Source organism: Pyrus communis, chromosome 16 (genome assembly GCF_041283825.1).
Source record: "Pyrus communis isolate YQ-2024b chromosome 16, ASM4128382v1, whole genome shotgun sequence".
Classification (NCBI taxonomy): Eukaryota; Viridiplantae; Streptophyta; class Magnoliopsida; order Rosales; family Rosaceae; genus Pyrus; species Pyrus communis.
Window position 1 is genome coordinate 5,922,728 of NC_142580.1, and position 115,977 is coordinate 6,038,704.

The 115,977-nt window shown below is 37.3% G+C and overlaps 10 protein-coding genes, 1 long non-coding RNA gene and 3 pseudogenes across 18 annotated transcripts; 6 read left to right on the forward strand and 8 right to left on the reverse strand.

Annotated features, from left to right (window-relative positions):
- Positions 1 to 3,953: 3,953 nt before the first annotated feature.
- On the reverse strand, positions 3,954 to 4,942 carry LOC137732366 (cyclin-dependent protein kinase inhibitor SMR6). The gene has a single exon (XM_068471677.2). It carries the CDS (start codon positions 4,467 to 4,469, stop codon positions 4,140 to 4,142), a length of 330 nt encoding a protein of 109 aa, XP_068327778.2. The 5' UTR covers positions 4,470 to 4,942; the 3' UTR covers positions 3,954 to 4,139.
- Positions 4,943 to 33,320: 28,378 nt separating this feature from the next.
- Positions 33,321 to 38,539, reverse strand: LOC137731299 (glutamate--glyoxylate aminotransferase 2). 2 transcript variants are annotated; one of them, XM_068470395.2, is made up of 14 exons: positions 38,204 to 38,539; positions 37,567 to 37,764; positions 37,295 to 37,360; positions 37,046 to 37,163; positions 36,375 to 36,456; positions 36,166 to 36,253; positions 35,879 to 36,037; positions 35,372 to 35,545; positions 35,142 to 35,273; positions 34,681 to 34,746; positions 34,516 to 34,580; positions 34,123 to 34,214; positions 33,882 to 34,038; positions 33,321 to 33,725 (listed from the first exon to the last, which is right to left on the reverse strand). In XM_068470395.2, exons 2-14 carry the CDS (start codon positions 37,681 to 37,683, stop codon positions 33,596 to 33,598), a joined length of 1,446 nt encoding a protein of 481 aa, XP_068326496.2. In that variant the 5' UTR covers positions 37,684 to 37,764; positions 38,204 to 38,539; the 3' UTR covers positions 33,321 to 33,595. The 2 variants fall into 2 exon arrangements, with proteins under 2 accessions (XP_068326496.2, XP_088543663.1); XM_088687537.1 differs by having other exon boundaries at positions 37,567 to 38,079; positions 38,204 to 38,442.
- Positions 38,540 to 39,190: 651 nt separating this feature from the next.
- On the forward strand, positions 39,191 to 43,884 carry LOC137731060 (coilin). The gene is given in 15 exon segments (XM_068470131.2): positions 39,191 to 39,492; positions 39,593 to 39,657; positions 39,757 to 39,845; positions 39,848 to 40,037; positions 40,361 to 40,597; positions 40,822 to 40,891; positions 41,002 to 41,055; positions 41,057 to 41,080; positions 41,412 to 41,679; positions 41,812 to 41,852; positions 42,107 to 42,301; positions 42,604 to 42,675; positions 42,763 to 42,909; positions 43,202 to 43,343; positions 43,422 to 43,884. Coding segments are annotated over 15 exon segments (1,989 nt in total). The 5' UTR covers positions 39,191 to 39,285; the 3' UTR covers positions 43,610 to 43,884.
- Positions 43,752 to 47,363, reverse strand: LOC137731059 (protein-tyrosine-phosphatase MKP1). 2 transcript variants are annotated; one of them, XR_015957711.1, is made up of 4 exons: positions 47,163 to 47,302; positions 44,751 to 47,057; positions 44,313 to 44,667; positions 43,752 to 44,179 (listed from the first exon to the last, which is right to left on the reverse strand). XR_015957711.1 is itself a non-coding variant. In XM_068470129.2 (3 exons), the coding sequence occupies exons 2-3, from the start codon at positions 46,785 to 46,787 to the stop codon at positions 44,117 to 44,119; spliced, it is 2,538 nt and encodes an 845-aa protein (XP_068326230.2). In that variant the 5' UTR covers positions 46,788 to 47,057; positions 47,163 to 47,363; the 3' UTR covers positions 43,752 to 44,116. The 2 variants fall into 2 exon arrangements, 1 of the variants encoding a protein (XP_068326230.2); XM_068470129.2 differs by having other exon boundaries at positions 44,313 to 47,057; positions 47,163 to 47,363.
- Positions 47,364 to 51,186: 3,823 nt separating this feature from the next.
- LOC137732131 (uncharacterized) lies at positions 51,187 to 56,727 on the forward strand. Of its 2 annotated transcripts, XM_088687471.1 has the most exons (5): positions 51,206 to 53,034; positions 53,240 to 53,329; positions 53,813 to 53,918; positions 54,516 to 54,628; positions 54,773 to 56,727. In XM_088687471.1, the coding sequence occupies exon 1, from the start codon at positions 51,475 to 51,477 to the stop codon at positions 53,020 to 53,022; it is 1,548 nt and encodes a 515-aa protein (XP_088543597.1). In that variant the 5' UTR covers positions 51,206 to 51,474; the 3' UTR covers positions 53,023 to 53,034; positions 53,240 to 53,329; positions 53,813 to 53,918; positions 54,516 to 54,628; positions 54,773 to 56,727. The 2 variants fall into 2 exon arrangements, with proteins under 2 accessions (XP_088543596.1, XP_088543597.1); XM_088687470.1 differs by having other exon boundaries at positions 51,187 to 53,034; positions 53,240 to 53,918; positions 54,773 to 55,195.
- On the forward strand, positions 55,376 to 56,727 carry LOC137732132 (uncharacterized). The gene has a single exon (XM_068471432.2). It carries the CDS (start codon positions 55,376 to 55,378, stop codon positions 56,576 to 56,578), a length of 1,203 nt encoding a protein of 400 aa, XP_068327533.2. The 3' UTR covers positions 56,579 to 56,727.
- A 1,303-nt stretch (positions 56,728 to 58,030) lies between these two features.
- Positions 58,031 to 62,002, reverse strand: LOC137730937 (serine/threonine-protein kinase AFC2). 2 transcript variants are annotated; one of them, XM_068469949.2, is made up of 12 exons: positions 61,770 to 62,002; positions 61,023 to 61,209; positions 60,562 to 60,588; positions 60,317 to 60,470; positions 60,173 to 60,221; positions 59,964 to 60,078; positions 59,619 to 59,710; positions 59,294 to 59,450; positions 59,120 to 59,184; positions 58,920 to 59,017; positions 58,712 to 58,814; positions 58,031 to 58,582 (listed from the first exon to the last, which is right to left on the reverse strand). In XM_068469949.2, exons 1-12 carry the CDS (start codon positions 61,869 to 61,871, stop codon positions 58,433 to 58,435), a joined length of 1,299 nt encoding a protein of 432 aa, XP_068326050.2. In that variant the 5' UTR covers positions 61,872 to 62,002; the 3' UTR covers positions 58,031 to 58,432. The 2 variants fall into 2 exon arrangements, with proteins under 2 accessions (XP_068326050.2, XP_068326051.2); XM_068469950.2 differs by having other exon boundaries at positions 58,031 to 58,575; positions 61,770 to 61,989.
- Positions 62,003 to 69,228: 7,226 nt separating this feature from the next.
- Positions 69,229 to 71,146, forward strand: LOC137730936 (cytochrome P450 71B34-like). The gene is made up of 2 exons (XM_068469948.2): positions 69,229 to 70,175; positions 70,410 to 71,146. The coding sequence occupies exons 1-2, from the start codon at positions 69,249 to 69,251 to the stop codon at positions 71,028 to 71,030; spliced, it is 1,548 nt and encodes a 515-aa protein (XP_068326049.2). The 5' UTR covers positions 69,229 to 69,248; the 3' UTR covers positions 71,031 to 71,146.
- Positions 71,147 to 79,840: 8,694 nt separating this feature from the next.
- Positions 79,841 to 80,791, reverse strand: LOC148689871 (uncharacterized). Its single transcript, XR_015957688.1, has 2 exons — positions 80,651 to 80,791; positions 79,841 to 80,058 (listed from the first exon to the last, which is right to left on the reverse strand). It is a non-coding gene; the product is annotated as an uncharacterized LOC148689871 (long non-coding RNA).
- An 8,293-nt stretch (positions 80,792 to 89,084) lies between these two features.
- LOC137731423 (cytochrome P450 71B26 pseudogene) lies at positions 89,085 to 90,828 on the forward strand (annotated as a pseudogene).
- A 135-nt stretch (positions 90,829 to 90,963) lies between these two features.
- LOC137731481 (uncharacterized protein At3g49055) lies at positions 90,964 to 95,025 on the reverse strand. Its single transcript, XM_068470597.2, has 5 exons — positions 93,036 to 95,025; positions 92,855 to 92,931; positions 92,578 to 92,689; positions 92,362 to 92,478; positions 90,964 to 91,681 (listed from the first exon to the last, which is right to left on the reverse strand). The coding sequence occupies exons 1-5, from the start codon at positions 94,434 to 94,436 to the stop codon at positions 91,325 to 91,327; spliced, it is 2,064 nt and encodes a 687-aa protein (XP_068326698.2). The 5' UTR covers positions 94,437 to 95,025; the 3' UTR covers positions 90,964 to 91,324.
- A 2,025-nt stretch (positions 95,026 to 97,050) lies between these two features.
- LOC137731483 (Copine (Calcium-dependent phospholipid-binding protein) family) lies at positions 97,051 to 105,396 on the forward strand. 4 transcript variants are annotated; one of them, XM_088687560.1, is made up of 12 exons: positions 97,051 to 97,146; positions 97,635 to 97,884; positions 98,029 to 98,113; positions 98,213 to 98,353; positions 98,442 to 98,555; positions 98,641 to 98,738; positions 98,862 to 98,941; positions 104,027 to 104,132; positions 104,239 to 104,366; positions 104,456 to 104,681; positions 104,921 to 104,977; positions 105,100 to 105,396. In XM_088687560.1, the coding sequence occupies exons 2-12, from the start codon at positions 97,651 to 97,653 to the stop codon at positions 105,178 to 105,180; spliced, it is 1,350 nt and encodes a 449-aa protein (XP_088543686.1). In that variant the 5' UTR covers positions 97,051 to 97,146; positions 97,635 to 97,650; the 3' UTR covers positions 105,181 to 105,396. The 4 variants fall into 4 exon arrangements, with proteins under 4 accessions (XP_088543686.1, XP_088543687.1, XP_088543685.1 ...); XM_088687561.1 differs by having other exon boundaries at positions 97,072 to 97,122; XM_088687559.1 differs by lacking the exon at positions 97,051 to 97,146 and adding an exon at positions 97,280 to 97,423.
- Positions 105,397 to 107,032: 1,636 nt separating this feature from the next.
- LOC148689872 (secreted RxLR effector protein 161 pseudogene) lies at positions 107,033 to 107,662 on the reverse strand (annotated as a pseudogene).
- Positions 107,663 to 110,573: 2,911 nt separating this feature from the next.
- Positions 110,574 to 111,791, reverse strand: LOC148689873 (uncharacterized; annotated as a pseudogene).
- Between the last annotated feature and the right edge of the window lie 4,186 nt (positions 111,792 to 115,977).

Consider the following 115,977-nt stretch of genomic DNA (forward strand, 5'->3'; position numbering starts at 1 on the left):
TAATCACGGTTTAGTCTCTCCAATAATTTGTAAGTTCAACAACATGCTTAGTGTTCGTTCAGAATGACCAATGCAAGATATTCTCGTTTGAATAAGTCACTTTTTCTTTACAATGATATTAGGGCAAAATTTAGGCTACACTACAAAAATGGTTGTCATAATTAGATATTGAACTCACTATTCATGATAATTAAATTTAAAACCTCGCATTTGAATATAAAGAAAAATATTACTAAACTGTAACGCCGTGTCTAAAAATCTACAATTAGACACTTTCTAATTTGATTTCCTTTGGTGGAAGGATGGGGTATTGTTACTACTTAATGGTGGTTCAAACTTGGTAGAGCTCCTACAACATAGTAACAAGTATTGACTCATAATATTCAAAGTCGGACCAAAGACTTGTATTGACATGGGGAGACAGTCAAACTTGGCGGTGGAAGCACTGCCACGAGCATTCCATATTTTGTATGGTGGTGCATGGTGGTGGCTCCCAAAACCCCACTACCAAGGTGGTTGCATAGATTTTTGAAGCATGAACCCTCCCACTGTCAGCAAAATGGCCCCCCACATGCCGCCCAATCGCCGATCAGTTTCTTTCTAATTTTCTATATATGTAAATGTTAAAATGTGGCATGTTAATCACACTTCAGTTCATCACAAAACTAGTTGTAAAGTTCGAGGAAAAGGATTGCTTGCAGTACACATGGTAACATGTTGCCCCCACAAGAAAATAAAACAAGATTTCGAGCTTTCCAGTTCAATGTTTATAGAGGGGAGGACACCTGGATATATATATCCTTTATGTAAAGAGATTCTCATTTTTTTTTAAAATTAGGGATTAAATGGAGGGCTCATTTTACATCGAACTTCAACGATCCAAGTATTTATGTTGTAAGTTTTGATTCATAGATCATCATTGCAAAAATTCAATTCAATCCGAAATCATTTGCCTATTTAATGATCAAGATAAAATTTCATTGTTTCTTATATAACAAAGTATGTGTTAATTTTTTTGAACCCCATTAGATATCTTAAATATTTTCGATTTGGCTACAAATTGTTGTAAAATAGATAATATATGTGTAGCATCATATACAATAAATAAGACATAATATTTATAAGATTTAACAAGTATATTTACGTTGTCAGGATTGTGGCAATAATTTATTTCATTATTTGAAATAATAAGAGAATAAAATAACACCATTTTATTGTATACAATCTCACTAAAGTAGCTCACTATTTTATGTCCTCGACTGGCCCTCTTAGTCTTACATATAGATGCATGAGAATTGGTGTCTGTCTTCCTTACAAACCAATCCTTTTATATAAGAATATTACAAGATATAGCATTCAATGGTGTGGAGCAAAAGTCTTCAATGGATGAAAATGCAACTTGTTTTTTCTTCTCCTTTCAATATGTGGGCATCCACATGTATATTACAACACAAACGTATCTTTAATATGGTGGTGCTTTAGTTAGGAGACATATTTTTATAATCAACAATTTATCACGTCTCTATCGTTTATTAGATGAATAAATGTATTTTTTGAACACGTGTCAAATTTTTATTAAATGATGACCCTCTTAAAACTGAATCTTGATTATACAAGGGAATCTCTCTTTAGTTACAATACTTACGCATTCACTAAAAGAGAAAATTTCATTGAAAATCATGACTAGACTGGAGTGACTAGACTAAAATTTTGTAATATGTGAAATCGTGATTAGTTGAGTGTATTACCAATTATTAATCACTATGTGGGATAAGCTAAGCATAATGTAGTAATCCAAACCCGTATTTGGTGGTGGTATGACAGATTCTAGCATAACTACGGATTAAAAACTCTTTGTTCCCTTGTCGTTTTTCAATCATAGAACTAAACACAAATTTAACCAAAGGTTTATTTGCAAATTTGCAATTTCTTATGCTTTTTTTTTATTTTTATTTTTATTTTTATTTTATTTTTAAGTTACTTGGATTTGTATACGTAGTCTTGATCGCCTCCACGTGAACTCCAATAATGTGGTTTAGCAAAATAATATGGAATCTAATTATCCAATAAGATTAAGAAATGAGCCTTAGCAAAGTAGCAATAGCATGCCTAGATACCTGCAAATTCCGGGCCAGACGTTGCAACCTTATTGTACGAGAGACTGCTCGATCGCAATAACCTTTGTTTAATACACCACAAGAAATCTAGGTCAGGTGAACCGAACTGAACCGAACCAACATATTCACTTATTCTTTTATAGGATATTCTCGATATATCATGCATTGATTTTTTATGGTACTCCAAAGTATAAGATATAGTCAAAATGTAAAAGTTTAAAAGGCCGACCTATACTTTGAAGTATTATAGAATTTTTGGATATACATATATTAGATTCTCTACACAAGACGTATTGAAGATGTGAATGATTTATATGAAATGAATTCACAATTACTATAATGTTTTGATCCAATAATGCAATGTTGAGTGAAGAAAAAAGTTAAACCTGACATTGTATTATTAGATCAAGAAGTTATAGTCACAGTGAAGTCGTTTCATGTAAGTCTTTTCTTTAAAAACTAGATGTGTTGAGAAAAACTTATTGCGCCCAATTTTTGTTAACATTGATTGAGTTGATAATGGTCCTTTAGAGCTTCGCTCTTAAGTACTTGTGTAAAACCCAAAATTGAGGAAATTAACAAGTATGAGACGACAACCTAAAAATAAAAAAAAATTGAACTCAAAGTGAGTTTTTTTTCAACATGTCATATTTTTAAGATCGAATTAAACCGAGTCAGATTGTATATAATATATAAACTCTGCCATGAGCGAAAACTAATGAAAATGACTTAAAAACTTTGAGTTTTAACGATAAGAATAAAATAAAGGGTAAAGTGAATAGTACAATGATTGACTTTTTAGTATAAAAATGTGATTTTTCGTTAAAATGAACAATATCGAGAACTTTTCATTAAAGTTCTCTGTAAATAATTGGGGCTTCGCGTTTTCCATGAACATTCCATATTCTATTGCAAAACGGAAACTTTAATCATATTAAACTACAAACTGAATAGATAAGTGGGATCCTCAATTATTGGTACTCCAAAACTTAAGTTTGAAAGAAAGTGCAAAATGAGGGCCATTCAAACTCACATAGGATTCCAAATCCTCCACTCCCACCCCACATGGGATTTGTCCTTTTTCATCTGGGCATGACTTGAGCTATGAGTCCGAGGTGGGTGGGGGGTCACCACTCATGGCGTGTGGGACACTATGACCAGACTCTCTAGTCCTTAACATATATGATGATGGCATCATGGCAGAGATGAAAGACTTTCTCAGCCGCCTGGGGCCATGGCTCAAGGGGTTCTGTAGGGCTTCCTTCTGTCGGTCAGTCTAGTCGAACAGGAAAAGGGCTTGCTAAGATGATGATGTTACAAATCAATTATATAACTTTATGTAAAATAGCGACGCAAAGCGTGAGAGAGGTCGAGATTATGGTATCTCAAATTAAGTGATGAAATGTGAACAAGTAAAGACACATAGCGAACTTGTGGTAGGTTTAAAATACCGTCATTTTAATTAGTACATTTCATGCAAGTCTTAGTAAAAACAGTCCCACTTCGTGTAATCCATTGAAAGGGATTTCTTGCCCAGTAGATTCGGCGTTTGGCGACTTTTTTGGATGCTTACCAAGATTCGACTTGGAATTTGTCACTCTCCAGTCCCACGCATGATCATGAACACAGAATTATTAAAGAAAAAGAGATCACAATAGGACAAGGACTAGGAAAAACGTAATCGTGATATGAGATAGGTCAGCTAATCAATCATTGCGTCTTTCTTTTTGCACCAAAGTTTGATCTGAGTAAAAAGCCCAAAAATAGAAGAGGAGCAAAGGCAAGAAATTTCAGCAATCTCACAGGGCAGAAACAGAGCAAAAATTCATGAAGCAATTAAGCTAAGATCTGAAGTTTTATTTATTTATAATAATCACCCTATACATAATGATCTCCTAGCTACCTTCCGAATACAAAGATCCTAAGGACCATCACTTCAGACTAAAAAAAAAGCAACAAAAACTCAAAAAAGGCTAAGAAATTGGAGCCAAAAGTGCATCTTAAATTCGAAACTTTCAAAAGTCAGTTGGCCCTTTCAACATGGCGTCGTATAAACACGGTTTCTAAATCTGGAGGAGTGAAGAACTCCCGAGCACCATTAAATTTGCATTTCGAAGCAGCTGCAGCTTTACGTTTTCTGGGTGGAGGCGGACACGTCAGCCTCGCCGGAATCCTGGCTTCTTCCGCCGTGGGAGTCGTCGAGCACTCTTCCCCGTCAACTTGCTCTACCGGGTTTGTATACAACGGCCTTAACGGCGCACGAAGTGAGATTCCGGCGACGACCCATGATTTTTTAGGGTCGGAATCGAAACCCATGTGATCCACCGGCTGAGATTTCCCGGAAAATCCCATTTCTCTCAGGGAAAATTGCAGCGGAATCGGTGAGATAAATATAGCGGGGAATAAAGGGTGGAATAAAAAAAAGATGGGTTCTTTTTTCTTCCCTTTTGAGTGATGAAAACGGAGGAGGAGGAGACAGGGAATAAAATGGAAACCAGCGGGAAAGTGAGAGGGGAAAGATGAAAGGAGAGAGAGAGAGAGAGAGAGATGGAAAAGAGGTTTGGATTTGGGTTTTCTTTCTGGATTCTCAGTGAAAGGGAAAGGTGAAGAGGAAAGATTGCGCTTTAAATGTGGGAAGAGTTAATGTCCTGTTTACACCGATCAGTCAGAGACTTCAGAGACGGGAGTCACAGATATAGTGAGAGTGAAAGAGAGAGAGAGAGAGAGAGAGGAGAGGGAGAGATAAAGAACCCGAGGAAACCCTTGTGACGTTAGCAAAGAGGGAGATAATTAAAGAAATACACAAATAGCAGAGAGGGGAGGTGATGCCCGGGGAAGTAGCTGACCGCTTTCGTAGACGGACAAATGTTTAGTGCTCGTTTGTTACATCATCGTGTTACTTCAAAAATTTAATGTGCATTCAAAACTAGATGGTAATAGGAAAACTAACTGAATTATTATTTTTTAAATCTTACAAATTAGATGGTAGGGTCAAAGCTGTTTTTCAACAGAGACTCTCTATTATCTCATATTTTTCACATAATATTTCATAATTTTGCAACGAAATTTAACATTAAATTATAAGGTGACAAAAAATTAATGGAAAGTTCCACTTTGAGATAGCCTTCTTAGCATTTCTCTTTTCCATATCTTAAAGTTTTTCTTGCAGTTGGCTGAAAATTTAGAAGTGTTTATTGATCCTAAAAACAATAGAATAAAAATTAGAAAAACTTTAAACGAGACTATAAAAAAGAGGTATAAATACTTAGAATTAACGAAAAATTTAACATAAGTACAATCCATATCAATTTCTGTATTATGGTAGGTGTGTGGATGTGAGGGGTGGTCGTTGCATTGAGAAATTGTTTCCGAAGGTGATGAACCGCTACTAACATGGGTGGGGTCCACGGTGGGATTGCAGCCGAGAGCAGGGGATAACGACAACGTGCTCCAGAAGGGAGGGAGGGAAGAGGGAGAATGACTTGGATTTTGGCGCCAAGATTTGGGGCCTTGGATCGGCAACAGTACTCAAATATTCCCTTCTTTTTATAGATGCTCGCCCTTTTCCCCCATTTCTATTCTTATCTCTGGTTGCGTGGGTGAACCCTTTGCTTCTCTTTTTCTTTTTTAATTCTTGAGAATCGCTAATGCCAGATTTTTGAAGGAAACTCTTTATAGATTTTTTGTTACTTTAAATTTAACGATAATTTTTATATCATAACATAAACCGTACTTGTTTCTATGCAATGAGAAGTGCAAGAATGAAGAATAATATGAAATTAGACACAACATTGATGCCCTATATAAAGGGAAATAAATCATATTAATTTTTATATCAAAACATAAACCGTACTTGTTTCTATGCATGATAAGTGCAAGAATGAAGAATAATATGAAATTAGACGCAACATTGATGCCCTATATAAAGGGAAATAAATCATACTTTTGATCCATGATTTGATTCGAATTCCTTCCATTCCACTTACACATGCAGAGCATGTTTGTGATAATCAAAAGAAGTTTGAGCATCTAAGTGATTGTTAATGGCAAAAAGAAGAAAAGCAAAAAGAGGAGAAGAAACAAGTGCTTTGACATCCAAAATCAACCTTTTCCATGTTCCGAATTCGATGCTCTTCAGACTTGTCCATTAGGGTCGTAGGGACAGATCAAGTTCTACGTAACCAGATCATGCAAATGTCAGAGCCCCCTATTCCTCCATGCCTTTAACAGTCTGGATACCTTCCCGATTTCTTTCACACAAATACAAAACACCAGTGCTCCTCCCGCACAAGAAAAGTGACAAGTCATATTTCTCAAAGTAATGCAACTTGGCAAGTAAATCTAGCCACTATGCTTTACCTCAAAATAGGGCGAGTCTTACATGTGATCCGACGTATATCTCATCACTTGGCAATATGATGTTTACATGATGAGTGAGATAGATTTGTGCTCAATGTATTGAGTGAGATAAAGTAATACGCTAATTAAACTCAACTTTCACAAAAAAATTCAATAAAAAACAACGTGCATTGTGTCAAAGTCCTATTAAGTAAGGAGAGAAACCATACGAAGGGTCATTTGAATTACTTGTGAAGAGAATTTATCTATCTCAATGCCCAGAAATACTACCCCAAACTGAAAAAATACTTCACCTTCACTTTCAATTCTGACTTCAGTATTCCTGGATTCTTATAATTCAATCCAATCTAATCCAATCTTAGGCAAACAAGCCATTTTTAGAAGAGCAACTTGCATGAAACTATTTCACCCAATACGACATTACATTGCATGCAATAATAAAATGTCATGTGAAAATATACACATAATATTTTGTTATTGAATTGATATGTCACGCAGTAAAGCAAGGCTTTAATGAAGTCTCCCATCACTGTTGGTCCCCATCTAACTTAAAGTTGGAATTTATTTCTGCAATTTAAAGTTGAGGTTGGAAAGCAGAATTATAAATATATGCAATATTTATATGTAAGAGGTGAAAGTAATTTTTGACAGAAGAAGGAAGTTTATCGATTATACAGCCCAATGTGAAAAGTAGACACTTTACAGTGGACAGGTTTGCATAAGTGGAGATTATAAGACACCTTTTGATTTGCTGGATCTTTACATCCTCGAATAACCTCTCTGATCTTAGTATTGATCCGTGAACTGGTCATTCAACTTTTTGAAGTTATTCATGATCAGGGTCGGCCTTGAAATTTTAGAAATTTTGTGCAAAACTCAGACAGAGATCTTTAGAAAATCTAAAATTTTAATTGCTACATTTTCTTTTATATTTTATATTTTTATTATTGTGTATAAATTGATATAATGTAAAAGAAAAAAAAAAAAAAAAAAAACGATGCATGATGTGGTGACTATCTATCCGCGTTAAGATAAACAACCACTTAACTCAGAGTAAATTTGCAATTAACTAAGATCCAAGGAACACTTTTATTCATTAAAATTTCACATTTGTTAAGAAGCAACAATATTATTGAAATTGAAAATTGAAAGGGTAGCTAGGAATATATTGGATCAGAATCCAATATGTTTTTCTTGTGTTTAATCAGTGCCCCCGATGCAGCACTGTAGGCAGAAGGGTGGAACTTTGCTACCGTCGCAATCGCAGCAAACCTCGTTTTGGTTACACTGCCCGTGGCAAACTGCAGATTCACGTACAATCGCAACCAATGTCAGTCCATGCATCCAATCAAAATAAAGAAAGTAAAATGTAATTACCAACAGTTGAAAAAAAAAAGTTATTCGAAACCCTAAACCCTAAAGTGTGAGTAAATTATAAGAAACACGTACGATCGATATGAATATCAGAAGCAGGAGCTACAGAAGCATGTTTGGTGCTGACCATTAATGGCATCCGACTGCTGTTGGCTTCTGCTAATTTGGTTCCGCCCATTTGATGGTCGACAATGCAGAGGAAACAAAACAACAAAAAGGTGATTGCTGCCACTGCCTTCATTTTTCTTGATGATTATGCTAATTTTTGGTTGAGTCCCTTTTGGTTTCATTCATCCTCAAATGAACAAATATATAGAAAATGCAAATGAATGGATTAAATACAAATACACACCATTTACTCTTCATACAATGAATATAATGTAGAAGGGCCAATGAACCTTTGTATAAGATTTAATGAGCCAAATTGTTCAATAAACCTAATTAACACTCCCCATCCAGTTACTTTAACAATTTTTTGTGAAACATGGCTCAAGCCATATTTATAGGAAAATCTTCAACCCACACCAACAGATTATTCCCTTAGTCTTATTATATGTTAGTTTAAGAGAATATTAATTACCACACGCTTAACAATAATTTGGTTTGCATTTGTTTCTCTATTTATAGCCTCAATTCTTTTGCGTGCTACCATACTGCATTGAGTAAGTTGATATAAGTTCAATTTTGTGAGTGATTATCGGGTTTAGTCCACTTTTTGGGTTGAATATCCATATCAGTTTTTTTATTATCTTTTCATTATAAATGTCATTCCTTATATATAGGTTTATCTTTTACTTAAATTTAGGCTTAAATATAAGAATTAAATGTTGTTTCTAATAACTGATATAACAGAAATGCCACATTGCATTATTCTAGTGGTTAAGTTTGTTAATATAGTTAAAATAGTATTATTGTAATTGAGATATATGGCCATATAAGGGATTGTATAGCTACCATTTCCTAAAATTCAGATATATACATTTTCTCCAATCAATCAATACAATCTCTCTTGTTTCTCTCTATCATCTTCCTCTTCCTCTTCCTCTGTACCAATTCTTCATCTTTTGCAATGTAGTTAACATGGTATCAGAGCCACCAGGCTCACGCTATGGATTCTGGTGGTTTCTCTTCGTAGTAGTTTACATTTTTTTTCCTAGTTTAGTTTCTCTTCAAATTTCCATTAGATTTTTGGCGCTTCCGCGATTGTTCTTGGGTTGATTTTTTCTGCGATTGTTGGGATCGCGATTGTTCTTGTTAGGTTGATCGTTCTTGGGGCAGTCGTGTTGCAGCCTTGTTGACGACAACCTTGGCGTCAAGTCACTACTACAATATATGCTATCACCGGCGGAGCAAAAACCGATGAGAAATCAAATTTCTGTCAGAAATTTGGCACAAATCCGACATAAAACAATGTAATGTCGCATTGGAATATCGACACTATTGCTAGTGTCACGAAAGGGCTTCAGTGTCGGTTTATGGGCTTAATCCGCCACTACACAACGTCGGGTTAAAGAGACACTAAATTTAACGTTGGTTTAAAGCGACGTGCATCAGCAATTTAATTGTAAAATATACAACCTACTATCGCTTTTAATCGACATTGTAATAAAATTAAATAAATAAAATATCCCTTAAACCGACGTTAGATAACAATTAAATAAATAAAATATGAAATCTAGTAACGTCTTAACCGACACTATCTTTATTAATAATAATAAAAATAGATGGACAACTGCATGCAATTTCAATTAATTCCAACTAAAATAAATTATATAATCAAAATAATAAATTTCAAGATCTAAATAAACATTAATGAAAATAAATAACAAGAACAGTAGTGCCAAAACATAGAAGTAATGTACATCTAACATTCCACATAAAATACAAAAAGTCATCCGTTGTAACAAACACTAAATCCGACATTACAAACATAACATAAAAAAACAAAAAGATAGAACGATTAAAGTGCCGACAAGAAAATGAACCAAATAAACTACCCAACCGAATCTGTGCCTGGACGTCGTCCAAATCCTTCTGCTTGAGAACCTTCTCCTTGAGATCCTCCTCCTTGAGATCCTCCATCTGATCCAAAAATCCTCGACAAGTCCACATCAAATCCAACACCCGCAAGCATTCTAGAAAACCCCCCAGCTGGAACTTCAGGACAAAATCCACTAGGAGCAGCCATCTCGGGTCGATATACTGGTACTTGATAAGGCAGCTGTTGCATGTATGGCATGGGCGGCTGCTGCATGTATGTCATGGGCTGCGTTGGCATCAGATACATATGATATGGAGGTTGTTGATTATGGCCAGCATACGAATATGCAGGGGGATGCTGACTTTGGCCCGACTGTTGAGGAGGCTGACTCTGGCCTGACTGTTGGGTTCCCGGGCTATACGATGGTTGTGGCTGAAATCTTTGGAAAAACCATGCAAACAACTGATTTTGCTTGTTCTCTAGGTCCGAAATCTGTTTATTATTATTTTCGTCCCTCATTTTCAACTCATTATTTTGAGTCATCAGCAATGCCATTGAACTCTTAGATGATCTCCTGGAGGAAATTGATGTAGAAGATGAAGAAGATGTATATGACACCATATCAGGAGTCACATCATGACCGTATCATATGACTCTATTATGCCTCTCAGGACCCATTGTATCAACATAAATTGGGGTCCTAAGATCTTCATTATCATCCTGGCCCGACTCAATCAACGTTTGCAGATTGCTCTCCATTGTTGCCTTGCATTACAATTTTTAAAAACAAAAATTCAATCGTAAAACAGAAAAATAAGCTATAGATAATAAAAATTAATAAAATGAAATACTAACACGAAAAAATCAATTACCCCTGTACGCTCTGATGTTTCATCAACCCATGTTTTATCTTTTCGTGTATGACATTCACGAAAAAAGGTTACAGATCTGCTTCTTTCCCATGCTTTTTCCGCTTTATCAAAAATAAAATTTCATACAAACAATTTTAAGCAAACCTCATACTGAAAATAAAATTTATAACTATAGATTATTTAAAATTAATCATTTCTTCAAAATGTACAATCCATACATATTCTTCCCGCACTCTTGCAAAGGATTTTGTACCAGTAGTATGGTTCATTGATTTCAATCCCCGATTAATCTTATTTTTTTCAGCAACCTCCTGAAAAAAAAAAAAAAAGGATTATATTAGGCAAATTTAAAGTTATAACGAAATAAATCATGTAAGGTTTACCCTTGTTTTGTCTCTATTCCAATATGCCAACAAATCATCCCATTGGGCAGGAATCACATCAGGAGGAGGCTGGCTGCGCACCTCTTCTGCTCTTTTAGTATAATACTTTTTTTTAAACTTATTTCTAAATTCTTTGTGCGCATGCTCTGCAATCTTAAGCGTCACATGACGGATCAAAGGCATTTTTACTATATCTGCATCTTCAAAAAAAATATTTCCCTACATCCATAAAAACAAAAAACAAAAAACAATCAAGCTAGTCAATTATTATTATAATCATTGACTTATTCTTCTATTTTCAACTAAAAATAAAAATACCTATACCTTTATTCTATTCTAGAAAGCTTCCTTATCTTCTTCCGTAACCTTACGCCAATTTTTCTCCAACGGAAGATTTCTATAGTCTCTAACCTCCGCTGCTATATGTTTTGAAAAAGCACTAGCATTATCACTAATGCATTTTCCGGACGAATCAAACGAACAAAGCTGTTTCATCCATTTAGGAATTGAGGGTCCACACCTTCGTTGAGATGTACCTTGTTAATACAAAAACACAATTAAAAACCAGGAAACAAATGTATATTTTCAATTTAGGCATAATAATAGTTTAAACACACATAAAAAAATAAAAAAAAAAACTAAGATTAATAATCATTCAAAAAAGAACCAGCATCACCCTCGTCCTCTTCCAAATGAAGTTCCTCAGAACGTTGATCTTCACGAGAATTATCTATAGCAAAATTTAATGGAAGGAGAAGGAATATGGCTGAAATGGGGGAAATAGTAAGCCTGAAATGGGAGAAAGAGAGGAAAAAAAAACGAGAGAGAGAGAAGTGGAATCACGGAAGTGATGGGAAATAAAGGAGATTAAATATGGATAAAAACTTAGTGTCGAAATATGAACACTTTGCGTAGGTTAAAACCGACACAAGGTCTGACTCGACCTAGAGACACGTAACCTGACATACTTTTGACTGAAAGCCTGACATACTTTTCACTGAAAGATCATTGCGTCGGTTAAAACCGACGTTAGTTTGCATAGCGTCGAAATAAGAACAAGTATGCGTCATTTAAAACCGACACTATATCTGACTCGACCTAGACACACCTAGCCTGACATACTTTTGACTGAAAGCCTGACATACTTTTCAGTGAAAGGTCAGTAGCGTCAAAATAAGGTTATATTGCGTCGGTTAAAACCGACGTTAGCCTGACAGATTTTTATAGCGTCGAAATAAGAACGAGTTTGTGTCGAAATAAGAACAAATTTGCGTCGAAATAAGAACAAATATGTGTAGTGTCTCTGATAGAAAAACCACCGTAGCAGGTAGTCTCGAAATTGGATAAGTTTGCGTCGGTTAAAACCAAAGTAAACCTGACATGACAGTGACTGACAAAGGTCTTCCAATCCATTTCCCCGTGCAAAAAAAGGGGGAAAATTCCCGCCCAACATAAAAAAAAAAAGTTTTAACTTAAAAAAAAAAAAGGGAACAAGGATAAAAACAAAAAAAAAAAAAAAAAAAAAAGTTTAACCCAAAATTAAAAAATGATCAGTTATGTTATCTCATATAATATTTTAATAAATAAATTTATTAAGTTGAATTAATTTTTTTTGCACTGTAATTGTTATTTTGATAATTTTTTGTTGTTATTTACTAGAATGGATTAGATGAACATAATTTGAGTTGTTATGAGAAAATGGAATGAATAATATTTATAAGGATTTATGTTAAATTAACAATATTAAATATAACATAAACTTATAATATTTAGTAATATAAGAATATATTATGTTAAATTAATTTTTTTTGCACTCTAATTGTTATTTTAATTTGTTGTTATTTTGATAACTTTTGGTTGTTATTTACTAGTATGGATTGGATGAGCATAATCTGAATTGTTATGAGAAAACGGAATGAATAATATTTATAAGCATTTATGATAAATTAACAATATTAAATATAACCTAAACTTATAATATTTAGGAATATAAGAATATATTATGTTAAATTAATTTTTTTTGCACTCTAATTGTTATTTTAATTTGTTGTTATTTTGATAACTTTGATAACTTTTGGTTGTTATTTACTAGAATGGATTAGATGAGCATTTCTCAAAAGTTTAAACCTTGCCAATGTAACTCAAAGCTTGCATTTTATTCCTTTTACAAAATCTTCAATTTTCATTGATCATCATGACATAAAATCTAGTGTAAATATTTTAAATTGAAGATCGAATTCATTCATTGTATTCATATAGGTTCAAGGAGTGTAGCTGAAAAAAATCATCAAAATCGGACTTAAAATAACCATTAAATCGTCATTTTTCGTTGATAACCGTCGAAATTTTTTGTCCCGTTACTTGATCTCAGAATGTTTGTTTTTTGCAATTTTTTGCATATACGATCTCGATTTATATACAAACATGTTTGACGGTTGGATCATTGAAATTAGTTTCGTAGAATGCATATCCCATCAAAACGATAACGATAGATTCACTAACACTTAAGAGTTTATTCATACTTTCATTGAGTATAACATAAGATTTTGTGGTATCTACTAGTGTAAATATTTTAAATTGAAGATTGAATTCATTCATTGTATTCATATAGGGTCAAGGAGTGTAGCTATAAAAAATCATCAAAATCGGACTTAAAATAACCGTTAAATCGTCATTTTTTGTTGATAACCGTCGAAATTTTTTGTCCCGTTACTTAATCTCAGAATGTTTTTTTTTTTCAATTTTTGGCGTATACGATCTTGAATTATATACAAACATGTTTGACGGTTGGATCGTTGAAATTAGTTTCGTGGAATGCGTATCCCATCAAAACGATAGATTCACTAACACTTAAGAGTTTATTCATACTTTCATTAAGTATAACATAAGATTTTGTGGTATCCACTAGTATAAATATTTTAACTTGAAGATCGAATTCATTCATTGTATTCATATAGGGTCAAGGAGTGTAGCTATAAAAAATCATCAAAATCGGACTTAAAATAACCGTTAAATCGTCATTTTTCGTTGATAACCGTCGAAATTTTTCGTCAAGTTACTTCCTCCCAGAATGTTTGTTTTTTGCAATTTTTGGCGTATACGATCTCAAATTATATACAAACATGTTTGACGGTTGGATCGTTGAAATTAGTTTCGTAGAATGCGTATCCCATCAAAACGATAGATTCACTAACACTTAAGAGTTTATTCATACTTTCATTAAGTATAACATAAGATTTTGTGGTATCCACTAGTATAAATATTTTAAATTGAAGATCGAATTTATTCATTGTATTCATATAGGGTCAAGGAATGTAGCTATAAAAAATCATCAAAATCGGACTAAAAATAACCGTTAAATCGTCATTTTTCGTTGATAACCGTTGAAATTTTTCGTCAGGTTACTTCATTCCAGAATGTTTTTTTTTTTTGCAATTTTTGGCGTATACAATCTCAAATTATATACAAACATGTTTGACGGTTGGATCGTTGAAATTAGTTTCGTAGAATGCGTATCCCATCAAAACGATAGATTCACTAACACTTAAGAGTTTATTCATACTTTCATTAAGTATAACATAAGATTTTGTGGTATCCACTAGTATAAATATTTTAAATTGAAGATCGAATTCATTCATTGTATTCATATAGGGTCAAGGATTGTAGCTATAAAAAATCATCAAAATCAGACTTAAAATAACCGTTAAATCGTCATTTTTCGTTGATCACCGTCGAAATTTTTTGGCCCGTTACTTGATCTCAGAATGTTTGTTTTTTGCGATTTTTTGCGTATACGATCTCGAATTATATACAAACATGTTTGACGGTTGGATCGTTGAAATTAGTTTCGTATAATTCGTATAATAATTATATGTATAATTATTATAGTTTTTAGGGGTATAAAACTGTTAAATTAATATATAATTATTATTATTATTAGGGGTATAAAACTGCAAATAATAAAAAATAATCGTCCTTGTTTCACATTAATACATATGATTCACAACAGGTTTTTACCTTGCGTCGAAATAGGCTAACATTGCGTCGCATAAAACCGACGTAAGGTTAACATTGCGTCGAAATAGGCTAAGGTTGTGTCGGTTAAAACCGACGCCAAGTCTAACACAGATGACATATGCCGTCGATTAAAAGCGACAGGAAACAAGCAAAAAAAAAAAAAAAAACAGAAATTTAATTTTATGATACGATATCATAACATACAAAATGAAACAGAGTCTAATTAATACAAAAAATAATTAATATATTTACTCCACGTCCAATACCATCTTCATTTTGGCCTCTACAGGTACGACGAGACTCAACGTCTCTAAGATACATGGAACAGAAGGACAAACACTCATCCACCAAATATGCTTCAGCAATAGAACCTTCAGGACGACCCTTATTACGAACATAGCGCTTCAGTGTTTGCAAATACCTACAATTATAAAACGAAATACAAATTATTATAATTATTAATTAAAGTTATGACTACAATTGTAAAAAATTTATAAAAATTAATTCATTACCGTTCAATTGGATACATCCATCTATATTGAACAGGCCCTGCAAGAGCTGCTTCATCTGCCAAGTGAACTGGGAGGTGCACCATTATATCAAAAAATGCAGGAGGGAATATTTTTTCAAGTTGACATAATGTCAAGGCAATTCTTGAATTCAGTTGCTTAAATCCTTCCTCAGACTCCTTCTTACTACACAACTGTCTGAAAATTGCACTCAACTCTAATAAAACCATAGTAACAGCTTTAGGCAAAACCGGGCATATTGCAAGCGGGAGTAACTGCTGCATTAAAACATGGCAATCGTGACTTTTCAACCCATGTATTTTTCGTTCATTCACGTGCACACATCGCGACAGATTTGATGAATATCCATCCGGGACCCGAATAGTAAACAACACTTTACAAAACGCAGTTTTTTCTTCTCTTTTCAATGTGAACAATGCTGGAGGTCGAAATGTTCTATTTCCTTCTCTACGTGGGTGTTGACTATGTCTTATGTTCAAGAATTCAAGATCTGCACGTGCAACCAATCCATCTTTAGACTTTTCTATATCTAGCAATGTTCCCACCACACTGTCACATATATTCTTCTCGATATGCATAACATCAAGATTGTGTCTAATCAACAGATGCCTCCAATAAGGTAGTTCATAAAAAATAGATTTCTTCTTCCACTGACTGTTACTACTTGTACTGCTCGAAGTTTTTCTTCTGCGTTGCCGAACTGAAGCATCCTTGTTTGGTTTTCCAAAAGTAAATCTCAATGTAGAAAGTTCTTCGAGACATTGTAAACCAGTCCACTGCCTTAGTGCACTACGATGCGCTCGGCGACCATTAAAAGTTATGGTTTGCCTTCGAAACCTATGATTATCTTGAAGAAAACGTCGATGCCCCATATAACAAATCTTACGACTCGCTGGCAAGTAAATAGATTCTTTATCATGCATGCAATGTGGACAAGCTTTATAGCTATGTGTACTCCATCCTGACAACATTCCATAAGCTGAAAAATCACTTATAGTCCATAACACGGCAGCCTTCATCGTAAAACTTTGGTTGTAATACGCATCATAAGTGGGAGTGCCCACCTCCCACAACTTATTCAGCTCGTCAATCAATGGACGCATGTATACATCAATCTCTTTACCAGGACTGTGCGGTCCTAATATTAACATAGACAACAACAAATTTGGTTGCTTCATGCACATCCAAGGTGGCAAATTATAAACAGAAAGCACCACAAGCCATGTGCTATGATCATTCCTCATTTTCCCAAAAGGATTAAATCCATCACTGGCTAACCCTAATCGGACATTTCGAATTTCTGACGCAAAATCCGAATATAAATTATCCAAATGCTTCCATGATGGAGAATCTAAAGGATGTCTCATAAACTTATCCTTAGGACATTCAGTTGCATGCCACCTCATATGTTCAACCATATGTTTCGACATAAAAAATCGTTGCAATCGTGGTTTTAAAGGAAAATACCACATAACCTTAGCTGCGACCTTTTTCCTCGAGCTATCCTCTGCATTGGTAATTTTATATCTTGATTTACCACAAACCGAGCACACGGTCAAATCCGAAGTATCTTTCCAATAGATCATGCAATCATTGGGACATACATCAATTTTCACATACGACAGACCCAAGTCATTTATAAGTTTTTTTGCCTTATAACAGGATTCAGGCAAACAATCCCTTTCAGGCAACATTCTTTTAATTAACTCCAGTAAAGTGGTGAAGATCTCGTCAGGCATTCCCGCTAAACACTTGATCTAATACAGTCTTACAACTGCTTCCAATTTCTTAAACTCCTTACAACCTGACCACAAATCTTGATCTGCCTCTTTAAGCAACTTAAAAAAAGTCTGCACATCTTCTAGACGCCCTTCCCCAATAGGGGGTTCAGTAGACGGCCCAACACCTTTTTCTGTTAATGGTTGGACAAATACATCATTAAGAAAATCATGCATGCTAATCACCTCATCTTCTGTTTCTTCTTCTCCAATTGCCACATTTTGCTCTCCAATGTTTTGCTCGCCATGATGTCGCCAGCAATCATTTTTATAATCTTTATCCATATTATACAATATGAGATGTTCAACAATAGTGTTCCTAACAAAAGTATATCGATTACAACATCTTTTGCAAGGACATCTAAACTTATCAGGACCAATACCATTTGCAACTGCTTGATCCAAAAACAAATTAATTCCAGTTGTATACGCTTCAAAATTTCGGGGTATTGTCAACCAACTCTTGTCCATGTTTTACCACTTTACGAAGGCAAAATATTACGTTGACACTAAGATGCTTACAATCTTTCAATCCCTATCATGTAGGCATAACTATTAGAATTTTCAATTTCTATCTTTCACCCCTCGAACTCTATCACGATTGCAATCTTTTAATTTTCAACACCTATTATAGTAAACACAAATTAAAATAACAGCAAAAAGTTATCAAAATTATGCTCATCTAATCCATTCTAATAAATAACAACCAAAAGTTATCAAAGTTATCAAAATAACAACAAATTAAAATAACAATTAGAGTGCAAAAAAAATTAATTTAACATAATATATTCTTATATTCCTAAATATTATAAGTTTAGGTTATATTTAATATTGTTAATTTAACATAAATGCTTATAAATATTATTCATTCCATTTTCTCATAACAATTCAAATTATGCTCATCTAATCCATACTAGTAAATAACAACCAAAAGTTATCAAAGTTATCAAAATAACAACAAATTAAAATAACAATTAGAGTGCAAAAAAAAATTAATTTAACATAATATATTCTTATATTCCTAAATATTATAAGTTTAGGTTATATTTAATATTGTTAATTTAACATAAATGCTTATAAATATTATTCATTCCATTTTCTCATAACAATTCAAATTATGCTCATCTAATCCATACTAGTAAATAACAACCAAAAGTTATCGAAATAACAACAAATTAAAATAACAATTAGAGTGCAAAAAAAATTAATTTAACATAATATATTCTTATATTACTAAATATTATAAGTTTATGTTATATTTAATATTGTTAATTTAACATAAGTGCTTATAAATATTATTCATTCTATTTTCTCATAACAATTCAAATTATGTTCATCTAATCCATTCTAGTAAATAACAACAAAAAATTATCAAAATAACAACAAATTAAAATAACAATTAGAGTGCCAAAAAAAAAAATAACATAATATATTCTTATATTACTCAATATTATAAGTTTATGTTATATTTAATATTGTTAATTTAACATAAATACTTATAAATATTATTCATTCCATTTTCTCATAACAATTCAAGTGACAAAATTAATTAATTCGACTAAATTTTTATTAATTTAACAAAAATAGTAGAAATTTATCTAAGTACTTAAATTAAAATTTTTAAATAAATAAACTTGTGTATTATACAATTTAAAAATTAAAGAAGTTAGTGATACAAACCTGATTTGTTGAAGAATTCCGACGTCAACAATTCTTTATGTACTCAACCAGCTCAAATAAATTCCTTACAAAAATAAATTGTAACTAAAAATTAAACATAAGAGGAGAAAATAAAAATATTAAAAGCAAGAAAAACTTACTGTTGTGAAGAAGGAACAAATGAAGTTGGAAGACCAAATAAGAAAGGTGAAAGAGAGAGAACACAGGGAGGCTTTGTAAATTGGAAGAACGAATAAGAAAAGTGCAAGAGAAGAAGAAGAAAACACAGGGGAGAGTATATAAAGACCATCAATCTGTCGCTTACAACCGACACCGGGTTTCAAAATATTTAAAAAAAACTAAAATATATGTCACTCAGAATCGACGCAGGCTTTAAAATATTTAAAAACAATAATTAGTGTCGCCTAGAAGAGACACCCATAATTTATCCTAGAAGAGACACCCATAATTTATGTCGCTTAAAAGCGACACTATTTTATTTAAAGCGACGCTAGTACTTAAAAATATTAAAATATGTGTCGGTTATAAGCGACATTAAATTTTTACGTCAGTTAAAAAGCGACATAGACATTTTATGACGCTTATAAGAGATAGTAAATCCGACGTCATCTTCAGTGGGTGTCGCAAGTCTCTTTTTTGCCACTATATTATATTAAACCGACGCAACAACTGACACTATAAGCCCCTTTTGTAGTAGTGAGTCACTCGATTTTGGCAGTGCAGATAAAGAAATGAGATCCATTGGTTCTGGAACCAGCGTTGGCCATGGACAAGATTTAGGGTCCGGCGTGCTTGTTGATGAAGGTCTAATCGCCAAATTTTCAATAGACATTCTGTCAAGTTCTTTGTTGCTTCTGCAATCATCCTATAATTTTTTGGTTGGCTATGAACATAGAGTGTCAGTCAAAATCTAGGTCGTCAAAAGATGATGGTGCCAAGATCCATCTTCTTTATGCTGTGCAAATCCCGATTCGGTGGTGATTCTTTTTGCTGTTCGTATGAGAATTTCTCTTCTGCGTTGCAGATTGGAAAGTGGGAGCTTAATTTGATTATTCGACTTTTAAATATATATAGATATATATATACATTATATAGGTAAAATAAAATATTGTAAATCAAGGGCCCTCCCGAACTAGGGACCCTGTGCAGTGGCACCAGTTGCATACCGTTAAAGTGGACTTTGATGATGGCATGCATGTCTTCCTTAGCAGTAAGTTAAATGAAACAAACAGAAAGTGTTATTGTATATTAATTTGCAGCTAGCGTAAACAGAATTTACAGCGTCCATCGACTATGGTTGTGCAACTTATTACAGTAGACTCGGTGATGCGCATCATAAGATTTACGTCACACGCTAAAACTGAATATTGCTAACACTTGTTTCTGTTCGAACCCTGTTTGAAGAACCTAATTAGATTGAGTCGCACCAACCACTTATGCAAATTGTGATTCTTTCACTTATAAGTTTCAAACATATTTGTGAACAAACCACTTAACTTGAAGAGTAAATTTGCAATTAACTAAGATCCAAGGAACACATTTATTCATTAAAATTTCACATTCGTTAAGAAGAAACAATATTATTGAAATTCAAACTTGAAAGGGTAGCTAGGAATATATTGGATCAAAATCCAATATGTTTTTCATGTGTTTAATCAGTGCCCCCGATGCAGCACTGTAGGCAGAATGGTGGAACTTTGCTACCGTCACAATCGCAGCAAACCTCGTTTTGGTTACACTGACTGTGGCAAACTGCAGATTCACGTACAATCGTAACCAATGTCAGTCCATGCATCCAATCAAAATAAAGAAAGTAAAATGTAATTACCAACAGTTGAAAAAAAAAAGTTATTCGAAACCCTAAACCCTAAAGTGTGAGTAAATTATAAGAAACACGTACGATCGATATGAATATCAGAAGCAGGAGCTGCAGAAGCATGTTTGGTGCTGACCATTAATGGCATCCGACTGCTGTTGGCTTCTGCTAATTTGATTCCGCCCATTTGATGGTCGACCATGTAGAGGAAACAAAACAACAAAAAGGTGATTACTGCCACTGACTTCATTTTTCTTAATGATTATGCTAATTTTGGGTTTAGTCCTTTCTGGTTTCATTCATCCTCAAATGAACAAATATATAGAAAATGCAAATGAATGGATTAAATACAAATACACACCATTTACTCTTCATACAATGAATATAATGTAGAAGGGCCAATGAACCTTTGTATAAGATTTAATGGGCCAAATTGTTCAATGAACCTAATTAACACTCCCCATCCAGTAACTTTAACAATTTTTTGTGAAACATGGCTCAAGCCATATTTATAGGAAAATCTTCAACCCACACCAACAAATTATTCCCTTAGTCTTATTATATGTTAGTTTAAGAGAATATTAATTACCACACGCTTAACTATAATTTGGTTTGCATTTGTTTCTCTATTTATAGCCTCAATTCTTTTGCGTGCTACCATATTGCATTGAGTAAGTTGATATAATTCAATTTTGTGAGTGATTATCGGGTTTAGTCCACTTTTTGGGTTGGGTCGTGAATATCCATATCAATTTTTTTATTATCTTTTCATTATAAATGTCATTCCTTATTTATAGGTTTATCTTTTACATAAATTTAGGCTTAAATATAAGAATTAAGTGTTGTTTCTAATAACTGATATAACAGAAATGCCACATGGTATTATTCTAGTGGTTAAGTTTGTTAATATAGTTAAAATGGTATTTTTGTAATTGGGATATATGGCTATATAAGGGATTGTATAACTACCATTTCCTAAAATTCAGATATATACATTTTCTCCAATCAATCAATACAATCTCTCTTGTTTCTCTCTATCATCTTCCTCTTCCTCTGTACCAATTCTTCATCATTTGCAATGTAGTTAACATGGTATCAGAGCCACCAGGCTCACGCCATGAATTCTGGTGGTTTCTCTTAGTAGTAGTTTACATTTTTTTTTCTAGTCTAGTTTCTCTTCAAAAATTTCCAATAGATTTTTGGCGCTTCCGCGATTGTTCTTGGGTTGATTTTTTCTGCGATTGTTGGGATCGTGATTGTTGCGATTGTTCTTATTGGGTTGATCGTTCTTGGGGCAGTCGTGTTGCGGCCTTGTTGACGACAACCTTGCCATCGAGTCACTCGATTTTTGCAATGCAGATAAAGAAATGAGATCCATTGGTTCTGGAACCAGCGTTGGCCATGGACAAGATTTAGGGTCCGGTGTGCTTGTTGATGAAGGTTTTGTCGCCAAATTTTAAATAGACATTCTGTCAAGTTCTTTGTTGCTTCCGCAATCATCTTATAATTTTTTGGTTGGCTATGAACATAGAGTGTCAGTCAAAATCTAGGTCGTCAAAAGATTATGGTGCCGAGATCCATCTTCTTTATGCTGTGCAAATCTCGATTCGGTCGTGATTCTTTATGCTGTTTGTATGAGAATTTCTCTTCTGCGTTGCTGATTGGAAGGTGGGAGCTTAATTTGATTATTCGACCTTTAAATATATATAGATATATATACATTATATAGGTAAAATAACATATTGTAAATCAAGGGCGCTCCTGAACTAGGGACCCTGTGCGGTGGCACCAGTTGCACACCCTCAAAGTGGGCTTTGATGATGGCATGCATGTCTTCCTTAGCAGTAAGTTAAATGAAACAAACAGAAACTGTTGTTGTATATTAATTTGCCGCTAGTGTAAACAGAATTTACGGCGTCCATCGAATATGGTTGTGCAACTTATTACAGTAGACTCGGTGATGCGCATCATAAGATTTGTGTCACACGCTAAAACTGAATATTGCTAATCCTTGTTTCTGTTCGAACCCTGTTTGAAGAACCTAATTAGATTGAGTCGCACCCACCACTTATGCAACTTCTGATTCTTTCACTTATAAGTTTCAAACATATTTGCGAACAAACCACTGAACTCGAAGAGTAAATTTGCAATTAACTAAGATCCAAGGAACACTTTTATTCATTAAAATTTCACATTCGTTAAGAAGAAACAATATTATTGAAATTGAAAATTGAAAGGGTAGCTAGGAATATATTGGATCATAATCCAATATGTTTTTCATGTGTTTAATCAGTGCCCCCGATGCAGCACTTTAGGCAGAAGGGTGGAACTTTGCTACCGTCGCAATCGCAGCAAACCTCGTTTTGGTTACACTGCCCATGGCAAACTGCAGATTCACGTACAATCACAACCAATGTCAATCCATGCATCCAATCAAAATAAAGAAAGTAAAATGTAATTACCAACAGTTGAAAAAAAAAGTTATTCGAAACCCTAAACCCTAAAGTGTGAGTAAATTATAAGAAACACGTACGATCGATATGAATATCAGAAGCAGGAGCTGCAGAAGCATGTTTGGTGCTGACCATTAATGGCATCCGACTGCTGTTGGCTTCTGCTAATTTGATTCCGCCCATTTGATGGTCGACAATGCAGAGGAAACAAAACAACAAAAAGGTGATTGCTGCCACTGCCTTCATCTTTCTTGATGATTATGCTAATTTTTGGTTGAGTCCCTTTTGGTTTCATTCATCCTCAAATGAACAAATATATAGAAAATGCAAATGAATGGATTAAATACAAATACACACCATTTACTCTTCATACAATGAATCTAATGTAGAAGGGCCAATGAACCTTTGTATAAGATTTAATGAGCCAAATTGTTCAATGAACCTAATTAACACTCCCCATCCAGTTACTTTAACAATTTTTTGTGAAACATGGCTCAAGCCATATTTATAGGAAAATCTTCAACGCACACCAACATATTATTCCCTTAGTCTTATTATATGTTAGTTTAAGAGAATATTAATTACCACACGCTTAACTATAATTTGGTTTGCATTTGTTTCTCTATTTATAGCCTCAATTCTTTTGCGTGCTACCATACTGCATTGAGTAAGTTGATATAAGTTCAATTTTGTGAGTGATTATCGGGTTTAGTCCACTTTTTGGGTTGGGTCGTGAATATCCATATCAGTTTTTTTATTATCTTTTCATTATAAATGTCATTCCTTATTTATAGGTTTATCTTTTACCTAAAGTTAGGCTTAAATATAAGAATTAAATGTTGTTTCTAATAACTGATATAACAGAAATGCCACATGGCATTATTCTAGTGGTTAAGTTTGTGAATATAGTTAAAATGGTATTATTGTAATTGGGATATATGGCTATATAAGGGATTGTATACCTACCATTTCCTAAAATTCAGATATATACATTTTCTCCAATCAATCAATACAATCTCTCTTGTTTCTCTCTATCATCTTCCTCTTCCTCTGTACCAATTCTTCATCATTTGCAATGTAGTTAACATGGTATCAGAGCCACCAGGCTCACGCCATGGATTCTGATGGTTTCTCTTCGTAGTAGTTTACATTTTTTTTTTCTATTTTAGTTTCTCTTAGAATTTCCATTAGATTTTTGGCGCTTCCGCGATTGTTCTCGGGTTGATTTTTTCTGCGATTGTTGGGATCGTGATTGTTGCGATTGTTCTTGTTGGGTTGATCGTTCTTTGGGCAGTCGTGTTGCGGCCTTGTTGACGACAACCTTGCCATCGAGTCACTTGATTTTGGCAGTGCAGATAAAGAACTGAGATCCATTGGTTCTGGAACCAGCGTTGGCCATGGACAAGATTTCGGGTCCGGTGTGCTTGTTGATGAAGGTCTTGTCGCCAAATTTTCAATAGACATTCTGTCAAGTTCTTTGTTACTTCCGCAATCATCTTATAATTTTTTGGTTGGCTATGAACATAGAGTGTCAGTCAAAATCTAGGTCGTCAAAAGATTATGGTGTCGAGATCCATCTTTTTTATGCTGTGCAAATCTTGATTCGGTGGTGATTCTTTCTGCTGTTTGTATGGGAATTTCTCTTCTGCGTTGCTGATTGGAAGGTGGGAGCTTAATTTGATTATTCGACCTTTAAATATATATAGATATATATACATTATATAGGTAAAATAACATATTGTAAATCAAGGGCGCTCCTGAACTAGGGACCCTGTGCGGTGGCACCAGTTGCACACCCTCAAAGTGGGCTTTGATGATGGCATGCATGTCTTCCTTAGCAGTAAGTTAAATGAAACAAACAGAAACTGTTGTTGTATATTAATTTGCAGCTAGTGTAAACAGAATTTACGGCGTCCATCGAATATGGTTGTGCAACTTATTACAGTAGACTCGGTGATGCGCATCATAAGATTTGTGTCACACGCTAAAACTGAATATTGCTAACCCTTGTTTCTGTTCGAACCCTGTTTGAAGAACCTAATTAGATTGAGTCACACCCACCACTTATGCAACTTCTGATTCTTTCACTTATAAGTTTCAAACATATTTGCGAACAAACCACTTAACTCGAAGAGTAAATTTGCAATTAACTAAGATCCAAGGAACACTTTCACTTTTATTCATTAAAATTTCACATTCGTTAAGGAGAAACAATATTATTGAAATTGAAAATTGAAAGGGTAGCTAGGAATATATTGGATCATAATCCAATATGTGTTTTTCATGTGTTTAATCAGTGCCCCCGATGCAGCACTTTAGGCAGAAGGGTGGAACTTTGCTACCGTCGCAATCGCAGCAAACCTCGTTTTGGTTACACTGCCCGTGGCAAACTGCAGATTCACGTACAATCGCAACCAATGTCAGTCCATGCATCCAATCAAAATAAAGAAAGTAAAATGTAATTACCAACAGTTGAAAAAAAAAAGTTATTCGAAACCCTAAACCCTAAAGTGTGAGTAAATTATAAGAAACACGTACGATCGATATGAATATCAGAAGCAGGAGCTGCAGAAGCATGTTTGGTGCTGACCATTAATGGCATCCGACTGCTGTTGGCTTCTGCTAATTTGATTCCGCCCATTTGATGGTCGACCATGCAGAGGAAACAAAACAACAAAAAGGTGATTGCTGCCACTGCCTTCATTTTTCTTGATGATTATGCTAATTTTTGGTTGAGTCCCTTTTGGTTTCATTCATCCTCAAATGAACAAATATATAGAAAATGCAAATGAATGGATTAAATACAAATACACACCATTTACTCTTCATACAATGAATCTAATGTAGAAGGGCCAATGAACCTTTGTATAAGATTTAATGAGCCAAATTGTTCAATGAACCTAATTAACACTCCCCATCCAGTTACTTTAACAATTTTTTGTGAAACATGGCTCAAGCCATATTTATAGGAAAATCTTCAACGCACACCAACAGATTATTCCCTTAGTCTTATTATATGTTAGTTTAAGAGAATATTAATTACCACACGCTTAACTATAATTTGGTTTGCATTTGTTTCTCTATTTATAGCCTCAATTCTTTTGCGTGCTACCATACTGCATGGAGTAAGTTGATATAAGTTCAATTTTGTGAGTGATTATCGGGTTTAGTCCACTTTTTGGGTTGGGTCGTGAATATCCATATCAGTTTTTCTATTATCTTTTCATTATAAATGTCATTCCTTATTTATAGGTTTATCTTTTACATAAATTTAGGCTTAAATATAAGAATTAAATGTTGTTTCTAATAACTGATATAACAGAAATGCCACATGGCATTATTCTAGTGGTTAAGTTTGTGAATATAGTTAAAATGGTATTATTGTAATTGGGATATATGGCTATATAAGGGATTGTATACCTACCATTTCCTAAAATTCAGATATATACATTTTCTCCAATCAATCAATACAATCTCTCTTGTTTCTCTGTATCATCTTCCTATTCCTCTATACCAATTCTTCATCTTTTGCAATGTAGTTAACATGGTATCAGAGCCACCAGGCTCACGCCATGGATTCTGATGGTTTCTCTTCGTAGTAGTTTACATTTTTTTTTTTCTATTTTAGTTTCTCTTAGAATTTCCATTAGATTTTTGGCACTTCCGCGATTGTTCTTGGGTTGATTTTTTCTGCGATTGTTGGGATCGTGATTGTTGCGATTGTTCTTGTTGGGTTGATCGTTCTTTGGGCAGTCGTGTTGCGGCCTTGTTGACGACAACCTTGCCATCGAGTCACTTGATTTTGGCAGTGCAGATAAAGAACTGAGATCCATTGGTTCCGGAACCAGCGTTGGCCATAGACAAGATTTCGGGTCCGGTGTGCTTGTTGATGAAGGTCTTGTCGTAAAATTTTCAATAGACATTTTGTCAAGTTCTTTGTTGCTTCCGCAATCATCTTATAATTTTTTGGTTGGCTATGAACATAGAGTGTCAGTCAAAATCTAGGTCGTCAAAAGATTATGGTGCCGAGATCCATCTTCTTTATGTTGTGCAAATCTTGATTCGGTGGTGATTCTTTCTGCTGTTTGTATGGGAATTTCTCTTCTGCGTTGCTGATTGGAAGGTGGGAGCTTAATTTGATTATTCGACCTTTAAATATATATAGATATATATACATTATATAGGTAAAATAACATATTGTAAATCAAGGGCGCTCCTGAACTAGGGACCCTGTGCGGTGGCACCAGTTGCACACCGTCAAAGTGGGCTTTGATGATGGCATGCATGTCTTCCTTAGCTGTAAGTTAAATAAAACAAACAGAAACTGTTGTTGTATATTAATTTGCAGCTAGTGTAAACAGAATTTACGGCGTCCATCGAATATGGTTGTGCAACTTATTACAGTAGACTCGGTGATGCGCATCATAAGATTTGTGTCACACGCTAAAACTGAATATTGCTAACCCTTATTTCTGTTCGAACCCTGTTTGAAGAACCTAATTAGATTGAGTCGCACCCACCACTTATGCAACTTCTGATTCTTTCACTTATAAGTTTCAAACATATTTGCGAACAAACCACTTAACTCGAAGAGTAAATTTGCAATTAACTAAGATCCAAGGAATACTTTCACTTTTATTCATTAAAATTTCACATTCGTTAAGGAGAAACTATATTATTGAAATTGAAAATTGAAAGGGTAACTAGGAATATATTGGATCATAATCCAATATGTTTTTCATGTGTTTAATCAGTGCCCCCGATGCAGCACTTTAGGCAGAATGGTGGAACTTTGCTACCGTCGCAATCGCAGCAAACCTCGTTTTGGTTACACTGCCCTTGGCAAACTGCAGATTCACGTACAATCGCAACCAATGTCAGTCCATGCATCCAATCAAAATAAAGAAAGTAAAATGTAATTACCAATAGTTGAAAAAAAAAGTTATTCGAAACCCTAAACCCTAAAGTGTGAGTAAATTATAAGAAACATGTACGATCGATATGAATATCAGAAGCAGGAGCTGCAGAAGCATGTTTGGTGCTGACCATTAATGGCATCCGACTGCTGTTGGCTTCTGCTAATTTGATTCCGCCCATTTGATGGTCGACCATGCAGAGGAAACAAAACAACAAAAAGGTGATTGCTGCCACTGCCTTCATTTTTCTTGATGATTATGCTAATTTTTGGTTGAGTCCCTTTTGGTTTCATTCATCCTCAAATGAACAAATATATAGAAAATGCAAATGAATGGATTAAATACAAATACACACCATTTACTCTTCATACAATGAATCTAATGTAGAAGGGCCAATGAACCTTTGTATAAGATTTAATGAGCCAAATTGTTCAATGAACCTAATTAACACTCCCCATCCAGTTACTTTAACAATTTTTTGTGAAACATGGCTCAAGCCATATTTATAGGAAAATCTTCAACGCACACCAACAGATTATTCCCTTAGTCTTATTATATGTTAGTTTAAGAGAATATTAATTACCACACTCTTAACTATAATTTGGTTTGCATTTGTTTCTCTATTTATAGCCTCAATTCTTTTGCGTGCTACCATACTGCATTGAGTAAGTTGATATAAGTTCAATTTTGTGAGTGATTATCGGGTTTAGTCTACTTTTTGGGTTGGGTTGTGAATATCTATATCAGTTTTTTTATTATCTTTCCATTATAAATGTCATTCCTTATTTATAGGTTTATCTTTTACTTAAATTTTGGCTTAAATATAAGAATTAAATGCTGTTTCTAATAACTGATATAACAGAAATGCCACATGGCATTATTCTAGTGGTTAAGTTTGTTAATATAGTTAAAAGGGTATTATTGTAATTGGGATATATGGCTATATAAGGGATTGTGTAGCTACCATTTCCTAAAGTTCTAATATATACATTTTCTCCAATCAATCAATACAATCTCTCTTGTTTCTCTCTATCATCTTCCTTTTCCTCTGTACCAATTCTTCATCTTTTGCAATGTAGTTAACATGGTATCAGAGCCACCAGGCTCACGCCATGGATTCTGTTGGTTTCTCTTCGTAGTAGTTTACATTTTTTTTCCTAGTTTAGTTTCTCTTCAAATTTCCATTAGATTTTTGGTGCTTCCACGATTGTTCTTGGGTTGATTTTTTCTGCGATTATTGCGATTTTTCTTGTTAGGTTGATCGTTCTTGGGGCAGTCGTGTTGCGGCTTTGTTGACGAGAACCTTGCGGTCGAGTCACTCGATTTTGGCAGTGCAAATAAAGAACTGAGATCTATTGGTTCCGGAACCAGCGTTGGCCATGGACAAGATTCCGGGTCTGGTGTGCTTCTTGATGAAGGTCTTGTCACTAGATTTTTTATAGACATTCTGTCAAGTTCTTTGTTGCTTTCGCAATCATCCTATAATTTTTTTGGTTGATTTTTCATCTGGGCTATGAACATAGAGTGTCAGTCAAAATCTAGGTCGTCAAAAGATTATGGTGCCGATATCCATCTTCTTTATGTTTTGCAAATCTTGATTCGGTGGTGATTCTTTCTGCTGTTCGTATAGGAATTTCTCTTCTGCGTTGCTGATTGGAAAGTGGGATCTTGGACTCTGTCAGGTTGTTTCTTGTATCTGTCATCTTTTTTATGCATATATGCATAAGATAAAGTTTGAGATTTTATACATGATTAATTGTGAAGGCCATTGACATTAGTTGAAGAATGATGAAATATAGTTTCTTGATTGTTGGCCAAGATAATTTTTTGTTGATGGTTATTCAAATTATGGTCTCTTCTTGGTGTTGTTTGCATATCAGCTCTCTATGCTCTATATTTGCCATTTTGATCCATGTTCTGTTTTCTGTGGTGGAGAAAATTTCTCAACTTTGTGCAGTCCACATGTTTGAAGAAATGCACAGCTCAAGTTGTTTTGTGAAGTTGGTAAAGTCACATGATCCGTGTTCTATTCTCTGTTGTGGAGTGATCTTGCCGATATGGGTTTATGTTGAAAATCGGGTTTTTGTTTTTTGTTTTGGATGAATTGTCTAAGATAAACTACTGTTTCATTCGGTGATTTGGTTGGATTACGAGATTTCAAGAAAGTGTCATTCTATCTTGATGGTTAAGAAAGTATCATTCTTTCTTTGATTCCATAGAATTTACCACGATTATCATTATCTTGTTGCCTTAGAATTTGTCAAGAGTATCATTCTCTTGTTGCCTTAGAATTTGTCAAGAGTGTCATTCTCTTGTTGCCTTAGCATTTGTGTCAAGAATGTCATTCTCTTGCTACCTAGAAGAAGTCATTTGTTTTGATATTTGGATTGTACTTGTGTCTTTCATCATGACTTCACCAACAACTAAAGTTGTAGTCTTGTGTGATGATAATGGAGTGAGCAGAGGTTTTGTTTTGTGTCTCAACACTTCAAGAAGCTGCAAAAGCTCTCAATAATATGTTGGTCAACAACTACAAAGGTGTCATGGAGTGCAGTAGTTTGATTCAAGGTTTTGGGAAAGCTAGAATATTTGGTGATAGGTTTTGTGGGTGTTTTCTTGTTTGCAGCATCACCATCAAAAGTGGAACTTGTATTAAAGATGCGGGAATGAACATCCAATTGTGGGTCACTTTATATTTTCGAGATAGCAGGGTTGTCCAAAAGTCAGCAAGAGTGTACCGATGATGATTTGGCATAACACTCAAACTTTAGGCTTGGTTTCATCTTCGTCATCTTCTATCTTGGAAGCCAAGTAGAACCTAATGTAGCCCATCTCTGCAATCTTGTACTCAACCACAAATGGAAGTTCAGAAGACAAGTTGATTGTGACGGTGTTTGACAATGTGGTAGCCTTTGTGAACGAGTTCATGTACCTCAGAGCAAATGTCAACAACTCCAGATTATCATACACTGCTCCAAACTGCAAGGGACAGGGGTTTGGGGTTTCCTGCAGTGTTTAGCTTCATAACAGTAATTGCATATGTATTTACAAAAGGATTGCACAGTCCAATGTTTTTGAAGCATTGCAAACATCTTGGTCTCGTAGTTCCAGATCAGTCTCAAATACCTAGCTAGTTCAAACTTCACTTGGATACTCCAAGTTTAGTTTGAGGGGGGAGTAATAACTGATATAACAAAAATGCCACATGGCATTATTCTAGTGGTTAAGTTTGTTAATACAGTTAGAAGGGTATTATTGTAATTAGGATATATGGCTATATAAGGGATTGTATATCTATCATTTCCTTAAGTTCAGATATATACATTTTCTCCAATCAATCAATACAATCTCTCTTGTTTCTCTCTATCATCTTCAATACAATTTCACATTATTTAACAAGAAACAATATTATTGAAATTGAAAATTGAAAGGGTAGCTAGAAATATATTGGATCAGAATCCAATATGTTTTTCATGTGTGTTTAATCAGTGCCCCCAATGGCAACATTGGAGGCAGAAGGGTGGAACTTTGCTACCGTCGCAATCGCAGCAAACCTCGTTTTCAGGACTCTACCAGTGGCAAACTGCAGTTTCACTTACAATCGTAACCAATATCAGTCCATGCATGCAATCAAAATAAACAAAGTAAAGTGTAATTACAAACATTTGATTTTGGGGTCTTGTTGTTGACTTCAATTTTATCTCCTTGTTTAGTTAATTGCCTTGATTGATTAGTTATTCGCTTGATTTTTTTTTCCATTAATTTTTTTTTCGTTCACCTTCTAACCTAAGATCATGATTGTTTCTTTTTTTTTTTTCGTTCACGCCCCCTGTCTCGATCTTTCTGCAAATTAATACCTAAGATGATGATTGTATCTTTATACTATGTACAAATATGGTATAGAAAATATAATAAGTGTAACATTACTCAAATTTATGTGTTAAGTGGCTTATTACTTGCCAAAGAAAACAGGAATCCATTTTTACTCAACCCTTTAACTTAAGTGTAATATTGTGGTACTGTCTCTAGAATTTTGTCACATTTTTTTAGTAAACTAATATTTTAAGCATTTGAATCGAAACTAAAATAATCTTGTGGTTAACATGTAAAAAGTAAATTACATGTTATAGTTTGAGTATTTCTGAATATTTTCTTGATTGATAATTTCTAAAATTACAATATACAAATATAGTTGTAGGAAAGAATCCAATAGTTTGTTTGTTTGTTCATTTTTTTTTTACTTTTTATAATCCAAAAGAATCCTATAGTTGACTCCTATGATTGATATAATTGATACAAAGCACGAAAGTAATATTTAGCTAATTGATACAATCAACACTAAGTAAGAAGGTAATCATTCCAACATATATTTTGCTCAAATCAACGTTGATTGGATGCTAATTTAGGCAAACATCTTATATGATTGTTTGACTTTTTCAACAAAGCGTAGGCTGGAAAATCAGGAGAATAAGAAGACAAGGCTAGAGGGGATAACGCTACACCAAAGTCAAAAGTGTGAACCAAAAAGGATAGTGTGGGAAGAGATTCTCCCAGGTCAATAACTCATCAGTGGCAATTGTCCAGTGAGCGGATAGTGAATCTTTTGAACACGTAGCAAGTGTTTATTGAACCATAATACTGCTAATACTAAATTTTAGTTGCACGAGAGAATCTCTACCACTAACAAAGCAAGTAGTTTTGTTTTAGGTTTGCATTGGGGGGCTAGAAATAGAGGGGCTGGAGGTCGTCAATGGTGTGTGGGCGAGGCTGGTGAGAATAATTGCTAAAGACCTTGCAAGGCTGCTGAGCATATATCGCTATCCACACCTTTTTTTACCTTTCACTCCTAATTTTTCATGGTTCAATTAAATTTAAGAGTGTCAAATGACATAAATTAACACGTATATATACTTATAATCGAAGCATTCATTGTTTCAGGATTACTGTAGTGGTCAAGCTCGACGATCCAATCTGATCCGAATATCAAACGAGCCCTTACTTCCCAAGCTAAAAGAAAAAGAAGGACAAAGCTAATAGACCCGAATGAGCAGTAAAGCAAGCTTTATTGAAGTATCCCATCACTGTTGGTCCCCATTTAACTTAAAGCTGGAATTTAGTGCTGTGCAATTTACAGTGGAGGCTGGAAAGCAGAATTACAAATACATACAATATTTAATATGTAAGAGGTGAAAGTAATTGTGGACAGAAGAAGGAAGTTTATATCGTTATACAGCCTAATGTGAAAAGTAGACACTTTAGAGTGGACCGGCACTTTGCATAAGCTGGAGATCATAAGAAACCTTTTGTTTTGCTGGATCTTTACATCCTCGAATATCCCCTCTGATCTTCGTATTGATCCATGAACTCGTTGTTGAACTTCTTGAAGCTATCCATGATGGCTGGCATGTCTTCCTCAGCCGGTAAGATGGTTGTCCTCAAGTGGAACACCCTATACGGCAAAAAGGAAGAAAGTAAAAACAAATTAGAAACGGGTTTTTTGTATTGCAGTTTCATACATATGCGTAACTTATTACAGTAGGCGAGGTCACAGTTTGGTACATAGTATATACCCTAGAACTGAAGATTGCTAAAAGTGATTAATTACCCTTCTTTCTGTCCGAACCCTGATCCAGGGACGGTGGAAATGCCAGTGGCTTCCAAGAGCTTGAGACAGTAGAAAACATCGGCAACTTTTCCAGCCTGTTGAGCAGCCTCTATCGCTCTTGGTGGCAAGCGTATTTGTGGGAATGAATACATTGCACCTAAAACCAATTTTTTTAACCGTTAACAAAAACAGCCATAAAATTTTTGAGGTAAACTTCAACGAGTTGTAAGCAACTTTTTACCTTCCGTGAAATTACAAACAACATTTCTGCAGCTGTTAAATCCATCAGTCATTATCCTGGCTCTTCTCCTCAGAGATTCAAGGATCCCTTTGCTGCAGTTAGTAATTCAGAAACCACCATTATTTACAGCTTCGAGAGGACATCTCTTGATACCACTCATCACTAGTGTTCCAAATCCCACATCATATTATTGTTAATTTCACATAAACAAGAAATACCGATAGTTAACCATTTCACATCCTTGACATGAAAATGATGTTTAAAAGCTGCTTTAAAGCTTAGACCTATCTCAGTAGACTATGACTGACCATGGAAAAGCAGAACAGCTTTTACCGTTCAGTTTCCGTTTAGTTATATACCAAAAGCCTTCAAGTATACTTTTAGAGGGCATACCTTTCCCTAATAAACTGCTCATATGAAATATCTCCAGGTTTGGGAGGGTTGACCATCAGCCCCATCTGTATATAGACCAAGTAATTCCCTAATTTAGATACACAGTTTCGGACAGAGATGACTTCTAAATAGAATAGCACATTGAAATATTGTAGTTTCACTCACAAATATTTGTGCAGGAACATTTGGACTGAGTGCTATTGATGCAATCTTATATATCTCGTCAACTGTCTGCAACATGACATCAAGAAAATAAACACTCAATGAGCGTTGGAGCTTATATATACCGAATTGAAGAATGCCATTCTACAAGAATATTTCCGGATTAATTCAACACGCCATAAAAACACTAAATCAAAGTATGAAACAAAAAAAAAAAAAAAAAAAAAAAAAACTTAAATTGCTCTAGTACATGTAACCTGAAAGTTAGGAGGCTTCTAGTTGATCAAATCTTAAACTTGTTATAGTCCCTACCTTTCATAAATTTTATAGCATTCTTGTATTTCCATTAAGTCTAATCCTACATGCTTCTGGAGGCATACTCTGCGTATCCTCTTTTTGCAATCAAAATGTTGTTGGAAACTCAAGTGTGTGATGCAAATAGGCAACATAGAGGAGGCACAAACCTTTGGAGGGATGTTTGTCATCTCAAAGTATCCACCCCGCTGTCCACATTCACCCCAGTATCCTTTGGAGACGGTGTGGAAAGAAACAAGCTGGACTTCCTTGCTTATAGGTAGCCCCATACCCATCAATACCTACAAATATAATCAGAATTAAAGAATTACTTATCGATTCGAGCTGAAACTACAAGGAAGGGCACATGCAGCTAACTCTGGTAGCTAAGAGTATTTACCTTTCTAGAACTAATAAAGGGGCGCTCATCCTGGTATATATTTTGCTGATAAACTTCATCCCCAAGCAAGACTAGGCTTTCATGGTAACAGAAGTTCAATATTTCTCTTAAATTAGCTTCACTAAGACACTGACCAGTAGGATTTCCAGGGTTTATAATCACCATTGCTCTTACCTGATTGTATTGCAAATATTTAGTCGGTAGTAAAAACCATGACATAAAGCCCAACTCCGTCATTGAATTGCAAACATAAGAAGAAATTGACATTTACTACTATATTCAAAAGGGAGTAGATATTAGCATCCAGGAGGTAAACAGGAAAACGTTGGAGAGGATATTGCTCCTAAGGCATGCGAAAAAAAATCTGTACTGTATGAAATCCGTATTGAAAAATTAATCAGCCTGCATATTGCAGGTTGATCCTATTCACCCATTCATGTAGTTTACTCTTAGTTTGAAAACACATTTCCTGCATTCTTCAATAAACCAGAGAAAAAGTATACTAACAGTGATTCCATTTGCACGAGCCTGTGCAACTGACTGGCGAAGATTATTAACATCAAGACCCCAATTTGCTGTTTCCTCTAGGTAATAAGGAACAAGAGAACCGCCAAACAGAGATATCGCAGCCGAATAGAGTGGGTATTGTGGGACTGGAACCAGAATCTGCCAGCATCCCAAATAAGAATATGTATGGAGATAGTATTGAGGTGCCAAGAAGAAAAACTGAACAAAAAGACAGCATTTATATTTACGTAATCTGTTATCTGTCATCATTTAGGAAGATACATTACCCCATCCCCTTCACCACGGATGATAGCATTCAAGATCTGCATCACACCCTTGCTGGCACCATCGGTGAGATATATGAGCTCCGGGTCACTGTAATTGGGGCCCCAAAAATTAACAAGCACATTAAGTGACAACTTCAGAACCAAATTAACAACTTTATTGCCTCTGGGAAAAAAAGAAGGTAAAAGGATTGATATCTAGCAACCAACACCTTGGATATCCATCACGTTTCTCGATGAACTCTGCCACTTCCTTCCTAACCCCTGGAATACCTCGGGAATCACTATAAGCACCTACACATGCAACGTGAAAAAAATTGTTCATTTACAGACTTACAGTTGATAAAAGGAGCTCTTAAACTTTGGCAACCCCAGAAACAACTTCTCAGCTATGCTTATTGCAGATAATGGGGATCAAGCAATTTCATGTTTATAATAACCGGCAATAGCAAGTTACCAGGTAGGACGAAATTGATGGAGATATAACATAATAATTGCACCAACTATTGACAAGATAAGATGTTTATCTAGCTTTTAAATACAAAATAAAAGTTCCAGTTAACATGGTTCGGTCAGATACTGAAAAAATTTGATCATCGCCACATGAACATGAAATGGATTGGTGATCAGTAGGGCAGATCATTGTGGAGAAACAAAAGGAAATAGATCTTATAAGATATGCTAAATTTTGAAATAAACTGAATATGTCCTTCAAAAAGTTAAGATGGCAGCACCAGTTAAATTATTTAGCAGGTGTGCGAGTGTGTGTAATCAGCTTTTGGGAGTTTAATACACAAAAAATCATTCTTCAGTGCATTGGATATAGTCAAGTTCTTTTCCCATGATACCATCACATGAAAGGCAGGTAAGGTAAAGTGGATACCTAGACCACCCGAAGTAATTGAAAGATAATGTTTAGCTCTTGAAATTGCATCAGCAGGAAAGAGCAACCCTACATTAGGGTCATCTAACAGGAATGGAGCTTGGCATAAAGCAACCACCTGCAATAAAAGATTACTTGGTCAGAACAAGTTTTACGGACAATTTAAGTGAGCAACTCAAACAATTCAAACTAAAAAAAAGTGAGTGTCAGCTTAGCAACGAACAAAAACTATATGAGAATATGAAGAACCTGGCGAGGGAAAGTCAGTGGCTTCTGTCCTAGAGCATGAGGATTCCCAACATTTGTGAAAACAATCTGCAGACAAGAAACTGAAATAATCAGACAGCGCAAAAATTTGATAGAATTGTCATTGGGACTATTAATCCACTTAAACTCTGTTCTGTTGCGACAATATGTTAAGTTGATTGCAGTTAAGAAGACATGCAAGGCAATTTTACAAGGGTAAAATCCAAGAAAAACCGCATTGCCAAACAAAACCAAATAAGAAGTGGTATCTGTACCTTCTTTCCTTCCTTCTGAAGCTCAGAAGCTCGAAGATACAGCTCGCCTCTAACAGCGTACTGAACCTTCTTCACGTTCTCATTCAGTGACTCATAGTCCAATGCCTTAAGGGGCATGATGATAGTTTTATGTTCTAAAAAGTTTTACTCAATGCAATGAGAAGGCACAGCAACCAATTTATGCACTCACTCCCTAACCTGCAGATTTCGGAGTAGGTTAACAAAAACTAATTCACTGAATGGGCTAATCATCCTGATTAACAAACTAAAATCAAACACCAGCATTAATATGAGCAACCGCAATCACAAGTATCGAACCGAAAGCCTAAACAATTACATCTCAACAGATGAATCCTATAAAACCTGGAAAAGATGTAATATTTAGTTCAGAATCGCCAAAAAACACGACACCCCAAATGCAGAAAACCAAAAAAGAAACGACGGGAGTCGGCTAATAGTAAAATACAGAGAACCAGTGAGGCACCTATCACAGATCTTCACCAAAAACCGAAACTTTAAGTAAAACACCAACCAAAAAGCAAACCCAGTTAGCAGATTAACACAGATAATAACCCAATTCACCGAAAAGCTCAAAACAGAAAGGGGGAGGAAAATCAGAAAGGTACAGCCGCCGTACCTGTGAGCTTTTGGTCTGTGGCAATTGCAGAGAGAAGCAAGGTGGGCAGTATAAAAAATGAAGGGTTTATTATTATTTTATTGGGGTGTGGATCAGAGAGAGAAAAAACGTTACATTATTTTGTGGCAGTACATGAAGTGACTGCAATGGCAGCTGCAGAGCCACTGAAAATTTATAAACGGATTATTGGTATAATTTTGCCGAGGGAGAGGATAAATCTCGTGTCAGAAATGTGGTGCAGCTTTAACACTCTCACTCCTTCGGCAGATAACGAGGGCCTTTTGGCATTGCTCTTCCTTTTTCTGGCATTGTCATTGGGGTGCTGCTGTCGCTATCGGACTAATTGATATACAAAAATATTTTTATGTTTTTTTTAAAGCGTTTTTAGTTATTTTAAAATTACTTCTAAACGAGTTATTAATCGCCTAGAACTCTTGGTCTAAACAAACTCGTGGTCCCCTAGAACTCTTAGTCGCACGGGTATAGGAAGTCTCACTAATTTTATGTACGACGTACTTGACTAATAAAATTATAACATACTTAAAACTTTAAAAAATGAAGGCGTGAGAAAAACATCTCCTACACATTTTCTTTCATCCCTAATTAGGTTTCAAGAACAAGTTCTTTGACTATTAGGTTTCAAATATAGCAGTTAAGCTTAATTGTTGCTGGCCCTACACGTGGCAATCAAAAACAAAAATAAGTGGCCCCGATCATGCCACATCAGCCCGCTTAACAAATTTTTTGACGGAATTGAAAAAATGTGAAAAAGTAAAACCAAAATTGGCAAAGTGGCATAACTTGAGTTTTAGAAATCAAAGTAGATTAAAGTGGAGCGTGAAGCAGCATAGCAAAAAATAAGGCGGAAAATCTACGATGACAGTTCTATTCAAGCCCAAGGGGCCCATAAATTAATAGTAGTCGATGATCCAGCGGCCTAAGCCCAGGCCCATACCCAGTTAACACTAGCAGAAAAACTGTTAACTTAATTACTGTTCAACGGAGAGCTCTGAGAAACCCCTGTGAGGGTTTATGAAGCCGAGCGATTCCTTCCGCGCCCTCGCTCTCTCTCTCATCTTCCGATGATGACGACGACGACGACGGAGGGCGTGAGGCTGCGGGTGGCATTCAAGGAGCGCCACATTCTGAGCAAGTCACAGAGAACACAAGGACTCAGGCGGAGCTGGATTCTACTCAAACCTCACCACCGCACCATCTCCGACCTCGCCGCTTATCTCCTCCACGCTTTCAACCTCCACGGTTCTTGCCCCGATGGCCTCCTCATCTCGGTAAGCATCCGCTTCCCATAACCTGATTCCCCAAAAAAAAAAAAAACAAACAAAAAAAAAAAAATGAAATTTCAAACGCAATTTTAATTTTTTTTCGCAGATGGATGTGTTTGTGCTTCCGCCTTTCGAATCTACCTCCATTTTCAAGGATAAAGATATTATCAGGTCAATTTTTGCTTGTATTATCGGAAAATGTGGGGGCTTTTCAATTTTTTTTAAAATTTTTTATATTTGGGTTTGTGTATTGATTTTTTATTTGAACAGTGTGAAAAGGAAAGAGGGCACATTGTCTGAAATTGCACTGCTTGATGATGGAACAGACGCTATTGACGTGGAGGAAATTGTGGAGAGGCAGCGATGAATACTTGTATGAAGCTTTTGGCTAATGAGGTATTCGAAAAGGAGACTGGAGGATATGATAGTGATTCGGAAGAGGATGGACCTGACCATTTGGAGGATTTATTTCCCGTTGAGAATCCACCTGACAACAGTTCAAACAGACGGTCCAAGAAAAGGAAGCTTTCAGATAAACCTCAGAGTTCAAAGTATGTATTTTTACTCCATTTCTGAAGAGTTATTTGCAATGGCATGTGGGGAATGCACCTTTTGTTTATCTGATAGAAAAATTGTGTACTATGAGATGGTGTACACGTTTGTATTGGAGATATCATCATTAGAACTTCGTTTTGATTGTGACTTGTGCTTTAAACGGAATCAAACTGAAATGGTTATTTCTTTCATTGCAATATATATCAGTGATATTTTGGACAATTTAACTGGATCCTATATGTTATTATGTATTTGGTTAAGGCTTGTATGATATTATATGCAATTACTGAGGCACGTGACTTGCCTTTATATATCTCAGGAGGAAGAGAATTAAATCTTCTGCTACCGAAGAATGTTCAGGTTTACCTGAAGGCCTTCAGAATGATGTCTGTGCAGAGAAGAAAAAAAGTTCTCATCAGTCTCGTGTTCTCGCCAGAAAGAGACATTCCAAGATGGACAAGTCATTTATTGTTGAGGATGGACTGGATAATTCAAGCACCCGTAAAACTGATGAAAGAATTGATGGAATAAGTAAATCAGTGCCCAATGGAAAGAGGTAGCTTTCTGGCCTTTTTGTATATATGATGAAAGACAAAAAATTCTATTCCAGTTTCATATGTCCCGCACTTGAGTCTAGGTTGGGTGAGCTAAAATGTGCTAGCTAAACCCTATAGAGCCAGGTTTTTAGAAATTTATGTTACCAAATTTCTGTAAGACCGTGAACATCTAGTACTCACCATTTTTTCTCATTTTTTTCTTTTCCCTAATTTGGTTTGATAGATCCTGTCAGCTTCAAGAGAATGATAAAAAGGGTGTGGTTTCATCTGAAACGCCTGGTGAAAGTAAAAAGGTAATAGTTATCACTATAATCTTAGATGTACGTGCTGTTTGTCATACATTTTTTTTATATCAGCTACAAGTTTAAATCTTTGAGCTCCTTTTTATCTTTTTTTGTGCCAGCTTCCTAGTAGAAGTGCTCGACGTAAAAAGGCCAAAAGGCAATGGTTGAGGGAAAAAAATGAAAGCTGAGAAGGAAGAGGTAATGTGGTGTTCCTGGTGTATAAGATGATAAATAGATAAAGATTCCTCTTTCACACATATGCACCACAAATACACTTGTGTACACACCACAAAATAGTGAGGATGTTTCGCAAAATATTTAGCTTACCGTCATGAATGTTGTGTATGTGTGTAAATTTGAGGGCTGGCATCATAAATTGGTATTTTGAAGTACCTATATGTCCTTACGAGAGGGAGTATTTGGTCCTTCCGCTTAAGTTGGTTTTTTGAAGTACCTATATCTGCTTTTTGCAAGAGGGACTACTTTTTTCTCCCGAAATAAAATTGACCTATAGTGTTCCAATTTGCAGTTACATAAGACGCAATTGCTCAAAACAAATAATCAGCAATCTACGGGTAAAGATAATCAGAAATGTCCTGAAGAACACCAACAACCAAACACAAACAATGAAGAAGAGGAGGAACAATCGGACACAGATAGTGGCGGAGAGGATGAGCAAATGAAAATAGATAACAATGAAGTAGTTGAGCAACCATACACAGATAATGATAAAGAGGATGATATTGTTCCTGTAGTAATTAGACCAGGACATATTCGATTTGAACCCCTAGGAAAAGGTATGTATGGGTCGGATTTTTGAATAGACAATTACTTGTGGCATTTGAGTTTATCAATTGATTTTATGGGTACATACTTCATATTATGGATAACTTGTTACTACAATTATCTGAGGTGTGTACTTGTTTCAGTGGACGAAGATCAGCCTATTCAGCAGAAAAGAACTCCAGTGGTATGTTTCTCTTCTTTAGATCATTATAGACTGTTCTTCTTCTGAAGGGGCTACTCTGAAACGACTCAAAAAATTTCTTTCTTGAAAAGTAAGATATAGGGTCTTGGAGGCTTGAAAGAGTTTGTTAATTGGCTTATGATGGGACTCACCAACTGATTCTTAATTTCTTCCTGACTATTTTTTTTATTTTACATTATGACTTATTCTATTGAGATATGTGATTTCTTTATATTTGTATGTCCTGCCTGCTTCAGGAAATTTTTCGGTGGAATGGAATAACCAGCAAGAGGGGTCAAAAATGGGGTATGGAGAAAACATCACATTCAAGAGCAAGCGACTACAACGATCTGAATCAAGAGTCACCTGCAGTACCGGATATTGAAAAAGAGATTCCGGTGAATGATCACATAGACTTCAATAGGCTTGAGCTTTGTACTACTCTACCTAAGGTTTGGTGCTTTCCTTCTTTTCATGTTGCTTCCATGAACATTAGTTTCCCTCATCATAGGAAAAAAATATAATAAAAATAAGAGTTATTTGCGGCTGGCTTTGTACTATAAAAACCTTTCAGTTGCTATCCTTTCTTATATCTGGTAGTACATCTTTTGCACATGTAGTTAATCTTCTCGAGTTGAGAATGTTCTCGACCATGTGAAAGTGCTTTTCACATCAAGTCAATTTAATCCTTTATATTGCAGTTATTTTAGCATTGAGGAATTAAAGGGATAATTTGCATTCAAATGTGCTGCAGGAAGGTGATCAAATTGCATATCGTTTGATTGAATTAACATCGTGCTGGACTCCTGAAGTTTCCTCATACCGAGTATGACTCTGTAGTCTTTATCTTAAATTTCTGCCTAACTTTTGTGAACATAAATTTTTTCCATCACAGGTTTCCTTGTACCTGTAGGTTGGAGAAGTGTCACAGTATGACCCTCAATCAAATAAGATTATGCTAGTACAGGTTCCAGAGTATCCCATTGTTTTTGCGGGGACGGATGAGGCATCTGATGTAGTGCCAGATACATCCCTTTACGGGCAAGATCGCTCTCTAGAGGTACTTGAACTACCACCTGTCATAGTGTGTTGATACATCCCTTTACGGGCAAGATCGCTTTCTAGAGGTACTTGAACTACCACCTGTCATAGTGTGTTGCAAAGTGTGATACATCCATTTACTGTTTTTATGACCAATATTTGTATGATCGAGTTATATTGATGCCAGTACCGTGATCCTACGACCTTTTTGTAGTTATATACACCCATCTTTTATCAGTCTAGCAGTGGCTGTGATCTATTGCTTCATAGTCTTTGATTGCTAGCATCTGACAAGTTTTGAACCCGTGCAGGTAGATTATTCTTCACTTTTTGATGTCCGCATTGTTAAGCATGGCAACCTCAACACAGCAAAACCAGTCACTGGAGATCAAGATGTTGCATCAGGATCCAGGCAGCTCGACAAAGACATGGAAACTCATGCTGCTACGAGAGGTGCAAATTAGATTTCCACGTTCCGTGTCTTATATGAAGAATTTGAATATGATTCGATATTCTTGTTCACACATGTAGAAAATGGAAAGGCAAGTGCATGGGATGAAATCAACCAGGCATTTAATGCTAAGAAGGTAGAGCTGTCGCAGGAGGAGAATGGTTGGAGTAAAAACGATGGTTCGTTGAGGAGCTCATGGTCGTATAGGGGGTTGAGAGGTAGCGCGTTAGGTCCAGTAGTGGCTCGTTTGAGAGCGCAAGGGCAATAAGGACCTAACAGCGGGTAAATGTCTCCTAGATCAACTGTAGTCCATAGTTTTGTGAACTTAGAAGAAATAGAATCCGACTTTCGCCTTCAAAATAGTATTTCCGGTGTGTGTAATGTGAGGTTGTTGGTGCAATTCAAGGCCGTTTATTGTATAGTGTATCTACTTTCATCGGAGTGTCTTGAATGGCAACACCTTTGGTGCTTTACAGGGGGGAAAATGTATATACTTGATTCGCTTATTTCAATTGATACAATTTATCTGCCTTGAAAACAAAACTTTACTAATAACTTCTATCAGCGTAACGCCGACTTGTTCTCTGTACATGTTTCCGTTACCACTCCATACATCGCTCAAGCAGGTAAAGAGGCACTTACACTGCCCAGGATGCCAACTCCCCTCATGATCCGCAACTGATTCATCCCGAAATCCCATTAGCTTTGAAGACCACGAATCCACAACCTTCGTAAAACCTGATTCTTCCAATTCTTCTAGTCACGATCACGTTTCCTATATTGATATACGGCTGAGATGGATCAGGAACTGCTCTGGCTCCTCACCTTCTCTTACTATCTGCAGACACCATAGGCATTCACAGGCAAAGATTATATATGTTAATGTGCATTAATCATAATACGATTAGAAATTACAGTAGCAATCATGTAAAACAGAGGAACAAGGAAAACAAAAACTGTATGGTAATTACCTGTACAGGGGCATTCATCGGCAAACCCATGCGATCAAGGAAGTTGTGTCCTGTGGCCTCCCAGTGAAGATGTCTATCCTCACATGTCGGACTTTGCCCTTCCTCATGCAAAACTTCGCGTCCCAACCAGACAAATAAGATACCAGGATTACTTGTGCCTGCACTCGCATCTGGAGCTGGCAAAAGATACACTGATCCAGAATGAAGTTTGTGAGACCGATGCATCTCCACTTTATTCAAAGAAGGCCACTGGTACAAAACTGGGTTGATCGCTTCTGCAGCTTGCGTGATCCTTACAGATTTCAAATCATTTCCATGGTGACTATTTTCCACGTCTAACATAAGCTCTTCTCCGCTGTTCACATTTTCAGATTGGTTGCAATCAGTGTCCATTGCATCATCACCTAAGTCAGGTAAGGAGAAGGACCATGAGCGTACCAGATTACTCGGAACTTTCGGCGATTCATCAACCGGAGGTACCAACATTCGAGGTGGAGGATTACTGCCTCTACGCTCCGCAATAGAGGGGGAAATCCCCTTACATGGCAAGCCTGTATTGGTCACTTCCAAAGTACAATTAGGCGAAAAGGCATCTGTAGGCGAAGAGGGAGATTTTTTGAAAAGTAAGCTTGAGTTATCTGCCAAAGAAATATTCTTAACATGAAATGGATCTGTGGAATCGAAGCCAGAAGGTGAAGGCTGTCGAGAAGACAAACATGACAAATCCGACCAATTAGAAGATGAGGGTGAAAAGGTAAATGAACTGGAGTAATCAGAGGTTGAAGGAGAGAGTGTCGGGGATTTGGAGCTAAACTTAGGACTTCTGTCAGGAAAACAAGAAAAAGAATCTGGTGAACCACAAGGAGTTGTAGGTAACAGTAACTTATCGGTCAGAGGAACGAAGCGTTCTACCTCTCTAAAAGTATCTGTTACCCTACGTGGGCTTTTATTTGGATAACCTTCAAAGGAATCTGGTGAACCACAAAAATGACGTGATGCTGATAATGGCGATGAAGGCTCAATCGGAGAAACAGAGGTTTCTGCTCCTTTATGAATTTCCACAACCATATCAGATACATCAGATGGGGTAGGGTTACGGTTCACCTCAGATGTGATCAATTCTTTCATAATTCCGCTGGCAAACTTTTGCCGCAATCTACCCCATCCATTTTCTCTGGCTGGAAGGCAAGTTTCTGATTCGGTATTTGATACTGAAAAGGGCGGAACAACCCCACCTGCAAGTGCCTTATGGAAAATTTCGAAATCCAAATCATATTCAGCAACCTTCCTTTCACCCACCGGAACACAGCTCGCTGCAGAAACCTTATCACCTGCGGAAGAAAAAGTTTCTACCTTTTTGGCATCTATCTTGCTGGAATCTTCTGCTAATATTCCACTGGAAAGAGCATCCCAAAACTCCAACGGTTCTTCACCTTCATTGATGTCCACAATTGGACCCCTTGCCCTCTCATACCGGATGACCTGAAAGGCAGCTGCCCTGGCATTATCTGACATCCTTGTGTTGCAATCCTTTCCAATCCAGACGTATATAGCAGATGGAACATGCACAATGAACGCCCCACGAGAGTCGAGTCCTTGTGAACCTGGATGTCCCAACGTCTTTGGCACCAGATGAAGAGGATCATATGATGAATGTGGGGCCATCCGATACATCCTTAACATGGAATTTGGGCTTGCAGGCACAGCATGTACCCTCTTCTGGCACTGAAGGAGTTGACAAGCAAAACCCACATTCGGGTTCGTCACCCCTCGTGCTGCCTTCACATACTGGAATGCATCTTCAAAGCTGTGGCCCTCCCTCCACATGAGGTATGCAATGACCAGAGAGTTGGACCGAGACACTCCCTTACAACAATGCACAAAAACTCGCCCGCCTTGCTTTCGAACATCTTCAAAATAATCAAACACATCATATAGTATACTCGTAATGTCCTCCGATGCGCTATCTCGCAACCAAAGTGTCTTGTACACAAGATCATTTCTGAAATACTCGGGAGAAACAAACCCAACACAGTTCAGCACATGAGTGATCCTATTCTGCCTCAAAACCTCGCGGTTCTTAGCCACCGCATCACTTCCCAAGTATATATGATCAGCAATTCTCGAGCACTCTTTATCGAAAAAAGCAAGCTTATCCTTCTTAAACTCAAATTCTCTCCCAGGTTCTTCTGGATTCAAGTTCGGAAGCGGTTTAGCTGACCCTCTCGGGGTTTGCGGTTGAGGCCAGACCCCGAGATCATCAGAACCTGCCCGCGGCCACTCCTTAACGGTATTTCTGGCTATTGAAAGGGGCTGAAGTGGAGGTAGGCAAGACCTCACCTTACTATTCAGTTGTGGCCTCGGATATGGATTGTTGGGCTTAGAGGGTGACCGGTCAGACCACGAAACCGACCGCAAATAGGTTTTCCGGGTAGTATTTCCGGCGAGCCGGTCTTTCTCTTCTTCCCCTAACATCTCAAAGTTTCTGACAAAAATTCTAAAAACTAATTGATACCCATTGAAGGATACTTCCAGGAAATAACATGGAACCCATCAAGTTGAAATTTTTGGCGTAAACAGTTGGTATTGAAATTTCAACCCCTCTCTCTCTCTGCTCTTTTTCTCACCTAAAACCCTTGACCGCCTCTCTCTCTCCTCACCTTCTCTCTCTAAAGATTAGAGCTTTTCAACGTAGAAAGTTGATTCAGAAGAAAAATTCAAACACGAAAACGACCGAGTAAAACCCTAAACCAGTAGAGACAAGCAGAAAGTTGGAAGGAAGAAAGAAGTTAATTAGGATTTTTATTTTATCTACTAAATTAAAGTCGGAATTTTTGAAGAGAGACTTACTTGGAATTTGGAAAAATGGAAAATATCTTTTCCAGCTGAAGAATCGGTTGGTGTGTGGGACAAACTTTGAAATCCAGTGGAGAAGAAGGGGAAAGGATGGAGGAGACTGAGTTTTGGGAGAACGAGTTGGACTGAGTCATTGGTTATAGACTAGAAGGGAATGGGTCAAACTGCCACGTCGTCCATGATCTAATAACAAGCAATGCATGCGAGTTTTGTGATGTCATTTGTATAAGGATAGTTCGGACCACCGAGAAAATCTTGTGCAGGAATATGACACTCAAATTACGTGACTTGTAAGACAGTTCCTACAAAAGTGGGAGGTTTTACGTAATTTCCATACCAGTGTGTGTAGATGTATGAATTTTAGAATGCTACTGGCGTAAGTCTTCCGTTAGCTTCAGTTACTTCATATTTTTTGGTAAAGTTTATTTTCAAGTCTTTTTAAGCCTTCTTCTACCTTTTTGTACTGATTTTTTGTCTCATAATCGCATATTCTAATTAAAATATTTGTAGGTCTTTCGTTCACGTATCCAAACCATTTTAACAAATTTTCTCTTATCTTATTTTTAATTGCGACCATATACTTTTTTTCCCCACTATACAAGATAATTAACTTGGTTATCAATTTCAAAGCAAGTCTATTCATGGATGGCTATGGCGTTGGAAATGAGAGACACCAAAATTCAAGCGCTTAGCCAAATATTATATAAAACACTAATTCGTGGTCATGGATTCTAGGAGCAAGTCAATTTAAACACTTGCTGGTCTTTTGAAGAGGTGCTTTCTTTTTTTCTTGGTCGCGCCATTTCTGGAAGGCCTCAAACTGTTCAAGGATTCCGAAACCCTAATACTTAACGAGCAAGATAAACCGTCACACAACAGCGATAGAGAAAGAGAGGTCAGGGACGGCAGAGTCGGAAATTCCTACTTCCCGGTCAGAATCGAGCAGCCAACAAGCATAATCCCCACCAAACTCCATTAATCCAAGTTGCTGGGAGGTGCCAAGTGGTAATTCTCCGTTGGCAATTGGTACTTTGCAAATATCATAGTTCCAATTAAACAAAAATATGTGGCCAGAAATCGACAAAATTGCCTTGCTGGTCAACCACGATTTGTTCAAATTTCCAAACTAATGGGTTCGATCAGCGGTTGAAAATTTGACCCAAAGTTTGATTAAGTCGAGATTAACCAATACTTCAGTGCATAATGCATGCTTTGATTTTATGCGCTACTCAATTAAGACAGGATTAAAGATGAAGTTTCAAAACTTCGCCTGCTAAAGTAAGTCAGGGGTGGATTCCTCCAATATACTGTCTAATAATGGAATTTTATTTTAAATGTGATATGAACTTATACATCTTTTTTAATTTGTTATATGGACTTAAATTTTAAGCGATTTGTCATAACAACTTTTTAAAATCATTAATTTGTCATTTCACATTTGCTCCGTTAAGTTTTCCATCCAAAATAAATTACGTATTGTTTACATTTCAACATAAAGAATATTATCCAACTTTACCATAGATCCATAGTTTGGAGGGTCCGTAATGATTCTACATTTGTAGTCATATTTACTTTGAAACAGAGAGAAGTGAGTGCAAGTCGTTCCCTTTTTCCAAAGGGAAAACCCTCAAATTCTCGTATACCAGATCAACCCCTTTTTTGTATTTTTTGATAAACCTCTGAATTACTTTTGTCGAAAGCAATTTGGAGAGTGAGATATTGAAATATCTAAAATAAAACACAAGTGTCTTGCAAATGACATTATTTTGGACTGAAAACTTAACGGAGTTAAAACAAGATGACAAATTAATAATTTCGTAAAATTGGTATGATAAATCTCTTACCATTTTAATCATGTGACAAATTTTTAAAAAATATATAAGTTCATATGACATTTTAAATTTTTTACTCCAACAGCATGTTTGTTGGATTTTATACACAAATGGTGACGTTATATTTTTGTTTTGGTGAGAAATGGACGTGCATTATTGTATATGAACAGTCTAAGACCCTTTCAGCTGTAGTCAACGTCGGTTGCACCAATAGAAAAAAAAGAAAGAAATAATTTTGGCAGAAATAGAAAATATTGGGTCAAGAAAGGTGGCCAAGGAAAGAAAAAATCAAATTGGTTTTCTTCTCCGGTCCCCTACCCAACACAAAGTTGTATTTTATACACGAAGGTTATGAGGGACAAATGAAACTATCATCGGTGCTCTTAGAAAATGCAGAGTCAATTTAATAAGATAAATGTTTGCTGATGTAATTTAGAAAATTATAACATCTTTTTGTTAAAAATTTTGAGAGAAAAGAAAATATCGAGAAATAATAGCGTACATAAAGAAAGTAGAAAAAATGTACATGAATACACAAAATGATAATTAACCACAAACTATTGATTCACTTTCTTTTTAGGTTTTGTTTCATACATTTCATTTCTCCATCGTCCCTTCCTCAACCTCTCATTCACTCCTTGTACATTATCTTTGTTTGCTTAAAAAAAAAGTTTGAAAACATAATAGTTATTTTATGAGCCAAAAATAAATCAAAAGGAAATTGTAGTAATGGTTCCTTAATTTTAACCCAATTGCAGTAATGGTCTCCCAACTAAAAATATGTAACCACTTATCTATTAACTCGTAAAAATGTACAACTATGGTCATTTTCGTCAACTTCGTCAAGAATTCCATCAAAATAAGTCACGTGTCATGCACATGAGGCATAATCAAGGGGCAAATATAAAAAGCCAAATGGAAAAAATTGTCCAATGGTTCCTCAACTTTAACTCGATTGAATAAATGGTCCCTTAATTTTAATACATTGGAGCAACGATCTCTTAAATTTAACCCACCATTTCTATAATTTTCTCAAAAATTAATTACAATACCGTAATTACAAATGATTGAACTCAGACAGATGATCCAAACTCCTCTAAATTAGTCACTTAAAAACAAATTTTATGTTTATCTCTCAATAATTTCACCACTTTGTCATTAAGCGAAAGAATTAATATTTGAAAAATGTTCTATGGATAAGGTGAAAGCTCGGTTTTCCACTTGTGTGTGAGTTGGAATACAACTTATACATTGTAATCATGCACGACCTCTTATGCTTGTAAGCTAACTTAATGAGACTTTCTAAGATACTTGAAATTGTTTGTGTCGTATTGCCGATATATTTTTCCGATCTAGAGGATGGAAAGCAAGAGTCGAACTTTAATTATAAAAAGAGATACGACTAAAGTTTGTAGATGCAAATGGTTTACACTCGTACAATTATTCAAACTTTTTTTTTTTTTTTTTTTAAGAATATTATTACGAGACAATGATATGACTGACATGCACCATTAGTCGAATAGTTGTCTCACATCACATTCCAAAAACAGGATCATGCTTCTGAAATTTATTGACGTGTTTACTTATTTAGAATTTCAACAGTGGATTCGCATTCTCTTTCGTTATTTCAACACATGTATGTTAAAAATTAGAATTAGTCGAATTTATGGCTTCTTATGTATTTACTAATACACACGAACTCAACAAACAAGTGGCACTCATATTACAACTTGTAATTCAATACTTGAGAAAATTATTAGAGGAGGAACTCCTCTCATTCCGATTCCTTCTTTCTTTATTCATGATTACACCATGGGTAGTGCTATCCATACACCCACTTATACTTCTCACATACCATCTTAATTTTCGATCGTTAGATCGAACAAATAGCAGAAAATCAATGTAAAAAAAATTAACAACAGCGTATGAAAAATAAAAATAAGTCTATGAATAGCAAATTCGCTTCACCAAATGATGTTCATACCAAGCATGTAATCATGTCATACTTGTTTATTATTAACAAGTCCGCATGCAAATAAGATTGGGCCAACACAACCTAGTCTTCAAAACTCAAAGCCCAACTAAAACCCAACAGAAACATAATTAATTCCAAGTCAGCCCAGCCCAAATACAAAGCCCAACAAAAAATCCTTAAACCGAACAAACCCAAACCCAAACCCAAATCCACCCACTCTCTCCTTCCCCGCGCCGCATTGCGTTCATCGTCGCCATTGTTGAAACCAGGTGGCCTTGGCATTGGCAGCTGCCATAGCTATACCTCCTATCGAATGGCTGTAGCTATACCACCATTTTCTGGAACCGACGTCGTTTCACCTGCGGCTACACCTAAACCCGCTCTTCCTTCCTCCGTCTCCATTTCTGGGGTTCTAGCCTCCCATTTCCCTCTCCGCCGGATACCATACATTCCGACGCATTAGGTTCCTCGACCGTCTCTGCTATGCATTCACTCTGATATGTATCGAAGTCTTGGCGTTCACCGCCTCATATACCGGAGCCGCATAGCTTACTACGTGAAAACTGGCCTCATCGATCAAGCACTCCAGGTGTTCGACGAAATGACCCACTCGGACTGCCGCGTTTTCAGCGTCGACTACAACCGCTTCATCGGCGTACTCGTCAAGCACTCGCGTTACGATCTCGCCGAGCACTACTACTACGAAATGGTGCCAAAGGGATTCTCCTTGAACCCGTTTACTTACTCCAGGTTCATTTCTGGCCTGTGTAAGATTAGAAATTTCACCCTCATTGAGAAGCTTCTTCGAGACATGGATAGGATTGGGGCATTGCCTGACATCTGGGCTTTCAATATATATTTGAATCTTCTGTGCCAAGAAAACAGGACGGATTTTGCTTTGGAATTGTTTCATAGGATGGTTGATAAAGGAAGAGAGCCGGATGTTGTATCGTACACTATAATTATCGATGGGTTGTGTAAAGCTGGACAATTTGATATGGCAGTTGATATTTGGAATGGTATGATTAGGAAAGGGTTTAGGCCGGATAACATTGCGTGCACGGCCCTGGTTGTTGGGTTGTGCAAGGGTGGGAAGGTTGATTTGGCTTATGACCTTGTCATTGATGAAATGAAGGGTAGAGTCAATTTTAGTAGTTTGATTTATAATGCTTTGATTAGCGGGTTTTGTCGTGCCGGTAGGATTGATAAGGCACAGGCAATCAAGTCATTTATGAAGAGAAATGGGTGCGAGCCGGATTTGGTTTCTCACAATGTGTTGTTGAATTATTGCTGTAATGCGTTCATGTTGGAGGAGGCTGAGAAGTTGATGAAGAAAATGGAGAGGGGTGGGATGGAACCGGATGTGTATAGTTATAATCAGCTTCTCATGGGCCTTTGTAAAGCTAATAGACCAGATAAGGCGTATTTGTTGATGCGAACTAGGATGGAGCCAAAAGGGTTGTGTAATGTTGTGTCATATAATACCATCATAACAGCATTTTGCAAGGCAAACCGAACTGGAAGTGCTTACAAACTGTTTGAGGAAATGCGTAACAAGGGCACTGTGCCAGATTTGGTTACATTCACTATTCTTATAAATGCCTTTTTAAGAGAAGGTAGCTCAGATATAGTCAAGAAGCTTCTTGATCAGATGACAGCAATGGGTCTGTTGCCTGACCGTATATTTTACACCACAATAGTTGATCACTTATGTAAGAGTGGGAATATTGAAATGGCTTATAGTGTTTTCAGTGAAATGCTAGAGAAGGGAATCACCCCTGATGTGATTTCATATAATGCTCTCATTAACGGGCTGCTCAAGGCTTCTAAAGTGAGCGACGCTATCCATCTTTATGAGGAAATGCAGACTAGAGGATGTAGCGCTGATGAGGTAACTTTTAAATTGATAATTGGGGGTCTCATAAGGGAGAATAAGGTTTCAGTCGCTTGTAGGGTATGGGATCAGATGATGGAAAAGGGCTTTACTCTTGATGGAGCTTTCTCTGAGACTCTGGTTAATGCCATCAATTCAAAAGATGCTGCATAAAAATGCTAAATGGTTAGTATAGTATACAAACCCTTTAGTTTTTATGTTTATGTACCAATAAGTGTCGCTGCAGTTTTGTTGTTCAGTTGTATAAGTTTTGGTGCTTATATCGATAAACTGTTAAACCTGTGATGCTACTGACCTATTTTTATTTTAAGTGTGGTTTATTGGTTGTGATGATTATGCTATCTTACTTACGGACTATGGTCTATTGCAGAGTCCATAGTTAGAGGCACTTCTTAGCGAGGATTTCACCTCATCAAGCCTGGTCCATTATCCTCTTTCTGGCAAGCTACAAACAACTCAGGTGCAAGCTTGTACGATTCATTTATGTATATATATTTCCATTTGATATGAATACAAGTACATGTATTCTGCTGCTTGTGAGTGTCGTCAAACAAGATACATGGGTGTGTACGAGGGAATGTTGGGGGGGGGGGGGGGGGGGGTGGGTGGGGAGAGGATGGTAAGTATTAGATACCCAGGATATATTCATTTGTCCAGTGCTTATGACAATTTATTTCACCGTCATGAAAAACTGACATTGAAACTATCAAAGTAGAAGGATGTGAGTATTGTGGTGGTTGATGGTTGATTAATAAAATCATTGGTACAATGCTGCATTTTAGGCACAAGCTTTGAAGGAATTGTTGCTTCATGATTATTTGTTTCTAAATTTCTATGGCCTTCATAATTGTTTTCAATGTCTTCTCACCATATTCTTGAATCTTGTTATTGGTCGATAATGCTTATCCATATATGGTTTGTCTCCCTAACTTGACGCATGCAGTCTGCTTAGAATGCCAAAAAGTACCTTAGCCTACTTTGTTCTTTTCTTTGACCGGGGGAACAACACGTAATGCAAGTGGGCTTTGCAAGAACCAGACTGCTGAACGGTAATTGCTTACCTTTACTCTTTTCTCAGAGAACATTGTTATTGACTATCACCCCCAATTGTCTAAGGAAGGTAAACTAAAGAGAAACCTAATGAAGATTTCAAAACTGCGTATTGATTTTGTTCCCTATTAGTTTCTGGACTAATGAATTCAACCTTAACCGTGGCAGAGTTCTTCGACTTGATTATATGCCTAGTCTTTGGTGTTATCTACCAATATAGTTCTGAAGCAATCTAGAGTTTTGATTCTCGTTTTCTTTTTTCAATGTGAGATGAGATGATGTAAGTGAGTGATCATATCTGATTGCTCAAGAATTTGCTTTCGACTTCGTGTTTTATTAATTTGAGTATGTCGTTTATGGGGCACAATACCGCATGTTTTCTGTTGTCTCTGCTTGAGATCTTTGCTGCATTCCTTATATGAATAAGCTGTTTGACCAAGCTCTCTCTCTCTCTCTCAGTGATAGTTGTTGTTTTTTATTTATTTATTTTGAGAATAACTCTATCCTAATTAGTAATTACATTAAATCCCTTATAACTTTTTATTTTTTTATTTTTTTTTTATTTTTTTTATTTTTTTTATTTTAAATTTTCTTAGGGTGCACCATGACCTTCATGGACATATAGCTCACATGCAGAGGCTGCAGATCTATTTTAAGAACGCCAGCGTGAGAGCACTATCAATCAAATTTGGGCATTAAAATTACTCAAGTATGACTTCTTATTCGAAATGCAGTGATTTTTGGACCTACTGCCACTATTCTCTTGCCCTCTTTTTTTTTTCTTTTACTTGCATTGGATTATATTCTAGCAGAATTTTGATTGATGCTATTTGTATTTTTCGTTTGCATGTAGGGACTAACAGAAAGAACAACAAATTTTTTTGGCCATGTCCTGAAGAAAAGCGGATTAAAGAATATGAAGACCGGGTTTCCTTTGCCATGCCAGAGTCTTGAGGATGGAAGAACACGAAGAGAACTTCCAAGGAATCACCACTAGTTTTCACAAGTATAACACAACCGCCGACAAGGTGCTTTTCAAATACTCGCGGCATTTGTTATAAGCCAGACCCCGGGTCACATAACATCTCCGGTAACGGTTAAAGATGTTCTCTGGTCATGAGCAAGTTAGCGTTGAATGGTATATCTGGCAGGAAGTGTTTATATCCAGTTGAAGTTTGCATCTTCTGTAGCATTTAGCTTTTAGGCAAGCTGGATATAGGGGCAAATATGTAATTTTGCTGCCACTCTAAAATACACAGAAGCACTTGGACAAAAAGTTGCCACCAGAGATTGCTTGCCTCCTGTGCCACCTACACGTTGATTCTTTTCCCTTTCATAAAATCATCCTTGAAGTCCTCTTCAAGTTATTCTCTCACACCAATTCCTGAGTATTATTATTCCGCATCCGCTCCTCCATGCTTCACTTCTTCATTTCTCAGTACCACTCCGTACCGCCATGCCTCGCCCTGGTGACACCAACCCACATTTTGTCCGGCCATATCCGTCACAAACTCCAGAACAACTTCCACAAACATCTCCACACGGTCCATTGGTGCCACTCCCACAGCACCATGGCCAACACCCCGCGCCACCCAACCTCAGACCAGACTGGCCTGGACCGCATCACCCTGAACCACCAGAAGTCGAGCCAGAACCAATACAATTTGAGCAGGTTCGCCGGCCCCGGTCTAAGCATCAATGGCGGCATTCCAACCCAGCGGGTCCATTGGTGTCATTTCATCCACAATTCGAAGAACAACATCCGCTGACAGACCAGCAAACCCTACCACTAGTTCCATCAGTGCCAACCCCGCACCCTGATCATGAAGACCAACATCCTCGGAAAAAGCATCAAGGCCGGAAAACCCAGCCTGTAGTTCCACCCGTGGCAGCTCCATACCATGATCACGAAGACGAACGACATCCTAAGAAAAAGCATAAAGGCCGGAAAACCCCGCCTCTAGTTCCAACCGGGCCTTCCCCGTACCATGATCGTGAAGACAAACAATATCCCTGGCCACACGGTTCACAAGGGCAGCCGCATAGCCGACGTACTCACCCGCAGGGCTTGCTCATACCACGCCCTCAACCAACCAACGTCTTCACATGGTCCGGAGCCATTTGCTGTGCAATTTTTTGGGTTCTCATAATCATAACCGGCCTAGTGGTTCTCATAATCTATCTTGTTTTCCGTCCCCGGACTCCGAAATTCGACGTGTCTTCCGCCACGCTAAACGCAGCGTATCTTGACATGGGATATCTTCTCAATGCCGACGTTACAGTGCTGGCAAACTTCACCAACCCAAACAAGAAGGTCAGCGTCGACTTTAGCTACCTGATCATTGATCTATATTACGGAAATACCCTCATTGCCACCCAGTACGTAGAACCCTTCTCAGCAGAGAGGAGTCAGTCCATGTTTGCAAATGTTCACATGGTGGCCAGCCAGGTGCGTCTCGGAGTGCTGGAAAGCCAGAGGCTTAAGAAGCAGATGGAGAACAATCGGGCGGAGTTTGAGGTGAAGGGGTATTTCCGGGCACGAGCTAACTTCGGAAAGATCCTCCGATACTCGTACTGGTTGCACGGTGACTGCAGAGTGGTGCTTACTAGACCTCCTGATGGAGTTCTGGTGACTAGAAAATGCAAGACAAAGCACTAAGCTAGCATTTGGAATTCCATCCTTTTTCTTTTTCATCTTTTCTTTTTTCTTGGATTGTGTGTCAAGCATCGAATTTTCGCTAGTTACTTCCAAATTTGTTTCATTGACTTTCGTATTCATATTGAGATCCCGATCGGATATTCTTTTTTTTTTCTTTTTTTTTCTTTTTTTTTTTTTTGGTTTTCACGAAAAGCTGTTTCACTTCAAAATTAAACAATAAAAAAGAGTTTCGTTAAAAAAAAAAATTGAGTTCGGTTAAAAAAAAAATATTTTGCTTATTCTAAAAGTAATGGACCTTCGTATAGCTTTTAAAAGCTACTTTCATAAAATGCAGGATTGAACTTTAAAAGAATAATTTTAAGAGAGTTTTAATGAAAAACCAGCTGCACTGTTTACTTTAACGAAAAACTATATTTTTACACTAAAAAATCAAACATGATATTATTCACTTTATCCTTTATTTTGTCCTTATCGTTAAAACTCAAAGTTTTCAAGTCTTTTTCATTAGTTTTCCAATTACTTGGGAGTTTTAACAAAAAGCTCGCGGTATTGTTCACTTTAACGAAAAATCATATTTTTACACCAAAAAGTCAAATATGGTACTATTCACTTTACCCTTTATTTTGTCCTTATCGTTAAAACTCAAAGTTTTCAAGCCTTTTTCATTAGTTTTCCAATTACTTGGAAGTTTTAACGAAAAACCCGCGATACTGTTCATTTTAACGAAAAACCACATTTTTACACTAAAAAATCAAACCCGGTACTTTTCACTTTACAAAAAAAAATACATTTTCAATTCCTTTAATACGCTTAGTGTTTAGAAATGACAATATTTATCATTCCACATATATTTATTCCTTGCAGAACAAAATGACTACCACCACTACTACCGTCACCACCATAACTACCACTGCAGCCATAACCATCACGACCGCAACCATAATCACAACCACAACCGTCACCACTGCCCTCCTACCACCATTGTTAACTCTACACCCCAACCACCACACTCAACCATGGGCAGCACCACCATACCCCACCATTTATGCTCCAATCACCACCACAGCTATCACCACCACTGCCCCTATATCGCCACCATCCCCTCTACCATGCCCATTTGGTCATTAGATACAGTTATATCATTTTCACGTTAAAATTTACTAATGCTTTTTCCTTGCTTTTCATACTCTCGCTTAAAAAATGCAGCTTATCAACGTTCAACTGCTTTATTTCACAAATGATCATTCTTAAAGAACAACAAAAACAAATTTTTTTTTAAAAGCACGGCAATCACAAAGTGGCCCTTAATCCATTTGATATGTGAAACTTATAACCAAAGAGCTTATGGACAGAAGTAGCCTCAATCGCGACGGAGTTTGATCTTTTGCTGTAATGCACTGTAATTTCTCAAGCAGCAGAAAATAAAACCAACCCAACTTTTTGACAAATCTATGAGACTACAAGACTGAAATTTACTGCAATATGTGAAAACGTAAACAAACATATGTTCATCCATCTGAGAAAACATAAACAAACAAATACACAGGGCGAAGGCTAAGCTTGTTCAGAAAACGCATCACACCTTAATGTATCCGACTCATTGTTTCAAAAACATGTTACATTTCATTTCATGGTACAAAATCGAACAAGGAGAAACTTATGCGAACAGGATAATTACATAAGCTTTCCCCTAGACAGTGAAGTTACAGAAATCCAGGGTTCCCGTCGAGCCCCTTCATGTTTGTGTATGCCAAGAAATGAAAGCAAGCAAACACCGCTCTTCAGTAAGCTAATTCCCCGTAATGCACTCCAACCAAAACCTACTAACAACACAAGAATGAATTTTCCAACTGGCTAAAACCTCCTGTAATGATCCCTGGTAAAGAAGGGATGCCTAAGGGCTTCGGGAGCTGTTAGCCTGCTGGACGGGTCAAATTTAAGGAGACCTTGCAGGAGGTCGATGAGATCACCAGCTGAATGATCTACATGCTGCATCACTATATTCTGACAAAGATGATATAATTTAATAAAGTTTTTTTTTTTTTTTTGTGGTTGATTTAATAAAGTTTAATTTAAACAACGTTTCTGAACATATTTCAAAACAGAAGAGTAAAAGTACGGTATTCCATATACCTGGAGACGATGTAGCTTTAAAACGGCTTTAATACTTTCTCGAGAAGTTGCACCTTCTGGCCAATCCAATCTACCCCGTCTGACATACTTCTCAGCATGACGGCTGAACCAAGAATACAGAAGTAGCAAAGGAGACAGTGATGAATATAGACGAACAAATGTGATCTGAACTTTAAAATACGATGAAATTCCTAAGGAAAGCACATACTCTGCTCTTTTCAACATGTGCTGTGGCATTGGACCTAAAACCCTCTCCATCATAGCTAGGTGTTCCAAGTTCTCGTGTGTCTGGAACAAAGCCTCTCCCTGTAAAGAATTTTATTTTATTTGTTTGTCAGAATCTCTACAGTTAGTCCTAATCCAGAAATTTGGCAGAGACTGATGGACCAGTATAACTCAGAGACATACCGAACACAACTCTACCAAGATGCAACCAACACTCCATATGTCGCATGGATAACTCCATCCAAGTCCTGTAAATATTAACAATCTTATGAATTTTAAAATATAAATTGATACTAAATATTCTAAATGCAAGTGATTTGCAAGAGAAAAGAGAGCATAGTATTACTATTAGCATACCCAGAATAACCTCAGGTGCCCGGTAGTGCCTTGTCGACACAATGTAGTTGTGCTCTTGATGCTCATAGGCTGTGCTACCAAAATCAATAACCTTGATAGCGCTAGACTTTGGCAACCTTTTATAACCAGTTCCATCTTTTGGCGGCCGGGATGTAAACTGTGACAGCAAAGCAATAAATAAAAATTACAATTTTCAATAAGTGAACTGGATGCAGGTAAGAGGCAAAGAGAATAAGTGAACCGTCTCATTTGAAGGGGCAACAATAAAAAAGTAAAAAAAACACAAACTGCAGAACAATATAACTATAATCACAGGAAGAAATACCTTGTACTCAGGTACTTTAATGTATTCTGAAGAAACAAAAAGTATGTTCTCAGGCTTCAGGTCGGTATGGATGAGACGCATATCGTGCATGACTGCAAAAGTTACATGCCACAGACAACATAAGAACTACTAGTGTTCACTTTAAAGTCATTGTCCAGCCCAAGAAAAGATGCTCAGAAGATATTCATACATGTCATGGGAATAAGCTTTACTGAAAAAAAAAAAAAAAAAGCAGAAACTTCAAGTAAATTTTTAAGAAGGAAAGGTAAAAACTTATGGAATAGTACAACTGCCGCTATAAAATTTGAATGAGATAAGAGAAACAACAGAAGTCCAACTACACACATGCTACACATTCCAACAGTTGCCTGCCAAGTTCGCGGACAAGATCAACCGGAAATGCACGATAATTATTTTTCCGGAGGAAATCGTATAAGCTTGGTCCAAGCATCTCAAATACCTGTTAAGACCATTTAAATTCAAAAATGTCTTAACCCCCAAAATATTGGTGAAGTTGGGGAATCATTTTTATCAAAAATCAAGCTTATACTTACTATACATATATGGTTACGATAGTCAAACCAGTTCCGTATTTGAACACAACTGCAAAGAATAAAGCCACTTAACAATCACCCAAATTTCATTTTACAACTGCTAAGAAGCAAAAGAAATAACCATGACAGGAAAAGTATACTCACCGACTTCCATTTCTGTCATTCTTCCCAAGCAACTGTAGCACATCAACTTCAATCCTTGCTGCTTCACGGTATTTTTTGATACTCCTGACAACTTTTATAGCTACCATTTCTTTTGTTTCCCTATCCCAGCATTCCAAAACCTGACCAAAAGTTCCTACACAATGCAAAGAGCAGAAATATGAGAAGACAGATCAAAGGTACAGGAACCCATCTAGACATAGGTCTAAATCCAGTGAAAACCTAACCTTCACCAATTTTTCTGTGGATCTTATCTGCAAGTACAGAAACAATAGTTTGAGCAGAAAACTACAAATATTTTACAAACCTAAAATATCAACAAACAACTATGTGTGTGTGTGTGTTAAATGAAAACAAATATTCTGAACTACTCAGACTAAATTATTTTGAAGGCACACCGTAACGAAAAAAATGAACTAAAAATAAAACTTTCAACACTTTAGATATATATTTTAAATTCTAGAGCAACCCTAAAGTCCAAAGATAAGGTCCTAGAAGTTTTTACTCGTAAGGAGATTTTCTTTATATAAAAATTCATTGGAAGTACACCATTGAGCAAACAAAAAAAAAAAAAGTTGGAAGTACATCAGTGTGATTTATTAGATTGTGGGAGTTTAAAATACAGTATCGAGAGACACATGAAGAATGTAAACGGAAAAACCCTTCAACGATGAATGAACGTAATTACAGCGAGATGTTAAATTTTCTCCAAGCACAAACATGTAATGTCCATCTTTGTCATCATCTCGCCGAGGGGAAGATCCTTTTTGAGTTAACCCCTTTACAAAAAGACTAGGGCGGTCTGGGAGTACTCTCGTAGGTCCAAAGCTTGTCCCACTTCCAACATCTTGCTCATAATATATTCCCGACTGAGCCTACACACAGCCATTCATTCATACTCCACTATACAAACATTAATACAAAAACTTCACCCCTTACCCATCTATCATTCATTTCTAACATTTTCCCTTATCTTTTCTAATCAACCAAATACAAAATCAATGTATGCAGATTAAATAAATCATACAAATGTAACACCCGAATACTGAACATAACCAGCTTCGATATGCCTCACCTATGATATATCTAAGGGGTCATCAAAATACTAACAATTCAGTTATTCAAGTCTTCCAAATCATTTATATACTATTAATATACAACTGAATTTCCTCAAGAAATATAATTTCATGTCTAAGGCAATATTTTGGACAAGATCAAAATTTTCTGAACACTAGTAGATCATGAAATTTGGAAAATGAAATCATTTCGATTTCTACCTTCAAATTACCTAAAATTTTAACATTATATCCTACCCAGTCGAATTTACCACACATAAGAAGGTAAATTGGGATGAATTCAAAATTGAAAAGCTAATTTTAATGAAAAGTATACAAACCAAAGCCTAAATAAACAAAAACAAGCGTAAAATTTGTACCTTTGGGTGAGGCTGAGGGGGGTCCCAAGCAAACCTGGGGCGCTTTCTTGGACGCCGATCAATGTGCGAAAGAGGGAACTCCGACACGTAATCCATCTCCATACAATTCAAAACCCTAACGCTAAATTCACCGATTGAAACAGAGCTCGCTCTGATTAAACAAAATAGATCGCGAGATACGGAGAAAACGCCCTAACCCAGTAACCGCTGTTCTTTGTGAGCCACCGCGAACCGTCGGATGTGATTGGGAGGATTAATCTGGACTGTTGGTTGGTAAGTGGAGCTGTTATGTTGACCACACAATATTAATTGTATGGGCCGTAATTAGACTTGGGTTTTTTTACTCATCAGCCCAGCTTAAAGAAAAAGTGGGCCGTAATTGGACGTGGGTCGGTTTGGAATTTTTGCAAATGTGAAAGGATGCGCAAGCAGGGTAATGTCGTGTGAACAAGTCGAGATCAAATCTTCTGCACCTATTTTGTATATATCTTTTCTATGACTTTTATCATTGGTTGATATGTGTTACATTTGTGATAATGAATTTAAGGAGTGCTATTAACATATCAATCAATAGTAAAGGCCACCTAGAAATTATTTGAACTCTATTATTAGGATGTGGCATGATTTGGAACAAGATAGTTAGTCTATCGTTTCTTTAAGGTACGTGGAGGTGGAGAGTCAGTTACACATAGGTGGTGTCATTTCCTAATCATTGCCTCTATAATCCAACTTGGATAATGTTAGGGAGATCAAATTTTTAACTTAAATTTGCAAATCAAGTGATGTGTCACTGTGGACATCGAAATTTCGGTGAAATGAATGTTGACGAATAATTAAAATTTCAACGCTCACGTGTCACATAAATTTTACATGTAGCGTGTGACTCAACGAAAAATCGAAATAAATTGGAAAGGTCATCAAATAGGACACGTGTCAATACCTGGCAGAAATGATTTATTTCATCTGATTATTTAAATCCAAAAATCAAGTTTTGGAATTCTATAAATAGGAAGCCAAGGCATTCATTTTGGGAAGGAAGAGGAGAAAGAAAAAAAGGAGAAAGAAAGAAGGGAATTTACATCACACCAAAACCTTGAAGCCTTGAAACTCTAAAGCTCTCAAGCAAATTCCGAAGGATCAAGAAAGCTATCTTCGTTCTTCGTCAAATCCTCCTTCAAGGTCAAGCCCCAACGGCCCTTGAAGAACTTCCACCGACTCAAGATCAAGCCCCGACGGCCCCTTAAAGAAAGTGTTCATCATCCGTTCATCCTAAGATCAAGCCCCAACGGCCATTTGGATCAACAACCTCAACAAATCCACACATCCAATCGTTCTTCAAGATTAAGCCCAAAAGCCCTTGAAAATCCGCTCATCCATCAACCTTCAAGATCAAGCCCAAAAGCCCTTGAAGAAATCCATACACCCAGTCTTCAAGATCAAGCCCAAAAGCCCTCGAAGATCCGTTCATCAACTGTTCATCCTTAGATCAAGCCCCGACGGCCCTTTGGATCAACAACTCATCCACAAACCTACACCCTACGAAGACAGAATCAGATGATCAAATTACAAAGAGATTGTAACCCCAAAATCATTAATATCAAAAAATATATTTTGTACACGGTATTCTTGTTTCTTTTTGCAGGAACTTTTCGTGTTTACAAATTTGGCACGCCCAGTGGGACCATCTCTACCTCTTATCTCTGTCTCCGTTCAAGATATTCAAGCACAGTCCATGGCTTCAAACAAAGAACAAGTCATGACTATCGGCACTACCTCCATTGAAAGACAGCTGGTTCAGATGAAGGAAACAATTGCAAGGCTGATAAAGACTGAAGAGGAGAAAAACTTGCAAACCGCCGGACTCATCAACCGTCTGGAGGCGCAACATGGTGTCATAGTGAAACCAAGCTCTCTTCCAACTAAGAGGACCGAAGAAGGCTTCAACCCAAATGCCTACGAACTCATGTCAAAGGCTAGGCATGACTTTGCTTCCTCTTCAAATCTTAGAAAGAAGGTTTCAAACACCGTCAACGACAAAGATCGCGACCTCACCGAGACCCAAAAGAAGTTGAAGGAGCATGATTATGGAGTTGACAACAACAAGGCTGGACTTGGCTTCACACCAAATGCACCCGTGAAGATTTCAAGCAAAGTGAAGAAAGCTAGCGCTCAACACATCAGCGTGAGCATTGAACAAGACCAAGAAGAGCCTAAACCCTCCCCTCGGACGTCGGTCTTCGATAGGATGAGCCATTCAAGCTCCAGAACTTCAGTGCTTAATCGCATTGGTGGTCAAGACCGAACCTCTGTCTTCAAGAGGTTTAACGCGCCGACATCCCAAAGCTCTGTTTTTGAAAGGTTGTTAAAGCTTAAGAAACAAAGCAACACAGTTATCTCTCCTCTGCGACGATCAGCTTCAGAAAGATTTGAAGATAATGAGAAGCCTTTTGGGAAGAGGAAGACAACACCAAAGGAAGAAAAGCTCGATGGGTTAGGAGAAAAAGACGACGTTCAAAGCTTGATTCCTTCAAGGATGAAGCGCCAAGCAATCCTAGAGGTCGACACAAAAGGACCACTGAAGGTAAGGAGGCGCATCATTGTCCACACTGGCAAATCTTCATGCCAACAAACCCAAGAGAACGGCACTGAAGAGGAGATCCAAGATGTTTTCTACATCACGGTTCAAGAAGGTAAAGAAGACGAAAGCCCGAGGAAATACTCAGAGTCCCTACTCTCCGACCCTGATCCAAGCGGCAGTACAACCATGCAAGTCATGACCACTGGAGCAACTTCAATCGAGGAGCAGTTAGCTCAGATGAATGAAGCAATCGCAAAGCTCACACGGACTGTGGAAGAGAAGGACTTGCAGATTGCCGCACTTGTCAACCAACTAGATGCGCTGCCCGACGTGAAAGTCGACCCAAATATTGGCCTATTAAAGAAAGAAGACGACGAAGAAGAGGAGCCATCAGTGGAGAAAGTTGAAGAGAAGCCGAAGCTAGACCAAGCAACGACATTCATGGGATCTCTCTCTATCCAGCAGCTACAGGAGATGATCGCAAGCACTGTCAAGACACAGTACGAAGGAAGCTCGCATGACTCCGTACTGTACTCAAAGCCTTACTCCAAGAAGATTGATGCTTTGAAGATGCCAAGGGGTTATCAGCCCCCAAAATTCATGCAGTTCGATGGAAAAGGCAAACCGAAGCAACATGTCGCCCATTTCATTGAAACTTGCAACAATGCTGGGACAGAGGGAGACTACCTCGTCAAACAGTTCGTGCGTTCGCTGAAAAGTAACGCTTTTGACTGGTACACTGACCTCGAACCTGAGTCTATCAACAGTTGGGACCAGCTAGAAAGGGAATTCCTCAACCGTTTCTACAGCACTCGTCGTACTGTAAGCATGTTAGAGCTGACCAGTACGAAACAGTGGAGAGATGAACCTGTCGTCGACTACATAAATAGATGGCGCTCCTTAAGTCTGGATTGCAAAGATCGGCTTTCTGAAACCTCCGCCATTGAGATGTGCGTTCAAGGCATGCAGTGGGGACTACACTACATCCTTCAAGGCATCAAACCACGAACATTTGAGGAGTTAGCCACCCGCGCCCATGATATGGAGTTAAGCATCACCCGTCATGGGAAGAAAGAACAGATCGCCGACTACAAGAATGACAAAGTTTTGGGGCCAAAGGTGGATAAGGCTGCGTGGAAACCCACCAAGGAAGCAATGACGGTCAACACAACTCCAGTCAAAATCCATACACGAGGCAAGGCGATTCAAACCGAAGCTTTTCGTGATCAAGAGATACGTAGACGCACTTTGAACGAGCTTGAGGAGAAGACTTATCCATTCCCCGACTCTGACGTGGTTGCCATGTTAGATGACTTGCTTGACAAAAAGGTGATCGACCTACCTGAGTGCAAACGGCCAGAAGATATGAACCGTACTGACAGTCCAAGGTACTGTAAATTCCACCGCTTCATTAGTCATCCGACGGAAAAGTGCTTTGTGCTAAAAGATCTCATCATGAAGTTGGCTCAGAAAGGGATCATCGAGCTAGATCTTAATGATGTGGTGAAGTCAAACTATACCACCGTCACTTCTGGCTCTTTGAACTCAAAATCTTCACCTCAACCGCTGGGGGCATGCTCCAAAACCATGTCAGTCAAGTCAAGTGAAGTTGAAGGATGGACTTATGTCACTCCAAAGAAAATGCACAAGAAACATAGGTCTCCTCCACAAGTTCACCAATCGGAAAGGGGGTAAAGCAGCTACCGTCAACCTTCAAAGCTACATGAAAGTGTTGAGGATGATGAAGTTATGACACAAAGATCGTCCGTTGCCATCACGATGCGCGATTTCTTCCCCAAAGACTTCTTCAATCACTCAGTCAAGACTCCTTGCTATGAAGATTGCAAGTAATGCCTCTCTAAGATCGTTTGACAAAATCATCAAAAAAAAAAACGCTCCTGTTTCGCACGAGCCTAAAAGGCGACAACCAAAGCTCATTGTCCGCACGAGCATAAAAGGCGACAACAAACGCTCCTCGTTCGCACGAGCCTAAAAGGTGACAACCAAAAGCTCCTTGTCTGCATGAGCTGAAACTGCAACGGCACCGAGCTGAAACTGTAACGGCACCAAAAGCTCCTTGTCTGCATGAGCTGAAACTGCAACGGCACCAAAAGCTCCTTGTCTGCAACGGCACCAAAAGCTCATTGTCTGCATGAGCTGAAACTGCAACGGCACCAAAAGCTCCTTGTCTGCACGAGTTGAAACTGCAAACGGCACCAAAAGCTCCTCGTCCGCACGAGCCTAAAAGGTGACAACAAACGCTCCTGGCCCGCAAGAGCATAAACTGTGTACGGCAAAATCATCATCAAAACCATCACTCATTCGAACTACGTTATGACTTGATCTCTTATTTGGAAGAGTACGTAGGCAACTTGAAACTTCAAAACTTCAAGTACAGTCACATCAAAATAAATAAATAAATATTTCATTAAAGAAAGTCAATTTTATTACAAAAGAAAAGAAAAGAAAAAAAATACATATGTTACTATGTATTAGAAAAAATATATATATATATTCTCTATCCAAAAAAAAAAAATATACATGTTAAAGTGGGTTTGCCTACACTTAAGACCCATGCCAACTCAAAGAAACAGAAGTTGAAGTCCACAAAAAGGAGCAGCCCAAATCCAGGCCCAAGCCATGCCCTCAACCCGCAATCCCTCTACTTTCTGTAGAATAGGTTTCTTCAATCGCCAAACAGCCATGGACGACGACCTTGATGATCACAATCATGACGGTGACGACGACGGTGCGTTTAATCAACGATTGGAGGAAACCAGAAAATCTTCCAGTCGAACTCAAGATCAAGCCTCGATGGCCCTTGAAGAAATTTCCAGCCCAATTCAAGATCAAGCCCCGACGGCCCTTGGGTTGACATCTACATTAAGGGACTTCAAAACGCATCTTCTACACGTGACAAGCACATGTCTACGACGCGCCTTGAAGTGGGGGCATTTGTGGACATCGAAATTTCGGTGAAATGAATGTTGACGAATAATTAAAATTTCAACGCTCACGTGTCACATAAATTTTACATGTAGCGTGTGACTCAACGAAAAATCGAAATAAATTGGAAAGGTCATCAAATAGGACACGTGTCAATACCTGGCAGAAATGATTTATTTCATCTGATTATTTAAATCCAAAAATCAAGTTTTGGAATTCTATAAATAGGAAGCCAAGGCATTCATTTTGGGAAGGAAGAGGAGAAAGAAAAAAAGGAGAAAGAAAGAAGGGAATTTACATCACACCAAAACCTTGAAGCCTTGAAACTCTAAAGCTCTCAAGCAAATCCCGAAGGATCAAGAAAGCTATCTTCGTTCTTCGTCAAATCCTCCTTCATGGTCAAGCCCCAACGGCCCTTGAAGAACTTCCACCGACTCAAGATCAAGCCCCGACGGCCCCTTAAAGAAAGTGTTCATCATCCGTTCATCCTAAGATCAAGCCCCAACGGCCCTTTGGATCAACAACCTCAACAAATCCACACATCCAATCGTTCTTCAAGATTAAGCCCAAAAGCCCTTGAAGATCCGCTCATCCATCAACCTTCAAGATCAAGCCCAAAAGCCCTTGAAGAAATCCATATACCCAGTCTTCAAGATCAAGCCCAAAAGCCCTCGAAGATCCGTTCATCAACTGTTCATCCTTAGATCAAGCCCCGACGGCCCTTTGGATCAACAACTCATCCACAAACCTACACCCTACGAAGACAGAATCAGAGGATCAAATTACAAAGAGATTGTAACCCCAAAACCATTAATATCAAAAAATATATTTTGTACACGGTTTCTTGTTTCTTGTTTCAGGAATTTTTCGTGTTTACAGTCACTAATAGCACATAAGCACATCAATCAATACTTAAGTAATAACCAAATCATCAACAACCATGTCATTTGGTTTGCAAATTTAATCATGAATGTTTAGTTTGAGGACCATTTCTAATTACATTAAAGTTGAGGGATCATTGCTACAATTTCCTCTTTCTTTTGTAAACCATTAAAGAAAGAAATTTACCATCAACAGTCACCTCATGTAGTCTAAAAACATAATCTCCCTAACATTTACCTTCCCCTTTTAACTTTCTAACATTAATTTCCTACCTTTTTCATCTTCCCCCTCCCTCTCCCTTCATCTATGTTCCTACATTCTCTTCCTCCTGTCTTTTTCCTTTTCTTTTTGTCCTCTTCTCGTACAACACGAGAGATTTTTCAATGTAACTGGAATACGGGGTGGTACACCACGTGTCATTATACAAACGGTGGGATATGTGTGTTAAAAAGTTAATAACTTAAAAAATAAAATTTTTCACTACTTATATAAAAACACATGGTGTAACACTCATGTTCCGCTCGCAAAGAAAAATTTCTTGTACAACACAACATATGGGAATTTAGATTAGTTTTATAGAATTTGAAGCATCTTAAAACCCACAAGCACCAGCAACATGATAAGCTTGCAAGAATTTGGTTGCTTTGTCAAATTTACAAACTTACATATTTTTTTTTTGTCCAAAAAAACTAGCCAAGATTCCACGCTTCAAGTTCCAGAGTTTTAACATGAAGTGATCCAATATAAAAGCTCAAAAATAAAAGAAAGGAGAGCCTAAAAGCTGAAAGTAGACATTAATGCTTCTACAACTGTGATGGGTTAAAATAAAAAACAGAAATATATCTAGTGTTATAAATCTTTTTGATTTTCTCCAGCGGCCTGGATAGCTAATTCCTTTTCTACAATTAAATACTATAATAGCCAATAATGTGATTAAAAATTCATATGCATTGAAAGGCATACACATGATGCATGCCCTTTAGGATTTTGACTCCCCTTACGAAATCTCTACCTCTGCTTATATATAGACGAAGACCTCAGAAAAATTATATCATTGATAGAAAGCTCCAACAATGACTCCCATGACCTCCCAAATCTTCTGGCTTCTACTTCTCCTACTTATCCCTCTACTTCTACTTAAAAAGAAGCAACATGTCAATAAAACCCCACAAAATAAGCAAAAGCACCTTCCACCAAGCCCTCCCAAGCTCCCCATCATAGGCAACTTACACCAACTTGGCTCAGCACCCCACCGATCCCTCCTCCAACTCTCCCAAAAATACGGGCCCGTCATGCTCCTCCACCTCGGCCGCATCCCCACCGTAGTAGTCTCATCTGCCGAAGCCGCCAAAGACGTCTTCAAAACCAATGACCTCCACTGCTGCAGCCGGCCCACCTACGCCGGGTCCCGTCGGCTCACGTACAACTATCTCGACGTGGCATTTTCGCCTTACAGCGACTACTGGAGAGAGATTAGAAAAATATGCGTGGTCGAGTTTTTCAGCGTGAAAAAGGTCCAGTCTTACCGGTCAATCCGTGAAGAAGAAGTGGCTAAAATGGTAAAATCAATCTCTGATCACTCTTCATCCTCTGTCACTCCTGTCGATGTCAGCGAAATGTTGTTTGCCCTAATTGCAAGCATAGTGTTTAGAGTAGGGTTTGGGACGAGCTTGCAGAGCAGCAATTACAAGAGCGGTAAGGCTATTCACAAGATCATTCACGACATCGAAACCATGCTAGGAGGCATGTCGAGAGCCGAGTACTTTCCGGCATGGATCGGGTGGATTACCGACAGGGTTACCGGTGTGCAAAAGAAGTTTGATCGGATTACGAGTGAGTCGGATGTGTTTTTTCAGCAGCTCGTTGATGATCATTTGATGCCTGGGAGGAAACAAGAACACGAAGACATAATTGATGTGTTGCTTAGAACATTGAAGGAGCAAACTGGCGTGGTTGGAGCTGCACAACTTGGTCATGCAAGTGTCAAGGCTGTCCTCATGGTAATTATTAAACTCATTCAGACCAATGAATGATTAATTTTTTTTGTAGTAATTTTCATAAAAACTGCTATTTATCAGTCACCGACAATATTGAGTTATTTTAAAAGAAAAGACAATATCATTGCTCTTTAATAAAAATAAGTCGTGTTTATAACTTTAAACAACATTTTTTAATTACTAATTTTTTCAAACGCATACCCTTTTATGTTGCTGACTATGAGACATGTGAATCAGAACTTATTTTTAGGTGGAATAGACACTGGTGCAATTACAATGTGGTGGGCAATGGCAGAGTTAGTTAAGAACCCTAGAGTGATGAAGAAAGCGCAACAAGAAGTCAGAAATTGCATTGGAAACAAAGGATTAGTCAGTGAAAGTGATACGGAGCAGCTTGAATACCTAAGGATGATAATCAAAGAAACACTAAGACTGCATCCTCCAGCTCCAATGATTCTTCCAAGAGAAGCCATGTCCCACTTCAAAATCCAAGGCTATGATGTGGACCCCAAAACACTCATCCTTGTGAATGAAGGGGCAATCGCACGAGACCCTAAGATTTGGAACGACCCAGAAGAGTTTTTCCCAGAAAGGTTTGATGGAAGCTCGGTTGATTTTAAAGGACAACATTATGAATATTTGCCATTTGGAGCTGGTCGAAGAATGTGTCCAGGGATATACATGGCGACAACGACACTACAGTTTGGACTTGCAAATCTTCTCTACTGGTTTGATTGGAAATTGCCTAATGGGATGAAGGTGGAAGATTTGGACATGGAAGAATCAGCTGACGCTTCTCTCACCGTGCCTATGAAAAATCATCTCTTACTTGTACCCCAGAAATTTTATCAGAATTAAGAATCCTAGTATCATTAGGATTTGGGAAGATGAATTTACGATTAAGATTGAATTGAGTTAAACTGATATGTTTTCATCTTCTTATGTTATAATTAAATAAAAAAAATGATTTTCATACTTTTTATACTCCTTTGCTACATTCAGTTTCATTGTTTTTATCGGTTGATTTGTTTAACCGAAGACCATAACAAAAGAAGGAAATGTAGAAATCATTAGCATTAAATAATTAGAAAACTACATTTCAGTCCTTTAAAAACATAGATACACTTTTAATACTTAATTTTAAATTGAGACAATATTTTTTAAACATTACAAAGATAGACAAAAGTTTAATATATGTGAAAGATGACATTATTCCCTTTTTTTTATTTAGAGTTTAAGTTACGAAAATACCCTTATATCTAATAACCATTTTTTTCTAAAATACAAAGACAAAGACAAAAATCATTCGAAAAATAGATTCATTAATTGGTTTTCTGGCATTTTAAGCATATATGCCTAATCCAGAGAGACTCGCACATTCTCAATGCCATAATTTTTCTGTATGTCATATCTTTCTCTCTTTGTGTGTCTAGTTATCTTAAACCTCCTAAGGTTAATATCAAAGAAATGACTAAGGAGGGAAGACACACTTCGGTTGGGATGTGGGCAAGGATGAGTTGAGCTTATTACACATTAATTTTGTTGAAGTTGTGAGAGTTGAGTTCTATTAACAGCCCTAAGGCCTTAGGGGTATGATTGATATTTTATAACATTGTTTCTATGTTTTTTAGTTGGGCTTTAATTGTTTTTATGTTTTTGTCTATTCTTGACATGTTTAAAAACTAATGGAGTTCCTTGAAATATAGTAAAAGTTTTTGTCTCTATATATAAAGCTCCCAAACAAAAACCTTCACTAAGATTAAAAAATTATTCAGTTTTTTTGTTCATGTCCAAGTCAGCTATTACATTCCGTATTAGCTTTAATTTTTTATGTAATTTTCACCATATTTTTCTTTGTATATTACCTTGTGAATTAAAATGTCTCAAAATTAGTGTAAATAATTTTTTATTTGGCAAGAAAAACACTATATATTTAATTTATTTAGCAGCATTTTATTTTTTATTATCTAGATACTAATAAATGATGGTCACTTTGACTTAAAAAAAGTTCATATTTGAAAATAAGCATTTACTTTTAAGATAAAATTGCTATTTTCACTCGAGTTATGTGATATTTTTTCTTTATTAATAATGATGTAATACATGAAAAATATTTTTTCTTAAACAAACGATATTATATACACTAAGAAAAGATGGTGAACTTAACCTCACAATCAGATAACAATAATATGATTCAAACCATACATGACAACTATTAATAATCGTGATTCATGCATGCTCCATTTATTTGTTTGGATAAGAAAAGGCTAAAAATGTAAGAAGAAAAGCGGTAATTGCCTTCTTTTTTTTTTTTTTTTTTTGTTAAACATTGCCTTTGTTTTTTAAATGAATTCAGATTTGACATGACCTTAATTTGGTTAATGCTTAATTAGCATGATCAAAAGGTTAAAAGTATGCGGATTTTTCTGTGCCCAAGTGGTATGCATATTTTCTTCCACGCGTTTGCAGATAAATTTTTTTTTAATTATGACGGGTACACAAGTGGTATATCACGTGTTTTAATAAGAATGATGAGAAATTTTATTTTTTAAGTTATTAACTTTTTAGCACACATATCTCACCATTTGTTTAGTGACACGTGATGTACCACCCCATGTACCGGTCACATTGAAAAATCTCTCTTTACAGATACGACAAAACCTATGTTTGTTCCCCATTTCAATATTGATGGTACTATTTATTCACTTATTTTTATTTTTCACACTTTTTGTAAACTTTTATTATTTGATATTCTTCGATTCATTCGACATGACAATTTAAAATTAAAAAATATGTATGAGAGGTAAATATAGATGTGCAGATAGCACCATCCTTTCAACTTTCGTGCATACTATTCTTCCACATTTTTTACTACACTAGTGGGAGTTGTTGGCTTGAAGTTTCATCATTGGATTTAACATCTTTGGCTACCTAAGGCAATATATATAGGGCACCTCCAGATAACATTTTTGTAAAGAAAAAGATAAGTAAGGACGTCATGATCATTGATCGAAGAAGATCTTGGCAGGTACGTTTCGTTATCAGCTTGATTAGCTATGGCCTATATGGATTTCCTTTTTGCTTGCTATCCTGATTTTAAATAAATATATCACAAGTAGTTAGAAAGCAAGGAGACATATCGAAAGTTATTTAGGCCACCAACATGCATGATGCTTAACAACATGCATGATGCTTATCTATCAATTAGATGAATGGAGTAAGGAAATTTTATTTGAACCCATGTAACTTCTTACTACACTCAATTTAAATTTTAAATATTAGTTGTCTGTTTTACCCTACTGCGTAATTACAATTAAGTACAAAATAAAATTAATAATAAAATTCAAGTTTATCAATAAACTCACACACAATAATTAGACCCTAACATCACCCCTTATTTATCCTACGTTCATTTCGGCTAAAACCCTAATAGCTCGACTAACACTTGCACCATTTGCCAAACTTATCAATTGTCAAGGGCATATGAGATTGCAGAATATAGAAGGATTGGTGATGAGTCGATTACATATTTATATATTTTACCCTATTCTTAGTATAATTTGATAATTATTTTGGTATAATGTTGATACTTTACTTTATATTTTCAACATAGGACATTTGACTTCCTCTGGAGCGAAACGTGATCAAACAAACGAATTTTGGAGTAATTCAAATTGGAGGACGTTCGTGTGTTCCTTAGCTTATTCATATCAAAATTTTAGCAATTTCTACCAAACGGTTATTTTCTGGCGATTAAATAAAGAAGCAATGTGCGTTGTTGGAAAGTAACATTTTTGGACTTAATTGCAGTTTTTGGAGCCCAAGATGATCTTAGATGAGTTCGTGGCCTTATGGAGAAGTGTTTAGAGTAGTCAAAGCTTTATATCCAGCTATTTTGGGCCGGTTTTGGAGCTGATATGGGTCCAAAACGTGGCTGTGCAGAATTTTGAGTGAATTTACCAAGTCAATTTAAGATTATGTTTCCTAATTTATTTGGTTTCCTAGTCTTATTCTAAAACCTTTTACTAGGAAGATTTATTTAGAGTAATATAAATAAGCCTTTTGGTCAACCCTAGATTATTCTTCTTTATGCAAATTTTGGAGGGAGGATTTTTGACTAAAGCTTGGAGATTTCAAAACCTTACTTTCAAGGTGTTTTCTTTTTCTATTTCAATATAGACTTTGCGATTTTTATTATGAATATGCGTAACTAATTCTTTTTGCTAGGGTGAGGCCACGAGCCTTAGCAGGAATATGTAATCTCTTTTTAATTTGCTTAAGATATATGTATGCAGGTTTTGAATTGTTAATCACCAATTTAAACTATCTATTTGTCTTAGTGATTTGAGACCATTAAAATATTTAGTGACACGCCCCGATCTCGATATTCCTTGAATACCAGGATAGACATGTGCTGGGCAACACCCAAGTGTGACGAAAGCCATTTATTGAGTACAAATGCTGAAAACGAGGGATATATATGGCTTATAAATATAAAAGAATAATGAATATGCAATTAAGGAACGTGTTCAGAGCACACCTTTCGAGATAAGTGTAAAGATTATCTGATTCTCGTCTTGACCGCGCTGTGGTGCCATCCCAGAGTGCACCAAACAGATCTGCTATAAGTGTTTCAATAACCACGTACTCACAACAATAAGGTTCGGAAGTGAAGCAGTAGAAAGATGCGTTCGTCTCAATGCATTTCATATGCCAAGTTATTAAAATGAAGAATAATCAGTTAACATTCCCTCATATGCCAAGTTATTAAAAGATGTGTGCACAATGAAAAATAAGCTTGTGGATTTTGAAAAATTGATTCTCACAGAACAATGCATGCATATTGTTTATCTATTAACTGATTAATATAAGTATTAGCATGAGTTTGTTAGAACGAGATTTAGTGGACTGGAGACACAAATAGAAAATTGTTTACGCCATATGTGGATGCAAATTTCCGCCTTCTTCTTCTTGGACGAAAATGCACATGCAAAACAATTAACATCTTAGGTCAAGGCCAAAAACCTCACACACCCACGATGGATGGGGGGGGGGGCTTTGGCCGAATAACCTCCAATACCAAAGTTAAAGTTTGAAGAAGAAAGTGTATGGAGAAATTTGGAGAATTTTAGAAGATAATTCAACTCAGATTTTTGGAGAAATGTAGAGGTATTTATATGGGTGTGGCCGGCCTTATTTGGAGAAATGGGGACCGGCCACTTATGGTGATAATTGGCAATAAATCAATTAATTAATTAATTGACTAATTAATCAATTAATTTACTAATTAATCCTAATTTGAAAAGAATAATTGGGAGTTACCAATTTGATGATGATTGATGAAATATGTTTTGAATAAATACCATATAGGTTGATTGAGTCGTTATTGTTCGCTGCTTACGCGTAGGAATCCCGATGTGCTTTGAGGGTAATTTTGTCATTTTTACCCAAAAATCCATGTGTTGCCTCCATAATTTTCATGATTATTTTTTGCTCCACAAATGCCCTCACACCTGCTGAACTACTCGCAGGAAAGCGTAGCAGGTATAGAGATCTCCAACTTTGATGCAAATTCCCACTTGGACTTGGAATTAGATTATTTTAGGAAAGGAAAATAAATCGCCTCCAAAACCTATTTAAGCCTACCTTAAGTAAGGGATTAAATCAACTTCAGAGGGCAATTATTTATCCCTACAAGAAAGAGAGAAAACTAGAGGATATTTGTTTCCTCTCCCCTAGCACTCTTCTTTGCTTGTCCATGCAAAGAACCGCATTCTGTTGATTTCTTTGTCTTCTCTGGGGGGTGGTGCTGCCACGGGGCAGCCGTCAAGGTGGTGTGGCATGTCGACTGGCAGGGGTCAGGAGTTGATTTAGCATGGGCAAAGGAGATGGTATGGCAAGGGCCACAACTTGTGCTGTTCAGTTGGACTGAAGCCAAGGGCTAGCTTGGTATGGGTCGAGGAAGTGGTGTGGCATGGGCCACGGTTTAAGCTGCTTGCCAAAAAATGAGGAAACTGCTTAAGCTTGATTTTTCAGCTGCCGTAGATGGAGCAAACAAGGATGGAGCTGCCAAGATTAGAGTTGTTGAAGATGAAGTGTCAGATGAGCGAACTGCTGAGTGCGAAGTGGTTGCTGCCCCTTGACCATTTGCTGTTTCGCTGGTATTCGAGTATTTAATCTTTTGAGCTGTGTGGCCTTCTCACATTGGAGAGCTTACCCAGATAGGTGTCGGGGAATTAGTTTACCTTATCGCGCTGGAGAACAATTAGTTTATCTTTTCGCACTGGATAGCAGACCCATATGGGTGTCGGAGAATTGGTTTACCCTCTCACACTGAAGAACAATTAGTTTATCATATCGCACTAGAGAGCAAATCCAGATAGGTGTTGGGAAATTAGTTTACCCTATCGCACTGGAGAATGATTAGTTTATCCGCTCACACTGGAGAGCATACCTATATGGGTGTCGGGGAATTGGTTTACCCTTTTGCACTGGAGATCAATTAGTTTATCCTCTCTCATTGGAGAGCAGACCCATATGGGTGTTGGGGAATTGGTTTACCTTCTCGCACTGGAGAGCAATTAGTTTAACTTATCGCACTGCAGAGCAAACCCAGATGGGTGTCGGAGAATTAGTTTACCCTCTCGCACTGGAGAGCAATTAGTTTATCCTCTCGCATTAGAGAGCATACCCGATAAGTGTTTGAGCAGTTGTTGTAGACAGCAGTTGAGCCAGGCTTATGAATAACTTCTTGAATCTTCATTGAAAATAAAGAAATGGATCAACTGTGCAAAAAGGTAGAAACTGCATAACAAACTGGATAATCCTCGGCTTGCGAGGTCTTGTTCGTCGAGTTGCTTGAGACTTCAAACTTATTTGAAAAAGCGCTAACGGGGTTCAAGAGGTGATGGAGATTTCCCTTGCTTATGTAGGTCGTGTCGTTAACCTGACAAGATACTCATCATACTGGCTCTCATTTGTTAGTTTCTCAAGGTACTGCTTCCACTTCAGGCAGCCGTTGGTAGTGTGGCCTGATCCTTGATGGAATGCGCACTACTTTGTCTGATCCAAACTAGTAAGATTGCCCTTCATGAGTGGTGGCAATTCGAACGAAGGTTTGTTCTTGAACTTATGGAGAATTTGATTGATTGAAACCGTGAACTTGGTGAATGTTTCGGGCGCTGAGTCTTCTCTGGTTGAGGAATGTTCCATGTGCTTATTTTCCAACTCGTTTTTGTTAGACTGCTTGGCCTTGTCCCATAATGCGTGCTTTTCCGCCAAAGCATACGAAGCTGCCAGGGTCAGTTCTTCTCCCATGATCAGTTTTTCGAATAAAGGGTGTTTAGTGGGAAGCCCATTTCTGAATGTTGCCATTACTATGTCTTCACTGCAGCCAACAATCTTGGCCTATTCTGTTTTGAACATCTTGACATAGTTGCGAATTGTCTACCAAGGGTCTTTTACGATGCTGAAGAGATGGTCGGATGTTCTTTTGATTGACCGGTTAGACGAATACTCCTTGGTGAAAACTAAGGAAAGTTCGTTGAAACTCCGGATCGACTGTGACGGTAGGGTGTGAAACTAGTCTTGCGCCTCGCCTTGCAGAGTTGTGGAAATTTTTTTGCACATAAGTACGTCATTGTTACTATAGAGGATCATGGTACTACGATAGTGCTTGATATGTTGATCCAAATCTTCGTCTCCCTTGTACACAGTGAACTGAGGCATAGTGAACCCGCGATGTGGATCTATTCGCTCGATCTTATCCGTGAATGGTGACATGCTTATGTTGGTCATGTTTCGTCGAAGTGCATCGTCAGTAGCCTCGTTGCGTTGGAAATTGTGTAACTGTTCAGTCATGAGCCTCTTAACTTCTTCTTGAATTTGCCTCTGTTGGGGCAGTGGAACTTTCGGTTGCCCCCGATCGTGACCTGTATGTTTAGGCTGCTCTTTCTTATGCTCAACTTGTCTACACCGCGGCTGCGGTGTATGTGGTCCATTCCTGACAAGCGAGCGAGCTGCTCAAAGGCTGTTGGTTGAACTTGAGTCGAATTGAGTGATTGTTTCTCTTTGTCTGCGGTATTGCCTACTCCGATGTGAGGTGGATAATACTTATTGCGAGCCTAGTTGTGAAAGAACATTTAGCCTGAAAGGTTGTCCATGTTGATAATCGGAGTGTAGCCTCAACAGTGAACATATGCTCGTTCGTGGGTTTGATCGGGAGTGCACACTTCTCCGTGTGCTAAGACTAGAGTATACGTTATCCCAATGACCTAGACGATAGCGTAAACTGCCAGGACGCTCGAATCGTGGTTGGTTAAGGGGCTGCTTGCTGAGATGCTCCTAGAAAGGTTTGTCATCTGCCCTTGTCCCACTTTAGGACACCTCGTCTGAGGCACACTGCATCTCGGTACGCTGCAAAAGCTGATTCACCAAGGTTGTCTGCTACGCGAGAGCGCTTGTCAACTCTATGACTTGTCGGGAAAAGTGTTGTTCGCCATGAGGGATGAAAGGGCTTGGATGGTAGGGTTCTCCATAGGCGGTAGAAGTGTAGTAGACTCCGAGTACGAAATTTAAGCCGGGATACGTCAAATCTGCAGAAACTCGGGGTGAAAATACCTTCGGTTCAATCGTCTATCCAAAAATCTAAAGCCAGGATTGTTGAATTGGTTTGGGTTGCTTGGAAGACCACGAGAGTAGGCTGGACCATGGGAATGGGTTGCTACACGTGCGGCACGCGTGGGTGTTGGGCCTGAGCTCGGCTTGGGAGCGTCCTGGGCTCGTGCTAGGTTGTGGCTCGGGCCGGCTTGCCTTAGGCTTAGGCTCGTATGGTTTGGTGTGGTGTGGGGCACTGGGTTGTCCTTGGCGTGACTTGGGTATGCAAGTCTTAGGCTCGGGAGCGTCCTAGGCTCGCGCCAGGTTATGGCTCGGGCTTGCCCACCTTGGGCTTGGGCCCATATAGTTTGGTGTGGCACGGGGTGTTGGGTTGTCCTTGGCGCGACTTGGGCATGCGAGTCTTGATACTTCCCAAGCAACTGTAGCACATCAACTTCAATCATTGCTGCTTCACAGTATTTCTTGATACTCCTGACAACTTTTATAGCTACCATTTCTTTTGTTTCCCTATCCCAGCATTCCAAAACCTGACCAAAAGCTCCTGCACAATGCAAATAGCAGAAATATGAGAAGACAGATCAAAGGTACATGAACCCATCTATACATAGGTCCAAATCCAGTGAAAACCTAACCTTCGCCAATTTTTCTGTGGATCTTATTTGCAAGTACAGAAACAATAGTTTGAGCAGAAAACTACAAATATTTTACAAACCAAAATATCAACAAACAACTATGTTGTGTGTGTATTAAATGAAAACAAATATTCTGTACTACTCAGACTAAATTATTTTGACATCCCGTAACGAAAAAAATGAACTAAAAAGAAAACTTTCAACACTATGTATTTTATGTATTTTAAGTTTTTGAACTACCCTAAAGACCAAGGATAAGGTCCTAGAAGTTTTTACGTGTAAGTAGATTTTCTTTATATAAAAATTCATTGGAAGTATACCATTAAGCCGAAAAAAAAAAAAAAAAAGTTGGATGTGCATCAGTGTTATTTATTAGATTGTGAAGGTTTAAAATACAGCATCGAAAAGACGCATGAAGAATGTAAAAGAAAAAACTCTTCAATGATGAATGAACGTAATTACAACGAGATGTTAAATTTTCTCCGAGCACAAACATGTAATGTCCATCTTTGTCATCATCTCGCCGTGGCGAAGATCCCTTTTTAGTAAAAGACTAGGACGATCTGGGAGTACTCTCGTAGGTCCAAAGCTTGTCCCACTTCCAACATCTTGCTCATAATATATATTCCAGACTGAGCCTACACACAGCCATTTATTCATACCCCACTAAACAAACATTAATACAAAAACTTCACCCCTTACCCATCTATCATTCATTTCTAACATTTTCCCTTATCTTTTCTAATCAACCAAAGATAAAATCAACGTATGCAGATTAAATACATCATACACGTAACACCCGAATAATGAACATATCCAGCTTCTATATGCCTCACCTACGATATATCTACCGGGTCATCAAAATATTAACAATTAAGTTATTCAATTCTTCCAAATTATTTATATATGCTATGAATATACAATTGAATTTCCTCGAGAAATATAATTTCATTTCCCAGGCAATATTTTGGACAATATCTAAATTTTCTGAACACCAACAGATCATGAAATTTGGAAAATGAAATCATTTCTATTTTCTACCTTCAAATTACCTAAAGTTTTAACATTACTTCCTACCCAATTTAATATACCACACAAAGGAAGGTAAATTCGGATAAATTCAAAATTGAAAAGCAGATTTTAAAGAAAAATAAACAAATTAAAGCATAGGTAAACGAAAAAATGCCGCAATTTTGATGAATTTGATGAAATGAAGGGTAAAAATTGTACCTTTGGGTGAGGCTGAGGGGGGTCCCTAGTAAACCTGGGGCGTTTTCTTGGACGCCGATCAATGTGCGAAAGAGGGAACTCCAATACATAATCCATCTCCATACAATTCAAAACCCTAGCCCTAAATTCACCGATTGAAACAGAACTCGATCTAATTAAACGAAGAGATCGCGAGAGAGGGAGAAAGCGCCCTTACCCAGTAACCCCTGTTCTTTGTGAGCCACCGCGAACCGTCGGATGCGATTGGGAGGATTAATCTGGACTGTTGGTTGGTAAGTGGAGCTGCTATGTTGACCGCACAAAATTAATTGTGTGGCTGTATTTAAACCCTGGTTGAGTTGGGTGTCTGAAGCATTCTTCAGAGGATTGAGCATTTTTATGTTGGGTTATGGGCCGTCATTAGACTTGGGTTTTTACTCATCAGCCTAACTTGAAGAAAAAGTGGGCCGTAAGTGAACTTGGATCGGTTTGGAGTTTATGCAAATGTGAAAGGATGGTGAAGTGAACAAGTTGAGATGAAATCTTCTGTACTTATTTTGTGTGTGATTTTTATATGGTTTTTATCATTAATTGACACGTGTTAAGTTTGTGACAACAAATTTAAGCATTATTGTCAATCAATAATAAGGCCACATAACTCTTGCTCCTGTCGAGATAAATTTAACCCATTCCCATGTTTCCACCTACATATATGGGATATTTTAAGAAATGCACATTATTTTTGGTAGCGGGGTCAGGGGAAGAGCCTGACTCGATATTTAAAAAAATAAAAAAAATAAAGAAATCAAAACCAAGTCAAGATGATACAAATCAACTCATTCTTGCGCTCAAAATCTTGTCATTTCCGAATAGGATATTTGAATTATTGTTAGAATGTGGCATGATTTGGAGTCAACCTTAATTACATAGGTGGTTATTACCTCTATCCAACTTTATATCTTTCTTCCTGACACATTTCACCTAGCACTCTTAGCTAAAATTGAGATAGCTCATTGGGTTTGATCTCTTGCTTCCAAACCATCGAATTAGAGTACATGGTTGGCCCACATTTTATTATAAATAGAAGTCCATCTTTTTCAAGGCCCATCTATTTCAAGGCCACGTGCAGTGCATGCAGTGAGAGCTTTACGTCGAGAAAATAGAGAGAGAGAGAGAGAGAGAGAGAGAGAGAGAGAGAGAGAGAGAGAGAGAGAGAGAGAGAGGAGCTAAAGTTTGATGTGTGGAGATCATTAGGGAAGTTTGTTTCGTTGAGGTTTTATCTATTGATTTATGTAATGTGTTGTAATTCATTTTTTTTTAATATAAAAACCATGAAGCATAATGAGATTTTTTTTATTTACAAATATATTTGTATTGTAAGTCAAGCATGTTTATTTCGTTAATTTTTTTTTCAAAGTTATTTTATATGGTGATATAATAGAATTTTACGGGGTTAACTTTTCTATATTTCATAATTTTGAATAAAAGGTACATACAATCTCTGTTACAAAAGGAAACAAAATAAAGGACACAATATCCTTCCTAAAACATGACTCTAGTAATTACAAAATATTTGCATTCCTTTTTTTCCCCAAAATATTGACTTATTCCAATACTCCTCCTCAAGTTGGAGCATAGATATTACTCATGCCCAACTTGACAAGCGAGTCATTAAACCTTCTACTACACACGACATGGGTAAGAATATCTATAAGTTGTTCCTCTGAGTTCATAAGCGGTATTGACACAATCTTCTTCTCCAGCTTTTCTTTGATAAAATGTCTATCAACCTCAACATGCTTAGTCCTGTCATGTTGTACTGGATTCTCAGCAATTTCTCTAGCTGACTTATTATCACAATATAACTTCATTACCTCATTTTGTTTAAAACCGAGACTCCAAAGCAATTTTCGTAGCCAAAGAATCTCACACACACCATGTACCATACCCCTATACTCGGCTTCGGCAAAAGACCATGATACAACATTCTGCTTCTTACTTCGCCACGTAACCAAATTACCTCTAACAAATGTAAAATACCCAGATGTAAACCTTTTATCAGTCACATCACCTGCCCAATCAACATCAGTAAATCCCTCAATCCTCATATATCCATGACATTCATACAAAATTCCTTTACCCAGGGCAGACTTCAAATATGCCAAGATTCTCATTACCGCTGCCATATGATCCACACTAGGTGAGTGCATAAATTGACTTACCACACTTACGACATAGGCAATATCCGGACGAGTGTGAGACAAATAAATCAGCCTCCCCACTAGTCTTTGATATCTACCTCTGTCAACTGGTTCCTGATTTAGATAAATCCCCAAATAATGTTTCTCTACGATGGGAGTGTCCACAGGTTTACATCCTAGCATGCCTGTTTCTTTTAATAAATCCAGAACATATTTACGTTGTGACAAGAAAATACCTCTAGCTGACCGAGCGACTTCCACACCAAGAAAATATTTCAAATCTCCCAAATTCTTCATCTCGAACTCGGCTTCAAGGTTTTGTTCTAACTTCATCATCTTTTCAGAATCATCACCCGTTATTATCATGTCATCCACATAAATAATTAAGGTTGTCACTTTACCACTTCTCCGCTTCACAAATAATGTATGATCTAAGTGACTTTGATAATACCTAATCCTTCACATAACTTGAGTAAATCTGCCAAACCATGCACGAGGTGATTGCTTAAGTCCGTAAAGTGACTTTCGCAACCTACATACTCTGGTTTTCCATTCGGCATTGTACCCCGGAAGAAAATCTATATATACCTCTTTTTCCAAGTGCCCATGAAGAAAAGCATTTTTCACATCAAACTGTTTCAGTGGCCAATTCAAATTTGCAGCTAAAGAAATCAAAACTCGTACTGTATTCATCTTCGCTACTGGAGAAAAAGTTTCATGATAATCAACACCATAAGTTTGAGTATAACCTTTTGCTACTAACCTTGTTTTATACATGTCTACTGATCCGTCTGCCTTGTACTTGATCGTAAAGACCCATCTACACTCAATCGGTTTCTTGCCTTTAGGTAGCTCTGTTACCTCCCATGTATTATTCTTGTGTAGTGCGATCATTTCTTCATCCATTGCAGCAGCCCATTTAGTATCCTTCAAGGCCTCCTCAACTCGGGTTGGTGGTTGGATTGCTTCCGCATTATTTACCAAGACTTGGCGTTCCGGTGCAAGGTTCTTGCATGACACATAATTTGCTATTGGATACTTTACTTTTCCTTCAGCAGAAAACCTGTCAGGAGGAACACCACGATTTTGCCTTGGCGGCAACTTATATGCACTTACATCATTATTTAGATTAGTTACATGAGCATCTGTAGTACTTATCTCAGGGATATTCAGAGTAGACACATTAGGTGGCACTATCGAACTAAAGAGAGAGAGAGGGTGATGTGGGTTCTGCATACGACACTTCTTCCCCTGAAGTATTTGGTTCGGCAGTAGGTTGTTGTATTGTTATAACTTCCTTGGCAGGACCTTGCCGAAAGCCTGCACTTGTCTCGGCAAGCAGCAACTGAAGGCCTATATCATTCTCAGCAGTTTCTTGCCGAGAGACTGGTGTCCCATTTTCATTCTTGTCGTCAACACATGCTCCCCTTGAACTACATATCACATCCTTTAGTACCTTTAACCACCCAAGATGAACTTGATCACCACTAGTGTTCTCCCCCTGGTGATCTGAAGGTGATGGGATCGAAGAATAAAAATACTCTAATTCAGAAAAAGTAACATCCATAATCACATACATATGTCGAGTTTTAGGATGATAACACTTATACCCTTTTTGTTGGGAGGCAAAACCAACAAAAACGCACCGAAGGGCACATGGATCCAATTTGCTACAATGAATCTTGTGAATATGAACATATGCTACACATCCAAACACACGAGGAGTAAGGGTATTAGTGGATACTACAGGAATATGTTCTTTCAATACTTGAAGAGGTGTACGGAATTCTACAACCCGAGAAGGCATACAGTTAATCACATACACGACATAAGTAACGGCTTCAAGCCAAAAACGTTTAGGCACGAACGCACCAATAAGTAAGGCACGAGCAGTTTCCAAGATATGACGATTCTTTCTCTCAGCAACCCCATTCTGTTGCAGAGTATGTGGACAGGTAGTTTGATGAATAATTCCACGATCTTGTAGAAACCGGGATAACTCAGAATTTATGTACTCTCCACCATTGTCAGAACGCAAAACTTTAATATCAGTGGAATACTGAGTTTTAACCATCTGTTGAAACAGACGAAACACATCACAAACCTCACTTTTATTTTTCAACATATACAACCACGTCATATGAGTGCAATCATCCACGAAAGTAACAAACCACCTAATTCCCAAAGTAGTACTAACAGGGGAAGACCCTCACACATCAGAGTGTATTAGTGTAAATGGAAAAGATCTTCTATTCATACTTGGAAGGAATGAAGCACAATGACTTTTGGCTAAAATACATACTTCACATTTCAATTCTAAGTCTTCAATACCATTGAATAAATCAGGTAATATATGTTTCAAATAACCAAACAATGCATGCTCCAAATGACGATGCAATAACAATACATTTTGTATATTACTATTACGTGACGAATGAACCAAATTAGCTTTTCCAGGAACCACGTCATCCACATAATATAGCCCATTTCTCTTAGTGCCACGCCCAATGATTTCCCTTGTTTGAATATCCTCAAGCAAGCAACATGAAGGATACATTACTACAACACAATCCAATTGTTCAGTGACTTGAGGTACAAACAATAAGTGATGGGACAATGACGGAACAAATAAACAATTATGTAACGGAAGAGAGGGTGTAAGAGACACTGTTCCCGCTCCAATAACAGCAGCAGTAGTGCCATTGGCAGTTGCCACACACTTTCTATGAGAATCTTTCATGGATTGAAACAAAGTTCTATCATACATCATATGATCTGTTGCACCAAAATCCAAAATCCAACCTGTATTCATCATCGTAATAGTACACGAGAACTACTTGCAATAAAATATTCTCACGACAATCACACCAATATCCAATTATTGCAGTAGACTCCACGGATAAAACTTGTAGATACTCAGCAAAACCAATATAATAACATACGGATAGTAGCAGCACTATAACAGCAGCATGCCACTGAGAGTTTCTGTGATTGTTGATGCACGACAACTAGAAAACCAGAAAGCAGAGCACACAGCAACAAATATAAAACTGGCAGCAGTTATAAACACGGCCCAACAATTTGTTGAAGTCCAGCAATTTCCCACGGTACAAAAAATATTGCCGATATACGACAATTATAATCTAACAATGCTGCAATTGCTACTTACAATTGCACATCAATTGTATCACCCACGGTATTTGATAAAACACAACTTATGGCAGCAGCAAAACAAAGCTACTGCAATTTCAATAGGCACGACAGCAGTAGAACAAGCCTGCTATAATTCCAACAGTCACGGCTCGACTGATTTCTGCAAGAGGCAGCGCAGGAACAAGTCGGACAAGCACAGCATCGAAAGAAAAATATCGTTTTACAGTTTCTAGGGTTACGGCAACTTGGCTCTGATGTCAAATAGAATTTTACAGGGTTAACATTTCTGTATTCCACAATTATGAATAAAAGGTCCATACAATCCCTGTTACAAAAGGAAACAAAATAAAGGACACAATATCCTTCCTAAAACATGACTCTAGTAATTACAAAATATTTGCATTCTTTTTTTTTCCTAAATATTGACTTATTCCAATAGATATGTGGAATAGTTTGAGATTGTTCATGGAGCATGAGAATTCAGTATTGGGATATCTGAAGAATAAGTGTATAGCACATATGGACATTAGGGCAGAATGTTCAATATAGGAGTCGCATGGTGAGTTACAATTATAAAGGATAACTAACAGGTGAATGGACGATGTGATATGACATGATATGTGATTAAGCTTTTGACATTATACTATTTTCTAGAGTTTGTAAAAAGACATTGCTTGACTGACATGTAACATATTATACTTGCTCACCATTTTATTTTACACATGATTTACTTGGCAAGACATATATTAGACGAGCAAAATTTGTGTTAGACGTGATATTTATTTCATTTATTTTGTACAATTGTAAGATTTTCGGATTATTTATGTAAAAGAAGTTTGTCGTCATAAAAGAAAAATCTCTCCTCGCATGCGTGAAATTCTCTCTATAGGGAGGTCTGACATATTAATTGAGGTGGTTTTTTATTTTATTTTGGATAATGCTAGAGAAACCAAATTTATAAACAAAATTTTGAAAACTAAAGGACATGGAAATTGATGATTGGTTTATCACTTAAATGTTAATAAACGTGCTCATTCCTATTGGTGACACATCATTTAGTTTGTAAATTTAGTCTCCAAATTTAGTTTTTCTAGTATTATCCTTTTGATTTTACGCTGGGTAATGATTGATATTAAAGCGGTATGTAACCGTTGAATTAAGTGATGCATAATTGAGGGGGATTTCTTTGTCATAAAGGAAAAAGTTTAAAATAGGCATGGAGGAGCATGGATGTAACCGTTAAATTATGTGATGCATAATTGAGGGGGATTTAATTATGTGATGCATAATTGAGGGGGATTTCTTTGTCATAAAGGAAAAAGCTTAAAATAGGCATGGAGGAGCAGGTATGCAACCATTGAATTATGTGATGCGTAATTGAGGGGGATTTCTTTGTCATAAGGGAAAAAGTTTAAAATAGGGCATGGAGGAGCAGGATAGTGTTATTATATTTGTATTATTTTTAACAAATGATATATTATCTACATTAAGAAAAATGGGTTGGCTTATCCTCATAATGGGTTAACAATAATATAGTTCAAATTCACCTTTTAGTCAGAATCGAACTCAAAACTTCTCACTTATAAGTTACAAGTGAAGAGGATACCACTGTACTCTTAACACAGGTTACAGCAAGTGGACTGCAAGATTGGGAGCTTTCCTGTTTCTGCAGCTGAAACATTATTCTCCATATTTTCCATAAATGGAGAGTCACGGTGCATGCTCTGCATGGTGATCAATAAAAGGATAATATTTGCACACTATCAGGACTGGGTTTTTTTTTTTCCCTCCTTCTTCTTCTTCTTCTGCGTTGGGGGTGCGCCGGGTCGGGGGGGGGGGGGGGGGGGGGTGTGTGGAGGGATGGGTTTGTTTTTTGTTTTTTGTTTTTTTAACTTTTATTTAATTAATTATTTTTTTATAGAAATAATAAAACAAAAAGTAATAGGAATATAAAATGTTGACGTGGTTTAACCGTGACCACACATCACAGGAGGACATGGAAAGAGTATGGAAATGGGAGAGCAGACAATCCACCTCCGACACAAAGTTAGGGACAGCAGATCCCTGGCCTATGGAGTCACAGGTGTTGAACAAGACTTGTAATAAAGAACTGTTGTTTCAAGTTTGTATGCATCTAATAGAAATATCTTTGATTTCTTTTTTACTTGTTGGTCTTGAAATTTATCAATTAATCACCAGTATTATGATAATATTTTTTTCTTTAATAAAAATCTTTATCTTCACGTGGAAGTGCATGTAACTTGGATAGCAAGGTTTCATTGCCGAGCAGGACCTTGTCCAACAACCGATCAATAAACTCATGAGTTTGTCCAACAAGTATCCAATGAAGCATAAACACAAAGTTGTCTGGATATGTAACAATGTGCCAAATACTTGTGTTCGTCTTTCGGGGAATGAGCTTAATCCTTCATTTGCCAAAAAACCGATTGATTTTCTTAGAATTCATTTAAAGATGATTACTAGAAAAAAGCATTCAAATCAGAGTTCGTTTAGTAATCTAATATCTCAAATAAATATATAGTTCATCAAGAGTATATTACTTGGTACCTAAATCATTGATTTGTTTAATACATTCGGATAACTAAACGAACTTCGGTTCAAATGTTTTTCTTAGGGATGATCTTCAAATGAATTTTAAAAAATTAAACGGTTCCGATAATAAAATTTCTACGGTGAAGATACGTCTTTTGCTAGTCCAAGAATGAGCTCATTTCCTAAGTGGGAACATATATCCCATATGTTTTATCCTTCTTGGATCTAATTTTTTATTTTTAACTAAAACTAATGAGTATTACCAATTTAGCTGCATTTCATAATATTTTAAGGGAAGTGTTATTGGCACTCCAAAAATCTCATTCTACACTTCTCACACGTGTATTTTTCTTTCTAAATATAGAAAGTTTGGAGTGTAGAATGAAAAATTTGGAGTGCCAATAACAATTCCCTATTTTAAAACAAAAAAAAAAGTTGGATAAGGACCAAACATTCTTTTATCAAAAGTAGGCTTTCAGTATTACAGCCTGCAGATATTTAGAGAACACCACAGCTTATATAAGATGGACAAAACCTAGCTAGGAGATTCATTGATTATAAAAGCTTCAAATGGCTCTCATCGCTCCCTTCTTCATATGGCTTCCATTTCTCCTCCTCCTCATCCCTCTACTTCAGCCCAAAAAGAAGCAACATCTCCCTAACAAGCCACAAAAGCAAAACCCCCTCCCACCAAGCCCTCCCAAACTTCCCCTCATAGGCAACTTACACCAACTTGGCTCCTCATTACACCAATCTCTATGGCAGCTCTCCAAAAAGTACGGACCAGTCATGCTCCTCCACCTCGGCCGCATCCACGATCATAATCTCTTCCGCCGAAGCAGCCAAAGATGTCTTAAAAACCAATGATCTCTACTGCTGCAGCAGACCCTCCTCCACCGGTGCTCGCAGCCTCACCTACAACTACCTAGACATTGGATTTTCGCCTTACGGTGATTACTGGAGAGAGATGAGAAAAATATGCGTGCGCGAGCTTTTCAGTGTGAAGAGAGTCCAGTCATACAGGAAAATCCGGGAAGAAGAAGTGGATAAAATGGTCAATTCAATCTCTGCCTCTTTATCTTCTGGTGTTCCTGTTGATCTCACGGAAAAGTTGTTTGCTTTCGCGGCTAGTATAATTTTTAGGATTGCGTACGGGACAAGTTACCGAGGGAGTAAATTTGAGCATGCTAAAAGTATTTATGAGTTGATTCAGGATACTGAGGCCATGCTCGGAGGCATGTACGGAGCTGTCTTGGATCGGGTGGGTTATCGACAGGGTTTCCGGCGTGCACAAGGAGTTGGATAGGATTTCGAAGGAGTTGGATGGTTTTTTCCAGCAGGTGATTGACGATCATCTGAAACCTACGAGGAGAGTTGACGATGAACAAACTCATGAAGATATAGTTGACGTCCTGCTAAAGATTAATTGATTTTGTATCTATCATTTTTTTTTCTTACTACGATGTTACAATTGTGAACCAGAATCTATTTTTAGGTGGAATAGACACTGGCGCAATTACAATGGTGTGGGCGATGGCAGAGCTAGCTAACAACCCTGGACTGATGAAGAAAGCACAAGAAGAAGTCAGAAAATGCATCGGAAACAAAGGAAAAGTCACAGAGACTGAAACAGATCACCTCCAATACCTCAAGATGGTAATCAAAGAAACCCTAAGACTGCATCCTCCAGCTCTAATGATCCTTCCCAGGGAAACCGCGTCCCGTTGCAAAATCCAGGGTTATGACATTGACCCCAAAACCCTAGTTCTTGTTAATGCGTGGGCAATCGCACGTGACCTCAGGTTTTGGAAGGACCCAGAAGAGTTCATCCCTGAAAGGTTTGATGGAAGCTCGGTTGATTACAAAGGACAACATTTTGAGTTTTTGCCATTCGGAGCTGGTCGAAGAGTGTGTCCTGGAATATATATATATATATATATATGGGGGAACGACAACGGTGGAGCTTGGACTTGCAAATCTTCTCTACTGGTTCGATTGGAAATTGCCTGATGGAATGGAGGAAGATCTCAACATGGAGGAAACAAGCGGCTCCCTTTCCATCACCGTATCTAAGAAAACTCCTCTCAACCTTATCCCTGTGAAATTTTGTCAGAAAGAATAAAAAGGTTCTCTATAAGCGGTCCTACGCGTAGTCAAGTTACCTAGAGTTGTGTGTTTCCTCTTCCTGATAAATATCGCTCGAATAAAAAACAGAACTGCTGTACACTTACATATTTTTCTTGTTATGACAGGTTTACAGAGTGAGGTTGAGTGGATTGATGATTCAACGTCTCTGTTTGTTCATGTTCTTGTGTTTCTGGATGTTCTTGCATTATACAACTCGAGAAACTAGTACAAGATACGAGTAAAAGGGAAAAATGAACCAACATCGTAAATAAAACATGATACGGCATCAAACATATAATCTTGGAAGTAATTTTCCCTTTTATTTGAACTTCAATCGAACCTTGGTATAAGCAATGTAAGTTAGTAGGGTTACAAAATGAAAAGAAAACGTCCACGAAAAATTTCTTTCAGAAACTACATCACAGTGAGAAAATCATAGAAACCTTCCCCCTGAAGAAGCATGAATACGAAAGGTTACCTTGCGCTGCAAGTAGCCACTACGCGAAAACAAGCAATTACATGTCCACTGCAAACAAGAGGGCATTGAAGAGTGGAGAGTTAAAAGAAGCCATTTTTTTACTGTTCTAATTTTGAAATATCACAATAAATACACAAAATGAAACTATAAGCAAAAGGAAAAGGAAAAAAAAAGAGGTGGGAATCATAGAAGAGGTTCAGAGAGCTCCATTTCATTTGAAGTACTCTCTTGTTGTGTGTCGGTGCGACTGACACCTACGAAGTCCAGACCAAGCCACTGCCACGGCCAGCATACATATCTAGGTCCACTCAGTCCCCTTCTTGTGTCTTCCCGATTTTCAATTTCTTCAAGCTGACGTGTAAGCTCCTCTAATCTATCCCGGAGCCTGGTTGCCCTCAAGTCTGCCAATCTCAATGATTTCTCAGCAGCATCTCTAGCTGCCATAGCAGCATTGGCTGTCTCTTCTTTGAACTTGAGTTTCTTCTCTGATTCCACAATTGCCTGCTTAGCCTCTTCAAGTTCCTTCTTAAGTGTCGACAACTGCATGTTCCAACCATAGTCATTATAAACTACGACTTAGAAGCATGCTAGTTGAACAATGAAGATGGAATATGTGATATGAAATGAGCTTCGTAAACTTTTTTATGCAAACTATCAAGCCCTGGTTGTTAGGATAAACCTTTGGGTCCATTGGAGTGTGATATTTCAAACTTATTATGTTTAGTTAAAGGCGAATGCCAAAGTGATCTTGAATGGATATTACCGAAACATAAGTCCTTGTTCGTGTGGGAGGAAAGAAGAAATACATGGATTCCAAATGATTTGTTATAACATGAAAAATTCCTGGTCACTTTAGGTGTTTGAATCAGTTATTTACTTGAAATGAATGTAGTCTGAAGATTTTGAATAGTAAAGCTATTACTAACAATATACTTCACCCTGCCACAAGTATCTGTTCCTTTACGATATGATCCTATATTTCACTTCACAATCAGGCCGCAGCCAGACACTGTAACAAGTTGGACCTATAACTCAGTCAAATCCCACCATAGTCCCTTTACTCCCGAAAAGGACTGCAGGACAAATCTATCTGTTTTATACAATTATATGAGCTCAGACCCTAAATATTTATTTCTTCCACTGAGATATATATCATTTGAATGCAAAAAACTGGGAAACCAAGTGAAGAAAATGACATCATGTCAAACTTGCAAGATTACCTGTGTCACAAATTCTTGTTCTACACCAGTGCCCGCAGCAGCTTCTTGCTCTGCTGCAGCTTTCCATCTTGCAATTTCTTCTTCAGCAGCAGCAATGTCCATCATTAGCCCTTCAACCTACACACGGAATGGTTTTACATAAATCCTCAAATTGGTTCATTAACAGTAAGTGCTACAATAGATCATTGATTTGTAAATAGAACAGGTATAACATACACTTTCATTTGCTATTCTCTCCTTCTCTTCAAGTTCCTCGATTCTGTGCATTCTGTGGTCGAGCTCCTTAGCTTGAGCCTCAACATGCTGTTTGAGTAAACTCAACTCCGCCCTTAATACGGTAAACAGTAAATGAAACATAACAATACCGTGTCAGGACAAAGTTGACAGTATTAAAGCACAAGTATTTGATTAGTGCAAACGAAACTTCAAGTTAAGGTGTATGCAAACGCCAAAACTGATTTGAAATTGAATAAGTTTGGGCAAAACAGAGTACCTTAATTCCTCCGAAGCATGTTGCAGGTCAATGATTTCAAGCTGAGCTGCCTTAACAATGTTCTCCAAAGCCCCCGCCTATATAAGATATTACCAATTACATCAGCAATGAAAAAAATAGGGTTTCAAACTGAAACAAATTCAAAATAAGAATCAACACAACTAACAGTAAGGGTACTTACTAATGCGTATATTTCATCCTCCTTTGTCTCAATATCCACATTGTCATCCCCAGCATGCTTACTAAACTTGAAATCTATCCCGGCCTCCCTTAAACCATTTTCTGCAGCTTGAAACAATTCATTTGTCATAGATGATGGACTGGATGTGATCCTCTTTGACAATGCACTCCTGAGTAACGATCCAATTTGTTCTTTCTCTTTAACTAACCGATTCACTGTTTCATCCAAATGCTTTATCTCACGATTCTTTTCCTCAGACAAATCCCTTGTCTTCTCGACAACAATCCTGCTTAATTCATAAATGGATTCCATCCCAGCCAAAGTTGCACGTATGTTCTCCTCCATGTCCGTTTCCTGAGGGACAAACAGGGACTCGGAAAACTCTGACTGATCCAAATTATGGGCATCAACGATTCTGATAACATTATATAGCCGGTCATGTATTTTTGAAACCAGATTCAACTGATCAAAGAGTAACCCCCTCTGCACTTCTGATTTTGAGTCCAAATCCGTCAACTTATCATCATACTCTCCAACCAACTGCTTCAACTGGGAAACCTCCTTCTCAGCCTTACTCAACTTTTCCACCATCTCCTTCTCAATATCAGAAACTTTCCCACTCTTTTCCGCAATGCTCTTCTCCAAATTCTCAACTGCGGATGTCTTCTTCGCAACCTCATCTCTCAAACCACCGATCGTGGCCTCCAGCTGAGAAATTTCAATGGCAATTTCATAATTTCTCTGATCCATCTGCTCTCTAGTTTCATTCCTAGACTTCACTGCAGTATCAATCTGCCTCACAAGCTCTTCCACAATCTCATTCGCCCGCTTAATCACTCCGTAGGCGACCGCCGGAAATCCCGTGTACTTCTGCGACCTTGGCAATCCCCCACCCCCAAAATTCTTGAAATTGCTAACTTTCCCCGATATCTTGTCCATTCCAGACATGAGCATATGAGTCGAATTCCCAATCTCAGCCCTCAAACCGTCCCTCTCCTTCACCGCCTCCTCGAACTGCTTCGCAATCTCCTCCCTCTGCTGTAACGCCTCCTCTTTCGCCCTATTCGACTCCGCCAACTCTGCCGTGACCTGCTCGTTGGTTCTACAAGCTTCTTCCTTTTCACGCAGCGCCTCGTCCCTCTGTCTCCCCCACTCGTCCCGCTTCTTTATCGCCTCGTGCGCCAGAGCCTTCAGCCGGTTAAACTGAACCTGCAAATCCGACTTCGAATTCTCCACCGCCTCGCGAGCTTGCCGCTCGCGGTCCAGCTCGGCGATCAGCTCGCGGAACCGCTCCGGTGAAATATCGTCAGGCGACGGAGTCTTTGTCGCGATCGGTACCGGATCATCGCTCTCCACGTCACTGAGCACCGCATCGTTGTCCTCGTCGCCGGCGCTTGCCATTTAGTATATACGCCAATCGCCGAACTCTTTCTATCGCCGATTGTGCAAGCACAGTCTCATTCCGAGTAATTCCGAGTACGATCAAATCGCCGATTTTAACCACAATTCGTAATTCGTGAACAAAACAAATTTGAAATCCTAAGGATTAACCGGATTGGAAAGGGAATTGGCGAGTTCGCGCGATTGGAAAGGTGGGAATTTTGGGCGGTAACTTTGTTGAAGAAGGATTGGGAAACTGGGAATTGTAAGTTAACTTAATCCAAAGAGATGGATTTGGGAAAGGGATTTCGTACCTGTAAACGAGATGAAGGAGGAGGAGGAGGAGACAGAGAGAGAGTACCAGCGACGGTGCGTATCAGTGACGACAACGAGACGACCAACCAGTCTCCCTCTCTTCTTTTCCCGGAAGATTTTTTATTTTTTATTTTTATTTGTCCAAATTATTTTTAATTTTTGTTTGATGCAATCTATGATTAGGAGGTATAAGAATTACGGCCGTAGGCCCTCCGCCGTGAAAGTTATTTTCCTATCGCAATTCTGATGTTGTTTTTTCCGCTCTCCGCCGCAAGTGTTATATACTATATGCTATAACCTCGCGTTTGTTTTTATAAAGACGAAGAAATCGATTAAACTTCACAATGCGGTTTAAGTTTGTCTTTAACAATAATCTTAACCTGATGTGAAAATAAATACCTTCAAATTATAGTATAAGTGTTGCTTATTTTTCTAAAAGTGATATTTTTGTCTAAAAATTTATTGAGAGGAGGAATAGAACCCGAAACAGAATGAGTTGAAAAAAAATACTAATATTTTAAAAAATACATCACTTATAATCTCTAGCTTGCTATGTTATTTTTTTCTTTTGGAAAAACGATATTATTTACAATAAAGGGTGGAGATGGGGCTAAGCCTCACAATAAACTAGCAATAATGTATTTCAAATTCGTTTTTGGCGAGAATCGAACCTAAGACCTCTCTTATTTAATCATCATGATGAAATTTCATTGTTTCTTATAGAACAAAATATTTGTCAATTTCTTTGAACTCAATTAGACGTCTCAAATATTTTCAATATAGCTAATATTTTACAAGGATGGTATGTAAAGTGCAACTTAAAAAATAAACAGTTTAAATTATTTAAGTTCGATGTGGTATGAATCCCATAATTAATTCACATTGGTTGGGTTGATTGGTGAATCCACCAAACTGCCTACCCCTACATGTTGGGCCAGTTTTGAGTAAGAGTACAGTGAAATGGGCTCAGCAATTACTGGGTCCATATTGCTTGGTCTCTTTTAATGAGGCCCAATATATTCTGTAGATAGACCAAGTTAATAGACTTTTAATAAGGCCCCCATATTTTTTTTTAGGAGAAGCAACTTTTTCGCCCTTTTTTTATTAATTTTGATAGGGAGTGTTGTAAATCTTGTGATGTGTGACAATTCTATAATTTCGAAACTCTTAATGATCGTAATCCCCAAGTTGATAGACTTTTAAAGGAGTTTAACCTCACGCTTCAACAACTTCGGACCCCGACCAAACTAACCCGATAACTTGTTCAAATCGCAACTTCATGTTCCCACACTCTTAACATTTTTCTACAAGAATAATGATAAATATTTTATGCCTACAATATCATCATTGACGAATATACGAATGATTGTCATACCGTCATACAATATAATAAATATATTATATGAGATAAATAAACAATAAATTGTATATTTAGTACGGGTTGTGTTATCCACATATTCAATTTTACCTCTCGCAATTTTCCGCTATCAGATTGAATGAATTGAAGAAGATCAACAAAAAATAAATTAACGAGAGTGTGTGAAAAGTAATAATGAGTATCTAAAAGCATTACTAGAATCAATCTTTTACTTTTTTGGGTCAACGTACTAGAATCAAATTATCAATCATAATCTCAAGTAGAATAAAAATGAAATTAACTTTAAAATCGTGACACATTCTGATTTATCATACAATTTCACAAGGTTTAGCAAAATTAGGTGACACTTCCATATCTATCCTAGTTCAAACGGCTAATAATTAATTCAGTAAATTAAGATAACGACCCTAGAATCCTGCCCATCTCCCAATTAATAATAATTTAGTTTCAAGTTCCAAAAGGAAAAAGTGAATAAAAGAGTAGTTAGTATCTGGGAAGAGTTGGGACGGTTATGATCCGTCTCCTAAGTTCGAGTAATTTTACTTTTTAATACAATGTTATATTTACATCTTTTTTAAACCGTCGCGGTAGTTCACTTTTTGGAAGACTGAGACGAGCATTTTAGCCTCTTCTCACAATCATCGTTTAATTCATCAGTGTGAATAATTCAACTCAAGACGTTTCATGTGAAATACAGACTTGAAATTTGTCTCCAACCAATTGAATCATCTAGTTGACATTATATGAAGACATTCAATTAGCATCGAGCCCACCCTACACGAACTAATAAATCCGAATAAAATAGAATATCAATTTGTCTAAAATAAAAAGAAGAAAAAAGTTGACTGACCCTATCCGGTTTCCTTGCTGGTCAGGTTACGTAAATACATGTAGTGTATATATATATATATATATATATAGTTCATCTATCAGAAATCAGAACCTTGGTTTTCATTTATTCTTCCACGAATTGCCTCGGAGTTTCGTGATGGGCTTCCTGCAGCTTACTTGACTGTAGGTTTTGGTGGAAAATTAAAAGTAAACGATAATTTTCTTTACGTCGAATTTTTTGAATGATTTAAATGGTCGGCGTTTGTTTGAATAAGTCCCCTTTTGTTGCCTAATGATACTAATGTTTTTGGTCTTTGTTTATTTCTTATGATTATTTTCCGTAGGGGATTTTCGCGCTACATTCTCGTCCTTATAGTTTCATTACATATGTACTTTATAAAGTCGTGGAGTTTTTAAGCATTACTCAGTTTTCAGAAAAGAAAACAAATTAACAGAGAGATAGCAGCTTTACACATAATTTTTGGTAAAATAGAAGCCTTTTTTTTCTTTTTATGAAGTTATTATATTAATGTCAGGTTCCTCATGGTTTTTATTTCCTGTATACACACACACACACACACATATATATATATATATATATGCAGGTTGACATTTGAACTACTGCCTCAGCTTCGGAGGAAGAAAGAAGAATACAGAGTTTGCTGTATTATTCAGAAGGGTTTTTCGTCTTTCAGATTATACTACTTTCTGATGGGAGGAAAAAGCTCGAAAGATTGGAGTGAGAGACAGTTTTCGCACAGCGAATCAACTGCTTCTTCATGGAATCAACATGGCTACTCAGAACCATCACACCTACCACAGCATCGGTACGCTCCTTCGCCATCTTTTAACGGTGTGTCTCAGCCAGTTAGAGTTCCCCAGCAACGACGGACTTGGCATAAAAGTTACTCAAGGATAGCTGATAATTACTGTTCCTTGGATGAGGTTTTTGTTCTGCCCTGCTTTCAACATATTCATATATAAACGACGGTTTAGTGTCCCTTGTTTGTTCATTTCTACTTTTTTTTACTAAAAGTTTGTAACCAGTTTTATTTGCATCATTAATTTTTTCCAAATAATAATTGACAGGTTACTTCTGCTCTTGCACAAGCTGGCCTAGAGTCTTCTAATCTGATTGTTGGTATTGACTTCACAAAGAGCAATGAGTGGACAGGTTAGTCTTGTCTTAATTCAAAGAAATTCTTTGGTCACATAACATCATTTGAAGGAATGCAATATGCTTAAGCTTTGTTTCGACCTTTCTTTTTAACAGGTTCGAGGTCATTTAACCGAAAAAGCTTGCATCACATTGGAAATACTCAAAATCCCTACGAACAAGCGATCTCAATTATCGGGAAAACATTATCTGTCTTTGATGATGATAACCTAATTCCATGCTTTGGATTCGGAGATGGTAAACAAATCATTGTCTTCTGCATTATTTCTATGTGGAACTACTATTTGGATGATGTGAATGACAACTTTCATGTATATTCTTGTAGCATCTACATGTGATCAAGACGTCTTCAGCTTCTATGAGGACAAGCAACACTGTAATGGATTTGAGGAAGTATTGATGCGATACAGAGATATCATTCCCCATCTTCGACTTGCAGGTACTGCAGCCACTAGTCATTACAGGGGCTTTCGCAAATATGCTTCAATATTTGGTTAATCTGAAATTTTGGTTCCTTATTGCAGGACCTACTTCTTTTGCCCCCATTATTGAGATGGCGATGACTATCGTTGAGCAAAGCGGAGGCCAGTACCATGTTTTGCTGATCATTGCCGACGGGCAGGTAATTTGGTTTTAACCTATTTTATTACAAGATGAATCCCCAAGGAAAATGAACAAGATTATCAAGAACCAATCTGCAGCATCTTTCTTTGTTAAAATAATGAACCCTTTTTTTCTATCCTAGGTGACAAGAAGTGTCGATACACAACGTGGTCGTCTGAGCTCAGAAGAACAAAAGACAGTTGATGCAATTGTAAAAGCAAGGTAAATTTTCACAGAAACACATTATTTTACGCGAAAATTTTGTAATTTGTTTTTTTTTTTTTTTTTTTTTTTTTTTTGCGTTTCTGACCTTGTTTGTTTGCAGCTGTTGGAAATTCAAATCAAAACAGGATTGCTGCTAGCCATTGTTGAAAAACAATGTCAAAGTTAGGCATGGAAAGTTAGGCAATGTTAGGTATGGTTGAATAAAAATTATTAGGTGCAATTAATGTGTTTTGTGTGGTAATAAATAATCTTAGTTTAATCATTTGGTTTGCTATAAATACCCAAGTTCTCAAGCATTGTAAATCATCCCATCCGAATCCCACTTCCAATTGTGAAGAAGCTTGTAAGCTTTCTTATTCCAACAGTTTGTAAACCTTTTCATATATCAAAGTCCAAGTGTTTTGCCAAAGCTTGTTGCTTCCCTCCTTTCTCTATTTCTTTCTTTGTCCAATTTTATTTGAGAGTGCAAAGTGAAAGAGGTGTGATAGAGTTTGTAAACTTATCACCCACATATTTTGGTATTGAGTTAGTAAACTGTCAAATACCAACAATTGGTATCAGAGCCAGAATACCATTCTGGCAGGTGCAGCAGTTATGGCGTCCAACTTAGTGCAACTCCAAGTTCCCACATTGAAGAAAGAAAATTATGAAAGATGGTGCATCCAATTCAAAGCATTGTTTGGATCACAGGAGCTATGGGAAGTTGTCAGTAGTGGGTATGTTGTACCCACTGCCGAGCAAGAAGCCGTATATACTGCGGATCAAAGGAACACTCTCAAGGACTTACGAAAGAAGGACCAAAAGGCGTTGTATCTTTTATACCAGGGTTTGGAAGATTCAACGTTCGAGAAGGTTGCAGAAGCAACAACGAGCAAGCAAGTATGGGATACACTCAGTACAATCTACAAAGGAGTAGATCGAGTCAAGAAAGTGAGGTTACAATCACTTCGAGCAGATTTTGAAACTGCTCATATGAATGAAGGGGAGAGCATCTCCGACTATCACTCAAGGCTCATTGTGATAGTAAATCAGATGAGGAGAAATGGCGAGAGACTCGATGAAGTACGAGTTGTGGAGAAGATACTCCGGTCACTCACATCTAAGTTTGAGCATGTGGTGACTGTCATTGAGGAATCCAAGGATTTGGAGGTGATGAGCGCAGAAGAGCTACTAGGATCCCTCCTAGTTCACGAGCAACGCATTCAGAAGAATGCAAGCCCCACAACGCTAGAGCAAGCTTTGGAGTCAAAGTTGAATATTGACAAACCAAATAAAGGTCGTGGGCAGTGGAACTCACGTCGTGGGAGCTCATCCAACCGTAGCCGAGGACGAGCCCGAGGAAGAGGTCGAGGCTATGCACAAAATCAAGGTCAGTCTCAGGAGTGGAGATCTACTCGAGGAAAGGCGCATATCCAGTGTCACAACTGTAAGCAATATGGACATTATGCCAATGAATGTTCACATAAAAATGGTGAGCATGTCAACATGGCAGAATCAAGTGGAAATACTGATGAAGAACTTACAGTCTTACTAGCACACCATGATTCCAGTAGCCAACAAGATGTTTGGTATTTGGACTCTGGTGCAAGCAATCACATGTGTGGAAAGAAGGAGTTTTTTGCCGAACTCAAAGAAGGGGCCTATGGATCTGTAAGTCTTGGTGACTCCTCAAAGTTGCCAGTTGAAGGCAAAGGGAAGATCAAGATCATCCAGAAGGATGGAAGAGAAGAATACATCTCCGATACCTACTACATACCAGGTATGAAGAGCAACATTCTGAGCATTGGTCAACTGCTCCAGAAAGGGTACATTATACATATGGAGAACATGCTTCTCACTCTCAGGAATGCAAGGAGAAAGCTTATTGCACGTGTTCGAATGTCAAAGAACCGGATGTTTCCGTTGAATTTGAACACAAAGATTGGAAGCTGCAACATCGGTGTAATGGAAGATGAGTCATGGAAATGGCATCTTCGATTTGGCCATCTTAATTTTAACGGCCTAAAGTTGCTGTCAAGTGGAGGAATGGTTCGTGGTCTACCCCAGATTGAAGCCACACGCCAAGTATGTGAAGGTTGTGTGCTTGGCAAGCAAGCACGACTATCGTTCCCTGTTGGTGATACATGGAGAGCAAAGGCACCACTGCAGTTGGTGCACACAGATATATGTGGTCCATTGGATCCCATGTCTTATGGAGGTAATAGGTATTTTATTACCTTCATTGATGATTTCAGTAGAAAGACTTGGGTCTATTTTCTCAAGGAGAAGTCAGCTGCCCTAAAAATTTTCAAGGAGTTCAAGGCACTCACAGAGGCAGAAAGTAACCACAAGCTTGTGGCTGTGAGATCAGATAGAGGTGGAGAGTACACCTCCAATGCTTTCCAAGCATACTGCAAGGAGCAAGGAATTAGGCATCAACTTACTGCTGCCTATACCCCACAGCAAAATGGGATAGCCGAAAGAAAGAATCGAACCATCCTTGACATGACAAGGTCCATGCTTAAGGAGAAGAATTTGCCAAAAGAGTTATGGGCAGAAGCTGTAGCTTGTTCGATTTATTTGTTGAATCAATGTCCAACAAAGAGTGTCAAGAGGATGACACCACAAGAGGCTTGGAGTGGATACAAGCCGAATGTTACACACCTAAGAATTTTTGGGTGTGTTGCATATGCTCAAGTTCCAGAAGCCAAGAGGAGGAAACTTGATGATAGAGGTGAGAAGTGTGTGTTTGTGGGCTATAGTGAAGAGTCCAAGGCATACAAGCTCTACAACCCACTAACTGGCAAACTAGTGGTTAGTAGAGATGTCATCTTCAGTGAGGAAGAGACATGGACGTGGAACAACAAAAAAGTCAGTAAAGAGAAGATCGTCTCCACTGATTTTGAAGAACCAGAAGTTGTACCACCGATTGAGCAACAGCCTGCTCAAACAATCACAACAACTCCAGTGCACAGAATTGCAAGGAGTGGTCCTACATCTAGTGAGGAAAGCAGCTCCTCAACTCCAGTGAGGTTAAGGAGTCTCACAGAGATTTATGGACAAGAAGAAGAAGAAGAAACCAACCTTTTCTGCTTGTATGCAGACCACGAGCCTTTCTCATTCAATGAAGCTGTGGAAGAAGATTGTTGGAAGAAAGCCATGGAAGAAGAGATCCATGCCATCGAGAAGAATGACACTTGGGAGCTGACAAAGCTCCCACCAAATCAGAAGGCTATTGGTGTCAAGTGGGTTTACAAGATCAAACGCACTGCAGATGGAAGTGTGGATCGATACAAATCAAGGCTTGTAGCAAAGGGCTACAAACAGAAGTATGGAGTGGACTATGATGAAGTCTATGCTCCAGTTGCGAGACTTGACACGGTAAGATTGCTAATCTCTCTTGCCGCACATCATAAATGGAAAATTTATCAACTAGATGTCAAGTCAGCCTTCCTTAATGGAGTACTTGAGGAAGAGGTGTACGTGGAACAACCGGAAGGCTTCCAAGTACAAGGAGAAGAAGATAAGGTGTATCGTTTGAAGAAGGCTTTGTACGGCCTCAAGCAAGCACCACGAGCTTGGAACTCAAGGATCGACAACTACCTTCACCAAAATGGATTTCAGAAATGTCCATACGAGCATTCAGTTTACATGAAGAATGGTGAAAAAGGGGAGTTCTTAATTATTTGTCTCTATGTAGATGATTTATTGTTTACAGGAAACAATGAGGCAATGTTCCATGAGTTCAAGCAATCCATGTTCAGTGAATTCGAGATGACTGACAATGGATTAATGTCATACTTTCTTGGCATAGAAGTGAAGCAAGAAAGTGATGGTATCTACATCTCTCAACAAAGGTACATGAGAGACATATTGAAGAAGTTCAATATGGACAAGTGCAACACTGTCAATACCCCAGTCGCAACTGGATTGAAGCTGTCCAAAGGAGGAGAGGGTGAGTTTGTAAACTCAACAGTGTACAAAAGCCTCGTTGGAAGCCTAAGGTACCTTACAATCACAAGACCTGATATAGTTTATGGTGTTGGACTCGTGAGTCGATACATGGAAACACCAAGAGAGTCTCATTGGCTGGCCGCCAAGAGAATTTTGAGGTACATAAGAGGTACTCTAAACTATGGTCAATTTTATAATTTTGGTGAAGATGCAAAATTATTTGGTTATTCAGATAGTGATTGGGGAGGTGACCAAGATGAAAGGAAAAGCACAACTGGTTATGTGTTTTTTCTAGGATCAACAGCTTTCTCATGGACTTCAAAGAAGCAATCAATTGTTGCTTTGTCATCATGTGAAGCCGAGTATGTTGCTGTAGCCTCAACCGTGTGTAAGGCAATTTGGTTAAGAAATCTGTTGAAGTCAGTGTGTCATCCACAAGTGGAATCGACTGTGATTCACGTAGATAACGTGTCTGCAATCAAACTTGCAAAGAATCCTGTTCAACATGGAAGGAGCAAGCACATTGATACCAGGTTCCATTTTCTAAGGGACCATGTGAAGCAAAAGACAATTGAACTTGTCTACTGTCACACCAAGGAACAAGTGGCAGACATCTTCACAAAGCCATTGCCAATTGAAACATTCCGGCTACTGCGTGAAATGCTAGGAATGAAGGCGTTTTGATTTGAGGAGGTGTGTTGGAAATTCAAATCAAAACAGGATTGCTGCTAGCCATTGTTGAAAAACAATGTCAAAGTTAGGCATGGAAAGTTAGGCAATGTTAGGTATGGTTGAATAAAAATTATTAGGTGCAATTAATGTGTTTTGTGTGGTAATAAATAATCTTAGTTTAATCATTTGGTTTGCTATAAATACCCAAGTTCTCAAGCATTGTAAATCATCCCATCCGAATCCCACTTCCAATTGTGAAGAAGCTTGTAAGCTTTCTTATTCCAACAGTTTGTAAATCTTTTCATATATCAAAGTCCAAGTGTTTTGCCAAAACTTGTTGCTTCCCTCCTTTCTCTATTTCTTTCTTTGTCCAATTTTATTTGAGAGTGCAAAGTGAAAGAGGTGTGATAGAGTTTGTAAACTTATCACCCACATATTTTGGTATTGAGTTAGTAAACTGTCAAATACCAACAGCAGCGAGTACCCATTGTCTATAGTCTTTGTGGGAATCGGAGATGGCCCTTGGGACATGATGAGGGAATTCGACGACAATATTCCTGCTCGAGCATTTGATAATTTTCAGGTGATCAGAGACACATTCTAATATCAATTAGTTCTCCAAAACATCGTTGGCTCCTAGAAGTTTGCTTACTTGATTCTGAATGAATCGGTTTTCTTTACCAATGCAGTTTGTGAATTTTACGGAAATCATGTCGAAGAATGTGGATCTATCCAGAAAGCAGACAGAGTTTTCTCTTGCAGCCTTGATGGAAATTCCTTCTCAATACAAAGCAACCCTAGAGCTTGGAATATTGGGGTAAAAACTTGCAGCTTAATATTTTAACTTTTACCAGTTTTATGCCGGAGCATTTTAATAACATGAAAATCATTTGCCTGAAAAAGCAGAGGACGCAGTGGGAATTGTCCAAATAGGGTTCCCCTTCCTCCACCCCACAATGTTGCAGTCTCAGTAGGCAGCAACACGAGGCAGTTCGGCTCGAGGGATAGTTTTCAGCAGAGGTCGGCTCCTTATGCTGGATATAATACAGGAGGTAGCACACCTTCTCATACAGGATATGCTCGATATAATGCAGAAGCCAGCACACCTCCTTACACAGGATATAATAGTCAGGTATCAAATATGTTTCCATGAAATCAAGTTCACATTTTGGGAATGTTTATGTAGGAAGCACTACTGTTCGTAAACGTTTTTGTTGGAATTTTTTGGTAAAAACTTTAAGGCACGACAAAACTTTTACTAAAATTCAAGTGCTTTCTAGCGCTTTTCCAAAAAGCTCCTACTCTTTAAAATTTGCAATTTGTTTACTTTCTCCTCTGTATACATTCAACTTATTCTCATTTTTTGAACAGGTTTGCCCTATTTGTCTTACTAATCCAAAGGACATGGCCTTTGGTTGTGGGCACCAGGTAGACCATTTTCTTTGTGAATCCAATCTTTCAGGACCTTGATCTATCCATGCAAGTTACAAGTAAACCGTTGCACTGACGTTCTAGATTTTTCTTCTTTTGCCTTCGTTATTGTGTGGCAGACTTGTTGTGACTGCGGAGAGGACCTTAAATCGTGCCCGATTTGCCGGAGCAATATCCAAACTAGAATAAGACTCTACTAGTCATGTGTTTGATGGACATCTCTGAGATTTGTAATCTGGATCAAATGTTCAGTTGTATGTACTCTGGGCGTGGAAAGGTCATCTATCAAAGAGTTTTTCTAATGTATAGGATTCGAACCGGAAACTTATGTGACGTGCAGGAGCAGACAATCTTAGTTGATGTGTGTTCTTGCACCTGGAAGCCTCTGTGTAAAGTATGAACCGATAGATTCGCCATGCTTGATGGCCTTGTTTATTCCAGGAACTTCAGGTTTTGTAGTATGTATCACTGCAATATTTTTCCTGATTAATGATTAGATGACAGTGGTGAGATACCATTGATGTTTGGAGATGGTTTTCTAGTATGCGTTGGTGTATAGTATAACCAAGATCGTCGGCCACACATCCAACCCCCATTCATTCACGCGACTGGGTTCATCTCGAAACCTAATTCTTTTAGTGCAGGAATGAAATGTTTGGAAATGATGGTCGGCGTCATCCTGACATTTCCGGGATGTGGAGGAGGCTGTGCTTTTTTATTTGTTCTTGGCTCAGAACAAGATGGGCTAGCCATCAGTAAAGGAATCAATTCAGAAACACCCAAAGTCAAATCCCTAATTGAAATCCTGTTCAAAATTCGCAGAATGTTGCAGCAAATCATGCTTTCCTTCGTCAAAATTCACATTTCCCTATACACTTCATAACTATCAAGAATACAAATAGCTTGACTTGAAGACCTTATATGTATATATAAGTGTACATATATATACTTAATAAAGCATATGAAGATCGAATACAACAATGCATATGAACTACGTACTGTAATAAATGCATGCAACATTGTTAGCCCTAGTTTCTGCATAATGCATTCTGTCTATGGACAATGAATGCATGGAACTTACTCCAGAATGAAGCCATGGGGATCAAGACGTGATTAAGACCTTCCCTTCTGTTGGAAACGTATTGGAACCCCTCACTGTCGATAGGACTAGCGTTTTCATTAAGAGAACCATGCAACTGCCCGAGAAAGGGGGTTGAAACCCTAGTTATAAGGATGTAACTGCCCCTCCTATCATGGTTGTAGTTAATTTCAGTTTTCCAACTCCTTATAACCGTTCTCTACATCATTTTGTACAAAACATATAGTTTTCTCACCTTATATTATACATTGATCAACATGTATAAGTTTCATTACATTATATCTCCTATAGTAATGTTATTTCATGTCTTTATTAGATGTTTTGATTCACTTCTCACATATAAGTTCTAACATTCTCCCACATGAGAATGATGAAAACATCTAAATGAAATAACTAACAAGTCACCACTGAGATGAAGAGTTGAAATAAATCTTTCAAACATACTCAAAGAGGCATTAGATGAACTTTAGACAGTATAATACAATTTGCAGTACCATTTGTACTAAAATCACATACTAGTCGCATTCAAATGAGATCATGTGTGAGAATAAACTTCTGAATAAGAGAATTCTTCATTACAAGCATTACTTCCACATTGCTTGTCAAATAAGAAATGGCACTGCAGCTGCCATTCTTTCTTTATTGCTGCAAGATTACAAACATCATCATATGCTTGATTAGCATTGAGCTTTCACAAATGTAGTACATTATCATGTAATATGATTTGCATTCATTATAAGCACAAATTTTGATCAAAACACATACTTAAAGTTGTGGAAAATTACCTTACTCCCACATTTAAACATTATCGATAGTTGTATGCAGTCCCATATTTGGCATATGCCTTTGAAATGCTGTCACATGCAATGCCTTGGTTAATGGATTTGCAACCATATTAAAGGTGCTGATATGTTCTAAATCAACCGTTTCATTTCTTATTTCATCTTGGAGCTTCAAGTATTTGATGTCCATAAGTCTTGAAGCTTCAGACCTTCTGTTATTTTTAGCAAAGAACACAGCTGAAGTGTTGTCACAATAAATCTTGATTGGTTCTTGCTTTTAACTATCTTCATGTCACATATCAAATTTCTCAGCCATATACCATGTCTCATTGCTTCAAAACATCCTATATATTCTGACTCCATTGTAGAAACAGCCCTTGTGGTTTGCTTTCTGCCTCTCCATGACACTGCACCCCCAACCATTATAAAAATATATCCACTCATGGACATTCCATCATCAATGTAGCCTCCAAAATCAGCATCGCTATAATAGACAAATTCCAGGTTTTGAACACGATGATAACTTAATACATAGTCATGTGTCTTTCTCAAATATCTTAGTACCTTTTTGCCTGCATTCCAGTGTGCAATACCAGGATTTGATTGAAACCTTCCTAGTACACTTAATGCAAAAGCTAAATCAGGTCTAGTACATACTTGTGCATACATAACACTGTCTACCAAAGATGCATACGGATTATCCTTCATAACTCGAATGTTATGTTCAATTATAGGGCACTGTGAGAGGGAAAACTTATCCCCTTTACCAATGGGGACATCATCCACACTGCAAGCTTCCATATTGAATCTCTTCAACACTCTATCAATGTAGTTCTTCTAGGATAGCCCCAAGGTTCCATTCTGCATATTCCTCACAATCTCAATACCCAAAACATAATGAGCCTCTCCCAAATCTTTCATATCAAAACTATTACATAGCATTTTCTTGGTTTTAATCATTAACTGCATATGAGAGCTTGCCAATAGTATATCAACCACATATAAAACCATGAAAATGAATTGAGATTTGTGTGCTTCATGTAGATACAATTATCAATTTTGTTCTCCACAAAGCCAAAGGACTGCACAACTTGATCAAAACATTTATACCACTACCTCAAAGCCTGTTTTAAACCATAGATAGACTTATTTAGCTTACACACTAGATGTTCTTTCCCCGTTTCAACATATCCTGGGGGTTGTACCATGTAAATGTCCCCATCAAGACTACCATTAAGAAAGGCAGTTTTGACATCCATTTGGTGAAGTTCTAAGTCAAAATGAGTTGTAAGTGCCATAATAACCCTGAAAGAGTCCTTTGTAGAAACTGGAGAAAATGTTTCTGTGTAATCCAAGCCTTCCTTCTGTGTAAACCCTTTGGCTACAAGTCGGGCCTTAAGCCTTTCAATCCTTCCATGAGCATCCCTCTTGGTTTTAAATACCCATTTGCACCCTATTGCCTTTTTAGTGTTTGAACCATCAACCAAAGTCCAAACATGATTACTTGCTATGGAAGCAAGTTCTTTTGACGTTGCAGCCTTCCACAAATCACTCTTGTAAGTCACTGGATCATCTTCATCACCAAGATCATACTCAACTTTTTGTAGATAACAAAAATAATCATTTGGTATAGCAAACTTCCTGGTTCTCATCGATTTCCTCAATAAGGGTGCTTGAGGCTATGTAGATGATTCAGGTGCTTCAGTAGTTGATGCAGATAAGTGCATTGGATAATGTAAGACCAATGTATCTTGATTTTGAGATGTAGTTGCTGCAATAGGTGTAGGGATACCAGTTGCAATTACAAATGAAGACAATGGTGTTGCACTAGATAAATACAAGGGAATTGTAACATTGTTAGGCATTGTAGAATCTTGAGACAAAGGGGAAGGGTCTTCATGCTCTTTAAACACATATGACTGTCTGAGATGTGCTTGTGATAAACCAAAGTCTTTAATAAACTTAGTATTGTGACTTTCAGCTATTCTTGTATGTGCATTACGACAATAAAATCTAAACCCCTTGGATTTTTCTGCATAACCAACAAAATAGCAGCTAGTTGTTTTCAACTATAACAACACAAAACTTATAGTCAAGTTGGCTTGAAGCAACTACCTAACCTAGAGGTCAGGGGTTCAAACCCTAACGCTAATATGTTTTTGATTATTTATATATGATTTTTTTTTTGTTCGGTTCGGTTTTGGCAATTTCGGTTTGATTTTTTTCAACTTCGGTTCAGTGCGGTTTTCTGTTTTTTTCGGTTTTTGGTTTTTTCAACTCACCCCTAGTTTTCATATCGAATTTTCTCTCAATGGGATTACATAACCCAGCCTCACATTTACAGCCCCATGTATGAAAGTGGTTGAAACTAGGTTTTCAACCTGTCCATAACTCAAAATGAGTGCTTGGAACTGCTTTAGTGGGAACTCGATTGAGTATGTAGTTAGTTGTTTTAATTGCTTATCCCCATAAGAACTCAGGTGGTTGTGACTACGATAACATACTCCTCACCATGTCTTTAAGTGTTCTATTTCTTCTCTTTGCAACACCATTCTATGATGGAGTACCAAGAGTGGTGTATTGAGCAACAATACTTTCTTGTTCAAGATACAAGGCAAATGAACCTTTGTGTTGACCACTTTCAATGTATTTGGCAAAATATCCACCTCTCCTATCTGATCTCACTACTTTAACATGTTTATTCAACTGGTTTTCAACTTCAAGTTTGAAAATTTTAAAGCAATTTAAAATTGACTTTTCTGAGATTAAAAACAGATAAGTGTACCGAGAAAAATCATCAATAAAGAGAACACAATAGGAGTTTCCACATAATGTTCTTGTTGGAAATGGTCCACATACATCAGTGTGTATGATTTGTAGCAAATCATCACTTCTTTTGGCAATTGTTTTCTTAACTGAATTGGTTGTTTTCCCTTTGAAACAGTCAATGAAATTCTCAATGTCATTAAGTGCTAGCTGTGGCAATACACCATCTCTCATTAGCCTTAGCATACGATCTTCAGAGATATGTCTGAGCCTTTTGTGCCAAAGTACTGAAGAATTATCATCAATATGCATTCTCTTTGAAGCAACATGCTCCACATTAAAGCATTCTTGAAAATAGGTGCACTGAATTTGCCACAATTCACCATTAAGAAAAGCATAACCAAGTAAGTTATCATTACTGATTGTGAATGAAAAACCGAATTTGATCCTTGTCTCTAATATAAGAAAACCCACCTTTTACAAATTGAGTTGCTGAAAGTAGATTCCTTCTTATCGAAGGTACATATAATACATTATTTAAAACTAAAACATAACCAGAAGACAACTTTAACATGGATGTGCCAACAAATTCAACAACCACTTTACTACCATTTCCAACATAAACATTGTAGATGTTCCTATTTGTCTCCCTCAGGCTTTGAAATCCTTGCAAAGAGTTTGTAATATGAACAGAACATCCAGTGTCAAACCACCAAGAATTTGAAGGAATAAACACCATATTCGACTCAACAGTAATAAAAACATCAATAACTTTGTTACCTTTCCTTATGAGCCAATCTTTAAATGCAGGACAATCATTCCTTAAGTGTTCAGTGGAATAACAATGATGGCATTTCTTGAAATGAAATTTATTAAGTTTGAGACCAGAATTGGAATGATCATCATTTTTTACAAAAACATTGGAAGTTTTGAATGGTTTCTTGGGAAAGATAGAACTTGGTTTCTGTGGAGTCTATTTGGTCCGTTTGTAATTGGGGTTCTTGTAGTTTGAGACCATTTCCCCTTTACCCTTTACATGAAAGAGATTGATTGCTTCAGTTTTGATCTTCTTCAGCCTCTCTTCTTCTTGACAGCAAATTGCAATCAGTTCATTAATAGCCCAAGATTCCTTCTAAGTGTTGTAGCTAATTTTGATACAATGCGAAATGAACCAAAAATTGATCAGTAATGCCAATATCCATGGCATTAAGCTTGTTGGAGAGATTAACAAGCTTAAGTAAATGCTCCCTCACACTACCAACACCATCATGTCTGGTATTGATCAACTCAAAAAGGTATGCACCAATTTCAGCTTTGTCTGATCTCTTGTATTTTTCTTCAATCCTTGCCATGCAATCCTTTGCTAGATCACATACTGAAATCCCTCCTCTTATGTGATCTTCCATAGCATTTTGCAAAATGAGCAAGGACATTTGATTTTCCCTTTCCCATTTGGCAAAACTATCCCTTTGCAATACAGTACTACCATCTGTGAGTGATGATGGCTAAGGCAGCTTAAAGGCAATATCAAACTCAAGCATTCCCAAATGCAATTCAACTTTTTGTTTCCAAGCTTTAAAATTTGTTCCATTCAGTTTCTCGATGTTGATCATGCTCAACATATTGAAATATACATAATGTGTACATAATGACTTGTGAATTCATATTGAATGACATGAAGTCATGCTTAAATCTATAGAATCAGTATCACCTTTGGGCAAGAAACTGCCTATAATCGAAATATATGAATCACAAATCTGTATAAACATTTACAAAATATAATAATCAATGTAAACTGATCGAATGCCTTTGGGTAAAATTGTATACATGAACTATCATTTTTTATAACTGATCATACTTGTAGTGACTGCAGTAGACACCAACATGGTTTCATAGAGCCTGATCTTAACTTTCAATATGCAGTACACTCTTGATATTAAGTGTTTGATATAACAGAACCATTATTCAGGAATGAAAATCACTTTGGTGACCCATTCTCACAAATTGAGACAATTCAAAGAAGATGTAATGGAACAAAGTTTCAGAAACTGTTGTGAAAGGAAAATTGGTGCATAATCTTTCAGTTTATGAATCTAACTAAAACATATATTGTTTCCTTGTTCGAGTTCAATGCAAATGTTGGTGGCTCTGATACCACATGAAAACCTTATATGTATATATACGGGTACATACATACATCTATACACACACACACACACACACTTATTAAAGCATATGAAAATCGAATACAACAATGCATATGAACTACGTACTGTAAGAAATGCATGCAGCATTGTTAGCCCTAGTTTCTGCATAATGCATTATGTCTAGACAATGAATGCATGGAACTTACTTGAGGTTGAAGCCATGGGGATTAAGACGTGATTAAGACCTTCCCTTCTGTTGGAAACGTATTGGAACCCCTCACTATCGATAGGACTAGCGTTTTCATTAAGAGAACCATGCAACTACCCAAGAAAGGTGGTCGAAACCCTAGTTATAAGGATGTAACTGCCCTTCCTATCATGGTTGCAGTTACTTTCAGTTTTCCAATTCCTTATAACCATTCTCTACATCATTTTATACAAAACATATAATTTTCGCACCTTATATTATACATTGATCAACATGTATAAGTTTCATTACATTATCTCTCGTTATAGTAATGTTATTTCACTACAAGAAAAATGAGCTTTGGGTACAAAACAAAGGGCACAATTGAGAATTTTGTGTCAGTTTGACCACCAAAAAGCTTAAACAATTCCCATTCCATAGAGGGCACCATCTATTGTGCCCAATGTTAAAAAAAGCAGACACAAAACACTAATGGGCACGGAAATCGTGTCGAGTGGGGTCACATGACAACTTTTTTACTGAAAATGGGCACAAAAAATATTTTGTGTCTATAAAAATTATTTGTCAGAGGCACTATATGTTCTCTCTCGTTTATCTTTACCTCCTCTAGCACACCAATAATTAAAATTTATAAAATTGTGGTAAATAATGGTATGAAGCTGTTTATTACCGTGCAATATTTTAGCCTCAAAATAAGTTAGCAATAATGTTGTTCAAATTCGTTTTTCCCGAAAGCCGAACCTCAGATCTCTTACTTACAAGTAAAGAAGAATATCACTACACCGTAGTACTAAGTGGCGTGTTTTAGATTTACAAAGGATCATTTCCAGGTGCAATGAATGTTTGTTAGATTCGTATATTTTTGAACTGCTTTTTAGATTGTTATATTCTTGCAGGTTTGTTTTTTATACTTGGTGATATGGTTTTTGGTTTTAAAGTCCTACCTGCAGTGACACATAACCAACAATTGTGCCCTTAGGGTTGGTCTCTATGCAAAAGTTAGTTGGTCTTCAGATAGACAAATGAGTTAATAATTGTAGATTCCTTTTTATGACACTAATGATAGAAATTGTGTCCACTAAATATTAATAAATAATAAATCACTCTACTTCTCATTGGGTCTTCAAATAGAGAATATATTTTAATAATTATAAATTCCTCTTTTCTGACACAAATGTTAGAAATTGTGTCCAGTAAATATTAATAAATAATAAATACTCTATAGCAAAAGAATATGTTGGCACAATTATGGATTTGTGCCTTTATTCTACTATAAAACATCCACACACTCCCTTACTAATTTGTATATGGAAATTAAGAAGGTTACTTCATACACTTGTGTTTCTTTTGAATTTGATCAAGTTCTACATCATTGAGAATGGCGGACAGGTGACGTCGTGGAGTTAGAATTGGAACCGAATCTCTAGCATCACATTCGTATATTGCTTCCAACATTACAACAACAAATTCCACAACGAATCCTCCAGCTCAACGTCCACGACAACCTGTTAATGCCGGGCGCATACCTCGTTCTTTTGATAATCAGTACATTCTTACTACTTTTGTTGATGGTCGCCTTGGCTACGCATTACCCTTCAATAATGGATGCGTACGCGCACCTCAAGGATGTGTATTGCCAGCACGGGCAAACCCAGGTAGGACAGAACAATACCCTGTCAATTTGGTTTCTGTTGAAACAACAACTGAAGAGTCTACCAGTTCTGTCGTTATTATTGAAGAACCACGCACTTATCAAGCACAAATTCGTCCTAGAGGTCTGTCTCTCCCACAGTTGAGCTCACAAAATATGCAGAATGTTACCGTTGAGATTTTAAGCAGCGATGACGAGGACAATTAATATATTTTGTATTATGTTATATTTCACTGGTGTGTGAAAATATAACTATCTTATGCTATGTTGGACTCCTCTTAGGTCCTTTTATCAACTTATGTAGTATTACAATATAATAATATTTTCTTTCTAATTGGCCCATGATATAGATACTCCCAACATTATATATTTTTTGGTTTATAATTATGTTTCCCGGTTCATACAAAAGAGAAAAAACAAAAGAAAAGAAAAAACAAAAGAAAAACGAAAAGAAAAAAGAAAAAAATAATAAAAGAACAACGAAAGCCTTTTATCATGCTAAACACAATTAACCTTCGATAGAGCTTCAAAATTAAAATAAAATAGGACTATAACTAATAATGGCTTTGTGAAATCCCATCCCCAGAATTTCACTATTAATTACATATCTCGTTATTTAAATTTGTATTTCACATTTACATTATTTTCATTAGTTAATTTAATTCCATTGATTTTTGGAATTAAATCGAATAACTATCGGGTTTGAATTTTCGTAATTAATCTTTAAAATTCGTTGACCTTTCAAGTTCACAATTGATGTTTTCAAATAAATCTCGAGACCACGAACTCACAGACAAAAACCGTTTGCGAGTCCGGATTATAACAGCATGGTTACAAACATTTGAAGTCGTTTCACTAAACTATAGATTTGAATGAATATAAACTCCCACCTTGTGGGAAAGAGGCCATTCAGGCCAAAGGGAAGGAACCAATAAGTTAAATGGTGGAAGACCAATCAGAATTTAGGGAGGGGGGGAGGTTGAGCAACCAATCAGAAATTAGGAAGGGAAAAAAAAAACTATGCGAATCGATGCTCGAGTTATGTTTTGCCATATCCCGAAGGTGGGGTATGATAGACGTACAGATACTTGATGACGTCACGCGTCGATCCGGGACGTATATCGAGATCGAAAGTGACAAGCTTATAAAATTAGATTTATAATAAGTTTCCCCTTCTTCCAATTGGACTTCTCCCTCTATTTTATGGTGCAAGTTTGGGTTTCCCACTACTAAATTCAAAAACTTAGGTTTCCACCACCGCATTACACAATCCCGCATTACATAATTAAAATTCTACCCTAATTCTATCTCGGGTCCCTTCTGTCTCTTTCCCTTTAGTTTCCCCTTTCGCTCTGCTTCCCCTCAGATTCTTTCTCTCACCTTTGTCTCTCTCTCTCTCTCCAACCCTTCTTTCTCTCTCTACCTTCTCGAGACAAATCGTGGAGGCTCTTGAGCCCCAGCATCGCCAGAATCCCCTAGCAGAAACCCCATGCACGTGATGGAGGAAGGTTGGGGAAGATCGGGGTCTAGTAGGGAGAGATCAAGGAAGGGGATGGGTCGGGTTTGGGATGATCGGTGGATGTAGAGCCTGAATCGGAAATCGTGTTGGGATCCGAGTCTGATAGGGAGGGATCATGGGAGGGAGGTGCATCAGGTTAGGAGGTGTTGGTGAAGGGCAGGTGCGAGTCGAAGAGGGAGTGAGGAGTCGTGGTCGTCATGAATATTTCATCGCCGTGTGGAAACCTTTGAATTCGGAGTCAGCCGCATCTCCATTGCCACCTCAACAAGCTTCCGATTTTGGGTTCGACCTCGATCCGCACCAAGCTCGCAAAATTCGGTTCTGTCAGCCCAATATCACTCTAAAGCACGCAACAAATGCGTCCATTGTTCCGGTCGTACGAGCGCAGAGTTCTTCTGGTTTGTCTTCTTCCCATTTTTTGGAAAAATGGTTTATAAAGGGTTTTCAATGTTATTGCATATTCCATTCAAATTATGATTTGGGTGTCTCGGATTTTAAATTTTAAATCTTGGCATGGCTTCTGACTCCATATTGTTGGTTGCTCGTAGGTTATGTCCCAAACTCCAAATTTTATGAAGTTGAAGCGATTCTGAGTTGCAGAAACGATTCACTCATCTGTTCAGTTCTTAATTTTGTTTAGGTTGATTGTTTATAGCTCTGCATGTCTGCTATGCTTTTTTCTTCTATTACTTTTGTGTGTGGAATACATGAGGTTATGGGTTTTACTTTCATCTAATTATTTCTTAATCTTTGCTATGATTATGGGATGAGCTAGGCCCTGGCGAGTTTTGCATGTTTCTTTGGTAAGAACTGTTGAACCTTAAA

Bases quoted from the DNA above. Each gene is read 5' to 3' on its own strand.
- LOC137732366 (XM_068471677.2), bottom strand. From the start codon at position 4,469: ATGGGATTTTCCGGGAAATCTCAGCCGGTGGATCACATGGGTTTCGAT.
- LOC137731299 (XM_068470395.2), bottom strand. From the start codon at position 37,683: ATGCCCCTTAAGGCATTGGACTATGAGTCACTGAATGAGAACGTGAAG. The intron at 35,274-35,371 runs GTAAATACTCTT...TTATATTTGTAG, and splicing joins CCTTTATTAGTTCTAGAAAG to GTATTGATGGGTATGGGGCT. The intron at 34,747-35,141 runs GTTTGTGCCTCC...GTCATGTTGCAG, and splicing joins TGACAAACATCCCTCCAAAG to ACAGTTGACGAGATATATAA.
- LOC137731059 (XM_068470129.2), bottom strand. From the start codon at position 46,787: ATGTTAGGGGAAGAAGAGAAAGACCGGCTCGCCGGAAATACTACCCGG. The intron at 44,180-44,312 runs GTAATTACCATA...TGGTGTCTGCAG, and splicing joins CGATGAATGCCCCTGTACAG to ATAGTAAGAGAAGGTGAGGA.
- LOC137732131 (XM_088687470.1), top strand. From the start codon at position 51,475: ATGTATCGAAGTCTTGGCGTTCACCGCCTCATATACCGGAGCCGCATA.
- LOC137732132 (XM_068471432.2), top strand. From the start codon at position 55,376: ATGCCTCGCCCTGGTGACACCAACCCACATTTTGTCCGGCCATATCCG.
- LOC137730937 (XM_068469949.2), bottom strand. From the start codon at position 61,871: ATGGAGATGGATTACGTGTCGGAGTTCCCTCTTTCGCACATTGATCGG. The intron at 60,222-60,316 runs GTGAGTATACTT...TATTCTTTGCAG, and splicing joins AATGACAGAAATGGAAGTCG to TTGTGTTCAAATACGGAACT. The intron at 58,815-58,919 runs GTATGTGCTTTC...TTCTTGGTTCAG, and splicing joins CACATGTTGAAAAGAGCAGA to CCGTCATGCTGAGAAGTATG.
- LOC137730936 (XM_068469948.2), top strand. From the start codon at position 69,249: ATGACTCCCATGACCTCCCAAATCTTCTGGCTTCTACTTCTCCTACTT. The intron at 70,176-70,409 runs GTAATTATTAAA...CATGTGAATCAG, and splicing joins GTGTCAAGGCTGTCCTCATG to AACTTATTTTTAGGTGGAAT.
- LOC137731481 (XM_068470597.2), bottom strand. From the start codon at position 94,436: ATGGCAAGCGCCGGCGACGAGGACAACGATGCGGTGCTCAGTGACGTG. The intron at 92,479-92,577 runs GTATGTTATACC...TTCCGTGTGTAG, and splicing joins AGAGAATAGCAAATGAAAGT to GTTGAAGGGCTAATGATGGA. The intron at 91,682-92,361 runs GTAATCTTGCAA...TGGAACATGCAG, and splicing joins AACAAGAATTTGTGACACAG to TTGTCGACACTTAAGAAGGA.
- LOC137731483 (XM_088687560.1), top strand. From the start codon at position 97,651: ATGGGAGGAAAAAGCTCGAAAGATTGGAGTGAGAGACAGTTTTCGCAC. The intron at 98,354-98,441 runs GTAAACAAATCA...ATATTCTTGTAG, and splicing joins ATGCTTTGGATTCGGAGATG to CATCTACATGTGATCAAGAC. The intron at 104,978-105,099 runs GTAGACCATTTT...ATTGTGTGGCAG, and splicing joins CCTTTGGTTGTGGGCACCAG to ACTTGTTGTGACTGCGGAGA.